Here is a 121,896-nt window from a genome sequence, read left to right on the forward strand (position 1 = left end):
ACCTCAAAACAGTATCTCAAACAACTTTTTTAAAGAATTTTCACACAAAACTATCAAAATAATTTCACAGAAAAGAAATCTAAAAATCAACCTCACACAATAATATATTAATTCTATAAACAACTTAAAACAAGACAACAACAACAAAATTCTAAAAGCAGATAAAGGCAATGCTATAGTTATAATGAACACAAATTAATACATTCAAAAATGAACAACATCTTGTCAGATAAAAACAATTTTAAACTACTAAACTCAAATTCAACAAAAACACGTGAAAACCAGTTAAAGAAAATACTACTGCAAATGAATAAAACCAATACAACCTCAGATAACATTTATTCTTACCTACGAAAGACCGACTCACGCACACCACAACTATACGGCACCCCTAACCTCAAAAAAGTGATTGTCCATTACGACCCATAATGTCAACCTACGAATCATTTAACTACAACCTCGATAAATATGTAGCGTGGGTATTTTCTAAATATGTAACATCAGCCTGCTCCTTTTTCAAAGACTCTTTTACTTTAAATATATTCTTAATCAACTAAATCATAAAGCCTTATGGTCAGTTTTCATGTTATCTCTCTCTTCACAAAAGTCCAAACAACTGAAATCTGCAAGATAGCTTTTGAACTTTATATTCAAGACCACAACCTATTGATACGCATCCCCAGCAACCAATTAGCAACCATTATAGAATTCACTACCACCAAAACTAACTTTATGTTCAATAACCAAAACTACCTACAAATAAATGGCCTAAGTATGGGATATCCCGTGTCACCAGTTCTATTCAACATTTTTATGACAGATTGAATCACAAGTGATCAATTCAGCCTTACATCCACCACTATACTGGTACAAGTATGTTGATGATACAATTGCTGGATTCACATCTACACAACACACACTTAGTTTTTTCAATCACGTTAATTCGATACACCCCAACACTAAGTTCACCTGTGAATGGGAAAAAAACTAACCAAATAGCATTTCTTAACCTCAAAATCACTAGAACTGATATACAATTCGAAACAGAAATTCACAGAAAAAAAGTCATTCATACTGGATTATACACATGAAATAAAACAAAAACTCAACATATTAAGAAACCAATAAACACAACCACAAAACTATGTTAACCTGATAAAATTAACGATGAAATCAACAAAATAAAACAACACTTTATCAACATCAACAAATTTTCTCAAAAAACTGTGAAAAAAGTTATACGCACACACCTAGACCAACAACAAACAAACAACAATAAATCCCAAAATACAACAAACTACAAAACCTTACACTGCTGCATACCAAATGTTCTCGACATCAGTGACAAAATAATCTACATTTAGAAAAAACTTATAACAAAACACAACATTCAAGTAAACACCAAATTTATTCAAAAACTAGGTACAAAACTAAAGTCCATACTATGTAAAAACTACACTGACAAACACAACACCAACATAATTTATAAAATACAATGTAACAACTCTCACGACTTCTACATTGGAGAAACGAGCAGAAAAATGGAAACTAGATTCAAAGAACACAAAAAACACCTTCAGACATTTTTAAACACTGCAAATCAAATAAACACAACATAACCATAAAAAACACCCAGATACTAAGTAGATAAACAAATATAAACAAACGCAAAATCAAAAAAGCCCTACTTATACAGCAACTAAAACCAAAATTAAACCATTATAAAGGAACACCTTGATACCTATACTAATTAATAACCTAACATCCAACTTCAACGCCCCGTACAATGGCGTACCTGTTTATACTCTTGTCCCTAAGACATGTGTCCGGCAACGGTCAGTTGCAAACTCTCTTTGTTAACCTGAATATGACCTAAGAAGTGATCAATAATTAAAGTATTATTTTTAATTCGATAATCCGATATAATGATCACGCAATGGCCCGGATGAGGCTCCTCGGCGGAGCTGTTGGCAACTTCGGCTTTTCAGTCACAAAGGTTTAAGCCGCGGACCACTTAAGCCGCGGTTAAGCAGGTTGACCCCCCAAATACCGCGGCTTAACGGCGCTCCACTGTATTTACACGGTGAAGGAAGTGTCTTACAACTCCTCATTGATATGGTTGATAATAGTTGAGCGATGATTGGCCAAGAAATTTAAGATTATGGTTCTCAAAATTCAACAGAAGTAATGTATTTGAACAAACTTTAAAAACCTCTAAAAGTAATATTGTTATCTGCTTACGGATTCTCTATAAAATGTCTTAATTGCTTCTTACTTAAAATTTAAACCGAGTATTAAAAAAATTCCAAAGTAACTGTTATATCGAACCGTTAAACCACGTATAAAACTTTTGTACTTATGCCTTTATTATAAATATAAAAAGAAAAAAAACTTAAAAAAGATAGATAGTAACATGAATTTACAATTGTATTAAAAATTAATAGGAATTTTGTTTTTACAACTCTAGAAAAAATTGGTAAATAAAAATAAATCACTTTGAAATTTTTCTATAGAATTATTATAGTTAACTTGTAGTCAAAAGGGCAATCTTATAATTTAGTGGTCACAAGACAGTTCGTATGGATCTAACCAAACAGTTAACAATTTTAAGCGCAGATAGCTCTCGTGTAGCTTTGCGCGAAATTTCAAAAACAAAACAAAAATAAACAAACAATTTTAATTAAAATAGTCCTAGCAATTGGCAGTATTTTTAACCTACAATTACGGCAGTGAATTCTATTACAAACTGCCTATGTGATGTACTGTGTTTCTCAGATTGTAAATCCAGTCATTGATATCTAGGTTAGCGCATGAAGGATACAATAATAATATGTTCCTTGAAGTAATTAGAGAAACTCAATATTGTCTGTTCCACAGTAAATGTCAGAAGTTTCTATTTCGTTTTAGTGAGGACGAATGAAAAACAAATATAAACCTGAAGGAAAAAAAACATGTAATAACGGTAGTAAAACAAAAACAACGTAGGATCAAGACAGTTTGGCAAATTCATTTCAAAGAAACCTATTGATATATTAAACTTTAACTAATAATACAGCTTTTATCTTTCATTGTACCAAACACATCGATTTCGTTTTTTTTTTTAGTCTTAATATAGTACACAATGTGCCTGAAAAGGAATTACAAAACGTAATGCAATCCCAGCTTCCTTCCGACAGATGTTCCGGATCTTATCTTCGTCAGGCGTATTGAAAGAAAGGGTAATTTATACATAAATAATTTTACTGTATTATGGTCGTTTATTTGAAAACTACTTATTTCCACATTTTATATCTGTATTTATTTGCAAACCTTCACAAAATAAAGGAACTATAGTAAATTATATCCGTACTTTATTTTAATTAAAGTTTTAATACCCATACCAGCCTTCTTGAGGATACGTAGTAAATTATAGATGTTATAGCAGTTAAAGCGTATTAGTGCCATCTGTTGACCTATATATAAGTAATCCGCAAAATATATAACAAAGTAATATAGCACGTGTTTTTATAACACCAAACAAAGAAAGCGTTAAATAATTGTTTCATTACTGAATAGTGTTGTATTAATTAAATCTTAATAATTTCGAAATATTCGGTAAACAGTTGCTCAATATTATTAATGCGATTCATTAAAATAATATGTTAATTTATATTTAATATGAAGCCACAATACAGAATATTGTTTATATCAGATTACCAAACTCATGCTGTGTTTTCATACACCACTTTAGGGCACATATCATATCGACTATTATTACAGTTTTTATTTTGATCTTTTGCATCAATTTTCGATACATCGTGTTAGATTTGGTGTAAATACCAGAAAAAAAACAAAACATAAAAGCAAAAGCAATCCAGGAGCTTGATATGAAATTATATATAAAACGACAAAAAAATAGCTACATAAACACACAAACACCGTTCATTAAAATATTGAAGCAATAATTTAAACAAATGTTTTGATATGTTCCAAAACATTATGAAACATTCAAATACATACTGAATATTTTCGTAGTTATTGAAAAAAATTAATATTTAAATATATTATTAGATTTTCAAAATTGACAGTTCACGAACAACATTAAAAAACTGCCAGAAAATATAACAGGAACCTTAGAATAACCATAGGTTAAAAATATTTCATAAATTATCGCTTAAGTAATTACTGAAGCATCGCTTTCATTAAAATTGGGCGTTCACCTTTATGGGCATGATGAAGTTGCTAACATACAGTCGAAAGAATAAAGTTGATCAATCTTGAACGAGGAGAGACATGTCAAATTAAAAATAAGATAATGTAGTAAGTCAGAGCTACAGAGATGAAACGGTGCGTTACATAAACAGTCTTTCACAATGCTTAGATTTTAAATCTTTAATGGATATCACAGAAACGTTGGTGAAAACTTCTTAAAAGTAGAGACAGTTTCCTGATTTGCTATCAATTTTCTTTTATTTATTTTTTCATGACGGCATAAGGTTTTTCCGTAATTCTCATGTTTTGTTTTTAGCAAAATATCACTTTTAACCATTTGTATTACCACTGTAATACTGCTGTCATCATTACTGGTATAATTTTGACAGAGATTTGTAGCCTATAGACTATATCATAGGTTAAAATGTTACACGATAAAGTTTTATTTCTTGTTTGACCATTACGTGCTTTCATATCGAAATTCTGTTTTATAAATTTCATTACCGATTTCATGACACAATTTGCATAGAAAACAACAACGTAACATTATAGGAACGTGACTGAATGTTTCACAAAAGCCAAAATGTAATCGCAAAACGCCTGTTTGGAACTGTTAAGTGAATCATAAATTAAACGCAATACGCAAGCGTGACTTGAAATATAAAAATTCGTTATTTAATAAAACATATAATGTTCTATTTCCAAATAATCTGCTGGGCTTCTTCTGTGTCGTTTGGATGATAAGGTAGACATGAGAAAAGTCTATAACAAACAAGATCAAAATACAGAAGTCACAGAATTATGGAAATAATAATAAGGAAACAAAGAAAGTCAGGTTACGTATATCAACCAGTGTTGCAGCCAACTATACAGGTTTCTGTATAACCTTTTAAAGAAGGCTACCTTCCAATAATTTCAAACAAAAACACGTACACGTGTATTAAAATATTAGTACATGTTTACGCCCTTGAGACTTCCGGTCGGCGAGAATATCATAGCGTAAATTCTTTTAAAAAACATTACATAAATATACCTGACTAAAGACAAATTTTATAAGTTATTGAGGGGTGGAGCTCGCAACTGTGTCAATCATTATAACAGTGACACAATGTTAAAGATTCTACAAGGTATTACAGTTATGTCTGGCATGTGTTAACAGCTATATTTGTCAATGTAATTATTTTAACAAAATACTTATAGAACCTTGGTTACTACTGCTTTCTTAGCAGAAAACTACACAATGGGCTACTTGCACAGTGTTTATCGCGGGAACTCGAACCGCGGATTTTAGCGTTATAATTCCAAAAATTTAACGCTAATTCACTGGGTGGGCCAGCTCGTTAATTGCTGCTTTAAAGGTTGCGACTTACGTAACAAGATCGCAAAGCCATGATGATTTCTTATTGATATTGACTATTTAAGTCCGTCTTAAATTATTATTATATCAACCAATTTCAGTCTTTCATTTATAAAAATATTTAAAAGGTCAACAAGGTTATAGAATCCACTGATTTTGTTCTGTTGAATTAGTAGATGTTGTTGTTGTTTTTTTCTTTTAACTGGTAGCTAATAAAACGGTTGAGACTTAGATATCTGAATGAATATTTTGAGCAACTACGAGGCCCGGCATGGCCAGGTGGATTAAGGGGTTCGAGCCGTCATCTGAGAGTCGCGGGTTCGAATCCCAGTCGTACCAAACATGCTCGCCTTTTCAGGACGTGGGAGCGTTATAATGTAAAGGTCAATCCCACTATTCGTTGGTAAAAGAGTAACCTAAGAGTTGGCGGTGGGTAGTGATGACTAGCTGCCTTTCCTCTAGTCTTACACTGCTAAATTAGGGACGGCTAGTGCAGATAGCCCTCGAGTAGCTTTGCGCGGAATTCAAAAACAAAACTTGAGCAACTATGCAAATTAAGACATGAACAAAACAAATTTAACTCCACCATGTTAGGCTTTAAGATCTATGAAAATGAGATAATTGCAAAGAAAATATCAATTTTTATGCATCTTAATTTCACCTTTGCATTAAGTATTTTCATTACAATATTTTAATTTGCTTAATGTAAGTCTACCCTCTTTTAATAATCAGTTTAAAAATTATATAAATTCGAAAGGGTAGGATAAGATTCTATAAACTTAACAAAAGCTTTATTTGATTATTTCGTACCCCTGCAAACATTACATTCTTTCATAAAAACAGGAGCAGATTATGAAAACTTTAGAGTTCCTCATGGAGCGTTTGTTTGCTTGTTTTTTAATTTGTTTTTGAAAAATAGGTGCCAGTGCCTAGTGGCACCTCTATTTCTTACTTATACTTCGTTGATCGCAAAAGTGTGATATCATTACAGCTCATTCACTTGCTTTACAGACACGACTTTGCTTAACAAGGACAATTAACACACTTTACTATTTTTTACTAAAGTGTCAGTGCAATTGCCAATCATTGCGCCATAGGCTCCATGTTTGGTAAATGTGTATTTGGTTTATGTTCGGGATGAACTTATTACAACAATCCACTGCTGGGATAACGGAAAGTATTTGGATTTACAACACTAAAATCAGAGGATTCGGTTCCCCTCGGTGGACACAGCAGATAGTTGGATGTGGCTTTGCTGTAAGAAAAACACGCTTGTCACAACCTTTTCCGAATAGGTATCTGTGTAGCGAAATAAAGAAGTGAGGAATTACTAGCACTTTAACAGGAGAACATCTGTAACAGTAATTATCATCAAAAAATGAATATTACTAATATAAACATTGTTATGATATGGTTCCTTCTTTGTGTGTTATTTCAAATTGACAATAGAAAGTAATTCATTGTCCAGTCCATTTAAATAAAAAAAAATCCTCTTTTAACATTATTACAAGCTCAAACGCTGATGTAATTCATAGGCCAGTTTTCAACGACACTAGCTGGTCTGAACAACGTAAAATTTAACTTAATTGTAAAAAGTCGCGCGACAGCTAACACAAGTTCACTCTTTAAAATCACTTTAAAAATAATTCACTTTCTATCTAACTTTAATTTAGTTTTATGTAACACTTCAGAAAACATTGTTATCTAATCTGCTATGAAATACGCTAGAACTTTGTGTCGCATCCTTACAACATCCCAAATGTTGTAAAATAAGGGATATTAGGCCAAGCAAACTAGTTTAAGCGAAGTGTAACAATATCAACTCAGATTGAATTTGTTCGTCGTGGACCTAGATCGTCGATAAAATATTTAATTGTAAACCAGACACAAGACTTGTGTAGTTTGAAATTTGTAAAACCATTGTATATAAACCAATATTTGTAATAACCGTTATTATAAATTGTATTGTTGTTTGCATATTAAAATATATTTGTGTAAAAAAGAAAACTGTGTGTATGTTACTCTTGTTGGCAAATATCATAAATTTGATACATACTGACATTCAAATAACCTCTAAATTAAAAGTTCCGGCTATTTGAAATCGTAATACGTATTGTACGTAACATAATAAATCGGAGACTCGTCTGAGATAAATTATAATATGTAATATAATAAATAGGAGGCCACTCCGGGATCGAAATCAGATACAAAATTCCTTTTAAATTAAAATTTTAATTAAATTTATAGTTACTTGTGCCAACAAGATTTGTTCATGTCTGATTATCAAGGTTTCCTTGCATCACCATCCCTCGATCGACTAGAAAAATATAACAAAAGTGAATTACTCGAAATTGTCAACATTGTAAATTAGAAGTTAAGAAATCCATGAAAAATATGAACTAAAAAAGCATATTCTTGAAATACTAGTCGATGATGATTTATTGTTTAAGGAAGCATTAGGGGAATACTCGAGTGTGTCAACTAGTCAATCAAAATTAAGCGATGAAAAAAATTAAAATCCAGTTAGAACTCAAACAAATCGAGCGTGAGCAAGCCCGCACCGAAGGTGAGAAAAAGCACGTCCGAACCGAAGCGGAAAGAGAAAGTAAAGAAGCCAAACAAGCCCGTGTGAAAGCAGAGAAAGAAATGGAAATTAGACTTAACTCCAATTAACCATGGCAAAATGACAGTTTTAAATCTATCGATATATTAAAGTACCACCGTTTAACAACAATAAAGTTAATAAATACTTTCAACACTTTGAAAAGGTTGACCAAACCATGACATAGCCCAAAGAAAACAGTCACTATTAACACAGTGTGTTTTAACTGGTAAAGCACAAGAAGCTTATTTTGACCTCACTCTAGAAGACCAAACGGATTATAACAATGTTAAAGCAGCTCTTCTCAAAGCATACGAGTTAGCACGTGAGGCTTATCACCAAAAGTTTCAAGATTATCGCATGGAAGATTTCCAAACTTAATACAATTCACCTACTAAAAAGTAGTTTACTTTGATCGATGGTATAATTCTATGTATATTGACAACAGTTCCGACAAACTAAGACAATTATATCTAATTGATGAATTTAAACATTGTGTAAGTGACGAACTCAAAACTTACTTGGATGGAAAGGAAGTTGAAATCTACAGGAAGCAGCTGCTCTTTCGATGATTATGCTTCAACACATAAAACCACTTTTCATAAAAAGAAGTTCCTGTCATCTCATCAAAAACCAATATCTGCTCAATCCAATAAAGTTCAGGATTCTGTTTTTAAAAAATTCAACATATCTAGTTCGTAATCTTATTACAGACAGGATAAAACTTCATCAAAACCATCAAGGTATGCCTGCTCTTTTGTAAAAAAAAACCTTGTTATGTCCGATTGTTGGTGTTTGAAAAAGAAAAGGATATAACAGCCAATGCGTTTGTGTTCACATATGGACGTAGTTTAACCAGATCACCCGATGTTTTTGATTTGGCCACTGACAAAAAGACTGATTGAGTTAGGGAGGAAGTTAGACCTTTTATGTCTGTTGGTTCTATGTCTTTGACAAATGATATTGCTAAACCCGTACCCATACGTATTGTATGTAACATTAGGGCGACTCGGTCATTGTTGTCGAATGATATACTGCCTTTAGATTCGAGTTCTGCTATTGGTTAGCCTGTTATTGCTCAGGGTATTGAGGGTGTATTTGTTAATGTTTCTCTTCATGACATTTATTTAACATCAGACATAGTTTCGGAACTAGTTGTGGTTGGGGTAAGATCTACTCTACCAATTAAGGGCTTATCATTATTTTTGGGAGACGATTTGGCTGAAAAAATTGTTTTTGCCGATCTTAAGATGGTCAGTGAGCAGATCACTGTTTAATCTAAGAATTATGATGTAGTTCGGGAGAATCCAGAAATGTTTCCGTCGTGTGTTGTAACTCAAGTTCAGGCTAAGAAATTACGTCCAAACGAAATGACACGTGTTCAGAGGACGATATTATAGATTTGCCTCAGACAGTTTTGAGTCGGATAGGAATAATTGATCTACTGACAATTCTTTAGTGAGTGACAATGACAGATGTGAAGAATCTGGTATCAACTGATGAAGTTCCGTTTGCGAGAAATAAACTGATCGCTAAACAAGAAATAAATCCACAGATGACGTCACTATTTAGATATGCGATACCAATGAACGAACTGAAGAAAGTTCCAGATGGTTACTTTTTCAGAAACGATGTGCTCATGAGGAAATAGAAACCACCGAATGCACCAGCTTCAGAGAGCTGTGTTGTAGTTTAACAATTCGTTGTTCCAAAGATTTGTCATTCTAATCTATTGAAAGTGGCTCACGAACTCTCTATGGAAGGTAAGTTATGGGTCAAATAAACATGTGACAAAGTTATGAGACATTTCTTTTGGTCAAACATTTGGCAAGATGTTTCTCGGTTTTGTAAAACTTGTCATACATATCAAGTGATTAGAAAACTTAATCAGAAAATTTATGTTATGCCTTTAAAACTTATCTCAACTTTTGAAAAGCCCTTCAGTCTTATGGTTTTTCATTGTGTTAAGCCAAAACGATAACATTTGTGTTTAAGCTCTTTTATGTGCAATGTAATTTTATTATCATATTGATTGTGTTGTTGAAGTTGTATAATTCTTTGAGAAAGTATTATATTAAATGTTTGTTTAGAATTAAGCACAAAGCTACAGAATGGGCTGTCTCTACTCTGTCCGCTACAAATATCGAAACCCAGTTTCCAGACATACTGCTGTGTCACTGGAGGGCTATATTTAATGTATTTTTCGCAATTTATGCGTATATACAATTCTTTTACTTTCTAGAATTCATTAATCAAATACGTTTGTTAGTTGTTGTTTTCATTTTTAGTACAATCGCAACTCTAAGTTATGAGTGATAAAATTTTAATGGAAAATTTACTTCCCTTTAAGAAGACACAAATTAAATATGTATTATTTTTATCTTTGTTCTTTTTTCTAGAATTCATTATAAGCAAATTTGTTAGCTCTTATTTTCTTTTTAGTACCAGTGTATCTCTAAGTTATAAGTGATAAAGATTTAATGGGAAATTTTATCAGTTTTAAGAATATTATTTATTGTTATCTTGGTTGTTTAATGTTTACATTTTAACAAAACGTATTTGGGTAAATCATCATTTTCATTAAAGATCTTACGTGAATGATAGTTACTTCTGTCGCCATCTTTCGAGAGGTACTGTAGCTAACAGTTCGCTGCATCTTGAATTTTATTTATTCTGTCAATTTATTTGAGGGCCCGGCACGGGCAGGTGTGTTAAGGCGTTCGACTCGTAATCTGTTTTTGAATTTCGCACAAAACTACACGAGGGTTATCTGCGCTAGCCGTCCCTAATTTAACAGTGTAAGACTAGAGAGAAGGTAGGTAGTCATCACAATCCACCGTCAACTCTTGGGCTACTATTTTACGAACGAATAGTGGAATTGGTTGGAACATTATAACGTTCCACACTGTTGAAAGAGCGAGTATATTTGGTGTGAGTAGGATTCGAACCCGCGCCCCTCAGATTAGGAGTCGAGTGCCTGAACCACCTGGTTCTAGTTCTGTAATACTGAATTTTCTGTTGTAACTAATATCTACATTCGTACAGAGCTTTGTCCGCTATTAACTTTATTAGCAGAAATATGTACAACATTTTCAACTCCATAGAAATATCTTTAAACTTAATATTTTGAAATATACATAGTGTTGGTCTAGAGCGATAATCTTTTCAAATCAATAATTCTTTTTTTTTCTTTTTTTACTGAAATATTTTGTAACAATATTGTAGAATAACCTGTATAATATCACAACAATTACTCTTGGGCTACTATCGTTAAACAGAATAGTGGGATTTGATCATCACTCTTATGTCACACTCACATCTCTGTTAATGTGGGGCAAAACTTTTTCGGAGTCTCAACTCCATAGATAGGAAATTTTAACCACTGAGTGATGCTCAGACATTTAAAATGTAGAAGAACTTCAATGTTACATATTTTAGTTATGGCTTTTTAAAATAAATTGATACAAAACTTTTCATATGCATTATAATTTCAGTATTTTGTATTTACTGCTAATACGTATTTTTATTCCTTGAGCATTGCCCCTGATGGTAGTTGAAATCGCATAATAGTTTAATTTTCTACCATTTCTAGTTTAGGTATTATTAATCGTGATACGTCGTTAATAGCAAATAAAACGTACAAGATCACGTGAGGTTTTCTCTTCATATAACAATACTGTCATTATTTCTTTCAAACTACTCATTTGTACGTCACTGGGCCTGACATGGCCAGGTGGGATCGACTCGTCATCTGAGGGTCGCGGGTTCGAATCCCCGTCGTACCAAACATGCTCGCCCCTTCAGTCGCGAGGGCGTTATAATTTGACGATCAATCCCACTATTCGTTGGTAAAAGAGTAGCCCAAAAGTTGGCGGTGGGTGGTGATGACTAGCTGCCTTCTCTCTAGTCTTACACTGCTAAATTAGGGACGGGTAGTGCAGATAACCCACAAGTAGCTTTGCGTGAAATTAAAAAAAAAAAAACAATTTACGTCACTGTTTTAAAAGTAGTTTACGTCATTTTTACCATATCATATTTTATCTCTAACTATTTTTCAAAGAACAAAAACCTTCAAACTGATCATATGGTATATAACATACTTTGAAAAAACTTTTTTGCATTATCATTTTTTCTTTTTCTAGAAAATCTATATCACTCTGTCGAATTTCTTATTCTAGAAATTTCAGCTGACTGTTTTCAGATATAAGCTTTATCTCTGAAATTTATTGTTTTCAGGCACTGACGTGAATCGGACATGTGATCAACATGTGATTGTAATGTTATTCCAGCTTCAATTAATTAGTTCAAGAGTCCGTTAAGGTAGCCTTGAATAGAGGGCGTACCAGTAGATCGGGTTTGAAAACTGTGGAATATACAGGCTGGTACGACGTGAAGTGAATAAAAACAATTTTGGTGAGTGATATTGGTAAATGCGGAAAGTCAATAAATTAAGATGTTTTGAATGCCTTTTAACTATAATTTATATTATATCAACTCCTATAACAAGGGAAATGCAGTGTTCCAAAAGTGCTCCAGAATTGATAGTTTGTTTTTATAAAAGAAGCAAGAAATTAATATGGCAGATAGGAAGAGAATGATATGTTAAGTACAAGTTATTGACAACAGCTGATAGGCTGTTTGTAAAGCTGGTACCAACACAGCTATCATTTAAAAGCTGTGTGTGGGGGGGGGGTAAGGTAGGTAAGACGATTACTATAGGACCAAGCCACCACAAAATGTGTAAATCGTCAGCGTGTTTGATATACTGGTTGGGATGGCTATAGGCCCCCTTTAACGCGCTTCTGGTTGTTTTTATTTCGGTTTATAATTTCATATTATTTATAAAAGTACAGGGGGAAGACACTGAAATGACTAGCACTTAAACAAACAAGTTCCGTGCGTTTTAGCAATAAATTAAAACTTTATTATTTACAGTTGTTATATATTTTGGACCTTAAGATTTCACATTTTTGGGATAGATTTAAAGTCTTGTACTTTTATTGGTAGATGAAATATTTCCTGCCTGAATCCCAAAAACATTTAATGCCAGTTATTGATATAATTGAAGGGCGAGTGTGTTAGTACCAAACTTCCTTTACCTATGAATTTTAAGAAAGCGTTCGTCCTATTTTATCAACATAGCAGTTATTTTAATTTGTAAATAATAACCACACTTATAATCTGGTACACAAAGTATGTCTATTCCCTGTTTATTTGTTGTTGTTTTCATTACTGTTACTATTATAATTCGAGCAAATTAGAGGTCAGGTAATACCCAATAGGAAGAGCAGGTTCAGCGACGGAGATTCGAATTTGCGGCTTTCAGAAAACGGGTAGTTCAACTAATCGTGCTAAGACTATCGGTTTTCAGTATCAGTTTTTAAAAATATGTGTACTGGAGTACACCAACTGAAATTTAATCTAACAAATATTTTTAACAGACGTGGTAGGTTTATATTTCAAATTCCACAATTCTCACGTTAAAGTTTATAACTAGCTTTGCTATTACTTCTCTCTTTATAGATATACATCAAAATGGTATCATTGATATTTTCATATCTGAACCTTACACATAATATTCTACTATAGTATAGGTAATAAGTTAACGTTAGAACATAGGCTGTGATACCAATTAGTAATTCATGTTTTCAGAAGTTATATATAGTAAGATCCTAAAAAAAGATAAAGGCAGGTCAGCATTAGAAATTATATTCACTACATGTGGATACGATTTTATAATAACAATACTACAATATATATTCCGAGCATTATTCTATTCACCAACAATTTAGTGTTAAATTTTAAACAAAAACAAGCACCGTTTTAATGACCATTGCAAGAACTATTGCGTTCTGAACTTTATTACGATATATTAAAATTCTGAGCTCGGACCTACTGAAAGATAATATAGAAACTGAGATGTACGATATCAGCAAAACTTTGTAATTCATTATCGAAAACGTAAAGCCTTATTTTCCAAAACCTCGAGTTTCTTGTTAGCGATTTACATTAGTTTTACTGGTTTTGTTAGTTCCATGAAAGCGGTGACATATTTCAGCAACGTGGCTCTGTTCGACGTGGCAAATGGCGTGACGAGTTCTACATATACCTTCATAACTTCTAGTTAAAACTACACAACTATCTTTTAAAAGAAATTTTAATGAAATATGCACCAAATTTAACGTTAAGTTACTTTTAGACTTTTTGTCAAATTTCATTTCTTTTCAAAGGTTGAATTATATGCAATATTTTAAATTACTTGTGCGTTTTGCCAGTACAATGACTTTTGCTTACCTTAAAGCAATGATTTGAGAATGATGTAACGTGTTCCTCTCGAACGAGAACATAAAACACAAAAGCAAAAATAAACCTGATAATGATAGTGCAATATACATTAAAATCGTTAAAAAAAAACATGCCCGTAAAGTTATGGTTCATTAAATCAGGTTAAGCTTGTAAAATTTAGAGTGAAAATGGTGCATATTATAAAACTGTGTTGCGATACCTGGTACAGTTTCTTGTAGCCTAACTTGTGAAAAGTATTTATTCATACACACAATAATAAAATCGTATTTTTCTTTATATTCAGGTTTCATTTCAAACTAAGTAACTTTAAACCCCCCTACATTGCAATATAAAAAATTACTGTCATTGCTAATTTTACATTTTAACAAACTAAAGCAAGACTTATAAACGTGTATTATATATATAGTTTTTGTAAGTGCTTTTTCTAATTAGATGTTTTCAGTAACATTTGAAGGTGGGACGTTCCTTAACAGGGAAATGTTTGACTAGATTGTGGAAGTCGTTTCTTCTACACCAGTGATTCCAGGGGGTGCGAGATAACATTTGTTTCGGCCACCTTCACCTTTATTCTTAAATAAATAATTACTGTGAGGGTTGCGAGAACATATTAAATTTTTTTAGTGGTGCAGGGCATAAAAAACGTTGGGAACCACTGTTCTACACCTAGATTTTTAAACAAAATGGATGCTCATCATATGTACTGATGTTTTTATATTTGTGTATATATATGTAAAAATGTAGTATCCACCTGATATACTTGAAACTGTTTCTTTTGTTAATTCACAGAACAAGTTTACACTATTATAAAAATTTGTAAACATTTTTTATTGCACAACTGCAATATCATGCATCCAAAACCCAAAACATTTTTCTTACATAAAATTTGTCATATATCAGTTTATAAAAAATTGGGGGATTAATTTCATAACTTTTAAACTGTTTAAAATATATAAAATTTTGATCTTACACTCATATTTCATTTAAACTCCAGAAAGAAGAAAGCATTTAACAACTGTATGTTGTATACAGTTACTAAAATAATACATCTTGACACTTTTGAACTGCTTTTTAAGAAAAAGACAATTATAATTTAAATATATGAAAATATATATATATATTATGTTTAGATGTATACTTTACATTTCAACAAGGTATGGATGTAATAGATTAAACAATAAATGTATTTAGATATATAGTTTACATTCAACAAGGCATGTATGTAAATAACAGGTTAAACACTTAATAAACTTTGGTACATGGAATGATAGTCAAAAACACCTGCAAGGCATCATTATGTGGTACACCGAGCTAACTTTAACAGTTTTAACAATCAAATACTGCAATACACACATCTGCACAAGCACAATTAACTAACCAATATGAAGTCCAAAGGTTAAGTTACAAATTTGTGCTTTCCTGGAGGAAACAGATGTTTTGGAAGTTCTGTTGGAATGTCATGACCTTCAAGTTTGATATTAATTAAGTGCATGGCTAGTGCAAATTCATCTGAATCCAACATTCCATCCTTGTCTATATCGGAAAGCTTCCAGATCTTCCCCAGCACAGAATTGGGAAGCTTAGATTTTACCATCTCTGCTTTAGCACTTGCTCCAGATATCTTTCCATCTATTGGGTTCAAATTATCAAAAACTTCATCATACTTAAATCTTTCTCTTGAAACAATCCAGTCTTGTTGCAGAGAGCCAGCATCGGCTCCCTCTCCACGGCCGTACCCAAATGGGCTCTGCTCAGCAACTCCTTCAAATGCACCCCCAACAACATCATAATTTTTGGAGCTTTCAGTCTGTTCATGTGGAATCATGCCCATTAGCTGAGAGATATCTTCAGCTAGCATTTTGTCAACCATTTCAAAAAGTTTAGGCTTAACGTGGTGAAATTTAGTAAAATCTTGATCAATTAATTTCTCCTGCATGAATTTTAGGTCTGGAAAATCACCCGGAGGAATCTGTTGCTCTCGTTGGATTTCTGTGTACACGTTGCCCAGGTTCTTGATGAGCTCTTTCTTCTTGCTATCTTTCCCAAAGACGGATGGCATGTCTCTGCGAAGGATACTGATGATATAAGCATGCACCTGTACAAGGAGAGAAATTGTTAAATCTTTTTAGCAAAAACAACAAGCAGAAGAAATAAAAAACAGTGTAAAAAAATAATCAATTATACTATTCCCTTAGAGATATAATGTTATAGTGTATCCCACTGATTTCCAAACTGTGTTACTAGGGGTGTTACATGAGTTTCACCAAACAAAGAATAATTAAGAACTTAAAAAAATACAAAAAATTGCAAGTTAAGCAGGTTAGAGTTTCATCATTTAAAAAAAGTTTAGAAACTACTGGTGCATCCGAACAGAGACCATACTATCTTCTGACACAGTGGCATATTAACAAGACTCAGGACAGCAACAGAATCAAAGATAATGCAACATGAACAGTACCCAAATTCACTGTTGGCCACTGATACAGTAATAATAGACACAGAATCCTATATTATAAAATATTGGTATTCTTTCTGATAGTTGATACATGGATAAAACTAATATCAGTGTGATACAGGGCTAGACCCAACATCTGCAATACCTTATGAGATATGGCAGGACCCAATACCAAAATTACTTTATGATATAATGATACATAGCCAAGACCCTTTGCAGGCAATTAATTTGATACATTGACTAGTGTCTCATAAAATAATTGACAAGTTAAAATTTTCGATTATCCCAACTATCCAAGTTATTCAAATAATACCATTAAGGTTTCTCATTTTTATTTTATTTCAAGGTTATTCAGCTCTATCAATTAGTGTCACAATTCACAGAAATAATTAATTAGAATTAGGGCTTTTGGCTGTTAGCACTATTGATTATTCCAACTATTCAAGTAACTGCATATGAAGGGGTGCATGTATTCCATTTGTACACAACTCATATATGTGAAGATGTGATACAGTGACTACTGGTTAGATGACTGTTATTCTTGTTTTTTTGCATAATTTCCTCCAAACAACAGCATAGCTTTAACTTACAAGTGACAAACAATCAGTTTTTTTAAGGTTAAGTTGCTTTAACAGAAAATTACAGAAAGTTAATATTCATCAAAAATATGTTGACTACTGAATAACTCGTACATTTAACTGTGTTTGTCGGTAACAGTATGTAATATTATTAGGCTGTTAACCTATTTATATAAACGGGATTCCTGTTTAATTATGACTAGCTTTGCTGGATAGGAAGCACTGAAAAGGGATAAAAAAAGCTGGCTACCATTACGTGCTACATAAACAATGCCTAAAAGAATGAGCTTTATTTTGTTTGTATGCTTGACTTCTTGGAAAGCATGTATGCTTCTACAGTTTTATTTAACCTGTACTGTAATATGTAAACATGTTAGTCATTTTAATATATTCTTTCTAAAATGTTTGTTTTATGCATACAAGATTTTGATTAAAATTTTTTTCACTCATATAAAGTTAACTATTTGTTAAATTTTGATAATGGTAATGCAGTTAGGAAAAATGCCAAAATATTTGGGGTTAAAAAAGATTTTTCACATTACTATGAATCTGATGCATCTTATAATACCTCAGTTCCACCTTATAAATTATTTTACTCTGCAAAGAGGTCATATAGTATGTTGTACTGTGTTTGTTTTTCTAATACTGACAAAAATTTGTTTCCACTGAATTATATACACGTTATGCATCAGGTTAATCAGTTTAGCTTTAAGTGTGTAGCATGTGCTAACAATATTAGTCTCTAAATACACTCTTGTAAAGCATAAACAAAATCAACAGCCATCTTCATAAACATCTCGCATATCTATCACTAGCATCTGCTGTATAGAGAAGGCCCTTACAAGTTTTTCAATGAGTAACCACATATTAAAACATTAATTAGTTTTATTTAGATAGTTCCAAGAAGAACTGACAGTAATTAGTTTAAGTATATAACAATTTTTGATCTGATCAAAGTTTAAGAGCATTTTGCTCAGCAACAGAGATGAACTTGCAAATCAAACCTCAACATTTTCAACAATGTTTCTTACCTGATAAACAGCATATATTCTGTTTGTTGTGTCCTACTTATAAAATTTTTAGTAATATCAAAAATAGCCTAACAATAAATCTCTTTAACATAGAAGAATTCTGTGTCTATCTTAAGACAATTGGTAATGATTTTAAAACATCCGTACCTGAGATGAAAGTAAAACTCTATCTTAGAGAAATCGACACACGAGCACATTTTATTTTGCACATTCTGTGCTTCTCCCTTTTCTGTTTTTAAATTTTATTTTTACCCTGTTTCCCATGAGTGTAATCATGGATATCTTTTGGTCTTGGTTATATGTGATAACTTATCTGCTTATATGCTATTTAATTGAAGAAACAGCCACATACAATACACACTCTTCATTGAAATAAGTTACAATGTACCATATATCCTTTCTTGGTTAATCTCTTTCTGGAACACCTGTAGAAACAGGTGTGTATATTTTAAAACAAATAAAACAGACTGGTGGTGGTTTTTGCAAGTTACCAGTCTTAGTTCAATTGGTATGTAAAGGAACCACACAAAAGATATATTGCATTTTGTCTTTAAAACTTTGATTCAAGAATTTCCATTTTTATAAATAAGGTTTTTAAAGTTCTCTTCATTGATTTCATAGAAAATGTCATTTTTTATTGTACTAGCTGAATTCATGAATATAAAACTGTACATGTCAGTTTAATTTAGTAGGATGAAACATGGTACATTATATATATAAACATGTACACAATATAGGCTTGAGAACAAACAATGACAAATTATGCACACAAAAATCTCATACTTTATCAGTTTATTTTCATAAATCCTTATTTCCTACTGAATGATCACAGTAAATATTAAATGATGTTTTTGAAGGAAGACTTGCTATATGTATTAAAAGTTGTGTTTTTCTTTGACAACAGAAAATACTTAAATCCTCAATAAAACTACTACATATGTTGAAGTATACACAATTTAGCTAGTTATGAGTGAAAGTTAACTTATGAAATAAACGAAGTCATATGCAAGTAAATTACTGTGTTTTGGTATATCTAGATATAATTTACATGAAACATCTATTCATATTGAAAGACTTAAAGATTACTACAGTATAGTGGTAGGACAAGAGAATATTTTGTCTTATTTTCCATTTTATGGAGCTAATTCTCCCATGTCATTACAGAATGTAAATTTCAACACTGGTAATGTTTTGTTAATCACTGTTGACAATTAAATGAGCCAAGGTGAGAATTCTTACCATTCTTTAGAATTTCAATATACTTGTACCAAGGGCATATTATAATAGTTCTACTTGAATAAACATACTTATCAAATTTAGGGTCTGAAGTAACTGTCATGGTGCCCCACACAATGTCTTAACAACATGGAAAGAAGCTAGCATATGGTATCTGTATATACTATGAAAAATTAATTTAATAGCACTCCATAAATAAACCTTGATAAAAACAATGTTTAACATTATATATTAGGTTTTGTTGTCATGCCATGGCCTAAAAAAACTAGAGAATTGTCAAATGAGCAGAGTTTGCATAAAGCTTTATGTGGTGCTGGTTGGACTCTATGAGAAACTGCTGCACTTGAAATGCTCCACAAAAACTGTTAAGTACTCCCTGCATCATGAGACCAAGGCAGTTAAATTTGAAAATAGGAAAAGAAGAGACAGATGGTAGGTATCTTCATTTATGCAGCCTTCAGGACAGAAGGAAGACTGCCATTGATCTCAAATATGAAATAAACCACCATGTGCCAAATGACAAAAAAGCATCCAGATCTATACCATCAAGAAAAACTCAATGAGAATGGAGTATTTGATTGTGTAGCAGTTAATTAACTTTGACATCCAAATACTGACAAGAGACTAATATTTGCTAAAATGTACAAAAAATAGACTGTTGTGGATTTAAAAAGGTCGTTGTAAACAAATGAATCCCAGTTTGAAATATTTGGTTTTCAGCACAGGTTGTTCTGGCAGAAAAAAGGTTAAAGATATCTCAAGGCATAGCACCTATCATGAAGTATGGGGGAGGCAGTGTGATGATTTGGGGGTGTTTTTCTGCTGAGGTAACAGGAGATGTTTGTAAAATAGGTGAAATAATATACCAGCACAAGTACCATCAGATACCATATACTACTAATTTGTCATGAAGTATCAACTGGTTTGCATATTATTGGTAAAGGATTCTACTACCAAGAAGATAATAACCATAAACACTCATCCAACCTATGCAGATACTACTGAGCTTTAAAAAAACAAAATTATCCCAATTGAACAAACCTGGAAAGTGTAGATCAAAAATTTAACAAATCAAAGGTTGCTTCCAAAGAAACTTTATATAGACATGCACACACATATAATGGATATAGTTGTACATTCAATGCCCAAATAAAGTTGTTCTGTCCTGTTTACATCTAAGACAAGAGTACTTTATACATTCATTGGCTGGTACATGTCACTTTGTTGTATCCTTTATGCGACACCTTTGAAGGTAAATCTTGATCATTTTTAAAGAAATTGATCAACTTGGAGAAAAGCTAATATCTTTAGTTTTTTATTCATGTTTGTCTCCCTCAACTAAATACCAGTTGATAACCAAAATATTTCAAAATGGAAATATTCCCTTTTTTAGGTAAATGAAGTTTCATACCAAAGTCCACAAAATTTGAAGATAATTAACACTTTATCTACAGGTTAATCTAAAAATGATATTGAAATCATGTTTCAAGATTTAAAATCTATTTAGGTTTAAAGACCTATTACCTACTCCTATACATACCAGGATCATGCATAAGTACATGGTGTTTGCAAAACCACATGTCAATTACACTTGCAAACCTGTGAACACATGGAAGTATCAAGCAGAACTGGTGAAAAAAATTATCAAACCTCCACAATTTGTAATTCATACACAAAGTGAAAACAATAACCACTATATCTTGATTAAAAATAAGTTATCTCATCTAGATTACCCCATATTGAACTTTAAGTTAAGTTTATCTATTATAAATGAACACCCAACCTTAAATAATAACAGTTTCACTATGATTAAGTCTGCTTTGAATAATTTGTATAATCGTGTTGTTTGTTTTTTTCAATTGACTTTATTGACTCTGTAATTTAGTTCTTCTTTACAAAATGTTAGAAATTTGGAAACATTTTATACATATTTTACCTTCTTTAACATAGCTTCCTAAAGATGAAATATGTCCATTCCAAAATGTTCAAAAAATTAAACATTTGTTAGTCACACACACATACACACATTGAATTACTTCAGATAAAAACACTTATGGTAGATGACCATCTGAAACATCTGTTGTTCAGTAATCATATAAAGTGTTATCATCTATATATTATCTTAGTATGATGATTAGAAGTATGTTTACAAAATGTCATCCTCTCTGCTGTGGTTATTTTATGATAAGTATTTACACATGACATGTTGATGTTATCTACACATAAATGTTTGATATAGATTTTTCATCAGTATTATTGAATAGTCCTTACTTGTGTGTGTATTACTTCAGAGACAAAAGGTTCTAATCTTTAGATGACATGTGTTGGAGTTAAAGTTTATTGTTCACATTCCTTGATAAGCTAATGGTAAGTAAAGTTTAGTACAAAGTAATGGGTAGCGTAATGAGGTAACAGAGCCATTCTTGTGTTCAGTGTTAACTGTGAAATATCTATTTAGGCATATAAGAGATCCTTTGATTTTGTGATACTGCTCATATGATCACTTCAGATACAGATACGAACGTATACTTAAAAGTGTGTAATTATATGTGTATTCTTAATGTTCATGTATGTTGACTTTGAAAACTTTTATGTCTATGGTAACTGGAATAAAGTTTCAAATTATATAAAATAAGGTTTAGACTATAAGAAAAAAATAATAGTCTGGACTTGCATTTGTTAGTTAATAAACAATTATTATGGGAAACTAACTTAAAGAATTTGTTATTTAGTTAGTAGTGCTTATATTTTAAAGTTCAGGGGGAAGACACACATGAGATAAGGAAAAATTTGACTAAAATAGCAATTAAGTTTACCAAACCATAACATGAATATACATCTTTAGTTGGATATGTTCAGGTAACTTATTCAACATTTTTGTGCAAATTTTCTACGTTTGGTATAACGCCCTTGTTAACCAAAATCATAAAGTTGTACTGCTCTTTTTACTCCTGTAGACAGTTATATGCCAACAGCTAAAATTTTGTACCACTCTGAATCTGTTTTTTACCTCCCAGAGAAGAGAGAGAAAAAAAAGACATCTCAAGGGGTAGCTCTCAACTTGTACAAATTAGTATCAGGGTTTTTTTTTTCACCTATAAATGTTATTTGGAATAGTCATTGACATATGCAGTGTTTAATCCTGCTATACTGCACTTTATCTAAATTTGAGTGACAAATCAGAACACTTATTCTCCTTGTCCTTTGTCAATGTTGTAAAAAAAAAAAAAAATTTCTCAACTATAGCAGCTAGTTAATGTCACAATACAAAAGCATGAAAATAGCCAACCTGGTAAACAGACATAATACAGAATAATTGTGAATAAATATTTTGCTTTATTTCTTCACATGTACTTTTATTTCCTTTGCTGTCCAAGTTTGAGTTATCCCTTGCATATAATGTCCAGAACTTGCATTTTGCAGGTACTTTTAAACTTATCAGCTGGATATCAGTAAACCTAAATATCTCATCTTAAAACCACCACCATAATAAACAATCTTTTACTTTCATTAATCTGTTTAAAAAATGAACAAATTCAAAATAACAGTCCATGTCATTCCATCTGCCTCAGCCTCAGTTACTTCTAACAAATACACTTATAGTTTCTACTTAAAATATGTTACCTCTAAATAATTTTATGATCCAAAATACACAGGTTCAAATCTCTCATTATAATCCAAACTCTTTGATGAAACTAGCCTATCTATGCATCCTTTCTAGATGGTTACTATTACTTCTACAACATGGATGACCAAAAGAGAACATGATGCTTGAAAAAAAGATTTAACTGGAGGAGACAATAACTTTCTTGCTTTTAAATTATAAATTTATAAATGTATGTCTTAAGTTTTTTTTGTTTTTTTTTAAATTTAGTAATAGTTGAGTGATAACAGCAATTAAAATAAAGAGGCCTTGTTTTTACTTTGTTGTGTTTAGCACACTACATCCTAGAAATACAAGAAAATGAAAGATGAAATTTCTATAGTGATAATTTCTGTGTTGGTTTGATAAAATAACTTAAAGTATTCAGTAAACTACAATGAAAATGAGTTGGAAACAACTTGTAATGTATGACTACATAAAGTAAATATCAGTAATATATCTATTGATTGAGAAAATAAATTGCTTGTAAGAAACTGTACTTCCATATGAATGATTAGAATCAGGTTACTTGTTCACATTGTAGTTGATAATTGCTAGTATATAGGTATTGTACACTTTTTCTGATTATATATGTACTTTATCGGGAAGTATATTTCTCTCATTTGAAAACCTATTAGTTTGACAAAATCAGAGAACTATTTATAAACATTGCATAAGTAATAGTATATGTCTGTTAACTGTAGATATTTGATTAAAAAAAAAACCATGGATATCTAGCTGATAGTAACTTCCCATGGTTGGATCATGTCTACAGATCTGAAAGGTCTCCACAAACTTCTTGAGGGCCTCCACAATAATTAACAATAGTGGTTAAGGACCTTCATGTTATTTTACTCCACTAGCCTCAAGAGGTCTAGTTGTGAAACTGCTAGTAGTACTACCCAGGGTCAGATCAAGTTCATGATGCTCCAACAATTTCTCTGAGGAGCTCCATATTAGTTAACAGTGTAATTTTGCTCCATAGGTTCCATGAAATATAGTTGTAACACTTTTAGTTAGTATTAACTATAACTAGATCAGGTCCACAGATTCCTAAGGTCCCCACCAACTTCTTAAGGACACCTACAGTAATTAACAATGGAGATTAAGATCCCACATGTAATTCTGATTCATGAAGTCTACTAAGCACTGGTATATAAATAGTAAAATACGAACAGTATCATAACCTGCAGTCACTGGCACTGCTTCTTAACTGTTAAGTTTCTCTAAGTTACTGATACTTATAACTGTAGTAAATAATCAGTGCATTGGTGAACAGGAACAAAGAAACCTGCTAATGTTTACTAGACCAGGCTTACTGCAGAAACCTTGAATTCTAGTTTCTTCCACAGATTACTATATATATCATAAATGTTTGTTCTAGGTTTTTCACACTGGAAGTTATGGAGGATGGGGAAAAGTATATGTACAATAATTAAATTGGTTTCAATTGACTTTACAATATTTTCTTGAGCATCTATATAATTCCAACTATACAAAATGTACCATAACTTTATCTCCACTTTTAACCCATGAAAATAAAGTGAGATAAATTGCTCAAACAAGAAAAATAGGTGATTTTAGAGCTGTTATAACTGTAACCTACATGAATCAATTTTTCTTGAAAGGGAAGATATTTCATGAAAAATAATTAAAACACACAAAAACAAATTTTTATTTTTGACACATTAAAAAGACTAGTCTAAAATAATGTTTTAACAACACTCACACAGAGAGTAGTTATATATAACTTGGAAGTTTCTTGTTACATTAAGATTAGATTCTAGAAAATATTTAGACCACCCACTATGGTGATGAATATCACCTACCAATAGCTTATGCTGGAAGAACTGTTTGAACCACATTATTATAACAATAAATATTAAACAAAATTATATCAACTTGAATTTATAAGCCACCACAATGATCCTATTACATGTACTTTAACTTTTACTAATAATTTTAATGTTATTAAATATTTTGGCAAAACTAACAAACATTTATTGAATTTTGTATACATTTAAACATTTATAATAATATAATATTTATATAAACAAATGATTGAAACCTACCTTGGCAAGTCTTGCTCGTTTAATTAAGTCATTTAACTTTCTAAGGGCAGCATTTCTTGGTAAACCTTGGATGTCTTGAAAAAGATCTTGTTCTTCTAGTTCAAACAATTTTCTGTTGAGCTCGAATTTTAAAGGTTTGTCCCAGAAAGATCCAATGTAAACTCTTGCGACTTCGGGAGTCTGAAGAACTTTTCCCAAAGACCACATCAGAGCACCATAAACTCGCATGAGCTGTTGATGATCTACCATATCAGCTTTGTTCAATACAATTCTGATCTTATCTTCATGGCCCCTTAAAGCCTCAATGCTCCGTCTAAATTCATCTGAAATGTCTAATTTGTGAGCATCAAAAAGTAAAATAATTCTGTCAACTCTTTCTGCAAACCATTCTAAAACGCCAGTAAAGTCATAGCCTCTATCAACACGATGTTTTTCTCCGGATAAAATGCCAGGACTGTCAATAATTGCAATATTTTTTAAAACTTCTGACTGTACAAAAGAACATTGAAATCGGTTCAGAAAAGCATTTCCAAATTTTGAAAGTTGTCTAAACTGCTTCTTTGGATCTACCACCAATGCGTTTCCAGGAATAATACCTTCCTGTTCCCCGTACATAACTGTAATAAACCGATCAGTTGTCGGTTCTGGTCCAATACGGATTCCTGGAAAGTCTTTTTCTAACAAATATCTAATAAATGTAGTTTTTCCAGTTGAATATTGGCCAACAAGTAAAATCATCGGCTTAGCATCAAAATCGGGTTCATCAAGAGGTGGTGAATGAAAATCATGAAAAAGGTAGGCCTCTTCTAGTGGATAGACTTTTTCTTTGTATATTCTCTTTAATCCCTCAACCACATTTTCGAATATATCCGGTTGTTTACGACGATCATCGTTTTTACTTATCCAAGAAAACATTATCAAATAGTATGCCAAGCTTAGCACAACACAATTTAACAGTTTTAAAATTAAACTTGTATATTTCTTAAGAACTTTGACAAACTATGAAGCGTTCGCAAGTGTTTAATCATTACACGTCGTACAACAGTCCAATACTAAAGCTACTGAAAAGTTGCTTTTACTTCGCCTCTCCCTTACACCTTGGCAACTGGTTTCATGATAACTAGCGTCCTCTGTAGAGTGAATATCAAATATAAATTCCAATTGTTTTCTCTAATTTTGGCCTGGCATGGCCTAGCGCGTTAAGGCGTGCGCTTCGTAATTTGAGGGTCTCGGGTTCGCGCCAAACATACTCGCCCTCCCAGCCGTGGGGGCGTTATAATGTGACGGTCAATCCCACTTTTCGTTGGTAAAAGAGTAGCCCAAGAGTTGGCGGTGGGTGGTGATGACTAGCTGCCTTCCCTCTAGTCTTACACTGCTAAATTAGGGACGGCTAACACAGATAGCCCTCGAGTAGCTTTGTGCGAAATTCCCAAACAAACAAACAAATTCTCTAATTTTCTTAAAGTTGTTAAATTAGATAATCAACATTGAATATACGGGTGCGTTTTAAAATATAATCAAATAGTCATGTTTGCTACGATTTAACTTATTAAATGCTTGTTAACAAATAATTTGTTATACTTAAAACTAATAAATTCACCTTACGTCTTAGGATTATAATTATAGTTCATCTGTTTGAAATCTTTGATATTCCAATTTTTTAAAACATCATTCAAAACAAAGTTTTACTTTGTGTGATACACTACTCAAAATTAATCAACCAGTTGATTTGTTCTTCAAAAGCCCTGATATTACAGCAATAACGTTTATTTGCAGAAGCTCCAACAGTGCGCTTAGTTTTCAGATGAAACTTATATGGCAATAAGCACATTATATTGATTTCAGATAGTGTGTAATTAACAACGACTTCAAACATTTTGTTGCTATACTCAAATATATTTTGTAAAACCAGTCAGTGAGTGTCGTTTTCAGTTACTCATGCACAAAAAATGGACGAAGTTAAGGCTGGTCGTTACTGTTGTGTGAGGTATATTTTTATAGTTGTTATTCAAATATTTGCTAGAGAAAGCGACATGTCTTATTGGCGACATTAAGATTAAAAGAATAATAATAGATGCTTGTAACACTTAGAAAACCTTAAAGATCTGGCGTAAAATGTTCTAGCACATTTGAAGCTAGAAATACAATATATTTGTGTTTCTTTGCCTGTATGTAAGCACAAAGATGCGTAATGGCTTAGCTGTGCTCTGTCCAATACGGGTATCCGGTATCGAAACCCGGTTTCTAGCATTGTAAATAATTGTGAATTGTGCAGAGTGATTTTAAGATAGCAAATAAACAAGTCAGGGCATTAGTTATCGTGGTTACTTTGTTAAGTAAATTGCTTTATTTTACATTAACTAAAATAAATTTGTTGGCCAGCAAGTTACTAACTTATATAAATTGTTGAAGCGTTTTAGGAAGGTGGAATGAACATTGAATTATTTTTTACAATGTAATTTAAACGAACCCAACTGCGAGAGAACTAGTTACTACTTTTATGTCAGAAATGGGATTTTTTTGGTAAAAATTAAATAGGACTTTGAATGTACTTGAAATAGAATTTCAACTGTTGAAGATGCCGACCATGAGGTCAATTACTGGGATTCAAGTGCTACTTGAGATGATGAAGTTATTAAGATTAGGAGAAATTAGACAGAAATTTTTAAAAGATCATGAATAAAGTGATAGAAGAATAAATAAGATCAGAAACAGAATGAAAATCAGAAGGAGAGAAAGAAAAAGTGACTAACAATTAGGAAATAAAGATGGAAAAATAAGATCAAAAATAAATTTACAGAAAATTAAAAGAAGGCCAATATGAGAGAAACTAAAAATAAAAAGCAAGAAAGATACAGTAAATTAAAAGAACAAAAAGTGAGAAAATAAAATTAGAAGAACATTACAGTAATTTAAGAGAAAACTTGAAAGAAAGAGAATTACTAATTTAATATAACTAAAATAAAAAATACATCTGATTGAAAACAAGATCAATGTAACTTTATAGGTGTACAGAGATTATAATAGCAAGTTTAATGAAATGCAGAAGGCCATCAAAGAAGTACAGAAAGGTTTGATGATAAAATTGGAGATGCGCAAAAAGACATCAGTGAATGGAAAAGCATTTATTAAGGTAGAAAAGAAAGCCAGTGATACGAGAATAAAATGTTTGGAAAATGAATTATTAAGTTTGGATATTAAATCAGCCACATCTCTTTCTGCACCAGCTTAAGAGTTCCAGTATGAAATACTATTTGCTATTAAATTGGGAATAATAAAGCTTATTTGGTCTACACCTATTACCACTACTTCTATGACACTTGTTACCGAAAGTTTTTCCTGGACTATTCCAGCCATAACGTAAGCAAAATCAGTTCCAGATTTTAGATGTGCAGCTCAAAATTGGCCAAACAAAAACACATACACACAAAAACAACAGACTATGACACAACAGTTTCAGTGGAATCACACTAGGCTCAGCTTAAAATAACTTCTAGAGTGAATGGGTGGAACAATGAACAACAAACTATCCAACTTTCTGTACACGTAAAAATATTGGCTTTAACAACATTAAGCAAATTTTAAACTGAAAATCATAACGACTACCAAGCTTTAGTGGCCACCTTATCTATCAGATTTGAAGCATCACACCAGAAAAAAGTATCCTGGACAAAATTCCATAATAGAATGACAAATGAAAGATGTCATAGGTGAAAGTGTGGAAAACTTGTATAAGGGAGTCAGGTTATCTTATTTGTGAAACAATGGATCCATCGGCACATGGCCAATTTATAGACACTACAATGGGCGAGGTATAAATATCAAATAAGATGCACATCTTTAAATTAAGTTCTACAGTTTGTGCTGGAACTAAAATCCATTACAATCGCAAATGAACTAATAGTATCTCCATCTACATGTTACGGGATAACATATCTTTCAATATTGAACATCAGTTCCTAGTAACAGTAATATAGGAAAACTGAAATAATTAATAAGATACCTAATTAAAGAGAACACAGGAAATACATCAAAAGATAATAGATATTTCAAGCGTAACTTAATATGGCATATTGCCAGGAACTGCAGGAAAAGGTCTGATAGACCTCTCAAAGGATACCAAAAACAAGTAACTGTTACAATTATAGGAAGCACGGTCATTACAGTCGAGACTGTAAGGAATAAATGGTTGTTATGAAGTCAAGGAGGCAAAAACCAATCAGATTCAAAGGAACAACATAAAGCTAATGATATATTAATAAAATAAAATGTAGTTGAATTTATAAGGCGAAGTTAAGCTGGGAATACTCTATGTACTATGAATAAAAAAAGTCTATGGGTTTATTGAGGGACACCTTGCTATATGCTGATTGGCACTAGTTTCACAGCTACAACTGCTCATTTCAACTTGCTAACGAAAAAGTAGCATGAAGGGACATTGATGTGTATGTCAGGATGACATAAAAATTTAGCAAAAAGTTACCTTTACTATATGAAACTTCTCTGTGTCTCATCATGTGTGAGTAATTAACATAGAGGAAGAGTGCATTTTGAGAACTGATTTTATGGATTGACATGGAAATAAAATCAGGTTAGCTTTAGATAGCTTTATATTCTGGGGTCAAGAGATAACTTTGCACTACATGGTAATTATTACACCAGAAGTTGATTATCCACTAATAACAGGGACTATATTCATATCAGGGATTAATAGCAACAATATGTTTTAGCTAGACACTGGAGTATAGCTAAACCAATTACACTAGAATGTCATGAGGGATTTGTAATTGGAAGATATCTCTTGACTGTGAAACGTAAAGATGTCATATATGAGTTCACCTAGAAAACACATAAGGTGACTTTTGATATGAAGAAATTTGATTGCACTGAGAGTGCTGATAAAACTGGATTTGACCAATGTGACATGGTATGGCTGAACTGCTCTTGTCATGAGAGGGTACGATTTCCAAAGTTAAGTAGGTATTCAGAGGTGAAACAGTCTAAACCAAAGGTCATCAACCCTGATCACCTTTTACAGTACTTTAGTGAGAAAATTGCCAACTGCGCACTTTCACAGAAGAGCTTGTCAGCAAAGCCACAACCTTTGAGAAACCTGGTTTCTAAAGACGTTACTTCCAAAGGATCATCAAAGATGGGGCCACCACTAGGTTCGCCTGACCATCTATCCAGGAAATAAACTATCCCACCAGAAATCATACGTCTCAAAATAACACCAAAAAAGACTTGGCAAATGGATAATTTAGTGTTGTTTTATTATTTTTTGCATTAGAAGGGACTTCAAAATCCAGGAATGGAGCAGTGTTATAAGCTATATCTTTAATATTTTAAATATAAATCTTAGCTAGAAGGAATTGCGAGTCTTAATGATGACAATAAGATCAAAAGGATTATAAGGTAGGCCTATGTAATCTAGAAAAGGATGTGACATAAAGTGTTCTAATACATTTAAATCCAAATTATAAGTACAAAATAGATTTGAAGCAAAAAGTGATTTAAAAACAGATAGTGAACTAGTTAGCTGTTTGTTTTCACAATTACTTTATGCATGTTACTTAACATCTTTTGTAATGTAGGCCTACAACCGTTTATAGAAGTGTACAAATATTCAAGTTTTGAAAATGAAGCATTTGCGGCATTTTGTAAATTTTACCGTAATTCAAATGCTTCAAGTGTTGAAAAAATATGCCTATTAGGAAAAGCTACATGTGTGCTACATTATATCTTAGTCTCAGAGTCACTTCTTTATTCTAACCGTAAATTTCCTATAATTAGTGACTTGTATGCTCCATTCGCAATTACACATCTCAATAAATATAAATTTGGTGTGACTGGCGGTAAAGTCTTTGCTCCAATTACTAGTCCACACGGAACGCCTGTTGCAGAAACATTAAAGGAAGAAATAAAGTAATTTATTGTCATTATATGGATTGCTCATTTAATTAATAATGTAATTTAAAAGAATTTACCAGTAGGAAAAACATGCTACTATTATACATTTGTTGAATAGGTTAAATTGAAGTAAAAAGTATGGTTTGTTTATTATGGTCGTTGATTGAAGACTGGATGGTGACTTTGATAAACTGATAAACCTTTTTTCGTTGTTTTTTGTTTATCTTGTTCTTGTATTGGTAGATTCTGTAGGAGTTCAATATATCTTATTAATATTATAAATTATAATATTAGGTTGAGGAATAATTCGTGAGCGTTTTTAAATAATTTCATTCAAGCATTACATGCAAGACTATACAATACTTCAATGCATGAACACATTACACCCAAAACATTTATTATGATACTTTATTTCATGTGATACTAGGTATATAGTATGCATTGTTTTAAACGAAATTGCAAGAAATTAAATGCGAAAAGCAGATGGTGTCGAAAATGCTCGATTTTGTCCACTTGACATTCCATTTAATGAGCTGAAAATGAAAGCAAGAATTAAAGACATAGAAAATCAAATACACCATCTACTAGAGCAAAAAATTATCTACCAAATGACATGAAATAAGTTGCGAAAGCGTTTCATTTATGAATATATTTTTTAGCTTGAAAAAACGCTCACGAATTATTCCTCAACCCAATATTATTATATAGATATAAATTATAATTATATTTAGTGTATGGATCTTAGTAGAACAAACACTCGAGCATGTTCTGATGGATTAATGTTTAGATAAACTTTCGTTGATTTGAGGAATAAAAAACTATCACAGCAAACCATAAAATTCTAGTCAAGTCTGGATAAAACTGTGAAAGATGTTGAACTGCACAGGTAGAGCATAAGCAAGATGTATGTAGTATGACGTCAAATGGACACCTTACCACCTCACTTAAAAGAACTGTATGACCAGAGCTGTAGAGGTCTTACAGGTGATCAATACCATAGATTACATGTCTTCCTTTCAAAATACCAATATATCCTCTTTAACCGGTCTCGTGACTTAGACTGAACATATAACTACATTATATGTTTAATACTGCAGATACAACCCCAATATTTCAGTTGACTGATTAGTCGTATTTGCAAAACAGACTGGGAAAAACAAGGAAGAAACAAGAAGCAATATAACTGAATACTAGTGCTTGTGCATTATTTATTGTACTTGTGAAGAGGAATGACGAACCCACAAGGTTCCGTATGCACAACCAGAAGGTGAAGGGAGTCAGAAAAAATGATGCCTACCCACAGCAGAGGATGAACTTTAATGTGAGAGCTTTATTTAGATTAAAATGGGTTTAAATACTCGATCTTAAAAACAGGTATTGGCAAGTGCAAATCTACAAAGCGAATAGAAAAAAACACCCTTTACTGCAGGAACTCGATTGTGGCAATTTGTTTTGTAATCCTATGAATTATGTACTGTACCTGCGACCTTTCAGTAACTGAAAAAGTGTGCTCTTTCTCGAAACTACCCTGGAACATTGTTTACGACATAATCTTACGTGGGAATACTCTTATAATCTTTATGATGAGATGTTAAAATAGAACATTAATATGTGAATTGTTTGGTTAACGATAAGATTTCTAGAACATATAGTTAGCATAGAAAGAGTGACTACAAACCCATTGAATCTTTCCAGGATTCACCAAAAAACTTATGCAAGGTAAAAGGATTATTGGGAACATATGTTAACTTTTGTTATTTTCTAAAACTATTCAGAGACATAGCTTGTCCTCTGTACACGTTCACTGAAAAAATCACGTCTTGTTGTACTGTTCACTGTAAACAAACGTTCAAGAAACTGACAAAAGAATTAATCACTACTTTGACACCTATATACCAAATTATTGAAGATCCATTCATTCTAAATCTAGATGCTATGTTGGTTGACTATAGCAAGGCTATGAATGTTGCAGAATGATGTTTTACTTGATAATTCGACATAAAAATATAATCTGTAGATCTACAAGTGCAACTGATAAGCAAGACTTTATTATAGCCTTTTATAGTGAATTTTGTAATTTAGTAAAATTATATTCCGAATAAATACAACTTGCAACTGATGTTTTCTGTCATTAAAATTCCTTATCTATTAAAAGATATACTGGTCAAATTGTACAAATGTATTATCAAGTAAAAAATATATGGCCAATATGGAAACAATACTAATTTTTGCTAGCGATATCGTCCAAAAACTTTCATGTTTACTGACACTAAGCAATAATTCAATTATTAAATGGCCTCGAGATTGTTGGTGAAAAGACATATTTTAAGTTTTTCAGTGGGAAACTAGTGTAAATATTGCTAAAATCAAATGTTTTGAGTGTTGTAGCTACAAAGTCTTTCATTCTCTCTTTACCTTCAATCAAATTACCATGATAATGAACTCGATTAATTCCAGTTCTCTCTTTGATAATATTAATGCGTTTTGTTTAAATGATATTTAATGTACTTCATACTAGTTGCTATCAGAATTGGTAAATTCTTAGTCATAACCTTCTTGACCCTGGCAATAAACATGCATTTCTATGTTGTTTTACAAAATTTGGAAATTGGTTTGTTTTCAATTTCGCCCAAAGCTACACGAGGGCTATCTGTCCCTAATTTTGCAGTGTAAGAATAGAGGGAAGGCAGCTAGTCATCATCACCCACCATCAACTCGTAGGCTATGCTTTTACCAACGAATAGTGGGATTGACTGCCATGTTATGACGCCCCAAGGCTGAAAGGGCGAGCGTGTTTGCTGTGACAGGGATTCGAACCTGCGAACATTTGGGAATCCAAAACAACTTATATAAGACATTGCTTAATTGATTGTACACCAAACTCTGATAAAACTGTAATTCTTTCTAGTTATCTCTTTTGATATATTCGAATTATCTCTCTTTACATAATGTTATAATATAAAACTGTTTGCAAATGAAAACTCTATGGAATAATGACATACCTACTATATAAATTCTCAATAACTTTATACCCATGACATGTTCATAATTATTTTAATAAATTTCTTTAAGAATGTATTTATCACGTCTTTATCTTTATTTACTAAATTTTCTAAGTAGGATTACTTTTACGTTATCTTCGTCATTGCAATTATGTAAAACTATTGATTGATGTACCAATTATTTAGTTGATGTGTTTCTACTTAAGATTTGGGTATATCCAGAATTGAAAACCTTTGCTCATTAGTAATCAAATCTTCACTAATTATGATAACAAGGCCACTATTTCACACATGATCAGTGCGAAAATAAATGTAAGTGGATAAATTATATTGCATTCCCCCATAGGTCAGCACTAAGATTAGAGATTAGCAATGTTAAAATCTGGGTTTTAGTTATCTGCCAGGATCAATCCATGTTTCTTCACACTGTTAATGTATCTTCTCCATGTGTCTGGCTTAGAGATTGGTAAGACACAAACCTTTAGTAAACTCCCACCTAATCTCACAAGATTTCTTTTGAATTGCGCTACAACATAATGATGTCTTGATGCAGCAGACCTCCATCAATAGGAGGGTAACACAACTCCACTTTATGCATTTGCACGTGTGAATATATATTTTTTATCGGCACTGAACATATTAAACATGTTTTTTTCTTGATTCTTTCAGTTTAACAAGATTGACATCGTCTGAAGAATATAATTTCATTTACTTTCTATACTGCGAACTCGCATGCTAATATGACATCTTTTATTACTCATGTGAATGAAAATTTTCCTTACACACGTTATATGTAAACTGTGTTTTTGAGGCACACTGGCATGATAGCCATTATATATCAGATAGCAAGTTTCCTTATGTAACCAGGACATGCAACTCCAACTCTTCCTTTAGGTATTTCTTCCCCTTATTTTGAGATGGATGATGAGGATAACAAATTTGATTGGTTGTTTCCTTCTTCTGGTTTGCTTTGGAAAATTTTCTTCCTGTTAAGGAGACACATCAATTTTCCAAGCATTATCTGTACTATATATTACACGTGTAAAACATTCTATTTCCCTATATAATGCAACTGTTCTTCTTCCCTCATTCATACGCAGATAGCCCTCGTGTAGCTTTGCGCGAAATTTAAAAACAAACAAACCTTTCTTCGTAACCCTAATGATGTTTTAGTTCTCCTTTTTTTCCTAAAATTGGCATTAATTCTGATTATTTATTTATAATAACAATATTCCCAGAACTTCATGTCTTACCCTCTTTCTCTATCCAATCCTCATATCCTGGCTGCCAGTCGTTCTGAATTCCTCTTTTTTTCAATTCTGAAAACCTGGAATCCCTTGAATGTTTGAGGTTTCACTCTCGAGTGCCCAATACTATGGTCATCACTCCATCCTTCTTACGCTACGTCATTATCTCTCCTCTCTACGGACCTTATGGCAGATCACGAAATGATCTTTTCACCCTCAGATTTTCTGTTGGGTGTGCTTTCTATTGGGGACTCCATTCAACAATGCCTTTGCCACCCATCTCAATTTCAAACTTCCTCTCTTCTAGTTTCCTGTTTCCCATCCTTTGGCCCTAGCTGTTAATGCTTTCAGTCAGAACTGGTTTCATCTTTTCCTTTACGTATATCTACCTCTGTCTTTCACCTTGGGCTCTAGCTTTAATTCCCGAGACTCCTTATGATGTCCTTTTTGTGGCACCTCGACTTTGGTTTCTTCTTCTATGCTTTCTTACCCCTCTTCATCTGCCTCTGATACTCTCTTTCTAACTTCAACCTCATATAGAACCATTCCATCAAAGAATCTTCACGTTTAAGATTTGTTTGGTCCAACACCCTTAGAATCAGACTCTCATGTAGCTATTTTATTTTTTCATTTCTGTCACCCTTCTATTTTAAGAATCTACCAGTCCAAGTGACATGTAGTTCATTTGGTGTCACATTCCTCTTGATCACTTTACTCTCTACTTTTCTTGCGTAGCTATTCGACCATAAAGTGCTGTTTCCACCTCTACCAGTTACTGAGCAACTTTGACCACAGCATTTTGACTTTTTCAATACTGCTGGGTGTTTTCATTCACAGATCTCTCCACCTTGTTTTATTCTTTCTTCTCCATATACCTCCTCGCCTACTCCAATGTCCAAGTGGGACCTCAGTGTCGTTCTTTTCGCTTTTACCCGCGAATCTTTCAAACCATTGCCAATTCGAACTTTATATCACCTTTCTCTCAATATCTATTTCCTCTTTCTTCTCGCCTGTGGTCGCTATTGCTAGGATATTTAAGCTATCATTTCTTCTTGTGGTCTTTTCCCTGACTCTTATATTCTTTTTTATCCTGACTGATCCTTTTCCCTTAAGACTAGTCACTCAGGAAGGAGACTGCTCTTTCTCTCCTATCTTCTTTCCCTCTTTTTCTCAATGACCAATTGGAACTGTGCCGTGTCTGTACCATTTGTTGCTACTTACAAATTACCATTTTTTCATTCCTCTTTCTCCAGAGAAATCTCTCCTTCTATTCTTACAGGTTCAAATTAATCAATTTCTACATTCGTTTACTTCTTTTTGTAGGTTGGTGCTCATAGACTGGTCCATATTTCATCCCATTAAATTTGTCATTTCACATTCACTCACCGCTCGATAGAGACTGGACAATATCCTTCAGGTGGGCATACACTTTTCTCACCCACTATAATCATCTGTTGGCCCTCCCATATCCTGAAGCTTACTACCTGCCTCTGTTTGCCTTTCTGCAGTCTACCCACTATTTCAAGTCAGGCGAATACACTTCACCCTTTTCTTTTTTACAGCCTCTATATATAGGATCCTGCATCAAGCTACAGTAATACAGCCTATGCATACCATCTTCCCTGGCTCCATACATACATACTGTGAGATGGGGTGTTCTGAAAGATCACTTGAAGTATCCTGGTGGTATATTCTTATATCTTACTTTTGTCCAATTCAGATCATATGCATTTCATTGACTATCAAGGACAAACTAGGACCAGGTGGTATTCTGCCTGGTTTTATAAGCAGTTTTTTTTAAATATACTTCTTTAGTCACCCACTACAATGTCTTTAATAAAATATCTTTATGGACTGAAAAACCAACTAGGTTCCAATCATTTTTCTGTCTCTCCACCAGAAATTTCTCCTATTTATCATTATGCGTTGCACGGGAGGCTCTTACCACTTACTAACTACTATAATGGTGTATTATACAGAACCCTCACTTACTGGACTAATACAGTGGGGTGATATACAATTGAGTTCCAATAATGTGGAATATTCAGTAGTGATGACGCTGACAGAATAGTCCAGGTCACCACTAATATAGCTATAACTTATGGGTAATGGAATTTAAGTTAGCACACTCGATATATACATGCGCTTTTACTGCATACATCACTTGTTTAATTGATTGAAACATGCATGTGCTAACAAACCATGCCATCCTACAGTAAATCAGTTGAGTTGAGGAGTGTATACCTCATACCACTCTTTGTAGTATAACTACTTTGTTCCTCTCCCTCAGCTAACGCCAGTCCAATAAAGTGTGATGGTATAGTTGAGGCAAGTACACAAAATAGGATGTGAATGTTCCCCAACCACCCTACATGTATTAGCTCTCCACCCTCTTGTATGCAAGTACACAGACAGCTATGTTTTTACTTCATCCATCCCTACAACACATAGGGCTTGTTTGCCTTTCACTTCGTTTCTTCTCAGCAAAAAATATCCCGAAAAAGAATAAATCCAGTCTTCCGTGTTTGTTTCTCTGTGAAGTCCCTGCCAATTATTGTCATAATCCTTAGACTTCCTTTTGACTTTTTCTGAAGGGACTTGTCTAGGTAAATCTTGCATTGACCCTTCCACCTCCACCACTTGAATGTGGGATTGTAGCTTAACTATGTGAAGAGATACATCATCTTGGAAATCAAGGTTTCCTTAAATTAAAATGTATTTCTAATACATATTCTCACCCATCCTTCCCACTTCCAGTGCACATTTTCTTATTTGACTCAAAGAAAGATTCTTAAATGTCAATGCATGGAAATGTGTCGCCATCCTATTGATAGAGGTCTTTTGATGCATAATGACATCATTATTCCTGTAGCGCAATACAAAAAAATCTCTTGAGATTAAGTAGGAAGTTACTAAAGGTAAGTAGCATACAAATATCTTGGGCAAACACATTGGGAAGGTAGTTTAACTGTTTAAATGTATCTGTCAAAAGTACATTTTCAAGTAAGTAAAATCCTAATCTTTTGTTAAATAGTTGTTGCTTTAGATTTAAAGGACGACAAATTGCAAATTATAGCTAATATTGCACATCAAACTTATGACGCATGTATTTATACCCTTTGAACAAAGGTAAGTTCATTAACAATAACCCTCATAAGGTAACACAGAACCCCCTGAGGACTTTTGTTTGATAAACGTCTTGGAGGATACGTAATAAACCATGCTGTTTTACCTTCTTCCTTCTTTTTGTATTTGGAACAATGGTTCTGAGGCCGGTACGTAAACAATAGGGGAAAATATGGATTTTTAAAAAATGGTAGCCTTGAGGAATATTACCATAATTTTTAACTCGGTCGCCAAAGCTATGGGGCAAATTGTAACTAACGATTTCACTGAATAGTCTTGTTCCATTAATTAAGTTAACACTTAAACCATTTAAATTTTTATACTGTATGAATTTGACAAACCGTTTGCAAAAATTTTCTAAATAATACGTGACTCTCAAAATATTGCAAAATTTCACCTAAATATTGCACCTAACTAAATATACATGTTCAATCCAGCAGTGTAAATTCTAAAGATTTATTAATAACTGTAAGTACTTTGTTTGTAAAGAGGCTAGTGAATGTATTGTTATGTACTATATGATCACAGGTGAAGCAGTTTCTCTGAACTAAATCATACTTAAAAATGGTTATTAGAATGAAGGCCACATCAAAACCAGTAACGTTTCTACTGCGAGATTTTGGGTTACCATCAACAATTTTATTATCGAAACTTACTTTTCACAGCCATAACACTACCAAAATGGATTTCTTTGGCCTAGTTTAAGACAACTGTAAGAAAAATCACTGAATAAATACTACATAGTAACCTATGTACTTATAGCGAATCGAAATCAGCCTGGCAATCACTTGTAAAGAATATAATATATTGTTTGATCAGTTAAGTATTCTTGTTACTAACGATATTTTTGGCCATAATCCCAATATCTACATTTTCGTTGGAATTATCGAGACTGGAAAATACTGTGTATACTTAAGTATTTAAAATTATATATATATAGGGTTAAAATTTGATAAGCACTCTCATAGTCTCTTCAAAGAAGCGGTATGATTTGACTTTTTTTGTGTACAAGTTAAAATGTGGAATAAATGTAGGGATGGCTAATATCAATCCTTCGAAAACGACACAGAAAAGATAGTAAGGATGATATTTGTGTCATCCCTGGATAACAGGGATAGGAAAACAGTGTAGTGGAATGTTGAAAAACAAGAAGTGGATAAATTAAAAACTCAATCGTAATGGAATAGTTTGTATATTCACTGTCATTCTTGGAAAAAATTTTTTTACTTGTTTGATTTTTGTTCTTTTTTTAAAGCAGTGTTTCAATAGATATAGGAAAGTTGTATTTATAACCATGTTCTAAATACAATGAGGTACCAACTGTAATATTTATTATTTATCTATTATTGGCTGGCAATTCCCGTTTTATCCTGCGCTCGAGCTATTTAGAAGAACGCCATATTCTTGTAAGAAAGCTAAATACAAAGGTAACATCGTTTACACCAGAAATGGAGAGCAGGTAGTGATAAGAATATTTTAAACATTATAGAAATAAATTTGAAAAAAGTGCAAAATTTATTTAAAATATATGTACATTTGTTGTAAAGTACAGGTATACAGGAAACTTAACTCGCATCATAATATCTAATAAAGTTATTTACACATTTCATCCCAACTTCTCTTATAACGGAATATCCAAAATTAAATTTAATGTCAATGAAACATTCATTTTAATTTTAGAAAGAAACAAAAACTGTAAATGCTGACACGTATTCATACACCGAAGTGTTGTTGATAAAGCTATATTTCAGTGTAAAATACCTGTTATCATAAAAATGTTATTATATCTCGAAAGGCCTCATATTTTTAAGCAATAATAAAAAAACGAAGGTGGCAGAACTATTTCAGGTGGCATTACGAGAACAGCCTCTGGACAAGTACTTGTAAAATATCAATGTTATAATTTTTAACGTTTTGTAGTAAATTAATTAAATAACAAAATAAATGACTCGCTATTCATTGTTAGTACAGTATTAACTAATTAGTTAAAATATTTTCCACGTCTCAAGTATATATATATATATTTCAATATTTGCACATTTACAATGAAAAAGTAATGTTTTGATTTCAGTTTTCATTGAAGGCAAACAAGTACCAGCCAAGTACTAACTTTACTATTAGAATTAATATATTAAGAAGTAAATATCAATGAATATCTAAAAAAAATATTTATGAAACGTTAAATCTCCACCCTCAATTCTGGTTTGGTAGACTGACTATCTTTAAAACGTAATTAAACGTTTTTTTACATTAGATTATGAGATTTTTTATCTTGTTTTGTTATTGAAAGTTATCTTTGAAGTACCTTAAGTTAAACACCTTCTTTAACATGCATTAAAATAAGCATTTTCTACAACTTGTTTTAATAAACATAAGATAAAAACTTCCATTAAAAGACGTAGTGTGTTGTAAAATAAGTAAGTTCTGTGTAGGCTGAACCCTTGCTGTAAGTTTTATGTAACCTGTATATAAAGTTTTTATAAAGAATTTTCTGAAGAAAAACACGAAATATTACGATTTGTTTTATTGAAAAGAGCTAGAACTTTCACACTTCCATTTTACAGTGACTGCTCATCTTCAAATCAAGTGAGCAGCTATGGAATCATATGAGTGCCATAGGAATATACTGCTGACTGATGAAAACCCTGATGAAGCCTGATATAAGAAGATTAAATACAATTAATTTATAGACCCATTTCTTTTTTCTTTTTATAACACATGAGATTTGGCACTTTCACTGTTATTTCTTTACTACAATTGTAATAAGCACATACATTTTTGTACAGTATTACAAATGCATATTAAAATATAAAGAAAGTACTGATCTTTACATTTACAATTAATTTTCATTCTGAAATTTACTGACAATATGCTTCACCCACCCTTTTACTGGAAGTGATTGTGTATCAAAAGGCTCTACAGAGTTGAATGAGGAAGTTACCTCCTCGATAACTGATTCTGTATGTAAACAAGGATTTGAAAGCTCCAACCTGGATTCATCCTCCTTAATGTATTGGTTGGATTTCTGAGTACACCAACTTTGTTGGATGCTCTTCAAACCATATACCAATGAATGACTACATTCTTTTTGAATAACAGTATTTTTCCTGTCATTTTGCTGATTAGTCACTGATCTCTCTACTAATAATAGACTAGGTTCTTTTTCATTTTTTAGATTTTCCTGCTGTTTCTGTCCAACAGTCTTCAAACTTTCCATTAGTGATGAATCAAAATCCTTCTGGGTTTTAAAGACTGGTATGAATGTTTTCTGAATGCTCTCATTTTCCTTGTTTTTTTTCTCAATACTTATGTCATCTACTGATGATAGTGTAAGTTCATTTTGAAATGTATTATTCTCTCTCATGTTTTTATTTTTAAACTTTTGTATTATTGCAACACTAACAGGGCGAGTACTTAAGACTTCTATGGGTCGAGGCACAATATTATTTACTTTTTCTAGTGTTAACTCTGAAACTTTTGAGTATTTTTTTATTTTTACATCCTTAATGTTTTTTACCATTTGCTCAGGATGATAAACATTTGTTTTACTATTTATTTTTTCACAATTCTGAATATTATCACAGGTCAGTTTATCTAAACAATGTAAATCCTCATTGCTGCTTATTTTCTTGTTATCTTCCATATGGTTTTTGGTTTTGTAATTTTTTTTCAGTTCACATGGTACCAAAAAATCTTCTTGTTTTGTTATTGATGAAAACTCCTCAGTACTGAGATCAGCATTATCAGGATCACTGTAAATAGCAGAGTCCCGGAAAAGGTCTTCTGACACAGCATCTTCAATGGCCTCAAAAGACCTCTCATAAAAGCTGTCTTCAGAATCTTCACTGTTGTCTGATAAAGTTTTTCTGGCATTTACACCTTTGCATGTAATATTTCCTGATAATGGTTCCCAAGGTTCAAGAGCAGAATGAAAGTCACTTCCACCACAGAATTTATCTCCATCACTAGATAAGGTGATATTTGAAGAATTGGACAGCAAACTATCTGGACGTACTTCTACCTCTTTATTTGACCTCAGCTTATGGCACACAAAAAGAGAACTAGGTATGCAGTATTCTGCTTCATGTAAGCCAGCTATGCGAGCACCAATGACTGAACTCCCTGGTTTATGGATAACAACAGAATTTTTCTTTGTTGTAAAGTTATTTAGAATGGATTTAGTTTCTCTAGTCTCTTCAACTTTCCCAAGGTGTTGCTTATTTGTGGTAGAACTAACTCTCACAAAAGAATTGCCCAAGTGAGTTTTAGACATCTTATGGTCAACTTCTTGATCTGATCTGGTACTTGAATGATATTCAAGTTGTACTGACTTTGGAGAATCACCGATATGTGACATCATAGATTCATTATCTGATTGATCAGTCACAGAATAACCAAGATTAACTTTTAGAAAAGATATCTTGGAGCTAATACTAGATATCACAGCTTTAAGAGTAGCATATCTAGAGCTTACCTGTCGATATACTCTGTGCTCAGGATGAAAAGACATATTCTCTATACTAGATGGAGGAGTTGCAGCACAGGTTGCCAGCAAATCTCTAGAGTTAAGAGAAAGCCTAAAATGCTGCTGTTTTGGGTGGGAGGCTGAGGCAATGTAGCGATCCAAGTCATCTGTAAAATCTTCAGGAAAGGATCTTTTTGGTGTACTTAAGAATGTTGAATGAACACCATACAGATTACGATTTGTTTTGACTCTCATTTTACCTTTTGCAATATCGTGGTAGTCAAATGCCTTGCATGGCTCCGATTCGACATTATGATTCCAGCTACAGTGAGAACTTTGAGGTAATAATCCACAGTTACTTGACAGATAGTTACTTAGTTGTCTTAAATGCATAGCTTCAGCAGTCTCTCTCAAATCTGAGGCAGGAGCATGAGGAACAGAGAATAAAGTAAGATCTTCATAATCTTTACTGTGAGTTTGAGCTTGAAGCATTGTTTTGGGTTTATGAGGTAAGTTAGGACTATTTGTAGATCGTTGTTGAAATGAATGGGAATGATGAAGACTTCCAGAGGGAACTTTGAATTTGTTTATTGAAGTGTAAGAGTGAACTCTCTGAATAACAGTATTTTGTTTCCATAATGATGCTTCTGAAGTGCTACAAATTTCTCCACTATTTGTTGTTTGTACTGGAGTTGTTTCTAAGTTATACCAGAGATTATTTAGATTATCATAGTCTCCATCTTTGTTAGTACAGAAATTAAAAGAACCTTCCTTTTTAATATTTCCAAGAGATGATAATGCTGATTTGCTAACAGGTTTTATTCTATATTCATTTGAAGTTCCCAACTGATTTAACTGAGTAACAGTTGAACTTCTATAACTTGGATGCATTGAAAATTGTGAACTCCTCACTTCATTTGATTTTGACAGATCCTGACAAGCATATTGGTGAGCAAAGACAAAAGTAACATACTCACCAGCAAGGTCTTCCAACACCTCTTTCTCTGTTCTCACCGCTCTTAGAGGTGGACAGTGTTGAAAGACATGATTAATGCAAGTCTTGTCATAATTGTCTTCTATCTCAGTATCTGTAGTTTTGTCTGGTACACTGTTACCAGCAAACCAGTGAGATTTCTCATTCTTATTATTTTCTGAGGTCTTAGGAATATCTGACAGAAAGCTTTCATCATCCATATCAATAGCAGTGCTTTCATTCTGAGTGGAGATGGGAGATGGCAGTAAACACTTTGACTTGTTATTTGTAGTTACCTGTAATATACATATAAAAGTAATTTCTGCTTATTACATGTTGAAAGACGATGTTAATAAATATTGGACAGTATAATTTTTCAAACATAATAAAAAAAGGTAATAAACCCTTTCAAGGTATCACTGAAAAGTACAGTTAATATTTCAAAAAGTCAAATACCACTCAAAAACAAGTTTGCCTTTATAATATTATTTTTGGATTGGAATGTAAAACTTCATAATATAATCTTACTTCACTTCAGGAGGATTAAGTTATGTTGGTTTCCCAAAGCAGTTTTTAAAATGTTTTTGTGGGGTTATTTTTTTACTAATAAAAAGTAAAACATCTGATTTACATATATTTTTTTTCCCTAAAAGTGGGTTTTCTCGACATCACTGAAAACATCTGATTTAATGTTTACTTTAAATTTACAAAATGAATAAATAGAGCCATATAATTTTTTTGGTTGAAATATTTATCAATGTATGCAGAACTAATAATATAAAAACCAAAACTGCACATAAAAAAAAAGCAACAAGAGCTTGTCCAAATAACTTAAATTTTATATTGGAATACAGAATCTGTACCAAATAGCCTCATAGTATATTGACTTCTTTGAGCCTGTCATACATTTCTAAAGGTATTCTATGTCTTCCCATGGATGATAATGCTACAAAATTGTTTTAGACTTTGACCTAAAGTTTTAGATATATTATTAATATGAAGATAAGTATATAGAAAATGTTTCTTTATTTTTCATTATGAGAATGACCAGATGGCAGCACATACTTGGATTTTTTTTAATAGAATAAACAACAAGATGGACAGGGTTGATTTTCCCAGTACATCTTCAAATAATTAAATTTGAATTAAAATGGAAAGTCTCTAGGTTTTTGTCAAATGTCTGGTTGTGGGAAGAATACTAAGTACAAAAATTACAGATTGTGCTTTTAAAGTCTGGAGGAACCTACACATCAAATTATGTGAGATAAGACATTCTACTTACAAACATATCTGTTGAAGTTTATTTATCTTAATTACGACTGTAAGACAGAAAATGTGTTATTTGAGAGAATGAAATGCAACAAGAATGTATTAAATTAATACACTTAAAATAAGTTGCACCTTTAATTCTATGACAAACTTCACAAAAACTAGTGCAGTTACTCACAGTGAATGTATTAGCATTTTTAAAACAAGACATTGTTCTTTGGCTTGAACTAAAAGCAGAGTCAAAACTAGCTCGACGTTCTTCACGGTGTGAAGGAATAGAAAGAAATGCTGTGGCATCATGGCTGGCGCTTCGAAATTTCCTTCCTCTAGGTTTCTCAGCTGGAGACTACAAAATAAAGTTCAACAGATTTTTCTACAAGTAAAGAAATGTGTTCAGATTTTTATAATTTTTTTGCTTCAGAATATTTTACAATAAAAATGGACAGTTAATGTTTAAAATAAACTATGGTTAAATTTTATATACAACAGAGCTGTACCTCATTTACAATAGTTTGCTTATAAAAATATTCTGCAAAAAACCAAAACAGCAAAAAGAAATGACTTTATATATTTTTAACTTCAGTTACTAAAAAGTGCTTTATCAGAAATATATAACAGGTTAACCCTTTAGTTCAGTTGATATAACACTCATTTTGGCTTTCAGAGGTTGTGTATCCAATTACAAACTAAGTAAATAGGAAAAACAAAACAACAAAAGAATTAATAAGAAAAAATTAAAATAGCTACCCCCACAACCCTGAGGCAAGACCCATTAATGAGCCATGTTTCTAAGTGGGAAGTAATGTGTAACAGTTGTTATAATGTGCTTTACTAATAACAGTTCATTTAATATGTCTCTCACTTGCATGCAAGACGTCCTCAAGGGAAGAATACACACAAAAACAAAAGTAGCATTAACATAAGAGCAATTAAAATGAAAAGTTTCTTTAAATTGGAACTTCATTTTCATAAAAAATAATAGTTATGTCATCGTAGCTGATGTTTATTAAACATTCAGAAAGTTTAACATATAAAGTTGTTAACTAAATAAAAAGATTTTAATTGGACTTTCTCTGACATCTTTAAGTTACACATAAACACCAAAGTAATACAGCAGTTTAGCTTGCTTTACTTTGATAATGTCATTACAAAAACGACTTTGTTTTAATTTTGTGGAAAGTTTCATGAATTACGGATTATACAAACACACACACATGAAATAAAATAAAAACTGCAAAATTCTACACATTAACTTGAAACTGTAATGAAATGAGTGTTTTACCATTATTAATATTCGTTTTAATTACATAATAAAATGTAAGACTGAACTTACTCCTTTAGGACCAAGCATAATATCATTCTGTAAAGCAAAATGGAAGAATAAGTAATTATGATAATGAACTATCTCATGTATTCAGTCTTTCACAAATTAAACCTTTAAACTCCAATTCCTATATTCAGTTATATTTCTATTTCATGAATTAATAACATAAGCCAAACCAAAAAGGATCAGTTCACAGACAAAAGCTACTTAACTCCTAGAAAAAAAATAGTGTGATTAAAAAATCTACTTAATATTTTGTTTTTTTTTCATAATATCTTTTGCATTTAATAATTTTAGCACAAAGAAATAAAAACAAAGCCATGACTATATATTTACCAATTGCTTTATACTTTCAAAAGGTTTGAAACTGTTATCTGAGGTTTTACGTTACAGCTATGATATTTATTTTAATACTGATCAAGTGCTATACATAGAGTCGACCGGATACAGTCACCCAAGACGAGGATAAAGTTTCTTATCTAGAATATTTTTAACATGCACATCATTACAAAACTACCTGTGTAACCTGTGATGATATGCATCCATCCTATCTCAGTTCAAAGGTAGCAAATATGAAAAATAAAATGTACTTCTAAATTGAATATATTGTGCATAAAGAAAAAAGATTTGTGTTAAAAGACTCTTCATTGTTACATAACCTTGAACTATTTATTATAAAATTAAAATACAAAACATTCCTTAATACATACAGACCTGTAAGCAGAAAGGGGCTCTAATATGCAAGGTCACAATCAGCATGCAAAACGTCCTAGTGATAGAAGGTTGTGGGGACATGTACCCCCAAGAAAATTTGTAAGAAATAGGTGCTACAAGAGTAAATCTAGAATCAGTTTTGGGTGAAATATAGCTTAAACTATTGCATAGCTGTTCACATGAAATCCACAAACATCTAGTGAAAAATCAGATCATCATTATGTTGTAATGTTGCATGGGGAGCTAGATTTAGATTAACATAAATGTATATGGTTTATTACAAAAGATACTGCACTATCTACATGCAGAGTAACTATTAACTATTAAATTATATTATTAATGTAAACAAATCTGTACAGCAATAGTATATTAGCTATTTCAGTCATTGCTGTCATGTACGCATTACTGAAATAACATGTTAACATGTTCCATTTTTCTAGGTTTCTTCTCCATAAATAACTTACATACGGTTTCAATGTTGATAGTAATGTCATAATGGTTATGTATTAAAGCTAGAGTACTCAGTCTTTCTTCAATTTGTGTAAATTTCAGTTAATTATACAACCAGCAGATAGCAGATACTAAGTGTTGAAACAAATTTAGTGACAGTATTTTTTTCATCAGGAAAAGAGGGGGTTTGGCCAAATACCCTTTGCATATGTGTGTGATATATATATGCCACAAACATAATACATCTGCTTTAACATTTAACTCTTAAATAATGATTAGCTTCATAGTCAAACTTAGTAGATTTTAAAGTATCATACCTCATCTTGATTTAAGCTAAATTTTGGACTTTGATACTTCATCATTAAATATTTTCAGTGTATATGCATATATACACACAGTTTAAGAAGTCTATATAATTTGCCAGATTCACCGCTGGTGGAAGAAAATTATTGCATGCCAAAGTCTTACCTTCTTGTTTCCTGAAAAAGAAAACAAATAATTATTAGTAATTCTCTAACACCTAAATAACAGAATCAAATAGATACACTTGAATGACAAACTGGCATCTTCTACTAATGCACTGTAATATTTTGCATTTTAATGCTTTTATTTAAAATTGTAATGAAAAAGAAATAGAATATTTTTTAATTGTCCAAACACAAGTTGAGGTGTAAATATCCTATCAAATAAAAGTTCTGTTACAATTTTACAAGTTCTGTTTTAGCTAAAAATAGTAAGAACTTTTTAGAACTCCACTTAATACTAAGAGTTTTATAATGTATGGAATAAATAACTGTATCAAAAATGTCTTGGTCTCTGGAAATCAAATACATAGACATTTTATTTTACAACAAACAGAGGAAAAACTAAACAAAGATTTTCTTTGACATCCCATACAATTTATTGAACAGCTGGGTGTTAATTACACTAATGAATAACAAAATCTGATTAAGCTTTTCAATCATTTATAGGTATTATGTAGCTGATATTATAAAGATATTAACTTTTTTCAACAACCAGGTGTGCCAGGAAATAAGCAATGAAGACTGTAAAATAAAGGTTAAAAAAGTCATTCTGTTTTTTCAGTGCTAATGTTTACCATTGTTACCAGTGCTAATATAAATTGTACCATGAATACTAGCAAATGTACAAGAAAGCTTTATTTTATACAATAACTAAGCTTCCCAACAATATTACTTCTCTTGATGTATGAGTTTGCCAATGACAGATTAAAATTTGAATGAATAAAACTGGATATTTATTGTTCAACAAAGATATATCCAACAGGTAAAAATATTTACCAATACTAATATTACCAACCCATAACTAACATTACCTAACTTCATATATAAATAATTAATTCAGTAATTGCTAAAAGTTGCTTAAACATACTAAGGTATTCATATAAAACATATGTTTAACAAATAATTACCTTTCTTTAACTTGAAAGTTTTATTCAAGCTGATCTCGGATTTTCTTCTCTCCTGTTTTCGTTTTTCTAAGTACTCAGGTGCTGAGAGGTGACGCTTGGAATTGCTTTTGTCAGATGATCCATATCCTAGATTTTCAACAATCAGAATTTTTATACTTAGAATTTTCTTAACTTCTGAAACCTTTCATATCAAACTTGTGATATAATATGTATAAAAGATATATGATTAGACAAAAGGCAAATGAACACTTGTTATTTTAAGGCATAGCAAGAGACATCCCTAAAAATATTTCTTTAAGTTTCATGCATCCTTCTAGGACCATTAATTGTTAAATAGATAAGTACCAAGTGCTGGAGGATCAAAAGCAATGGAAAGGTCCATAAATTGTTTCATTTAACTCATTAAGATTGCGATCAAAAGCATGTTCTATGCCAAAACAAATCTATTTCATTTTTAAAATTTACTATAACCATGAAGCAGCCAATACTGAAAAATTTTTATTCACTAAGGAAACAATTATGGTAATTCTTAATGTCTTATAAAATGTAATCTCAAGTAAGTTGCATATCACACTTTAAGAAAAGATGTCACTTGTCTGTCTAAAATATATATTTCTTTAGGTACTAGTAGATAGATACAGATAAAGAGATAACAAAAATCTTGTGCTATGTATCATAAAACAATGTAAAATCTAAAAAACACACAAGTTAATCATTGTGCTCATCAAACATTCATTAACAAGTCCTATATGCTTAAATCTTTTCTTTATTGTACTAATGAATAAAAGTTTTTTTTCAGATAACTATGAAACATTTTCATCATACGTCAATATACAATTATCAGCTCAACAGTAAACAGTGTTGTTTTGCCAAAAGGAAAAGTTTTTTCCTTTATATATATATATATATATAAAACACGTTTTATTATACATCAACTGTTGAAATTTTTATTCCATATTTTCCAACTCTACCTGTACAACAAAAATATAACTTCAAATGAATATTATCTTATAGTGTTTACTCACTGATTGCTATAGCTATTGCTTAAAAATGTCATTTTCACCTAGCCTTATTTAATCAAAATAAATTATGGTTTATTACTTCAAGAGATGATGATAGGATTAAAGAGTAACATACAAAATTACAAACTGATATTAATTAGTAAATTGAGAATATATTAGCAACTAATCCATGAGTCAGTAATTATAATGGATATTTATTATTAAACCATGAAGTTACGTGTAACATTTCAACAGTAAACAATATCAACTTTTTATTTATGTCTTTAAAGAAATATTATGGAAAATTAGTCTGAGATTGGTTAATTCTAATCCTTATAAAAGCAAAGGTAAGCTACAACAGATGTATATATTAATCTGTACTGGTTCATGTACATTGAATTGCACCCTTCAAGCATGTGTTCATTTTCATAGAAACTCTGAAACATACACAAAAACATTTTCTACGTCTTACCATACGTCACTCGCTGAATAAAGAGTAAAAGACCTTTCTCTTCTTACAAAAACCTAGTTTTAAAAATGTAACAAAGTAATGTGTGTTTCTTTATTTCAAATGTATCACCTGCTTCTTTATTCTGACCAAGCTCCATAACAAGCTGCCGAGCCTTAGATGGAATCACAGCATTATAGTTTTCCAGTATTACTCGTTTGAGCTCTAGACACCACTCTCGTTTCTGCTTCAAGTTATGTGCCTGTAATGAAGATTATGAACACCAACACTTTAAAACTAAAACTTTTATTGTATGTGAAGATACTGAATAAACAGCCTAATGATTCCTGGCATAAACTGTAAAGCCTCATTGGTACTGGACGTGGTTGAAATATTATAACATGTTCGTCTTTCATTCACTCCTATGTTCTGTTAAGTACTAATGTAGTTTTCTACCATTGATGCTAATGTTGAATGATCAATTCCAAGAACAGGAACACTAACTTGCTGATCCTTCTCAATGATAGTAAAGTTATTCCAAGTAAAAATACATCATTGGTGATAAGTATAAAATAAACAATATTGGGTTATTAATCCTTACCCTAAAGATTCAAATTAGTAAGTTACCTAAATAACTGGATAATAATTACAGTTAAATTACTTAATCTAGTTCACACCACAACAGTTTTTAATATTGAAAACTGAGAATATAAACAATATTGGGTTATTAATCCTTACCCTAAAGATTCTAATTAGTAAGTTACCTAAATAACTAGATAATAATTACAGTTAAATTACTTAATCTAGTTCACACCACAACAGTTTTTAATATTGAAAACTGAGAATATAAACAATATTGGGTTATGAATCCTTACCTAAAGATTCTAATTAGTAAGTTACCTAAATAACTGGATAATAATTACAGTTAAATTACTTAATCTAGTTCACACCACAACAGTTTTAATATTGAAAACTGAGAATATAAACAATATTGGGTTATGAATCCTTACCCTAAAGATTCTAATTAGTAAGTTACCTAAATAACTGGATAATAATTACAGTTAAATTACTTAATCTAGTTCACACCACAACAGTTTTTAATATTGAAAACTGAGAATATAAACAATATTGGGTTATTAATCCTTACCCTAAAGATTCTAATTAGTAAGTTACCTAAATAACTGGATAATAATTACAGTTAAATTACTTAATCTAGTTCACACCACAACAGTTTTTAATATTGAAAACTGAGAATATAAACAATATTGGGTTATGAATCCTTACCCTAAAGATTCTAATTAGTAAGTTACCTAAATAACTGGATAATAATTACAGTTAAATTACTTAATCTAGTTCACACCACAACAGTTTTTAATATTGAAAACTGAGAATATAAACAATATTGGGTTATGAATCCTTACCCTAAAGATTCTAATTAGTAAGTTACCTAAATAACTGGATAATAATTACAGTTAAATTACTTAATCTAGTTCACACCACAACAGTTTTTAATATTGAAAACTGAGAATATAAACAATATTGGGTTATGAATCCTTACCCTAAAGATTCTAATTAGTAAGTTACCTAAATAACTGGATAATAATTACAGTTAAATTACTTAATCTAGTTCACACCACAACAGTTTTTAATATTGAAAACTGAGAATATAAACAATATTGGGTTATGAATCCTTACCCTAAAGATTCTAATTAGTAAGTTACCTAAATAACTGGATAATAATTACAGTTAAATTACTTAATCTAGTTCACACCACAACAGTTTTTAATATTGAAAACTGAGAATATAAACAATATTGGGTTATGAATCCTTACCCTAAAGATTCTAATTAGTAAGTTACCTAAATAACTGGATAATAATTACAGTTAAATTACTTAATCTAGTTCGCACCACAACAGTTTTTAATATTGAAAACTGAGAATATAAACAAGTACCTCGACCACTACTACATCCATCACATCCAAGTAAGCTTGACAAGTTTTGTTATTAGACCAAAAGTCTCATCAGTCCTAAATATAATATATTCTTCATTACTTTCACTCATGTGTAGCCCCCACACACACACACAAAAGAGGAAGAGAGGGCAAACACTAAACATTCTGCATGTAAACTATTAAAAAAGACATTCACACACACAAAAGAGAGAGAGAGAGAAGGCTAGTAAGACTTAGTTATGCACCAAGAAATGCACATTTGTTAAAAACTGTTTAATTTCATCAACACATAATAAAATTAAATTCACATAGAAATGTCAGATTGGTGTATTTTTATATTGTAACTAAAACACCTAAGTTTAACTGTGTAGCACAAAGACAGACAGAGAAGAATTTAAATTAAAACACTACTGATTAGTAATATACAATTTTTATCACTTTAATTTTAAATAAACTGACTTGAAACAACAAACCACTCTACTGGATATTTAAACATTTTTAACATGTTTTACCTGGAATGTGTATTGAAGTCGAGGATTATTAAATGGAATAACATGGAAACAAAGTGGTTCTCCTTGGATGCTTTCTATAAGCATCAGGTTTGAGCACTGCAAGATTTTAAATAAAACACAATATAAAATTTTGTAACATTACTTTGCTTCTAGTATAATACTTATAGCTTTACAATATAAATATGTGTAATGAGTAATACAAGATTTCTAGGACGATAATTTAATGTTAATGAAAAAAGCAAAAAAGTATTTGTTTCCTTATTATCAGAAGTTGAAAATACAATGAAATTTTATATCAATTTACAAAATACGTACAGTTATGTGTCCTTTGTAGCTTAGTTTTCCTTCTTCCTTCTTTTTTACAATCAACAGCATTTTATCAAAAAGAAACAAATGGCGTGATGCCTTGGCCCCTAACATACGAAACATTCCTTCTGCTACCAACTCTCCATATGTAGTCAGATCTTGGCCCTAAACACACAGAAAATGTTTAATTTTAAGTACAAGGTTTCATATATTATAATGGTAAAAATATATATTCTTTTTAACTCATACTCTCTAGACAAAAGAAATATTTCACATATGTTAGATATACACAACCATTTTCCTATTTAAATGTAGTACAAGTCTTAAATTTAGTTAATTTTAGAAATGATGGTTTATTGCACTTTTTGCTTACATGACCAGTTTCAGATCATATGATGTGTAGTTCAACTGCTGCAAATTGGTGATTATTGTATTATGGCATAATGTTACCAAAACCTTCAAAGTTTTTCTCATTCTTTCAATTGAGTGTTGTTGCATTATAATATATAATAGCATTTAGAAAGTTCTAGGCCTAAGTAAGGCTATAAATATGCATCCAAAACATAATTCAATATAAATAACTAGCAAGATATAGATTGCATGATTGTGAGTTTAGCCATAAAGAGGATAAAGCCATCAAGATGATTTCTAAAGTGAAATTATCACTGGTTGTATCATAACAGCACGGGCAGATAAGAATAAGGCATCTTTTCAATTGTGTTCTAAAGTAATTGAATTAGCCTTTGTAGAGTTTAACAAAGGGAGACAATTATTTAATGCTCATGATAGAACTGTGATGAGCATTTATATATATATAAATGTGTGTGTGTGTGTGTGAGAGAGACAGAAACTTGTTTTAATATATTATTTTAAAACAAGTGGATTGTTTGTTTAATGTTGAAATTTATCAGACATCTGATATACAGAATATGACCCACATAAAAAATTTACAACATAAAGTTTCTGCTACCCTAGGTTAACAGGCAGCACTATAGTTTAATAGTTGATTTAAATAGAAATGCAAAACAAATCTGTTGCTTGCAATGAATGTCAATATTTGTCTGAAAATTAACCTGCTGTATAAATTTGAATACTGCTTCTATTGAATCCACTATCCAAGTTCATAGTTGATTGATCAAGCAACTTATATTTTCCTAAAATGTTATATTGCAAGTCTTATTTTGAAAACTTCTGATAATCTTATGTTACAACTCTGAATATGACAATAAATATAACTCAAATTTATTTCAGCATAGTTAAGCAAACTTTTGTAACAACATGTATACTATTATATTATTACAAGTTACAGCTTTAACAAAGATTATTTTTCAGAAAGGTATGATGGTTCAATCACAAATGCAATCATTCTCAAACATACAAGTTTTAACGGGGGAAAGAAGACTTAGTGTATGTTGTGTATATAAATCTATATGCATTCAACATAAACATCTATGTTAGCCTAACAACTATATAAGGAGGTGATAGCTTTGTTACTGAGCAATGACATATTGTTCAGCATTGTATTTGTGTGTTTGTATTACATAGTAAAACTAGTAAATACATTTAATTATTTCAAACTAACTACCATTAATTGGCTAGATAGTATTAAAAAGCATGTAGTAAACTAACTTTTTATTGCCAAAGAATATTTTAGGAACTTTACTAGTTTTAAGTATGTAATCTTAAAACATGAAACACTTCACAGTACAGTAGATTGTTATCCATATACTATTGAGATGTGAAAAATGAATTCCAAACCTAATTTTTGAACAAACTGTTGATTTGATAGTGCTTATTCTTAAAGAAACAAAAGTCTCTCAACATTCTAGTCTTTCAATCATCTCTCAGTGCTGCATCAGTTATGCACAAGTACTTTTTATTCAACACCTGCAGAATGCTCTTAAACAATTAACCACTTATAATTTTCACTATTTTATATAGAAGAGTGTATGACTGTACAGCATTCACATTTTTTTTCCCACAATCCTTTTCATGCTATATAAATTCAGTCATCTTACTTTGTCCCAGGACTCATAAATTGATCATTTAATTTTAATAAATTCAGTATTAAGTAAACTGTTATCTAATGTACCTCTTTCAAGAAGTCTTTAATATCAAATCAACTATATATCAAACATATAAAGTCAACTAAATCAGATTCTGAAATTTGCATTTTCGTATTTTCCATAAATTGCAAAACCTTCATTTATCTTATCGTGCATATTTCTGACTGAACATATTTTTACATTTTGTAGCTCCCACAAATTCATACAAAAACCTCACTCCTACCTCACATCAGATATTATTCTTTGTACACTTTCATCAGAAAAAAGAAAAAAAAATCAACTTCTCCAAATTCTATTTCAGTTTAACAACAATTTACTTCTATAAACAAACTGTTATACAGCTTAAATATTTCTTAAAGCCAAATGTGTTTCAATACATTAATTTTAAACTAGTCTTATAAATATAATCTTTCATGGACAATTGTTTAATACTGCAACAAACAAAAATCAAAAACAGTTTGATTGAGCAAAATCACATAATCCACAGATTTAGGCTTACCTGCCATTCATACAAAAGTGACTGAATCTCTTGAACTCTGATAGCATCTTCATGCTTTCTTTTCATGTCATTAATGTGATATACAAGACCGGTCATCACCGAAATTGCATTTTTAATGACTGGGTAGCCATTACCATCTTTATCCATATGTTTCACTAAGTTCTATCAGATAAAATAACACTACGTTAAGTTTCAGATAAAATTACTTTTAATCTAGAGAATATGGTTTTTTGGTTTGTTTTTTTGTAATCTGTTACACTGTATACAATAAAGGCACAATGTTTTATTACTTCTTCAAACTTGCTTTCACCACTAAATGGTAATTACACAGATGTAATAATAAGCTTTTTATTTTTCACTGAGCCAAAGATATACAAATACACTTACAAACTTAATTCAACTGTACATGATACACTTAGGCCAAAGTTTTACATTAGTGTTCTACTGTGGTACGAATCTATTATTAATAATCTTGTGGATACTCACAACTTACTAATGTCATCACACTTCACAATCTGGGTATACATAGGAAACAACTAATGAGTAAATACTTTGACCATATCTTCAGGGTACCAGTAAGGATTTATTTAAATGGTTTTAAAGCAAAAAAAAACATAAAAGTATTCAAAAACAACTAAAGTGTGAAAAAATACCTGAACTTCAACTTCTTCTGAGATGACATTTTGCAAGTTTCACATAATAACACATTAACAATACTCATAAATTCAACCAGTTAAAAAACATTATACTCTTCATCACTAAGTAAAAAACAGCATTGGAATTATGATATTTAATCATAATCAATTTAATAAATTTCATGACAAGTAATAAGGAAAACCAAAGCATGATTATTACTGCACCAAGTAAATATAGACAATTCAATAAAAACAGTTATGAAACAATCATCCTTACATTTAATAGAAGTTGATATTTTGTTATTCTTTGAACAGGCTTCAATAAGTATGAGCCTAGGGGTAACTGATGATGTAGAGAAAGTTGTCTTTCCTATAAAATTATCAAGAAGATTAAAAGAAATTATACCAGTAATTGTAATATTTTATGATTTACCTTATTAAACATGTGCAAAACAAAAATGTACCATTTTAAAAGTGAAAGCTTTTGCAGTGTAAATTTGCCATTTTAATCCAGATCAATTTTTGAAGATTAAAAAATACTTATCTTTCAGTTAAAAGGAATTAACACTTAAATGAACACAACTTTCTATGACAGTAGGTAAAATATACATTTTTATATTCTGAATATTTATGCATTTAAATTAACTAGTTTAAAACTACAAGCTTAAATACATTAGTTTAGTTTAAACTAAAACTATTAAAAATTGTGCAATTTCATATATGATTTAATTTAATAATTACATTAATACTTCATGTTTCAAGACTCTCTAGAATAAAACATTATATTAAATGTAGATTATATCAATACACAATTTTTTGTTTCATACTTACACGAAAAATATCTGCTGTTTCCAAGTTTTGCATCAGCTTTGTTAACACTTCTATTGATCTAAAAAAAGAATATTCTAATATAAACAGGTATATTTTGGTCACCCATTGCTGTAAAATAATATAACTTTTGAAATGGCAGTGATTTCTGAGAATATGTCATATAATTATGTTTATTTTTATGTAGAGTTCTGGTCACTTCTTCTCAGCCTTTATTTTTATTCTAGCAAACCTTTTAATATGAAATTGCAGCTCCTAGCATTTTAATAATGTAGCATAAACAAAATACACTAAATGTTTGTAAAATATAATTTGTATTTTTATTTAAATTATTAAAGTACAGAGACTAGAACTACAATGTTAAATACTATTTTATTCTTAGGGCTTTAATTACTCCAAAGGTAACAACAGTTTGAAACACAAGTTAGGAAATAGAGTGCAAAGGCTGCAAAAATTTATTAAATTACTCAGCACACTCAAAACATATCACTCTGTGTTAAAACCTAACTTAAATGTTAACATCACCAAGTTGCTTGTAGAAAAAAGACAAATATTAAAAATATATTTATAGCAATAAATATTTTTATAATTCACATTGTAAAATATGATACAGTTTTTGATAAATTAATCTCAAAATATATTTGGATATTTTTCTACATTTTTATTCTTCTGTGATAATAATCATAAAGTTATATTTTCCCCTACTTGTTGTTGGTAATTCATACTACAGCTTTTTCTGGCACAACTATGTGTGATGATATAAGCATTTTATTAAGAGAAATATATAAAAAATATTTTTGTGTGGATATTTTATGTAGTTACCTTGGATAGTTTGTGCAATATTGTGCATATATTGCAAAACCTGTACTGTTTCTAACAAAACATCTGGCAATTTCTACTGGTCTTAATCCACAGTCCTCTAGTTCTTTCAGAAAATTTCTAAGTTAAAAAAACAAAACAAAAAGTTATGTTTTTTCATAATTTTAGTGTTTAATACACAAACCATGAAAATACAAAATTTCCTCCTTAAATAAACTGACTATACTATACACTGTATTATATATAGTAATTCTGCCATTACAGAGATCAGACACGAAGTAGTTAAGAATTTAGAGAACAATATACGAAATAAGTTTGTTAAAACTGGTTTAATTTTTTTCTCTCTCTTTTGCAGCTTTTTCTTCGGTTCATCTTTTGGATCAGGGAGGGTCAGCTTCAGCGTTCACCTTTTCCTCCCCTCTTAAGAATTGGTGTTATTTTGTTCACACTGTTACTGTATCCTGGGTAATAACACCCGTTACATTATTGCAGTACTCACAACATCAAACATAAATTTTGTCCATTGTCTTCAGTTTTTAATTGATATGCCCTTTTCATGTAATGTCCAGTTCATGGTGTAATATCAACTGCTTTGTTTCACTAACTTCATTTATGCATGATCGCACTAATAGCATGCTTTCATAATACATTCCGCTTTGCAGTCATATACACGAACAAAGTAGTAAAATTAAGGAAGTGGTACTTGACCCCTTCCCTGATCTGACAGGGGTCTGGCAATCCCTTTCTAAAGATGATGCACTCACCCCTTTTCAAGGGTGAAAACACTGTTTATCAAACTGCAGCATACAGACATCAATAGCTTGAGTTGTGTTTACACTAGACTTTAACGACAAAACATCGAATATCTAGACAATCTAACAATCCGATCCAAAATGATTTACACAAACGTTATTACATTATAAAGCCTGTGAAAGAAAGTACTCGTGTCTTCATGTTTCTCGGGCGCCCTCTATGTGCAACTGTTGGGAGGTTTTGAACCGTGACCTCAGTATGTTGTTGAATGGCACCACCCATGGGCAGATTTAATAGTCAACTAAAGCTAACCGGCCCCTATTTGCTTTCGCTTCATGTATAATATTGGTATGAAGAGAAGCCGTCAGACCCACTTTTGTTTTTAGCTGTTTGTTGGTTTTTGAATTACGCCCAAAGATGCTCCAGGGCTATCTGCGCTAGCCGTCCCTAATTTAGCAGTGTAAGACTAGAGGGAAGGCAGCTAGTTATCACCAACCACCACCAACTCTTGGGCTACTCTTTTACCAACGAATAGGGGGATTGACCGTCACATTATAACGCTCCCACGGCTGAGAGAGAGAGCATATTTGGTGTGACGGGGATTCAAACCCGCGACTCTCGGATTACGAGTCGAGTGCCTTAACCACCTGTCCATGTTGGGCCCAGACTGTATATGATCAGTTTTTTTTATTTTAGTTGACTGGGAATTTAGACTGAAATCCTCCCCTGGTACCAAACGGCAGAATGGTCATTACGAAATAGGAGTATTACGAACCACAAAATTATCTTGTGGTCAAAATGAGTAAAAAAGTTTGCAGATAAACCTTTCATATAAATTACTAAGTTCAAGCATGGAATAATCCGATTAAACCGCTCTACTGCAGAACAAGTACTATGATAGATCAAGTTTGAGCTCCCGCAATAAGGCTAGATCATTAAATCCTGTGGGCCTAGACCACCTCTAGGCCATAGCCGCCATATTTTTAAATGAAATTATTATCCATAACCTATATACGAGTTTAGTGAGACAAGGGACCAAATACTAGAAGATCATTTGTAGAAGACATCAAATAACTCAACACACAGGTCCAAGACAACGCAGAAAGAAATATTATTTCCGTCAACTGATCTCAAAGAGGAAAATAGTTTATATGGCAAAACAAGCACCTTTCTTTGCAATAATAGCTTATGAAACAACTGACTGAACAAAAAGAAAACCGACAACAGTTGTTCTATGATTTGCACATAAGGATGGTTTCCAACTTCAGATTCACAAGACACCATTTGTTATTTTGAGTTTGAGAAAATAAAAAGGCGTAAGAAATGAAGAAAGTGGGGGGGGAGTAGCCAAGGAAGGACATTTAATATGGAAAATACTGATGAAATGAAATAGATTAAAATGTTCAGTGAAAGTATTGGAAAAGTTATACTGAGGAAGATGAACAAAATAGACTTAAATATCAACTACCGTGATGGGCAACGGTTTGATGGTGCTTCAACACTTTCAAGTGAGAGAACTGGAAACACAGCTTATATTAACGATGTGGAACCTCTTGTGGACCACTTCCACTGTGCCAGTTATTGCCCAAATTTGTTTGCATGCTTCTCAGATGCTGAAAGCTCTTGTCTTGTCTTGTTGCCTCAGTTAGATTTTTTCGTACTAATGCAAAAGGAAACCAAGTTTTAATAAAGTTACCAGATTAATAAAGAATGGCCAAAACAAACATAAAGTTACTAAGCTATAATTATTTTAAGTGGCTTGATTGGGTAACGAAAAAGCTTTATTAATAACGTATACAATTTTGACAAGATTTGGTCATCCTCAGATACAAGTAGTTTACAGAGATACACGAGTATATATACAATACAGAAAAAAAGAGGCCATATCACCAGATATTGTTTCACTCTTTAATATAAATATCTTAGTACCCTGGGGTGTTAATTTAAAGTGGGATTGTCTTCTTCAATTAAGACAGCTTCATTTATATTTATTGATGTTAGGTTCTTTGTTTAGAATTTCTGTTTTACTTACATAAACTGTGGAATCGAACCCCTGATTTTAGCATTGTAAATCCGTAGACTTAACACTGTCTCAGCGAGTGACAAAGTATTTTATATATAGTTTCATTTTATAAATATTAAATTCCTATATTTAAAACAGTGTGTTTTATGCAAATATATTTATGCTGAGTAGGAATGACCAAATGCTCAAATAACATAACATCATTTATTAGCATATATCTTAATTCAAATGAGTACTTATTACTTGAAGTTTCATAACAATTTTTGATAGCTTCTTTTATCACAATGGTTTGAATTCCACAATATATGGGTTCAGTAACAGAAATCTTTTACAAATAGAAATATATACAGACACACCATTTTCATAATAACAATGTTACAAACTCTTCCTTGTATAACTAATGTATGGCCACTTATCAATAAAACATAAATATTAATTCTCTACATACGAATTTATAAAATATTAAATTTTTAACAGCTCACAAAAAAATTGGCACATTGTTACTGCTATCCCTGGTGTTCCAGAAATCCAGTAAATCGCCTTGAGGTATATCAGAAAGTTTCCAGCACTTTCTGTGCTACTTAACCTGTTTGAAATTCTTCTCATAAAACCATTTAAACACATTATGAAAACAAATTTTGTCAGCGCACCTCTCAGATGTCACTGCCCTAAGATAAGCAATAATGAAACTACAATTTTAATTTAAGACTTTAATTACACCTTTATTTCAGGTTATTTGTGTTAGGAGAAATTTATATTCACGGAAGTATTTTTATGTTATTTTATTTTAATTTAATACCTACGTTTGTTTCCCCTTGATGCATGTGACGTATATTGTTGGATGTGTATTCAAAGATACGTCGATGCTTTCGTTAATCGTAAAATATACATTGTTGTCAAGTGAATACGAGTATAAAAACAACAATCGCAACGCGATGAGAGAGAAAATATTTTGGTCGCTACAGTCATTGTACTATAACTGTAGTAAACACTTATTAATCGGAAAAGTACATACATTTGACCAGGAATGTTTATAGGTTATGAACGTTACGAACCATTCAACTTGAAGAAAATTGAACTTGAAACGTTAGTATTTCTACGAAAAGTAAGCTTGTAAACCACGTTAGGCCAAACAATAATAGAGCTAGCTAGCACTTCCGTCAACTGAAGTTTTTCTGTGTATCAACATAAAATTAATTAGCTCGTCGTAGTTCTGGATTATCGATAAAATATTCAGTTACAAACCAGATAGAAGATTTAATATAATTTATAAAATCTGTGTATATAAATAACTATTTGTAATAACTGGTATTATAAATTTATTGTTGTTTGTATATTAAAATATATTTGTGTTAAGAAAGAAAATTTTGTGTATCAATCTTATTGAAAAACACTATAAATTTATTACATATTGATATTTAATTAACTTCTAAATTAAAATTAAAATTTCCGGCTCGTTGAAGTCTTAGTGCGTTGTGTTGTCTGGGATAAATTACAATGGTGAAAAGTAGCAGAATGTGTTTATGGAATATAAATAATCTCATTTTGCTTAGCTAAAAATATAATTTATATCAGAACAGTCTTCACATTTTTTCATACTTTAACATTTTTAATAAGATCAAATGGTGTTGTGTCAATCTTTATATGACTAAGGCTCATAATCCCTCTGTGGAGCGTTATACTTAAATCAGTTACCTCACAACGTTTTCTTGGATTATGCACTACTTTTGTTTATCAATTAACAATTCTCTTAGTTTTCACCTTTTTCATTATAATTGACCATTTTATGCAAAAGTTATTAAATGTTAGGATATTTATAATTTTATGTCAATATTTTACAAACTATAATAGTTAACTACTTTAATTAAAAACCTATATTTAAGAGTGATCATATATTCTATATTTCACCCTCTTATCAAATATCTTTAAAGTCTACCAATATTATTTTCATTAAATTTTGTATGTATTAAAAATAACATTACATCTTTCCACAAATTTTCAAGACTAATATTAACACTTGGTTTTTCTTATCAACAAATTAAGTAAAACAATACATGAAATGCACTTGTCTCTCAGTATATTTCAATAAAAACATTGGGCCATTAGGTGAGTATTTGTAAGTTTTCCTTACAGTGAAATAAAATCTTACAAGCCATTTCCATCCTATATAACACTTTATATATTATATATCTATTAGACACAAACATACATTTAAAGGTAAGTCAGTACCATAGTGTAAGATTCTTCAAAAATACATGAAAACAAAACAGCGTCAGTAACATAACCTCACTATCCTCCTTCTTCCAGTCATAAAAGGATTAAGAATCGTTTTTGTAATCATTCTACGACGTTTGTACATGATTCAACATGAATAAAACGAACTCAACATGTAGGGGTAGAAAGATTAATAGAGGGTGCCCCAGAAAGAATATACCAAAAAATAACTTGAATAACCTCTATTATTTGAGAAGACAAAATTTAAAACCAATATCTTTTGAAGGCTTGCAAGTTTTATTTAAGTTAATTATAGTTAACAAATATTTTATCTCAGAACTGACCCTGTAGTAAAGGGTGGCCCGAAGTCCCTACCCATCCATATGTTATAATAAACAAAGTTATAATACCAATGATGAGTTGAAGGCAGCTGTTACCGCAGCAATTGGAAGGATACCCCCTGCTGTGTTGAGGAAAATGTCTCACAGAACATGGCGTCGCATAATATTATGCAGCGAGAATGAGGGGCAGTAAACAGATACACTGGATACACAAGATATATGGATGGGTAGGGACTTACGGGCCACCCTGTAGAATGACAATTTCTGACGAGTTATTCTGATTTTACTTTTTTTTTTGGCCCCCCGCTAGTACAGCGGTATGTCTCCGGATTTACAACGCTAAAATCAGGGGTTCGAATCCCCTCGGTGGGCTGAGCAGATACCCCTTTGTGGCTTTGCTATAAGAAAAACACACACACAAACACTTTTTTTTTTTACTTCTATCTTTGTTTGGGGTTTCGAGAACAAAAGGTGTACCATTAGAAACGAAGGGATCTGGAGGAACCAAAACTTTGTATCGGTGACGATGTCTCACCCACTTCTACAGCTGTGATGGAAAATTTTTTCTTAGAACTTGAAGGCAGAATTACACTAATTATAATTAGTGATGAAAGACACAGAGAAGTTTATTGATAAAGTAAAATAAAACCTACAAGCCTTTAGAAGACATTTTGAATTGTTTGTTGTTTTTGAAATTCGCCCAAACTTACACGAGGACTATCTGCGATAGCAGTCCCTAATCTAGCAGTGTAAGACTAGAGGGAAAGCAGCTAGTCATCACCACCCACGCCAACTCTTGCGCTACTCTTTTACCAACGAATAGTGGGATTGATCGTTACATTATAATGCCCCAACGGCTGAAAGGGCGAGCATGTTTGGTGCGACGGGGATTAAAACCCGCGACTCTCGGATTACGAGTCGAGTGCCTTAATCACCGGGGCCCTTTCGAATTGTTACGTTATCTCAAATAGTACAAATGTTATGCAACTTTTTTGGTATATGCATTTTGGAAAACCCTGCATTTTGAGAAAAAAAAATGAATTACCAAACGATTCTTGTTTTTCTAACAGCCCCTATCTATTTTTCTATAACTTGAAATGTAACACTGAAAATATGTACATAAAGTAGTTAAACAAACAAAAAATACTCACTTATTAAATTCATATATGTCTTCTATGTTTCCAGAAAGATCTTCTAAAGTTTTATCGCCTATGTTCCGGGTTTTTAAGGATAACATGTATTGAAAATATCCCTGTAAAGAAACACTTCCGTTTAAAATGGCATATAAACATTTATTTATCCACTTGCTTATCTATCTACCTATATATCCACAAGGATAAGGTTATTAATATCTACAAACTTACATCTAAGATATGAAGACAACAATTATTATGTTTACTTGTGTTCACCAGGATATTAAGAAATTTCCTGCTGCGAAATAGTTTGTTAATTGTAACACTCCACGTAAAAGTGTTATAATATAGGTTATTTTCCAATCCAAAAAATTAATTTTATGTTCCTTTATCTGATGAGCTAGAGCACCGAGTTTGTGGTAAACTAACTAATACATAGAAAGAAATGCAAAAGTGATAACGAAGTGGCAAAGATGTTCAAAGTACAGATAAAACATATGGCTCTGGGGAGTGCAATAGGAAGACAGATAAAAACTGAGACAACCCCCTTTGTTATTTGGTGGGGTGCCCAAAGAATGTAGGTCAAGTTTAGTTGAGATACGTCAAAAGGTAGACACACAAGATACCCAAAGAGTGAAACTGGTGAGAGGGTGTTGATCCGAACAGCAACCCCACTTTCAAAGTTTGATATAGATCAATAGAATATCAAAGCAAAGATACATGAGGGCTATCTGCGCTAGCCGTTCCTAACTTAGTAGTGAAAGATCAGAGGGTTTGTTTGTTTGTTTTTTTTAATTTCGCACAAAGCTACTCGAGGGCTATCTATGCTAGCCGTCCCTAATTTATCAGTGTAAGACTAGAGGGAAGGCAGCTAATCACCACCCACCGCCAACTCTTGGGCTACTCTTTCACCAACGAATAGTGGGATTGACCGTCACATTATAACGCCCCCACGGCTGAAAGGGCGAGCATGTTTGGCGCGACGGGGATGCGAACCCGCGACCCTCAGATTACAAGTCGCACGCCTTAACACGCTTGGCCATGCCGGGCCCAGATCAGAGGGAAGGCAGCAGCTAGTTATCGCTAACCCTTGGGCTACTATTTTTACTCACGAATAGCGGGATTGACCTTCACTTTATAATGCCCCCACGGCTGAAAGGAAGAGCATGTTAGTGTGCCGGGGATTCGAACTGGCGACCCTTAGACTACGAGTCGAGTGCCTTAACCACCTGGCCATGTCGGGCCATAGACTTAAAGGAATTAGATCCACAAAATGATCCAATCCAAGTGTTATAAAAGAAAAAACAGTAAAACTGCACTTTTTAATATCTTTTTCAATATTCCGATTTTTCTTTAAATAAACTAACAATGATTATACATATACTTCTGGAACGAAACGTATCTCGCGTATCCTAAAAGAACGTCCCGTTACATTTGAAATACATGGAGTTGCTCGTTGTTATAAATACCGTTAAGTTCCTCAATGTACTTTCGTTCTTCTGCAACTAAGTATTTATGAAAACTGAGCACAAAAGTTAAAATGACGAGACACGTTTAATTCTAACATTCAACACAAGCACACAAATCTGAATCTGACGTGAATCAAAATATTTTGGGTTTGATATTTTTGTGAAAGCTTACAAGAGGTAAATCTGCAAAGTATATCTTGTTTGTTCAACAACAACATAAATAGGTCACGAAAATAAAAGTACTTATTTTTCAACTGAGATAAGGTCCATATTACATGTACGTTTAATAAACAAACTAAACATTATGTTTAGAACGTGATAGACCCCAGACGACTAAAGTTGAAGCTCTGTTAATAGATGGCTGAATTAAAAATAGCACGATGGACACCACCTACTGGAGGCAATGTAAAGTAAGCGCCACGTAGTTTGATGAGACGCCAAAAAAATGTGTTCAGTTTTTTTTATTTCAAAACCATAATTTTCACGGGAAACATTCTCGCTAATTTTTACCTACAGAAACCGCATCTTCCCCTATTTAACGATACCAAAGGTATGCTACTGCATGACGATAGACAAGCCGTACGTAAAATGTGAAAACACATGTGGAAGGAAAGACGAAAACCACACACATATGCAAAACTGTACACAAATAATCTGTCAAACTAAAAACTGAAAGTTTTATGAAATTATGCATCAGATATACGAGAATGTAAATACAAAAATTTATTTACACATGTGCATAGAACGATATATATCAAAAGAAATAATATATTAAATCATACATATAATAATATATTTAACTATGCAGAGGTTTATGTAGCAGAATCCATACAAAGAAATGTATGCAAAACCACGATTAGAGATATATGTTTGTTTGTGTTTGAATTTCGCGCATAGCCACACGAGGGTTATCTGCGCTAGCCGTCCCTAATTGAACAAGGTAAGACTAGAGGGAGAGCAGCTAGTCATCACAACCCACCGCCAACTTTTGGGCTACTCTTTTACCAACGAATATTGGGATTGACCGTTACATTGTAACGTCCCCACGAGCATGTTTGGTGTGACGGGAATTACGAGTCGAGCTCCTTAACCACCTAGCCATGCCGGGCCTAGAGATATATGAAGAAATTTTAAAAGGATATATGAAAATGAGACCGTATGTATTTTGTTGACATTTGATAGAGCTCTTGTGGGCCTTCCAAAGTTCAAGTAGATAAGCAAGCGGACGAAAGATTCGAATTTGTCAAACATGTCAATTTTTACGATAAGAAGCAGGCGCCAAACGAAACTGTTTAGCGCCTCGTGTATCACGTGCTCTTCAGATAGATGGTTCGTGTGCTACAGCCAGTTCAGTTTTATGCTACACTATACTGGTTTATTACGTACTCCAAATGTTCGATTGTTCGTATAAAGTACATCTGAAGGCGAATGAGGCGGACGCACGAGGTGCCATCATAGTGAAGTCATTGAAATATAGGTCGCGTTCTACGCGGTACTTTTATAGTCATATATCGCACTATGCCGTGTACGTGTGTGTAATGTACATATTACAGGTTTTATAATTAAATTGGTTAATAGTTTACACAAACGTATGTTACAGTAATTGTAGAATATGATTTTTTTATGCGGTACAGCTAATGACAAAAATGAAAAAAAAATCATCAAATGCCTGAAGTCATTAAGTAGGATACGTGTGGTTTTTGGATTATTACTTTTGCGCTATTTATTTACTTCATTAAACGAAATATATTTTTCAACTAAATTTTACGATCCTCAATTACATAATGTTTTCTATAAATGGACGGGTTCATCTGGATTACTTGGTTTAAAGAGCATCAAATCCGGTCCATGAACAATAGCGAATTACATGTAGTTTATTTCTTTAACGTTTATTACAGGCTGCAAAAACTCTTACACGTAACTCACGAATAAAATATCATTCGATACAAAAACTGAACAACTCAATAATTTAATGCATATACATTGAAATAGACTTAGCTCATTGTATGATTCACTGAACTGATAGACTCATTCACTGATAAATAACTAGTGATTCTGGTACTTACATGGCACCTTATTTATACATTGAACAGGAAATAGATTCTACAGTTCTTAATTTTTACAAAATTTCTAGATACATTGCATCATCACCACGTATTTACACGCTCGTTCTAGCAAACAAACATCTAAATCAAAATATCAAAAATACAACCATCAACAGTAATAGTCTATGCTTTCACTTCAAATACTTGTTTCATATGTGCTTTAAACAAATGAAACACAAAGTATATAATATGTAATAAGCACTTTTCACTAAGGCAAAATGGATTTCTTTCATCTTTGTAGCTACGTTTCCCTGAATCACTCATTCCTTGTCATTCAAAAGATACAATTAATTACATCTTAAAATAAAAAATAATTTTCTTAAACCGTTAGCGAATTACACCAATTACGGATAAAATCCGTATTACTGTTGTAAAAACAATGTGATAATCTGATTATGTTTTAATCCATAGCCTAGTTTGTTTAGTCACAAGTTTCATACCGGAAAAGAACGTAAATTATTTTGCATAAATGGCATTATTTGTTGAGTTTCACAAAGTTACCGCCAAGCGGAGACGTCGACAAAAACCGGCGTATTTAGCTAGCCACAGCAGTAATGATCCACAAGGATTTTCAAGAATATTAGCTTTAAAACAAAGTAAAGTGTTTCCTATTTTACCTTGAAAACACAAACGTTACCTACATATATCTTTTTATTGATGGTTATTTTATTCATCTGAAAAAGCTGCTAAAAGGTAAAATGAGGTTTAGACATTAAAGTAATATACCTGAAAGCATCATACCTATTAAGTTCTTTTGTGTTAAAGGATTATATTAATATTTCTATGCGTTTACGGACTTGACAGACGACTTTTTTTTTTTTTAAAAAAAAAAAGAGACATTAACAGAAGGATGTTAACATGTTTGTGTACCTTTCGGCAAATAACAAGTGTAGGCTTACCAGACTTCTGCCAGTCTTCATCTTTACATTAATGGGTTTACCGTTATACATTTAATACTTACGTGCATTTCAGTTTGATGAATGGGACGTATATTGTTGGATGTGTATTACGCAAGTTCCGCGTGCTCTTTAAATCTGTAGAAGATTGTTGAGAATAAGAATCAACAACATTTGTTTTACGAACGCGTTTTCGAACATTGTTGAAAGTTCAAGAATCTCTTGTGATTGGTATATAAAGTCGACGCGACAAGAGACAAATATATACTATGTAGTACAATTTTTATTTTTTCTTGTTCCTGGGCAGAGAGTGTTATTTCCCAATTGCTTATGCCTAAAGTAAATGGAAAAGGCCTATTTTTCTCTTCAAACTTCGCTTTTGTGACCTGGGAGCGTATAACGAAAACATGATGGGAGACGATATTTGGGAGCTGATACATTACAGTCGCAAATCTCGAAAAACTACTTACTTATACAGATTTTTGTATAAATTCAGTATAAATATATGTAAATTTTGATTCACATGTTGTTTTATTCAGACCGTATGTAAATGAAAATGTGCAAATTTGCCCGTTTTTACATAGAAAATAGATTAATTTCTAAATTTCATTATCCATGCCACAAAAGCAAACTTTGAAAAGATTAATGGCCATTTTCTGTGCATTTATAACATAAGCAATTGAGAAATAACACATACTATCCAGGAACAAAGTTTGTGTTACATAGTGTTGTTATTGATCAGCTACAGTTAATGTACTATAGGAACAAAGTTTGTGTTACATAGTGTTGTTATTGTTATTGATCAGCTGCAGTTAATGTACTATAGGAACAAAGTTTGTGTTACATAATGTTGTTATTGTTATTGATCAGCTACAGCTAATGTACTATAGCCTCGGAAACTATAATTGTGTTTAGCGATTATTAATCTTAAAAGTACCGAATTCGATCAGAAACGATTATAGATTTCGAACATTACAACCGTTTAACTTAAGTGAATTAAATTCGGACGTTAGTAATTCTACAAGAATAATGGCCAAGCGCGTAAGGCGTGCGACTCGTAATCCGAGGGTCGCGGGTTCGCGCCCGCGTCGCGCTAAATATGCTCGCCCTCTCAGCCGTGGGGGTGTATACTGTGACGGTCAATCCCACTACTCGTTGGTAAAAGAGTAGCCCAAGAGTTGGCGGTGGGTGGTGATGACTAGCTGCCTTCCCTCTAGTCTTACACTGCTAAATTAGGGACGGCTAGCACAGATAGCCCTCGAGTAGCTTTGTGCGAAATTCCAAAACAAACAAACAAATCTACAAGAATATTAAATACCTTCGTCTGCAAAAGTCAGCTTATAAGCGGCGTTAGACCAACTGAACTACCTATCTTAAACGAGGTGTGAAAATATCAAATGTGCCCTTCACGGACCTGGATCGCGGATAAAATATTCAGTTCTAGACCGGATTGTCTGTAATTTTGAAAAACTGCTGTATATAAATAATTATTTGTAATAACCGTTATTATAAATTGTATTATTGTATATTAAAATATATTTGTGTTAAGAAAGAAAATTGTGTGCATACATCTTGTTGGCAAATATCATGAATTTGATACATATTAACGCTTAATTAACTTTAAATTGAAATTTCCAGCTATTTGAAATAGTAGGACGTAACGTAACATAAATCAGACACGTCCGAAATAAATTATAATACGGAACAACACTAAGGTTGGTTTGCAGTTGAAACTTTCCACCCAGCATTAGCCACCTACAACAAACAGAACAGTTTTACATCTCCCAGTCAAAAACAAAGTGCACACATCATAAATACATATATGTGTGGTGGTAAATACGGTGAAAATACCTCTGTACAGCATACTAACAATTTAAATTAAAACCACATTTTTCTTAATATTGCTTTCTTATTTCTCTCTTATCTGCTTGTAAAATAACTCCCAAGAATTTATAGCGTTAAAATTCGAGGTTCAATACCCATGTGGGCAGAGTTTGAATAGCCTATTGAGGAGCTTTGGGCTTGACAAACAAACATGATTAATAAACGTTTGATTATGATATTTATCGTCACTTACGTAGGTTAATGCAACATACTAAATAATAATTATTGATAAAGTTAAGATACAACATCGAATCGGATCACATGATTAACTCATTGTACTTCATACAGCTGAGTTACATTCACTTCTTAAAGGTTTTCGTTAGCGGTATCAGATACACCATTAATATTGACCAAAATGTTAAACATATATTACTATTAACCAATTACACTTAAAAAAACGAACACAACATAGCTGTAATGCAAGGCCTATCCAACGTTGGTGCAAAAGGGTATGTTCAGTTTCTATGCAGATGTGGTAAAAATGCAGTCGTAATAAACAGATGTTGGAACACCTTAGTATAATCTGGCAAGTAGCACTGAACCGATTTAAAGAAATATTTTTGACCGGTTATCGAGATTATTTCAATACGAGTATGGCAAACGGAGTACCTCTTTGACTAATATCTTTGTATCGAAGTGTGATTAATGCTATAACAATGTATTACGTAAACATTCCATACAATACAAAGCGTGAAAAAGGTCTTGCAAATAACAGACCTTTCATATTTCTAAAGTATTATTTTTAACCTTACTCTATTTTTCAAATATTGTCTATTAATTTGCCCGGAAGGGGGCCGAAAGCCACATGAAGCATGTCATCTATTTTAACAGTTGGCACCACAGTTATGTGTTTTCTGTCAATCACACATTGGACACTAAAATGACGTATCATAAAGGACGCCTAACGCTGCAATTTGTACTACCGTAGCGTCAGTAAAACGTGCACATGCAATTAAGCACGAGAATTACGCACTCTGTTGGTTAGAACACAACAAGATATATGAACTTCAAAAGCAAGAAATGAAAGTATTTGTTACTCCTAATTTAAGTTTTATTTAGTCTTGAAACAGAACACTTTCCGGTGCATTGCCCTAATACATCTAATATATATATATATACGACCGGGAGTGTGGAATTTGTATCGCCCGACGCCCGAAGCAACTACGTTTTTTACGAACGACAAGTTATACTGTTACACTTTGCCCGTTGAACAAGCAATTTATTTTTAATTATTATTGTTGTTCCTTAAACGTTTGTTTGTTTGTTTTGGAATTTCGCACAAAGCTACTCGAGGGCTATCTGTGCTAGCCGTCCCTAATTTAGCAGTGTAAGACTAGAGGGAAGGCAGCTAGTCATCACCACCCACCGCCAACTCTTGGGCTACTCTTTTACCAACGAATAGTGGGATTGACCGTAACATTATACGCCCCCACGGCTGGGAGGGCGAGCATGTTTAGCGCGACGCGGGCGCGAACGTTCCTTAAACATCGTTCATTATTTTACTACAAAGATACCTCGTGTCGATTTCCAGGTGGCCACGTGAATTCCTGACAAGTCTAAACTGCAAAAGTCTAGCATATACAAAGGAATTTAGAAATATATATTTCCAAAATTCAAACCGAAACTACGTACGTACCTAACTATACATATTCGTTAGTTCACGAAAACAGACAAAAACAAACATACTAAATCAACACGACGATATTCCGTTTGTTTACACAACACACACATAGTAACACACACATTGATATAATTCTATTTGTTTACATTACATGACACATACATACGGTAACAGACGCATTGATATCATTCCGTTTGTTTACAAGACGAGCCCGAGGAAGTCTCACTGGCAACACTATAACCACTCAGATACCATTTCGGTTTACATTAATGTCGTCACGAATTGTGAATTCTTTATCAGTTCTTGCATGTAGGATTCTAAGTACTGTGCTATAAAATGAATATAAATAAAGATTTTACAAAGGTAAAATGCGAAATACGCCATTTTCGAATAAAACCCAACGAAAACCGACAAGGTTTTGATTGTGTTCAATGTCAAATAACAAAAGCAAAATTTGAAAAGTTACATTTATTTGTGTGTTTTGTGAAACGGAGAGGAAAGTGGGAGGACATCTATCATTTTGACAAATCCTTGGACAGGAAGTTTATTTTTTATTCAAATACTTCACACCTCAGTATTACTTGACTGAACTTTGTGTACACAAATCGATATATAACCAAACGTTCGTTAAACCAGGAAACTTATATTCCACTAACCAAACTCAGAGAATCACATACGTTTTCCTTAACATTTTAGTATTTTCGAAATTCAATACTACCTTGTGTTTTTACTTAACGGCTCTAATGCATGTGCGTGTGCGTTCTCACAGCAAAGCCACATCGGGCTATCTGCTGAGTCCACCGAGGTGGAGGCACTAATGCAAGCAATGTAGCTTACAAATGACTTAACTGTTTGACATATACCTAAATATTTAAAAACTGACACCGAGACCTCATGACCAACATTGTGTTTCAGTATCAACACCAAACGTTTTAAACTTTTTTTAATATATATAAAATAAAATATCCACCGTATTTAGAAACAACCAATAGTGTTGACGTAAGTTATGCTCTGGCACACAGTCTCAAACATTGCTTAAAAATACGCTATACTCAAAAGAACTTCGATCAGTTTATTTACTTGGCCATATTTCAATACTAATTTCAAAACAGCAGTACTAGTCCATTTTTGTAATAATAAAAGAATCAGTCCATAAAACAACACTTGCAATTAACTATTAACATAAAGTTGAAGCAATTATAATTTTCTTATAAACAAAAAATTAGAAATTAGGTATTCGATATTTTCAACCTGACCGATACTTCATGCAATACACGGACTAAACGATTTAGTTTGGTTTAGAATATCGCACAAAGCTACAAGAAAGTTAACTACGCTAGCCGTCCCTAATTTAGGGATGAAAGACTAGAGGGAAAACAGCTAGTCATCATCACCCACCGCCAATTCCGGGGCTACTCTTTTACCAACGAATAATGGGGTTGCCCATGAAATTATAACGCCCGCACAGCTGAAAGGACGAGCATGTTCAATGTGATGGGGATTCGAACCCGCGACCCTCAGATTACGAGTCGAGCGCTCAAATAACACCAAAAGCAAGGGTTTTGCTGATCACTTATTGGAGAGCTAGTAAATGAAAACCACAAGTTTCTCAAACGTCAAAAACCACAAGTCAAGCGCCCTAACCACTTAATCAGACTACACGGTCAGGTCAGAAAACACAAATGTCAGGCACAGCGATCCCTAACTTAGAACTGCTGATCAGAATGATAACACGTCAAAAGCAGCCATCGCCTAGAAAGCTAATATTAACCGAATAGCGGGATTGGCTGTCAGTGTTACAAATATCCACAGTTGGAAATATGGAGTGTGTTTTGTGACATACCACTGCTCTAACCGCACTTCCTTATCCGTCCTTATTCGTTGTGTTTTTCAAGACAAGCTACCTACATAGACCGGAATTATAAATTAACTCAGTAAACAACGTGCATAATATAATGGTCTGACTAGAAATATACAATGTTATAAAATAAAAACTTCAGATTAAAATCTATTACTTAACCAGTTGGCTACCCAGTAATATATGGACAGGTTCGACAAGTTTAGTAGATGTAATTTATTCTGAACCCATAATTCCATACACTAAGCTAAGAAATAAAAATAACTGTAAGAAATAAAAAAGAGGAAAATATCTATTAAACATTTTACAAAAGTATTAATGAAACTATAATATTAAAGAAAGAATAGAATATTAATTAATTAATGTACATACAAAAGCCAGATGTCATCAGGTAACGCTCCATTCTTGAGTCACTTAGCAGCAAAACTGTACATACTTGGAAAGTTCATAAGGGCTGTCTTGAATTAGACTTTTTTAAGATCGTTTTAAACTTTAGTTTATGCATACACTTAACTTGACGTAGACATTTCGAAGTTCTTGACGACTTTTAAAAATATTTAAAGTAGACGTTATTGAGATAATTTGCATGTATTTATTACGTTTTCGTGAAGTTCTTCAATGTTATTATTACCATTTCAGATACAATTTGTATTTATTTCTTCCAAACTTATTGCCTTTAGTCTTAACTAATGAAGAGTACTTGACATTAATCTTTAGGCCTAACGGTTTTAGGCGTTATCTTCTGGGATTTGGAATGTAATATTATTTATATAACGTAATTAGAAAAATAAAATGTTTGTTTTTCTTTGTTTTGTTTTTTCTTTTAAGACAAAACTCCAACTCTTTATATTTTGGCGTACTGTCATGGCTGGTAACACATAACTAGTTGTTTGCATCATGCGTGGAAAGGTACTTATGCGTAAATAAACATGCAAGGGAAGTGATTTTATTTTCGTAAGACTAAGACTCCCTTCCAACAAAATAAAGTAATAGGAAAGATAAACACATATGAACATAGGCAACTTTATATTGGAATCTGATGGGAGCATAATAAAGGTACGTCACTGTTTACAGGCATGGTGTAACAAATATCAATCTCTTCTTGGAGAAATGTTACAAACTTTATTTAAGCATACGATACACGTTGTAATGCAGCTTAAGGCTGAAGATCAACCAATGATGGATTAAAAAAAAACATTGCGTTTGTTTTCGAAAATATCTAAAAAAATCAACGTGTTCAAATTTCACTCATAGCTACTTCACTACACAAACAAACTTATAACCTGTGTTCTATTTCGTAATATCGGACGAATAAAAAAATAAAGCACATTGTGAAACTGGACTCAGGGAACGTTCCCAGCTGTGTCTCGCAACCTATTTCCATTCTTAGCCTTAACACTTAATATAAATAAAAACAACCCATCGGGTCACCTTCAGTTCCAGAGATACAACAAAGAGTAGAAACTATGTCAAACACAAAACATTAAAAAGACGAAACACATATGTCGCCAGCATATTGTCTCACTTTTCCCGTGAACATACCTTTAACAAAACATGACTATGCCACGAAGAATAATCTGACTGGTATGTTCAGCAGAAGTTTCATTTTCTGTTAGAGATATTCTGTTCACATAAGCATGACTGTATCACTGCTGATGGTTAAAACGATTAAATAGTAAAGTAAACCTAAAGAAACGTTTTACAGTTATCTCGGCACACGTTTGAAAAGCCGTTGTTGGTGGAACAACCTTGAGAACGATCCTCTAGTGAGTAATCAAAACTACCAGAACTGTTTCCTCATCTCCTCCATCTAATGTAGCTTGATGTCATTATGTAAGTTTCAGTAACATGAATGTTGACAATAGCAATAAAACGACGGTTCACTTTAACTCAAGAAAACTTCCGAAAGAGCGTCGTGAAGTTAAAAAGTTGGATTGTTGCGATTAGATACGCTACTTTTAATACGTAAAATTAATGCTTTTAAGAATAACGATAGTACCTGTACATCATCAGATATCTAAACTGAAAGTTGCGACGTGTTATCACAAAGCACATATTTGTACACCTTCAAATCTTCGCGGCTAATTTGAAGCATCAGTCAGATTTACTAAAACATTCAGTTTCTTACTGATATCAGAGTTTGTCGGATTTTTTTTTTTTTTTTTTCAGTAAAAGTGTCTTTACTGAGTCGTGGCCAAGCAAAAATAATTCAAGTTACACTTACAGCGCGCCTACGGAATCAACAGTGAATATGATAAATCGCATTTGAAAATTTAGGGTTAAGCCTATCCGAGTTTTTCATCTTCAAGTCTGATGTGGTTCAAGAAAAATAATAAAACATTTATGGGCAATGCCGTAACTACGTTCAGACGAATGACGAAAATACGTCACTAATAATTTTCTTTTTTTCTTTCTATTTTTCTACGGTGATCAATAATACCAAACTTTTTAAAAAGAAAAAATAATCCAAGGCTGATTTTATTAAAAATGAATAACTTTTAGTGTTGTAGTTTATATTATTAAATTATTATCTTCTTCACAACAAAAACAAATTTAAAATGATTGGGTCGACTGGGCGAAGAAAATAAGTTTTGGTACACCCCATGTTGATTTCACAGCCCCAAATTCTTTGAGGCTTAAAATATATTAAACTTAAATTCCTGCCGTGAATTTTTATTTGACTGATTTGCAATGACAGCAATATACTATTGTACAAACGGCACAATTTTTTAAAGGAAATCAAACTTTCAAAACTAGGTTTTGAAATATGAGATAATGGATATGGCTCCGATAAATCCTGATAACTTCGAGGCTGAGCATAGAGAAATCCCTTTAGATCAAACTACATTAAAAAAAAAAGAATCCGGTCCGCTGGGTATTACAGCCCGCACCTTCTTACAAATCCGCCGTCCGTGTGTCAAAGTAGCTTTCTGAACTCACAACGCCAGAGTCTGAGATTTCATTGTGTCGCTTTGCGCTAAATGAACAATAATATTGCACAAATTAAAAGTTCAACCTCTAACCTTTTTATAATAACAGTCTTTTTATTTTTAAATTGATACACAGATATTGTGTATAAGGACATTTTGAATTGTATATAATTTATATAGAAAAATATATGATAACATACCTAATTATGATGACGGTAGCGAGTAAGCTTTTGTCAAGCACGCAGTGATGTTCCTAGGATATTTTTTTTAGTTTTAGGGGGCAGAAACGGCAGGTTTTTCTCCCCCTTTACGAAGTGTATATATTGTCTATAATTTTCAAAAAGTAAAAATTACCTAGGGCTGTCCTTGCACAGTATGATACTGTCTCAAACTATCATTAAATTCATCCATGGGTTCCACCTGGTTAGAGATACCTTTGTCGGTTTAAAATACATACTACGAATACCCCACCCGTCCAAATAAAGATTAATACGTTCATGTCAGTAGAAGTCATAATGTAGGAAAAATTTTAAAACCTTAAGAGTAAATTCTGATATTTCACATGGGGTGGTTGCCACCCAAGTGGACACGTACTTGCTTACACGTGTAACAATTTTTTTTTTTAATAGGGTGCGTTAAACATTTTTATCTCCTGAGATTATGACGCTAAAAATCGGGTTTAGATACCCGTGGTGGGTAGAACACAACTAGCTCATTGTATAGCTTTATACTTATCAACCAAGTCATAAAATTAAATATTAGTTTTAGTATCGCATAAAAATGTTGGTTTGGGAGAGATTAATGAATATCATACTCGTATGTAGTGCAGAACAATTATACTGGTATAGCATGTTATGGTTGCGTAGATTTAATGGTAAAACTGATTTATTACACAGTGAATACAAACATCGATGGGACAGTGTTTTGTTAACTTAAACTTTTAGACAAGTAATTCGTAGTGTCGGAGTAGAAAACACTACTGCAGTTATTTTAGCAAACATTATATCCAAAGTTATCGTAAGGTGCTATCTTCGATAGATTAGAATATCATCAGGAACAGCGGTAAAAACTGAAAAAAAAAAAGAGAAAAAACAGAAAATTTTCTAAGTTAATTTCATACAAGTTACCGTGAATTAAAAAAAAAAGTCACTTACGTTAATTATTTCTTGTAAATCGTTGACATAAGTCCTCTCAGTGTCCACTATCTCCATGATGACCGGTCTGTTGGACAAAGACTGGGATCATAGGTCACCTGACGACAAAGAGCCACGCCTTTCTGATTGATTCTATTACCAAAGTCTGCTGTCCCATGTTTACTACCTCTCAGACCAAGTGTTTTCTGTTCACTAATTCGGGTGTGATGAGAGAGGCGGTCACGGGAGAGAACGTTGTCTTCATCAGGACCGTTATCTGCTAAACTTTCATTACTTGCCATGTAAAACCTCTTAACATCCATTCCATTTCGAAGAAACGAAGATGATGATGAAGATGAAGAAGAAGACACTGAGCTCGTGCTAACAGGACGCTTTGTACAAGTGTCATTCACTGACAAGTTATTCGGAAAACGTGGCTGGCTTCTGGTTCTACTACCTGCCAAACTGTTTGGATTATGAACACCAGAACAAAGTGGCTGGCAAACATCTGTACTGATGACTTCACTGGAAATATTTTCTTCATTTTTATCCTCTACGTTTTCATCTTCGCTCTTCCTCACTAGGCAATCGTACACGTTTAGTAAGGAGGAACTTATATCCACCGCCGAACCTACAGGACGAACAGAAAACCTAAATAACTTATCTCTTAAGGTATTATTTATATGCGTTATAATTTCACGAACACATTTGCAGTTGTAGTGGAAACTCTATTCTTATTGGATCTTAATGTGCATGTCGTGAAATCAAATGTTTAATAAAAATGCGCATATTCTAATTTTACGAAAAAGTAACTATTTTGCAAAGCCATAATAAAGTGTTATACACAAAGATTGTTTTCATAACTAGTTTTACACAATGGTTGTCGAGTTTGAGATCGCGACCGCAAATACATACATTATTTACATACGCAAGTGTTTTATGTAGATCTTTTATCAAAGGCACAATGGTTAAAACATTCTTTCAGTAGTATACCAACAGGAAAAAAGTTGAAAAAAACCACTGCAGTGAACCCGCACTACAAAGAAATATTAAAAGATTCTGCAAAAGGAGACCTTTCAACCTAATGCGTATAAATTGTGAACACGAATCCATTCAAATACGGTGCACTAATGTTATTTGGTTAAGAGTCTTCAAATATTAAAAGTATAGCACACAACAGTTTTGTTACAAGGAAACTTAATGGCACAACGTCAGCGAAAGTATACATCTCCCCGGCAAGTTTAAGGGCTTATATATTAATATACATTACCAACATTTATAACGGAAACAGAAAGTGGTTAGTTATAAAATTAAACTTAAAATGAGGTGCACATATTTAGAATTTGTAATGAAGCTGCTTGTAATTCATCAGGTAAAACTTCTGGCAAGGTCTATTTATATTCACATCAATTACAAATTCAGTTACCTATTTTTGTTTGTTGTTAAATTACACATTCTACAAGTCATTTGTGCTATCTGTTAAATAGTATTTATTTATAAACAATCCATGTAAAAGTTCTGCTGCGAAACCACAAGGGATTTCTTTATTATACTATCTATGTCATCGTCATTCATGGCTAGCAATACCTCGTAATTGTATTATTTTTGGAGATAATGTGATCACACACTCGGGTACAAACAAGGACGAATACAGTAGCTCTTTGACCTCGTTAAATCGAATGTAATAATAAACCTACTAACACCTATTTTCACCAACATAACTTTCTTTTGGCTCACGTTAACTTCAGCATGCGAATGGATTACCTAAATTTGTAAACGCGTCGATGGGTCATTACTTTGTCTCGTTAATTTTAACTTACATTGTTAAACAATTAAATTTCAGTATTCACTTACCTGCTATTGTTAAAGACACAACAGCAAGTCCAAACAAATAAATGGGGGTTTGATATTTGCATATCTAACAAAATAAAACTATTTTCACTTACCTTCACGGTATTTTTAAACAATCAACTGTAGTTTCAAAAGACTTACTTCTGTTTAAGGCAAGTGCACAGTCTAGTCACTACGATCTGCATAGACTGATTAATGTAAAGACAGGTAGACACAGTTTAATCACTATAATCTGAGCATGCAGGTCGGTGAAACTTACCAAGGCTTGAATGAAGATTGATACTAAAAACATTGGCTGAACTGACCAAATTAAGCACTACGAGTCCTCTTTATACAACATTATAAATTTTGCGAGTAGCGAGTGTCGTCCAAAAAGGGCTGTTATTTAATCAACAGAGGTTAAAACCCAATATGATTGTCACTTTCTCAAACACCCCTCCCTCTAGATATTCTATTCACATTCTTAGTATTTCCGTTCGCACCACCTGAAAAAAAATATATGCACGAGCAAGATAAACCGGCTCCAGCTTATCTAAAGCATGACACGTTTTTGTTTTTAATCTTTGTTAGTCACGTGATCTATATAATATATAGTTTATTTGATCATTTAAGCTAACCTACAGCTTAGTTTCTTATACACACATATTTTAATAAATTCAGTAATTGCTTAACAGAGAAATATGTTTACTGAGACCTGGCAAATTTCACAGTTAAAATTAATATTACCACCAACTACGCCCATGTTTTGTGAGAATAAGACCGAGTCGGAGAGTATATTTGGTTGACACGACTTTTTGTACCTGAACACAACCGCCATTAACAGACGTTTCTGTTATTTTATGCAGCAGATTATGCACAATAACTACCTACTTCGTATATTATTGAACGCTGGTAAGCATACTACGAAAGTATTAAATGTACTTATTTTAAATATAGCATAAAAACTATCATTATATTATTATTCATCATAATCTTACACAAAGTCCTCTGTATAGCCGTCGTTCCTATACTTTTAAAATAATATGCTGTAAAGAAGGCAACTAGAATTAGTTAATATCACCCTGATCAAACAGTGGTAATTAAACGTCAGTTTTACACGCACGCAAAGCCCCAAATTGCGAAGACCTTTTTTGCGACAACAGTCCGGGAACGTTAACCCCCAGGCCACTCACCTCCTCGTTTAAAATAGATTTTCTGAACAATTTACCTTTCTTGTTTCATTTAGTTTTACACCTTGGACACCATTTATTGTTCAAAAGATATAATCTTCCTGGCAGTTTTTTTCTGAATAAGGATGTAAAAATTTTTAATGCATGGACCCAACTAATGGCATATTGTAGCTCTGTACAATTTAATCTGTTTTGCCAACATGAAGTGCCACCTAGTCAAACATATTTACCATGCATTATTCCCATATTTTGAATTGCATGTGCATGTCCAATTTATTGCTAGATAATATAAAACCATAAGCGCAAATAAATTGATAATTACTGAAAGAAAAGTATAAAGAACTTCCCACATAAGTTAGGTTTAAGAAGCGAGTTCTTATCTATAGCATAGGCCTAACCGAATTTTGAATACAACTTTAAAGTGAACGATAACAATGACTTAACGAAGTAACTTATTCAGTTATGTAACACGTCAGTTTATATAGATTAGGCTTGATAACATGTGATGAAACCACTTGGACATCGTGTTTTAAAAAAGCAATATATTTTGTATTCGCATCATGAATTTAACGCTTCTAATGCTAACCACATTTAGTTATAAAATTTTACATCATCATTAATATCTATCACAACTGTCAGTTTTTTAATCTAAAATAATTGCGAACGTGTTCAATTTAGCTCTTTTATAAAGACAAGAGTTTTAAGGGCCTTGACTTGTATTTAGACAAAGGTTTTCAACATATATTAGTGACAAAATATTGTAGTTGAACATGAACAAATATGTGCGAATTCTGAAAATATGGTACAAAAAATAATCGGAATATCTGTTTTAGAGTTCTAACGTTAATACCAAAGACGGACAATTTCTACTATAGGAAAATAGTACGTTGTAGGAAATAAGAAATGTAAAAGTACATTAATCTTTTAAATAGACACAAAATAATTAATCATTAAGTAGAAAAGTGAAACACTGAAATTATAAAACTTGTTTAAAAATAAAATTTCAGGAAGGTTAATTATTTCACGGTATGTAGCTTAGCTGCTAATAGAAATGTGTATTGCTTACAAAATTGCGAGGCTAAGGCATATCAAGCACTGCATGGCCAGATGGATTAAGGCACTCGACTTGTAATCTGAGGGTCACGGGTTCGAATCCCCGTCATACCAAACGTGCTTGCCCTTTCAGCCATGGGGGCGATAGAATGTTACCGTCAATCCCACTATTCGTTGGTAAAAAGAGTAGCTCAAGGGTAGGTGATGACGACTAGGTACCTTCCCTCCAGTCTTACACTGCTCAATTAGGAATGGCTAGCGCAGATAGCCCTCGTGAGGTTTTGCACAAAATTCAAAAGCGAAACAAACTAAGGCATGTTGAGTATGATGATGGTATTATTAAGGTAAGCTGAAATAACACGGGAAATTATCATGGAATAAATAAAATAAACAAGGAAAGGGGACAAAATCTGGGTGAGACTAGGCTTGGTGATGAGTGCTTTATTTAGGTTTGTTAGCATGGTAACTCTGTTACGAAAAGCGTGCGACATAAGTGATGACTGCTACAGAGGAACACTTGGTACAGGTATTTACAAGTGATGTATCCTAAACAGGAATACGTCGTACATTATATGATATTAAAATTTCGAAATAATTTACAAAAATCAGTTTGAGAACGTTTAGTGACACATATATTTAATTTGTACTTTGAGTAACTATAAGCTGAGCGTCAGACCGGATAGTTACCAACATTAAATCGGCAATCAAATCAAACGACTAATTTACGTGTCAGGTACCAACCATATTTTTGCTAAAAGCATTTGTACATGAGATAATCAACAGAAACCATCTAAAAACTATCAATAAAATCGATTCGTTTAGGCACGCTTAGAAACTAAATGAACACAGTTTTTTATGCTATTGTTTTTAGCTAGAATACAGTTTAGGGTGGTATGTAGCCTCTAGATGGTTCATTGTTGTTTTGAATTAAGCACAAAGCTACACAATGGGCTATCTGTGCTCTGACCACCACGGGTATCGAAACCCGGATTTTATCGTTGTTAGTCCGCAGACATACAGCTGAGCCACTGGGGGGCCAGATGGTTGATAGTAAATCAAATTAATATGATGTGAATGGATTTTTAAACCACAACGTAACGGCTAAGCAACCAACTCAAGATCGTCTATAATTCAGGTGTAGTTTTCATTTATTTTAAACTACTGATCAGAGAAAGCGGTAAGAAGGTTCTTTAAACCGAGTAATGGGATTGACTGTCGCTGCCCACACACCTCCACTAGTGTAATCGGAGCACGTGCATCATATTTCTTCCCACTAGCTTACGAGTCGGGTATGAATACAGTTTCAAGCACGACACACACACACCTGAACTTCGAAGGGGCTAGAAAGAATAAAATTTGAGTTTAACGACCATGAAAACTTATTCCTAAATCCACATCACGCCAGACTATTTTTTCGGACGCATTTAGCCCATCCTCTTGGTAAGAGGTTAGTTGTTTGTTTAGCGTTTATTGGCGCAAATAAACTGGATTATCTGCGCCAAAATATGTAAAAAGGAATCATGCTAAGACAAAACATAGTCCAGTTTTTAAAGGCTAAAACAGAGTTAAAAAGACCAATGACCCTTTAGAATTTTAAAAACACAACTGAGGTGGACAGTGTCACCATCGTCAGTGACAATGTCCAACGTCAAAGGTAAACCCATTGTAAAAATGTTTAAAATGGTGCCATCACTCTCTATAACGACGGCATGACAGTGAAATGTGGCCTATTATGACCTGATGTCACCCAGACCACACATTGGTACATCAGTACCAAATAAAAGAAAGCGATTGGTTAAAAAATTATAACCAATGCGTAGCCAAGTCAGAACAACTTCCTCCTTCCGTTCCTTACGGAAGTAAGACAGCCAAAGAACGATAGAAGGTTTGATTTGGAAAAGTTTTCTATCATGTTGCACACTCCAAGTCGATTTCAAACTAGTGCGGAGCTGAATCTTGAATACACGACCATAGTCCTTGTATGGAACATCACGGCGGTAATAGTACCAGAGCAGACGGACTTTGCTCCGATGTCAGCAAGCTCGTTCCCGCGAATACCGACGTGACCTGGTATCTAGAAAAACTGCATAGAAGTAGATGATAGAGAGAAATGGGCCAGTCGGTTCTGAATATCGACAAGAACAGGATGAGAAATAACGTGAAGTGATCCCAGGACCAATAGAGAACTAAATGAATCAATATAAATAGTACAGTTTGTGTACTGTATAGCTTCTATGTGATCTAGGGGAAGAGAAATGGCGTACAATTCGACAGTGAACACAGAAAATGTAGAGGATTTTCTGTGCAAGAACCGAATCACAATAAACCATGGCAGAACCCAGACAGTTTGAAAGGCGTTCGGCAACTAGAAGACAGTACTTTCAAATGGGAATATCCGCCTTCTTCAGATAGCTCGAAGAAAGGTCACGTTTGGGAATGGTTATTAGCCATGGTGGGATAGGCTGATCAGTGGATACAGCTATGTTATCCAAGGACACGCCCAATTCATGCAACTGCACCTGGATACGAAGGCCAAAAGAAGCAATGGCAAACCATCTATTCTAAAAAAAGCATGGTCCACTGAGGAAGGAAAACACAGCTCTTGGTGGGATGCTGTGCAAGGATTGAAGTTTTGAAGCATACAGTAAAAACAGTTTTAAACGGCAAAGATATAGAGGAGGTTCATAAGAGTCAGTGTACAAACTCTGGACTAGAGAAGTGCAAAAGGCTCCTGAACAGAGACCCATAGTTCAATTGTAATCGAATAAGGACACGATAAAGCTATAGCACAAAACATCGATCCACTCCCCAAGAGGTGAAAGAGAGGACACATCGACGTTCAGTGCCCTCGTACACTTGACATACAGCTGCTTGATGTGTGGGATAAAGGTCAGCTTATGGTCAAAGATAAGCTCCAAGAATTTTGCCTCAGGAAGCACAACTTCTCCAAGACGGAGCTTGAGATCTAGATGAATACCCCGTTGCACACGGTTTTAGAGCGAGAAAAGGTAAAACAATTTGCTGTGGTCCACTTCAGTAAACGATTGAGGGCAGTCTGTAGCTGCTGTTCAATAAACCTCATGCTCGACGACTGACACGAAATGTGTAAGTTGTTGACACAAAGACCATTTGCAACTGTAGGGGAGAGTTGTCCACTGATAGCACTAATATTTATAATGTAAAGTGTAACACTCATGATACAGATAGCCCTGAGGGACACCAAGTTCGTGTAGGAAAAAACAAGAAAGTGTCAAACCCACGTAGACGTGGAATGTCTATTTCATTAAAAACTGTTTCATAAAAATAGATAAATTAACACGCACCCTGTACGAGTAGAGATCTTTCAAAATGCCACATCTCCATATTGTATCAGAAGATTTCTCAAGGTAAAAAATACAGAAACTAGATGTAATCGCGTGAGATGTTGTTGCCCGATTGACGTTTCAAGTAAAATACGGTGGTCCATGATGGAGTGCTGTCGTTGGAACCCACACTGAGTGGGTAAGAGGAGGTTGTTTGGTCGGTTGGTTAATTTTTTTCTTATGGCACAAAGCAGCTAGGCTATTTGCGCCAAACATCCGGTAAAAAGTTAAAATTAAATTTAGTAAAATTTATGAAAGGAAATTAAGGTAAAATAGAACAAAGTTTAAAAAACAAAAATAACAAACAGCATAAAATCAATGTTTACATTTAGTTTTCGGCATTAAGATAAAACCACAGTAATACAAGTTGCAGGTGACTTTCTGTAGCATAACTAATTATCATAACTCGCCAGAAAGACTAACAGGTAAGTTAAAAAACCACCGTTAGTCACCTGAAGTTTGCTTTTCCAGTCCTGGTTCCGAGTTATTTGACGTTACGACCATTTTCTAATTTCAGATCTAATTAAATGTACTGTGATACTTAAAAGGAAATCTCATTAAAAAGGTCTAATGTATAAATAAAACAATTTAAATGACATTAAAAAGATTGTTGGCCTTTAAAAAACTAAAATCAATTTCAAGGAGGACAGTGTCACCATCACCAATAACACTAACGTTATGGACAAACCTTGAGACAGAACATGTTTAAAATGGTGCCGTCGTTGAGAGTCATAATGACGACAAGAAAGTAAAATGTGGTTTATTGTGACCTGAATGTTACACAGACTACACACTGGTGCATCAGTTCCAGATAAAAGAAAACGATGAGTTATAAAACTGTGACCAATGTGTAATCCAGTTAAAATAACTTCCTCTTTCCAATCCTTACAAAAGCTTTGTTTGTTTGTTTGTTTGTTTTCGAATTTCGCACAAAGCTACTCGAGGGCTATCTGTGCTAGCGGTCCCTAATTTAGCAGTGTAAGATTAGAGGGAAGGCTGGTCATCACCACCCACCGCCAACTCTTGGGCTACTCTTTTACCAACGAAAAGTGGGATTGACCGTCACATTATAACGCCCCCACGGCTGGGAGGGCGAGCACGTTTGGCGCGACGCGGATGCGAACCCGCGATCCTCAGATTACGAGTCGCACGCCTTAACGCGCTTGGCCATGCCAGGCCCCTTACAAAAGCAAGATGGCCAAAGTCCAATATAGGGTATTGTTTGGAAAAGCTCATTTTCACGTTGCTCAATCCAAGTCGACTGCCAACTGGCACGGAGCGAAGCCTTGAATACAGGAACATAATCTGTGTATGGAACAGGCACAGCAGTGATAGTGCCAGAGCAGATAGATTTAGCTGCAGGGTCAGCGAGCTCGTTCCCGTGAATACCAACGTGGCCCGGTATCCAGAAAAACTGGATAGAAGTAGATATTAAAGAGAGTGTGAACTAACGTGAAGGCGATTCCAGGGCCAGTACAGAACTAAGCAAGTCATTGTAAATAATGCAGTTAGAGTACTGCTTATATTCTATGTGATCCAGGGCAAAAGAAATGGCTTCTAGTTTGGCAGTGAACACAGAAGCTGCAGAAGGGATTCTGCACACAATCACCAAATCACAACAAACCAAATCAGTCACCTGATTTCGAACCATCTGTATAAATGGAAATGGAAGGATGGTTCGAAAGAGGTTCAGCAAATAACAGACAGTATTTCCAATCAAGAGTGTCTGCTTTTCTGAGACGACTTAAAGATAGGTCAGATTTGGGGACTGTAAAAAGATGATGGGATGGGCTGGACAGTAGATTCAGCAATGTTATCCAATGATATACCCGATTCATCCAATTGCATCTGCATATGAAGGCCAAAAGGAGCAATGACAGATCGTCTGTTCTGAAAACGTATGGCCCACCAAGAAAGAAAAATACAACCTTAGGTGGGATGCTTTGGTAAAGAACGAAGTTTCGAAGCATACAGTAGACAGTTATAAATGGCATAGGTGCAAAGAAGGTTCATGAGACTCCATATATAAGCTATGAACTGGGGAAGTGCAGAAAGCCCCAGTGCAGAGCCAAAGTCCATGATGATGAATGGGGTCCAGCATCTTTAAGGTCGAGGTCCTGCCAGAGCCATAGACCAATGATCAATAGTCGAGTTTCAATCGAATAAGAGCACGATATATCTTTAGCATCGATCCACTCCCCAAGTGGTGGAAGTGAGGACACGGAGGATGTTCAGTGCTCTTGCACATTTGACCTGCAGTTGCTTGATGTGTGGTATAAAGATCATCTTACGGTCAAAGATAAGCTCAAAGAACTTTGTCTCAGGGACCACAGGCAGTAGAACTTCGCTGATACAGAGTTCAGGATCAGGGTGAATACCCTGTTGGCGGCAAAAGTACATGCAAACGGTTTTAGAGATAGAGTAGTTAAAGCCGTTTGCCTTGGTCCACTTCAATAAATGATTGAGAGCAGTCTGTAGCTGCTGCTCAATATACCTCATGTTCAACGACTGACATGAAATGTGAAAGTCGTCAACATAGAGCCCGTTTGCAACAGAAAAAGGGAGTTTTTCAGTGATAGCACAAATCTTTATAGTGAAAAGTGTCACACTCGAAACACAGCCCTGAGAGACTCCAAGTTCCTGCAGAAAAAGGGAAAGTGTCGAACCCACACGACATGGAACTGCCTGTCCATTAAAATATTTTAATAAAAATGGGCAAACGGCCACGTAACCCATATAAATAGAGGTCTCACAAAACGCAATACCTCCATGTTGTATCATAAGCCTTCTCAATATCAAAGAATATTGATATAAGATTTTGTCATTTCAGAAAGGCTTCTCCAATTGAAAGTCGAATCAGGTGGTCCACAATGGAGTGTTATCGTCGGAACCCACACAGGGTGGGCCAGAGTAGATTGTTTGATTCGAGGAAACAAACGAGACAAGCATTAACCATCCTCTCTAAAGTCTTACACAGACAGCTTGTCAAAGCAATTGGACGGTAGTTTGAAGGAATATTGGGATCCTTCCCAGGCTTAGAGAAAGTTAGGACAATAGCCTGGCACCACATATCAGGAAAAATATTAACCTGCCAGATTGTGTTAAATCAATCAGAAGAATAACAAGAGAAACAGGAGATAGATGGTGCAGCATTTCAAAGTGTACACCATCAGGTACAACCGGTGTACTGCCAGACAGATGAAGGGCCAGTTTGAGTTCCACCAGTGTAAAAGGATGATTACAGTCATAGAGACAATCAACTCGAAAGGAAAGAGATGATCGTTCTGCCTGATTCTTAATGGCTGAGAAGGTGGAGGAAAAGCAGAAGTACTAAATAGCTGTCAAAAGCTTTCATCTAAAGTATCGGCGATGCTCCAGGTATCAGCTACTTCCTGGCCATCAGAGAGCAAGATCGAGAGGGGGACAGAATTATATTGCCCACTGACCTTTCAAATCTTGTCCCATATGACATTCGAACTGGTGGTAGAGATGTGCTTGTTGTGAACTTAATCCAAGATTAATTCTGGTTTTCACGTCTTCCCCACCGAGAATGTGCACAAGCCTGCTGGAAAGTGATGCAGTGCAAGTGTGTGAAATACCTACGAAAAGTATCCCAGGCCCGTTTTTGAGCCTTCCATGCCACGTGACAGACAGGATTCCACCACGGACGAGGATATAGTGGAAAATGTTTCGAGGTCTTAGAAATGCATTGAGCAACTACTTGTATAATACAGTCAGTTACTGCTAACACAGTCGTCTATTGATGGCTTGCAGAACTGGATCCTGCCATCGTCTGTAAGTCAGTGAAAAAGGGTCGGTTGGCTTGATCTAGCTTCCACCTGGTCAGATTGGTGGGGTGCCATCGACCACAGCCAGTCTCTCTCAAAATTATGGGAGAATGATCACTGTCTCGTGGATTATTGTCAACCCTCCAAGTAAAATAGGAGAATGGTAAAGAGGAGGAAATTGAGAGATCAATAGCAGTAAAGAACTGACTAGGTGCATGAAAATAAGTAGAAGAACCAGTATTGAAAAAGAGAAAGGTTGTAATCAAAGAGCATATGCTCTATGGAGCGACCCCTCCTATCAATATCAGTATTTTCCCAGAGGGAATGATGTCCATTAAAGTCTTCCAGGATTAAAAAGGGAGACGGCAACTGTTCAATGAGACCATCAAGGTCTGATTGACCATACGTCTCTCCAGGCGACAGGTAGAGAGAACAAACAGTGATGGTATGACTCATGGAAACACAGATAACACAGCCGCCAAGAGTGTGTCGAGTGGCAAAGACAGGGTGGGAACATGCTGATCAACCAACAGTGCCATCCCTCCATCACACAGCCTGTCATTTCTGTACAAAGAAAACAGCTGAAAGGTGACTGTATCGGCAGGTTTCAGAAATGTTTCCTGTAAGGAAAGACATACAAGATGGTAGGAAGCAATCAGTATTTTGGTGTCATCCAGATTAGAACGTAAACCTCTACAGTTCCATTGTATCAAGGTGGCCATTTTTATTTATTTGAAGGCGAATTGGGTGGAGAACCCTTCTGTTTACGACTACGTCTTTTCTCATTACTGTCTTTATTTGAGGGAGAACTATCAATCTCCACAGATCCAGCCCTGGGTCGATTAGACAGGTCTTTGCTGTTGGAAGAGGACTCCAGCGACCGAGAACGTGAACGAATGATTTGTTTGCATCTTGGAGTGGGAGAGAAAGGTGTATCCGAGGAAATGCCTGTACCTGGAACCAAAGGAAATGAATCTTGTGATCTGTTGAAACGTATGTAAGGGACATAGATGGGTGTTGAAGATGATTCATCTACTTTTTTTAACCATGAAGGTCAAGAGACTTTTAATTTGTTTTGAGAACGATTCTTTTGGAGGCACTCCCACTGTAGTAGTGGAATGAGGTGCAGCAGCATACGTCCAAGATGAAGTGATGGACTGCAACTTTCAAGCCTCAGGATAAGTAATGTTATGAATCGTTTTCAAATGCTGCACCTCTTTTTCTTCCAACCATTTAGGTCAAGAACGAAAGTAGGATGGGTGAGAGCCATTGCAGTTGACGCCATGAGGGTCCGTTTTACACTCATAGGCATCATGGTCGACATGACGTTTTCAAATGACCGAACTGCTCAGACTGAAAACATCCGAGAGGATTTGGAATGTATGGCTGTACTTTGCAATTAAGATAACCTGCCTTGATGGTGGCAGGTGGATGCGTGATGTAAATGTTAGGATGAGGACATTCATTGGCATCATAATTCCATCTTCGCGAGTGGATATATGCCTCCCTGCAGAAACTCCTTGGGTGGAAAAACCAATGAGAATCTGACTTGCAGATGTTTTTCAAATCCCTCTCAACAATAGCTCCTCATGTTAAATTCAAAGTAGCATGAGGCATAACCTTTGAATGCAACAGGAGTTCACTGTGTTGGGGTGTAAATGTTTCCACCAATGTCACCAAATCGAAGCTTCTTTACTGACTTTGGATAGCCAGCAAGTCCCTTTAGTTCCTCTGAATGTACTAAAGTTTTGTCTGAAAGAGAATGTATTAATTGAGATACAACAGATGTTACAGGTGTTGAAGGTTGCTTCAGAATCTTCAAAACGTGGTCGTTTACCTATGAACTGTTTTTCCTTATTTTATTTAAGTTTTTATTTGGAGGATTCATAATAAACAAGACAAATATTTCGGTGCCCACTGACCCCACCCACTTACGAGGAAACGCACTACAATGTCAAACAAGGACACAGCAGCAACACCAGGATTTCGTGAGCACTATACCCAAACATCAGCATCAGATACAATGTCCACAATACCTTTTGAGAACATCCAACACTGGTACTTGGTTGACCCTAGCCCAAGTGGACCAGCCAGTTGACCGTGGGAGGCCACCCCAATGCTACCTGTCTACAGGAATTCAAGCCAAAGTGGTGTTTTATGGTTGGACCCCTTAACCACCAGGATTCTCTCCTCATCTTTACGGGTCGCCACGCAAAACAAACACGTGGGTGGATGTTTAGATCCCAGAGATGATAAACTGAAAGAACAGAACCTTCCCTGGGAGGTCCCCTCACCCTATACACGAATCCATACCGAGGAGGGAGGTTGTTTGTTTCGAGGAGCCAAACAAAACAAGCATTAACCATCTTCTCCAAGATCTTAGAGAAACAGCTCATCAAAGCAATTAGACGGTAGTTCAAAAGAAATCTTTGGATCCTTCCCAGGCTTAGGAAAAGGGAGTACAATAGCATGGTGTCAAGCATCAGGAAAAACATTCTTCTGCCAGATCCTGTTAAAACATCCAGAAGAATAACAAGAGAGGCAGAAGAGATGTAGGCATCATCTTATAATGAATATAATTGGGTCTGACTGACGTACTGTCAGATCAATGAAGAACAAGTTTGAGTTACACCTGCATAAATTGGCAATTATAGTTATAGAGACGATAAGCCAAAAAGGAAAGACGTGATCGCTCTGCTCGTGTCTTGATGGCTAAGAAGGTAGTGGATGAAGCAGAAGTTCTAGATGCATGAGAAAAGCTTTTACCGACAGTACTGACGATGCTCTGTGCATCAGCAACTTCCTGGCCATCAGAGAAGAAGAATAAAAATGGGGCAGAAGTATGTTGTTCACTAACTTTTCGAATCTTGTCCCTCATAACTTTAGAACTGGTGGTAGAAGAGATGCTAGAGGTGTATTTAATCCAAGATTCCTTCTGGTTTTGACGTCTGACTTGCCGAGTATGCGTGTGGGCTCGATGAAATGCAATGCAGTTTAAAAGTGTGAGATGCCTACAAAAGGTACTCCTAGCCCGTTTTTCACCTTTCCTTGCCAATTGACAGGCAGGATTCCACCACGGACGAGGACACTGTGGGAAAAATGTCGAGGTTTTAGGAATACACTGAGTGGCTGCCTGGACAATACAGTCAGTCACTGCTGCTACACAGTCATCTATTCATGGCTTGCAGATGATGACTGGATCAAGTTCTGAGAGAACAGTGAAAGAGGGTCAGTAGGCTTGATTCAAATTCCATCGAGGCACGTGGGTCGGGTGGCATCGACCAGGGCCAGTCTCTCTTGAAATGACAGAAAAATTATTGCTGGCCCGTGAATTACAATGAACCTTCGAAAATACATAAAAGAAAAATGAAGAGGAGCAGATAAAAGACTCAACAGGTGCATGAAAATAAGTATAAGAACCAGTATTGAAGAGAGACAGATTGTGATCCACGAGCGTATGCTCTATGGAATGACTCTTACCAATCTCAGTACCACTCTAGAGGGGATAATGTCCATTAAAATCCCGCAAGATTAAAAAGGGAGACAGTGATTTCTCAATGAGAGTATCAAAGTCTGACTGATCATAGGTCATAGTACGACTCAAGGAAGCACATATGGCTAAAGCCTTCAAAAAGTGTATCAAGTGACAAAGATAATGTGGGCACATTTTGATCAACCAGCAGTACCACCCCACCATGCATTCGTCCATCACACAACCTATTATTTCTGTACAAAGAAAACTGCCAAAAGGTGATTGTATTGACAGATTTCAGAAATATGCACTATAAGGGGACACACGGGATGTTAGGAAGCAATAAAATCCTTAATGTCATCTTTATTTGAACGAAATCCCGACAGTTCAACTGGATCAGAGCGGCCATTTTTATTTTCGTGGAGGAGAACGTGTCGGGTAACCCTTTTGTTTTCGACAATGTTTTTCTTTCTTCATTGAACGAAGGTCTGTCGACCTCCATGGATCCTGCTCTATGTCGAGTAGGCAAGTCTTTACCTGTGGACAAAGATTCCAGCCACCGAGAGCATGAACGAATGATCGTTTTACCTCTCAGGGCTGCAGAAGAGGATGGGCTCAAGGAAACACCCAAACCCGAAGCCAAAGGAAATGGAACCGGGCAGTCACTGGAAGGAGTGACAGGGAGAGAAATGGAAGTACATGTAGATTTGTCAACTCTTTTAATCATGGATGGAAAAAGAGTCTTCAGATATTTTACTAACAACTTTGCTGGAGGCACGGAAAGATCTGTCTTGCACTCCCACTTTGGCAGTGGAATGGAGTGCAGCAGTATATGTCCAAAATTGAATTTCGGACAATAATTTCCGAGCCTTTGGGTACGAGATATTATTTATTGCCTTCAAGCATTGCAACTCTTTCTTCTCACCCATTTAAGGCAAGAAATAAAGTAAAAGGGGTGAATTACTATAGTTAACACAGCGTGGTTCTAATTTACAATCGTAAGCGTTGCGGTCTTTGCCACTACAACGAGCAGATGTTAAAGAACCACAATATGACGTTTTCGAGTAACTAAACCATTAATATTGGAAACATCTGAAAGGGTTGGGAACAAACAAAAAATTAATTATTGAAACACATTTTTCCTGTAAAACACGAATAATAGAGAAACAAACTTAAAACAACGTAACTGTTAACCAGTTTTTAAACTTTAGAAGAGAGCAATACGTTATATCTACTATAACTGTTAGTTAACAATTAGTTTCACTACTTACAGTTCGAATAACCGGCTTTGACTGTGGCAGAAAGAAATGGTGATGTAAACGTTAATATCAGAACATTAATAGGTTCCATAATTCTGTCTTTGCGAGTGGATATTCAGCACACCACAGAAACGCTTTGGCTTGAGAAACCAGCGAGAATCTCCGACTCAAAAATATTCTTTAAGTCCCTCTGAACTATAACTTCTCTAGAAGAATTCAAAGTTGCATGGGGAGCAACGTCAAAGATACCCAATGTCTTTCGATTTTAAGAGGAGTTTGGTATGTTGTGGTGAAAATGTTTCTACCAAAATGTCTCCAGAGTAAACTTTTTTACTGATATCTGCCATAATTATCCATTCCTTATGCGAGAAATCCTTAACTAGAAATCAAAGTATTGAAGCTGAATGTGATGTTAGCTGTACAACAGAGTCGTCCAAGTGTGGTCGTTTTCCGATTATCTCTTTTTTCAGTGTTTTTCATTTTATTTATTTATTTATTTATTGGGGTATCCGTTATAAGACGCTACTTTCAGTGCCCACTGACCCTACTCACCACGGAATCCTACGAGAGGACGCACTACAATGCCAAACAAAGACACTACAGCAATGCCAGGTTTTTGTGAGCACTATACCCGAAGACCAATATTAGATGCAGTGTCCACAAAAGCCGTTGAGAACATCCAACACCGATACTTGGTTGATCGTAGCCAAGTGGACCAGCCAATTGACCCTGAGAGGCCACCCCAAGGCTGCTCGTCTACAGGACTATAAGGCCAAAGTGGTGTGTTGGAGTTGAACCCCTAAACCATCAGAATCCTCGTCTCCCTTTAACGAGTCGCCATGCAGGGAAAATACGCGGGTAGATGTTTAGATCGCAGAGAAAGTAAACTGAAAGAAAATAACCTTCTCTGAAAGGTCCCCTCATCATCTACAGGAATCCACCTCGAGAGGCTAGGTAAAAAAACTAAATCGTACAAACAAGAACGACCAACGAAATTCTCCAAGTCCTCCCTTTGGTAAGATAACCAAATCGTACCAACAAGGACATCCAACAGCTTACTCCAAGAGAGTCTGCCAAGTTCTTTTCTTCTAGCTCCAAATTTAGAGAGAATATTCAATGACAAAGTCACAAACACAATGTAAAGTATAACACTAACAGTGCATAATGGGAGACTTACTGAACTCTGGTCAACACTGTAAAATTGCAATTTCCAACAGGTCAATTAAGTTGAGTGTATGGGCAGGCAGAAATACATAAATAGAAGGTGCTACGAAAATGGCGCATCTTGATGGTATGTTTATATTTAAATAGTTGCAATTCGAGGAGTGTGACCGCAACTTCTTCACATACAACCCTGCCTATGCGCATGTTCAGTGTTAAAATATAATACAAGACATCTTTAAATACATCTAGTTGTACATACATGAAGGTGTGTACAGAATAATCTTATATCCCCAATACTTTATCTAAACAGTTTCGAATGCTTAGTAAACATTCATTCTAAATCACTGTGACACTTGTAGATATATACAGTTCGTACAGAACAGTACTTAAACTTATCCTTAAGAACTTAAACCATTTTTTCACACCTAAACCTACGTTCATTCTGTGTGGAAGTTAAAATACTTCCCATAAAATAAATTCAAACCGAGCACATAGAGAAAGGGGCGTTTGAATAATATACGTGCATATGGAGTTCGGATTACGTTTCGAATCACTATAATTATACAATAATTTCTTTAACCTAAGAAATGAATTTCATAACGTTTCTTCTTGTCTGCTGAGACAAGTCATGCTTCTATAAATAATACAAAACAACTAGTGGTGTTTGATATGTGAATGGAAAAACTTAAACAGATAATTGTCATTAGATGATTTTAATACTCATTTTCAGCAGACTCTATTTAAAAAAATTTTCAGAGCTGCACAAACCACAAATTAAAATGTGTACTACAGTGGATAGTCATCCAGTCTGGTGGCATTATTTTACTTGTTTATCTTTGTTCATTTGATTTCTCTGATGCAAAAGTCGATTTTTGCGCATAGTGAAAATTTTGTTAGATCATACATACTTTTATATTAGTTGATCATGAAAATATTAAAAGCTTTTATCTACTGTTGCTCAAATCTCCATTATATTGTAATATCCATTATTACACGTAAAATAAGCATGACAAACCTTTAAGAGAAAACTTTGTAGTTCTAGATCTATTCGTCTGGCACGGCCAGGTGGTTAAGGCACTCGACTCGTAATCTCAAGGTCCCGGGTTCGAATCCCCCGTAACACCAAACATGCTCCCCCTATCAGCCATGGAGGCGTTATAATGTGATCGTCAATTCCATTATTCGTTGGTAAAAGAGTAGCTCAAGTGTGGGCGGTGGGTTGTTGGTATCTTACACAGCTAAATTATGGACGACAAGCGTAGATAGCCCTCGTGTGTAGCTTTGCGCGAAATTCAAACAAACAAACCCTCTTCGGTATTTTCACGTAAAAATGCAACTGTAAAGAATTCAATTTTCAATTACTCAATGAACGTTTAGAACTACACAACATTATTCAAGATAAACATTAAAATAGCTGCTTGATTTGTTGCAGTTATTCAAGTTTGTGATATTGGAACTGATGTCCAAATTTAACTGCGTCACAATAATATGCGACAACACTGGTGCGGTAATCTGGCTTGTGTGATACTTTCTGTCCTCAATTTAAGAATCGTAATTTCCAAACGATCAGTGTAATTCGCTAAATATTAGTATTTATTATCAGAACCAAACCATTTCCTTAATCCTAAAATATTTACTTTAACTGGTGTTGTTGTTGTAAAATTATGACTACACACTAGCTGAGTTTACAGCACCAATAAAAGTAAATTTCTCCTTCCTTCTGTTTATGGAGTCCTATTCAAAGCATATTTATATGTGTGCAGACCAGGTAGCTTAGCATCGTTCATAATATCGAATCATCGACCACAGGGTAGCAGCCGATCGGCATCATCTTACCACTAGTTTTTGATATATTATTTAGTTACTAATTAATTTATTTTGCGTTATTTAACTATTATTATTATTGCGGATTAGTTTGCGCACCAAAGTCCCGAGGTAACTAAAATGATTACGCTTTTAATACAAATGGAAGAAGTTGACACCATGATTGATAGCCGTTGCTCTATACTACGACATTACAAAAAAAACGTAACATCAGTCTAGTATGAATAACTGGGAATATAATTTCACAAACTAATCAAGTTAATCCAATGTAACTACTATTCTGATATCAAAATAGTTTCATTATTTTAAAAATGTACTTCTCTCTTATTTACTTTGGAAATTTGGTGCAAAAATGTGACACATAATAAACTTAATACCGCTTAATATTTCACGTCACAGATTCGTTTGTTTGTTTGTTTTAAATTTCGCGCAAAACTACACGAGGAATATCTGCGATAGCCGTCCCTGATTTAGTGGATAGAAGGTAGGTAGTTATCACCACCCACCGCCAACTCTAGGGTTTTTCTTTTACCAAGAAAAGGAGAAGCACAGATGGTTTTTGAAAGGGATTCGAACCACAACCCTCACACTGCGAATCGAGCGCCTTAACCATCTGGCCATGCCGGACCAACACAGAAGTTGCTTGAATGTTGATATTTATCAAATTTATATTTGCCAACAGGATTGATATACACTTAACAAAAGTGTTTTAACACACAAACAACAATACAAATTTATAATAACGGTTATTACAAACAATGACTTATTTACAAAAGTTTTAAAAACAGTATTAAGTCTTCTAACTGGTCTGGACGAGCGAATTCATTCCGAGTTGATAAACTAACTAGTTCTCTTGATGACAAGAAACCCACTTGAAGTAAAAATGTATATCAAAACGGTTGATATGGGTATTAAAGCTTTTACTAACAAAGCAGAGAACAACGTTTCGACCTTCGTTAACCTGAAGATGACCTAGGAATGTTGAAATGTTGTTCTCCGTTTTATTAGTAAAAGTTTTAATCCTCACATCAGCCATCTTGAGATAACTAGTTCTTTATTCTTGGCTGGCCTCTCACCATTTACAAGCTGACTTTTATTCGACGAATTTATTTAATGTCTCCGTAGAAATATTAAAGGTCATAACCTTGTCTTACTTAAGTATTTCATACTTTAGCGTTTTTTGTTGTTTTTTTAATTTTCTGGTTTGATCAAATAAATAGCAGCTGACAAGAGAAGTAAAATAATAAAAACAAAATTAATATTATCTATTTTGTTATTTTTAATTTATGTTACTTTGCATGTAATGTTTTTGATAAAAGAAATTAAAACAAATAGGTGGTACTCAACACTCACTTTCCTTTATGAAATCATCCATTTTAGTAAATTACTTTATTAGAAATAATGATTTGTTTTATGTACAAGAGACTTACGGCGTTTACTGAAAGCTTGAAAATTTTCGTAAGGTACATAAATTTTATCGCACGATGTATCGATACAATTGTGTAACGGCTTCGCGAACACGATAGTCGTGTCGCTGTATCACCACACCTTTAATATTAAGTCATTCAGTTTAGTTCAATTAATGCTGGTGTTTATGTATATTTAGTTAGTTTGATAGAATAACTGTGAAACTATACAAGTAAATTTATTTTTACGCAAGTTCTAACGAGGTATATTCGTTTGAACGTTATTTGTAAACTAAGACCTACAAGTAAAAAGCGCACAGACTTATAGAAAGGTTAAAGACAAACGAATTTGTTGTCGTTACATGCATTGACTGGGCTTGGCTTTAATGTTACTTACTAATTTAAAAGAATCTACTCAAGAAGAAACAACGTTGCTGTACCATGTGAAGATAAAGGGTACTTATACATGATAAAGTTCTTCTAGAGTAGTGTATAGGTTCTCGTATTGTATAAGAATCTCGACTGATAAATCCAACATGTGCATAACAACCAATTTCAACTTGCTCTTTTTATACTTAAGTAAGTAACGGCATGGATCAAACGTTATCAATCGAATAACATTTCAACACTGACAACTCTATCAAAAAAAAAAAAAAAACAGGCAGAAAACAAACTCGAAAATGAAACATAAGCTCACAAACAACTTTAATTGTTCAGAAACGTTCGAGTTCACTAAATACATCACAGACTTAATAAATAAAGTATTCTCACTGTCTCTCCAGCCTTCCCATGATTGTGTAGTGTTCATGTAAAGTAATACAATCGGAACAAAGAACCGTTTGAGAATTTTCAAATAAACATACGAACTATGTTAAGCTGCGTAGAAAACCTATATTTTAATAATTGTGCTTGTTTTCACTATGATTTCATTACCTTTACGCTAGCATCGAAGCCTGTTATGCTCTAGCAGTTAATGGTATCAAAGTACATTCCAAAACGTATCACCTGTCCATGATTCTGCCAAAATTCATGTTCTTTTCACAGCATGGATGAAGCGAAGTCCTAATATTTTGGAGGTGGTAGGTCTGAACTCTGTCAACAAAATAATGCGCTGTTCATTTAAAAAAAAAAAAAAAGGATAGACAGAGAGATTCGCTACTTCCGAGTACTATTAAACAAAACACATGTCGATGAAGATAGTAAGAATGTCAGATCCGTCAGCAGATCAGTGTGCATCATAGTAGTAAAAGCTTTAATTGGAGCATATTTGATACACATTTATCGAATTTCTCTCAGCATTTTGTTTGTTCGTCACCACAAGAGATTTATTTATTTTTCTGAAATTACCCAAAAAAGACGGATAAAAATTTTGTCGACAGAAAAGTATATTTGTACTGACCAATAGAATAGTGGAAGGATTAACAAGACGTCTCTTTCTCTACGCTCCTCTTTATCATTATAAATGTTTCATTACCCAAAACATTTAATACTTACTTCCTACACTGTAAATATTTTTTTTTTTTACGTTAAAGAAAAAAAAATCGTATTCTTGATTTTCTGGCACGCTAGCTGTAATATTTTATGATATTTCTTATGTTAAATACCCCTCCCCCCCAGTGGCACAGCAGCATGTTTGCTAGGCTGTAGCATTTTATGATATTTCTTATATTAAATACCCCTCCCCCCAGTGGCACAGCAGCATGTTTGCTAGCTGTAGTATTTTATGATATTTCTTATGTTAAATACCCTTCCCCCCAGTGGCACAGCAGCATGTTTGCTAGCTGTAGTATTTTATGATATTTCTTATGTTAAATACCCTTCCCCCCAGTGGCACAGCAGCATGTTTGCTAGCTGTAGTATTTTATGATATTTCTTATATTAAATACCCTCCCCAGTGGCACAGCAGCATGTTTGCTAGCTGTAGTATTTTATGATATTTCTTATATTAAATACCCCTACCCCCAGTGGCACAGCAGCATGTTTGCTAGCTGTAGTATTTTATGATATTTCTTATGTTAAATACCCCTACCCCCAGTGGCACAGCAGCATGTTTGCTTGTTGTATTATGTTATTTAACATATTTTTTATGTTACATACCCTTCCCCCCAGTGGAACAGCAGCATGTTTGAAGACTTAAAACGGTAGAAACATGGTTTCGATACCCTTGGTGGAGAAAGCGCAGATAGCCCATTGTTGAAGCATTGTGCGAAACTTCAAATAATCAAACACATGGTGTAAAATGTGCAATAAGAAAATTTTGGCGACTCTACGAGGCGAGAAATCAACGAATGAGAAAGTATTCTCTTATCGCGGCTGTTGTAAAATAATGAAAGAAATACTTTAAGAAAAGGTAGCTGTTGTTTAGTTGCAGAAATCAGGGCTGGTTACCTACAGTAAAGACCCTTTCCAATTCTGTGACAACTCCTTCCACACACGTCTTAGAACAGTTTATGATACCACAAAAATTAGTCGTCCTAATACAAGCACAAGTTATCAAAGTAATTTCTTTCGTATTTTATTACACTGAACTGCTTTAAATATACAAATTACATTTCCACACATTTAGCAGAGATATCTCTTTCTGTTTAACATATATTCTAAGAGGGTGAAGGAAAATGTGGAAGGAAAATTGATTATTTTACCACAGCGTGCTCTGCCAAAAGCAATACTGACTATCCGCTTTATATCGTGAATGAAGACTGATCCATTCAACTGTTTTGTTGACATGTTAAAACTGGAATCATAAAAAAGAAGTTGAAGTGACCGTCTCTGGAACCTGATTTAGTCTTGAGTTGGCTTCTTTAAATCCTATAATATATATCTATCAATCCCAAGTTAAGGTCACTTTTGAAGTAGACGAAAACGGAACATTTCATTTTCTGCATGTTAACTCGAAGAACTTAGTAATATATTTACTACTGTATATCGTACTTGAGTAAAGAAGCACATTTTGTTAATATAATAGTGGGCAGTTAAACAATTTATAATCAAAACGAAAGTTTTATTAGTGGTAGAATGTACTACGCTTCGACACAATATGTTCCATCATTTATAAAGCTTTACTTATGCTTATAAATCATTGATTGCCGCCTATCTCTTGTTGTCGTAAATTGTAAAAATACCTCCAACGGGCCTATACGAGGGCTGTTCAAAAAATACGCGGACTGTTTGAATTGCGCGACTCCAGTTGGTTCCAGGGGAATCCGCTTGGTGTCGCTAGGTTCGCACAGATCAGCTGATTACGACGCCATTTCCCGATTGCAGATATCTTCATTTGTGTATGAGCTACGCGGTTTTAAGTGAAGTGCGATTTTTTCGTTTGGCGGATTTCAGAATGAATGACCTGAAGGAGCAACGACTTGCTGTGAAATTTTGTGTTAAACTTGGAAAATCTGCGACTGAAACTTTTGCTATGCTTAACACGGCTTACGGTGATGTTGCTATGAGGCGTACGGCATGCTTCAAGTGGCATGAACGTTTTAAGGATGGTCGACAGTCCATTGAAGATGATGAGCGTCCTGGACGTCCTTCCACGTCAACTGACGACCCACACGTCGACAAAATCAACACCCTGGTGCGGGCAAATCGACGTCTGACTGTCAGGGAGCTTGCTGAAGAGTGTGGGATATCAGTTGGATCTTGTTACGAGATTTTAACCGAAAAATTGAAGATGCACCGCGTTGTTGCGAAATTCAGCCCTCAGAACTCGTGAGTTTTTGGCCAAACACTCGAGTACTGTTCTTCCCCACCCCCCTACTCACCTGACCTTGCGATTTTTTCTTGTTCCCCAAACTCAAAAGACCCTTAAAAGGAAGAAGATTTGAGACGATTCCCGAGATTAAGGCAAATGCAACGAAGGAGCTGGAGGACATTACAAAAGAAGCGTACCAGGACTGTTTCAACAAGTGGAAACACTGTTGGGATAAGTGTGTGCGTTGGGGAGGAGAGTACTTTGAAGGGGTCCCAGACCTGTAACTTCTAAATAAAGTACATTTTGTTTTATGACGTCAGTCCGCGTATTTTTTTTAACAGACCTCGTATACTAACTGTAATGTCTTATTTCGGTTATTTTCAAATTTAATCTGGTCATGTTCATTTAAACATAGTACAATCAGTTGTACTATTTTCACTAGAGCACATTCTTTTCCGACACAAACGTTTTAAAACAATATGGCTACCAAACAAACTTTCCTTACTAACCTTTACAACAAATTATAACCTCGTAACAAACAAATTATATGCGTTTATCCTTTACAGGATATCAAAGATTACAGAATAAATAATCTAGTTTGATAGAGAGTACTCTCAAATTCAACTCGGACCGACTTCTAGAGAATTAATCTCCGAATTAAAAACATTTTCAGTATAAGAACCAACTACCGCTACTACACTTGTGGTTCACTTATACAAATAAACGAGTAATGATTAAGATCACGCACATTGGCAAAAAAAACTGTAAACAACACTTACAAAGTAGACTCTACGAACACTTAGGGGTATAAACTGGTCTTTATCCAGTACTATCCTGTCACTCAGCTGTTCACTCACATGACCCCACAAGTCACAACATATCAATTAAAAATTTTAGTATCAACAGCAAACTTTCCACATCTAATCGCAAAATACAATCTTGGTTTAAATAAACCACAGACAGAAGTTCTTTTAACACAACTACTATTATGACAAACAACCAATTAATCATTTTTCACGTATCCCAAACTCTAATATATCGCATTTCATTTCCAGATTCTGTACAAACATAGTAACCCTCATCAGCTGTTCATTTCGCAATAAAATTCATGTTTTGATCGTATACTCAAATGTGTTTAATGATTTATGCATATTTTTATTATAGTACTTATTTCTACTCTATGTTTTTTAATATCAATTCAATTTTACTTCACTTACACTCGCACATCGTGATACACCATGTTTCCCTTGTTAGTGGCGTAGTAAGTGTATTCCTAAACGTTGACCTCATGTGCATGAGATGTTTTGCTTCAAAACCAACGTATTTGTCTCTAATAGTAAACACAACTTATTCTGAATATCAAAGTCATCAAAAACTTTGTGCACAATGCATAGAATAGCTCTATACAAAATTACTAATGAATTTTTCTTTTATTATTTTATTCGTGCCAGGTATTTAGTTTTACAAGGAAAGAAGCTTTCCTTAACTAAGGTGTGCAGCGTTATTAATGTCTCCCCTTTATCTCACTCGTGAAATATTTTTATGAAACCAGCTTTAAAAACAAATATATGTACACATACATACACACACATACATTTGTTTTGGTTTATACGCTTAACGAAATGACACTGCAAGACCATTTATATGATTTTAAAGGTTGTGACGTCAAGGCAAAAAACGCAAAGCAAAGACCGCCCTTATTAAAAATATCGAGTATCAAACATCCATCGAGGCTTCGCCATTAAACGTGAAACAGAAGCAAACGGCCCTTTATCAAGATGGCGGGGATATACATTTCTTTTCAATAATTCATGAAGTTATTGTCATAATGCATAAGTAACTACAAAAAAGATAAATAAAATACAAAAACAACTGTACACAACAATTATACGTATGTTAAACCAAACATAGAGTAACTAGAGTATACATAATTGGACATTTATTATAAATAGCTTAGTACTGGGAATTAGTCGAATAATAAAAGTACTTGGAGCACAAAGTGGAATTACCTGATGAACATAAGATGTTTCTATTTTGTTTTTTTTTTTGCCAAAAGGAATATAAACTTCCTCTGGAAAGGGTTAAGCTCATATCAAGATTAAATATTGTAATATATTTTGCAATACAAATGAATCGCTAAACACAAACTTGATAAATTGTTAAAAAACTCTTTACATTTGCTAGTCGCATATGTTCTATATAAGAGACCACTCATTAGTCTTAGGGCTATCTTTTGAAATAATCAGATTGGTCTTAATGCATAAAAATTTGTACTCCATAAACTTATTATACAAGTCATTTGACTATAAAAGATGGCGTAACAAATTTTACAAAGTGCTTGAAGTGGAAACACATTCTTACACCATGTCATAATACATTCTATTTTAGCAATTTTTGGGCGAGTTATTTCTACTTATGATTCCATTTAAGGCTGTCCTAAATAACAACTCCGAGAATCCTAATTGAATCAACCCTGAATAATGCATTTACGTTCATATTGTAATCGGCATTAACCTATTCCTTTAAAATAACCATATATACATATATTACAAATAGTTATACCTAGGCAGTGTTCAGTAAGGCAAGAAGCGATAGAAAGTAACTGATCATTCACTGTTTTGTAACACTTAACAAGAGAACCTGCTTCTGTAACAAGTCATATCCTCGACATTGAGACAATATACAGATATTAAACTGTTAACACGAATAATAAATAAGGGGACCAATGACCGAGCTTTGAGGAACTCTACAATGAATATTATGGAAATTAAACTTTATACCATTAATTGAAGTAAAACACTGCCTGTTATCTAAATAAAATTTCAAGATGTCATATGAGGTAATACGTATACCACAACGATTAATTTGAAAAGTAAAAACTGTATGATTAACGCTATCATAGTACATATCTATGGCACAAAATAAGACATATTTATTGGCTCCATGTGCCTTGATAAACTTTGTTGTAATTGCCAACAGACACTTTTCAGTTGAGGTACTTAATAAAACTACATTGTGAATTACTTAAAACATTATTATTTTGCAAAAAAAAACAACACATTAATAACTGTCAAGTATTCGTTAAACACCTGCAAATACAGATAAAACACATATCGGTCATAAGTTCCCACATTATCTGGATCAGCAACAGTGTATCCTATGCCGAGAATTTCTTGTGGGGATATGTTCCAAACAAATGGCTTTTGTTTTATTTAACACGTTGATTTCACCAAAGCCTATCAGACTGTATTTACGAAGACAGTGGATACAAAATAAAATGTTTTAGAAACGATTGATTACGTAAACACGGCCCGGCTGGGCCAAGTGTGTTAAGGCGTTCGACTCGTAATCCGAGGGTCGCGGGTTCGAATCCCGGTCGCACCAAACATGCTCGCCCTTCAGCCGTAGGGGTGTTATGATGTGACGTTCAATCCAACTATTCGTTGGTAAAAAGTAGCCCAAGAGTTGGCGGCGGGTGGTGATGACTAGCTGCCTTCTCTCTAGTCTTACACTGCTAAATTAAGGACGGCGAGCGAAAATAGCCCTCGAGTAGCTTTGCGCGAAATTCAGAAACAAACATTACGTAAACACGTTTTTCTAAAGTTTAACATTGTACTTAAATTCAAACTGAAAGTAATTTCAGCACAAGTCTGGTTTGTCTATTTTACAAATAAACAGAATTTTATTCCACGACTTAACAAGTACTGGACACTACGAGTTATTTCATACCTCAGAAAAATGTCTTTTGTGAATCTTCGTAAATTTGGGGGAACTTCTAACCTGCCGTAATAATCACTTTCTTCCTTCAAAAAAAATAAAAATATAAAAAAAACCGTCCCATAAACTTATCACAGTTAGCACGACCTTCTCAACGATTCCATGACCAAGTAACAAAGGTACGATTTGTCTCTGCCACGACTTGACCATTGACAAATATCCTCTCTCACAACCCCACCTCATTTTCACAAAATCCTTTCGTACTTCGATGGTACTTGTCAAGTTACCACATCATTCATAAAAAAAAATCCTAACAAACCGTCTAGGTGGCTGTTCCACCCCTCAACCAAGCTTGTCAGGGTTATACCTATACTTGTTTCGTCTGTTGTGGATGGATCCTTGTCTTGAGCACTGTGGCTTGCATATCAGCATGCGTAGCAACTACTTGTTTGGATACACAACAGTAAATCGGTACCAGTATAAATAGTTCAAGATTTCCTAAAACGTGCACAAACTCTGTTTACTAGAAGCAGGGAATTGTTTGACGTAGTTTAGTTTGAATTTCGCGCAAAGCTACACGTGGACTATCTGCGCTAATCGTTCCTAATTTAACAGCGAATGATTAGAAGAAAGGCAGTTTAGTCGTCACCACACTCCGCTAACTTTTGAGGTACTCTTATACCAAAGAATAATGGGATTAGCCGACACATTATAACGCTCTCATGACTGTAAGAGCGAGTATGTTTGGAAGGACGGGGATTCGAACCCTCAGATTACGAGTCGAGGGCCCAAATAACCTGGCCATGTTAAGCCAAAAGCAAGGAATTCGGCGTTGCCCTTCTGGAGAGAGAAGTGCTGAATACAACAATTTATTTACTAACAACAACCTCTTGGTATCTAACTTAGGCTCTTCGGCGATAGTAGATATTTCTTTCGAATACAATTAGAGAGTACAAACTGCGTTTGTTGTTTTATAGGAAATTGAATTGTTAAGAAATACACCCAAATGACGTCAGATCTTCTAGACGCAAATGTTAAAGTTACACGATAAAAACTGATCTACGTTACCACGATATGAAATTATTTAAATACTGTATGAGCCATCCTAATCGGGCTACATTACCGTCTTTACACGTTTCATTTATTAATTAGATAAATATAGTTGCTAGTATTTATTTTAACCAAGTAAAGCCGGTAAAGAAGAACACATAATCACAACTTATTATTGTTTTTGGTGATGTTAGTTATTTTTCAAGCGTTTATAAACAGTCAGCTAGAGGTAACTTTAAAGACGATTGTGCCTTTGGCTTGTAAGGATTATTTTTCTGTATGTTTAAGAATTTCACACAAATCTACACAAAGGCTATGCATACAGCTCCGTCTAATTTCGAAATCACAGGCTAAAGAGACAGCACCTAGTAAACAGAGCCATCGCAAAATCTTCGGTTACGACTGTCCGGTCGAATTGATGTGCTCTCGGTTCCAAAATGCAGAGCACATCTCTGCGGAAACAGGACTCGAACCATGAACTCTGATATTCATATTTTGGACACAAAATACTAGACTACATACATTGTTATCTTTCTTTGTAATGATGCTTGCCTAATAACTAGCCAACGTAATTGTTATCTGGATTAATATTATATCAATATAATAGCGTAACGTCTGTTATAATGCCAACTTTAATGTACTATAGTTTCGAAGTGATTGAACAGTCAAATCGAATAATCCTACAGTTTTATCTGATAATACTACATTGCTCATACACGTACATATATGAAAATAATGTTTATTTGCTATAATATTTTCTAGCATTTAAAGCAATGTGCTAGTGTGCACTTTTTTTTCGAGGGGGCGTGTCATGTTGGTTGCCGATGCTAAATGTGTTTCCTTTGAATTTTACTTTTCCGTGGTATAGGCTATATTTATTGTAATTATAAGATATGTCAATATGCTGAGTTACATCAGTATAACATAATTATTTTATTACTAGCAGAGACCCACAAAATACTTGCAATTAAATAAGTATTTTTGTTGCAATAGTAATTCTTTAAATACAGGATATCTAGCATAATCACACACCAAAATCTAAGTCCACTTGTCTTAAGCCTAACATTAGTTAAGCCTTTATTAAGTAGGCTAATATTCGATATATTAGCACTACCTTGTTTACCTTTCCAGCTTTAGTTTAGTTAGGGCTAAACTTCACCGTACTTATTACTATCAGTAAATAACGATGTTATTCTACGACCTTTTCGAAAGCTTAATATATTCATGTACAAAGTGCTATTAAAGTATATTTACATATGCTTTTTATTTACATCTGTTGAAAAGTCCGCGCGCATTTTCAAGACAAACACCGAGTACTATTATACCATACTACTTCCGCTGGGTCCCCGAAAGTGTTCTGTTTCAAGAATTAATAAAACCAAGATCATATTATAATTTTGTCCTGCTTTTGAAGTTCATATGTCATGCTGTATCGTAGCTTACACAATGTATAATTCTTCTCGTGATTCATGGTGTATGCAAGTTTTACTGACGTCCCAACACTACAACTTACAGCGTTAGGCGCCCCTTTTACAATGTCACTTTAGTATCTACTGACCGACAGACAACTCACTACTCTGCGAGCAGGTAACCCATCCAAATAGCTTTCGGCAAAAAAGGGAATTATTATAGCTTTTTTTTCCTTCTTTTTCGTGTGTGTATGTTTTTCTTATAGCAAAGCCACATCGGGCTATCTGCTGATCCCACCGAGGGGAATCGAACCCCCAGTTTAGCATTATAAATCCGTAGACGTACCGCTGTACTAGCGGGGGACGTGTCTTTTTTTGTTGTTGTTGTTGTTTTTCCTGTATTGCATTCCATGAATTTATTTTTACCGGTTTACATATCGGCGCATACTGTCACACTAATTACAGCGGTTTTCTAGTTAACGTAAAAAGAACCTTATAAGCGAAATCACACGTTAATATTTTATTAACCCACACACTTTCCAGCTTTTCGTCAGTGGAATTACAACACTAGAAGAAACTAAATTCAGGTTGTTATTGTAACTATTGTTGTTGTTATCATCATAAAAGTACACCAACCACGTTTTGTATCTGCCAGTATTTCTATCACGTAAGCATTACACTGTAAAAAAAAAAAAAAACAAGTTGAAGTAATTCATGTTGGAAGAAAAACGTAAAACGTTATATCTTCTTCTTGCTAAAATATAAAAAAATTGTCTTCTACTGTTGCATTTCGTCTACTTAAAACAGTGACAGCCAAAGTTTAACACATTACGTTTATTTTATTCACTATTTGCCAGAACAAAGACTGGCTTACCGCCAGTTCTAGACACGCCATACTGTACTTTCTTCTCTCCTTCCCATTGTTTTATAATAATAGCCTCTCCTACTCCTACAAAACTAGTGTTTATCTTCCTCATGTTGAGGTACAATTCCTACATTTTATAATCTGCAGAACCTGTGACCTTTTATTGTTGTTGAATAGGTACTCAGTGTTAGGTTTCTCTAATCTGGCAATGGCATGCGAGAACACTTAAAAACATGGTTTCCACAAAGTATGTTTGATACTTTTTAATTTCGTCAGAGAGTACTGTTTCACGAAAATCACAAATCCAAAAAAACAATATGTACTGGTGAATACGTCTGATCAGAATATGTTAATTTTTTGTAGTATTCAAAGTTGCAAAATAACTAATGAAGAAATGTTCACAATCCATAACTTTTTTCCGCAACATAAACATTCCAAAGATATGGACTGTGAGATCCTTGTTTACGAGCTTTTTAAACAAAATCACACAGACACTTTCTAACACTGGCATACACGAAATGCGTTTTCTTTAGAGTAAAAGTCACTTGTGTAATTTTGGTTTGTACCTTTACAGTCAAATGATAAACTTAAAGTGTCTTATCAATTAATTCTGTATATTCTAGATTTTTATTCCGTACAAGTAATGCACATAGAGTTACCTGCGTGACTTTCTCCTCATCTAATCATTGGTCTTTTATTAAAAACAAGAATGCTGAATGTGCCACTGTACAGCTAATTCAAAATAATAATAGCATTCGAAGAATATTTCGATAAATATTGATAAAGAAGCAATAGGTCTTACTGTATTTTTGAAACATGAAAGTGTAGCTCACGACTCGCGATCAGAATACAAAAAGTATTCTCTCGAGCTTACAATTCATCCATCTGAAACCTCTAGTGAAGGTTCTCAACCGCTGGTTTTTGAAGGTGAGAACCACATTAGAATCAGTTTCCTTGAATGTGTACACTTAAGAACTGGGGTTTAATAGAAACGAAGAATATAAAGCAATTAAAAAAGCATAAACATTTCAGATTTGGCGGGAAGCAAATCCTTACTGGGATTTAGAGTATACAATAATATATGTAGCCCGACACTGGGTTATAGAGTAGCTTTACAACTCACAAAGCAAAACTGTTACGTCATCACAAGGCTACTCTTTATTGTTTTTATAAGGTAGGGGAATAACCCTTCTTCTCAACCTAACCACGACTGGTATCGTCGAATCATCTCATCGGAAAACCAAATTTCAAAGGAACGTAGTAATCAGAACGCAGTTGTCCGAGATTTGTTACGTTTATTATAGGCGAGAAACGAATACGAAGATCCTCATTAACGTCACTTGTTGTTTTAAAACTGTTATAAACAAATCTCATCTGGACGTATTCACAGATATGACGTCATAACAGTTACGATAAAGGTTTTACCGGCACCTTCATCGCGCCTCGACTAAAATGGATGCTCTGAATGTTTGTTTCGTCGTTAAGCGCAAAGCTACACAATAAGCTATCCGTGCTCTGCCCGAGTATCGAAACCCGGTTTCTCGCGTGTCACTCCGCACATATCGCTGTGTCACTGAGGGAGAAAGGCTACTCGAATGAAAATTACCTACTGTTACTTTTATTTAAACAAGTAATGTCATACTGCGACAATTATAAGTGGGAAGGTTTAAAATATTTTGCATTTCTGACTGTGAAACATTGCTATATGGAATGCTTTTATTACAGGGCACATTTGATTTATATATTATTCAAATATCCCGAAACGTCATCATAACAAAACAATCAAAGCAACATGTCCATTGGTAGCTTTCTCGAGATACGCTCTTTTGCCGAATCTCTCTCAAAAAAGAACTAGCGAAATGTTTATTGACCGTGCTTGTGTTATTCTTTGTAGTTCTGCGAAACTAGCTTTCACAAATCAGTTCATTCCGAATCAATAACATCCAAAATGCCATTAACTCTCGGGTTTGTAAAAGAACTATTTCAAACCCCCATTTTTTAACTCACATACTTTATTATAAACACTTTTTTAACCCTACTAAGTGAAATAACTTGAATAAATTACCCAATATGACTGTCTGCAATGTTATCCTGCAATGAGCGAGTAGAATGAAACGATTCAATGTGTGATGAACTGGAATTAGGTAATCCATTTTCAATGTGATTTTCAATTAAGTGTTTGTCATGAATGTGTGTGAATGAACAATGAAAATCAAAGACGTAGTAGGTCTTTAAACTGGATTACAGCCGTATAAAAATGCATTTTTACATTCGTTTAATTAACATGAATAATGTCAAGGAATACTTACGGACAACTCTAGCAGAAGTGACAATATTATCGGAATAGAAGAATTATATCAAGTGTGATATACAAAAAACTCTATACAGTAACACAATAAGTACGAGTTGCTATGAATAAAGTTTGGTGTCGTAATAAAGAAATCTTTCATGTGACTCAAGTGTTTCAAAAAAATCAGACATCTCTTAGTCAACTAATTACATGTTGAAATAAAAGTATGCTATACTAGTTCAAGCATGATAATCAGGTCACTTGCAACCTATTTGCATGACCAAAATTAGTATGAAATCTCTGATCCAAGATATTAATTAAGAGTCTGTTGTCTTCTAAGGACACCATCTACCATAAAAGGACTAAACTAACTGGTATCCATTAAGAAAATACGACCCAAAACACGCCTTTCATCCACCGTGACTCTAAAAAGGTGCATGTTTTGAGGGAAAAAAAATGCTGGTGTTTAGAACAATCGTTTGATTTGGTTTGTTTTGAATTTCGCGCAAAGCTACACGAGGGCTATTTGCGCTAATTTAGCAGTACAAGACTAGAGGAAAATCAGCTAGTCATCACCACCCACCGCCAACTCTTGGGCTAGCTACTCTTTTACCAACGAATAGTGGATATGACGCTACATTATAACACCCCCACGGCTGAAAGAGTGAGCATGTTTGGTGTGACGGGGATTCGAACCCGCGACCTTCAGATTACGAGTCGAGTGCCTTAACCACCTAGCCATACCAGGCCTAGAACAATCGTAACTTTTAAAATTAGGCACAGATCAGCTACATTTATTTACCAATAACATATTTTCCTTATTTTTTATTTATTTATTGTTCATCTTTTTATCTTATTCTTTTTCTTATTTTAACTTGGGAGAGCAGTCACCTTCCCACAACTGTCTGCAGGCAGTATAAGGTGATATAGATGTGGGACGTTGTGGGCTTCAGCACCCACATCTCGCTCTCCTAATTTCTAACATTTTTATGTGAGACTAGCGAATTGGAGGTTAAGACTGATAAACGGTGTATCTCCATCACAATGTGGGTCCTACTTCCATAGTCACCTCCAAAGCCTAGAATACATTTTATAATCCCACGTTGTAGCTTGTACCCTAGGATGTTTTTAAAAATACGGAGCGTGTTTTTGATTATTTTTAATATGTTTTGTTTATGGCTTAAAAATTTATATATAATTTATATAATATATATATTTTAGTCATAGACGACTGCAGTTGAGTTCATATGATGCAAACATTTTAAGTCCTTAGTATATATATATATATATATATACACACACACACACACACACATATATATATATATATATATATATATACAAACACACATTCTGTTCGTCGTAACCTGTCCTATGACTTCACAAATATTCGTTAAACTTGATGAGGTATTAGTCACCAGTTTTGTCTAAGTAGTGAATTGGGTTCATGAAACAGAATAAAAGCCTCACACAGATCTGTAGTAATTTCGCAAAAAAAACCCTGCCACAGTTTCTACCTAGTAGATACTCCATTAACTGTTTCGTCGTGTTTCTGTGAAATTACGCTAACTAGTTGTTTTCGGTTTGCTTCTTAATCCTTCAACTGCGGTTGACATCTTATGACGTTAGCATAAGCGACTGCAGTTGAGTTCATATGATGCAAACATTTTAGGGGCAACATTTTGAATGGCCCAACGCAAAAATTCGCGAGTTTTGCCCACGGAATGGTAGACAAGTTTACACAAGCCGCAAAGGAAGGGTTGATCCAAAATAAGAAGTCATTTCTTATTTCTTTAAAAAAATCGAGTAAAAACTCTGAAGCAAAACGTAAATTTAAGTTGAAGATGCAAAGACAAAAATGATATGGCTGTCTAACCCATGTAAACAACAACTGCTCACGAACGGCTAGGGGTTCTACGTTTTTTCTTCAATCATATCAATAATTGTTAAAAATCGGGTTGAATGTCTTAAATCAATGAATAAATGTTACCAAAATTGGGTGAACATTTTTTAATCAACGGATAAAGGTTAACAAAGTCGGGTGAAATTGCTAGATTGACTAACAAAGCAAAATTATTGGTTTGGGTTGTGAGAGCCGAAGTTACAGCACATTGTGTAAACATCGGTATGGCAATAATTTGAGTTAAAAATCGGGTTTCTTTCAGGGAAAAAAAAAATCAAAAGTGCTTAAAAACAAATAAAGTTCTATTTTTCTAGTGTAATAAAAACTTTCGTAGTGAACATAAACTGTATGCACGCCTATTTCGCCGCAACTTTAAATTAAACATGATCAATCTTAAATAAAAATTAAGTATTTCCAGATGGTAAATCTCTCAGTGTAAAAAAAATACAGCTAATTACAAAACCTTCCAAAACAAGACCCCAATGGCTAAGCGGTAAGTATGAAGGCTTGTAACGCTAAAATTCAGACTTAGATACCCGTAGTGGACACAGAAAAGATAGCCCATTGAATTGCTGTTTGCTCAACAACGAACGTTACAGAAAAAAATTGTTTTTCCCCACCAGTTTGTGTTGTCTTTTAGTTTGTTAACAATATAAAAAGTATAAAAAGGTTTACTACACTAATGTGGATATATATATATATATGTTAACATGTGTTGTTCAATTGTATTTACGGACAATCCACTTCGGTTTGGTCTTCAAAAAATAGCGTAATGTACTAAAGAAACGCTTTACTGTTACACTTCCAGTTAGATTTCAGAGCATAATTAATGCTGTCGCTAACAGATCTGGATATCTAGCTGCAGTATTCTTCCAGAGTTCTGGGTTGTCTGAAGAGGGTTCTACTGTGTTTTGATTGAATTCTTACTGCACAGCTTCAGTTGTCATATCTTCCACAAACATTTCTTTCAGTTGTTCACTAAGGGATACACAGAATTCGTTAATTAATGAATAACCTCACATAACCACATCTTTACGTTACAGTATTCTTATAATTACACTGTTGGTAAAACCTCTGTGTTCTGTCCCAAGTAAATCAAAAGCGTGACTTCCATAACGTGCTAATTTATGCGTAGTGTAGCACAATCTCTCTTCAGCTCTTTCTTCACAGTATAGACAGATTCAAGACTTTTTCTTGCTGGGAATAATTTATTTAATGTCCTCCATCAGGCTAGCTTACATGGATATAACAAAACGCAGTTTCTTAAATTAAACGAAAGCTGAATCACCTAGAGGAAACAACATCGGGGGTTTCATCACAAATTTAACCCATTTTTCCTTGCGCTGTTGTTCTAATCTTCAGGCATATCTAAACAAGGCAAAAAAAATCTGGTAACCATTTTTATAGCATTACAGCAACTAAAGGTAGTATCAATTGAAAACACGAATTAAATGTGTCGTATCTTTCACATGTAAGCGTTAGCCAACACCTTTACCAACACCTATGTCATTCACCATCTTCTGCTTTTTCTGTGCAAAATCAGAAACAATGGCATGACCATCAAACCATTTCTCATATTGTCGTAATGATTTTACAAGTACCAAAAGCAATACTGACACCGAGGCAGCAACATTTGAAACATCTACTGATACCATTCCATGATCCCCTTTCACAGTGTTGTAACATAATATCAGTGTATTTCAGAATGAGTTTTCTTAGCACGCATGAGGAGTCAATAATCAAACACATTATACTTTAATCTCTAATTACTGCCTCAAGTTTCCCAAAGACTTCAGACAAGTAATTTCGTACAACGTAAAATAGCCTAGCATTATTTTAGTCGTTAGATAACATTTCTTCACAAACTCCTAAAGGTCCATCGCCACAGTAAACTCAAGCCAGTTTTGGAAGGTACTTCAAGTTCAACACATAAGTTAACTGTACTTTACCTGTTTATCCCTCTGGCTGACCTACATTTCCATTAAAGTTGCACTACTGTATAACTTATTTTTCAGCCTCTTAAGGAGATGTGACACTCGCAACAGGGTTGTTCATTTATCCTGTCATATGATTTGTCTTGTCTATCGACATATACAACAGCTAAACCAACACTTGACATCAGAATATTATTCGACCCAACCAACAAGAACTTTGCATTTTCTGTCAACTATTCAAGTATACTTGTCACTTAGGAAATAATAACCAGAAATAAAACATACTTTGGTAATGTCAACTAACCCTATACCTACTGCACGACTCCACTAGAACAATGTCTTCCCCCCCCCTTTGCTCCAAGATTCTCCAAAGTCCTTGTGCTTTTCTTTATCTCCTGCTGTTTTTCCTTCCTCTAATTTGTATGTTAGGTTTAATTCTGACCATTTGGTAGCGGAGTTGCTGCTGTTAACTGTACACAGAACATACGGTAAATCGAAACTCCACTCTTTCATTCCTCGCCGTTTTGACCGTAATCTACACTAAGAACCCGTAATTTAGAAGTAAAACGAAAGATGTGACGTTAAATTGCTCTAATGGTTATAAAATCTGAATAAGAAGTAAGATTTTTGGAACAGAAAAGTAAATATACTTTTTTTGGCTCCAGTTCTTATGCCTCTGAGTTAGAGACGTGTGCATGTGTTAATTTATAGATACGTTTCTAACGATACGGAGTTTTGAGGTTTAACAAAAATGAATCACATGTTACTACGGACTCTAACCAATTGTTATGGAGAAACAAGTATTGGGCTATGCAGATAAGGTATATGCACTTTTCTTGCAAGGTAAAATACCCTGGCATTAGTTTAGTTACTTTGTGGCAACTAAAGCCGATAAGGAAAACTATTCTATCGCTAATCCTGGTGTAAAAGCTATCATTCATACAATTCTAATCCACAGAAAGCAAATGTATCCACAACAATTATTATAGGTTTTTGAGAATTGATGGAAGACAGTTTTCTGCAGTCGAAATCGACTAGTCTGTTCGCTATCAAATATCTCTCCGCCCACAAACAATACCGTGAGGCCCTTTGAGGGTGGAAGTCAGTGGATGGTAATCACAGTTAAAACACGTTATGGTGTGTCTAGTAGTGGTACAAAGTTCCTTCTCAAGTTTAACGCAGTTCCGTAGATGTCGAAAAGGCATTACCAAAACATTTTTTACGCGCTGTAACACCACTCCTTAATTAAATCAAAAACTACCACCGATTAATACATTGATAAAGAACACAAAAAAAGGCATTACTAGTTGTTAAAAGTGAGTCACGTTATGGATACCCGAAAAAAAAAAAAAAAAAACTTACGAATGTTTCTGTTGCAAGAAAAAAATTACAAAATTTTGTCACAGCAAACTTACATAACTGACAAAAATAAACTGATTGTACAATTTTCTTCCCATGTGAAACATTGCTAGTTAATTCATTTTTCAAGTGTTATAGAGCCTAACTATCTGCGACAGCCCAACATGCTAGTTTGGTTTTGAATTTCGCGCAAAGCTACACAAGGACTATTTGCGCTAGCCGTCCCTGATTTAGCAGTGTAAGACTAGAGGGAAGACAGCTAGTCATCACCACCCACCGCCAACTCTTGGGCTACTCTTTTACTAATGAATAGTGGGATTGACTATCACATTATTACACCCTGACGGCTGAAAGGGCGAGCATGTTTGGTATGACAGGGATTCTAACCCGCGATCCTCAGATTACGAGTCGAGCGCACACACACACACACACGAGTGATCCCTTGTTCTAGTCCTATCAACCTAGCACATAAGTTGGTACAACTTGAATATCCTTGCGTATTAAAATAGTTTGTTAAATCATGCGTACGATAACCATAACAAAATAGATCCACCGAGATTAATTACCATCGAAACTCAGGGTATAAATCAATTAATGATTAATAATAATATCAGCAACTAGTAAAGAATTAGAGTTAATTAGATGAATGCACCATAACCATGACAAACCTCTCTTCACGTCCTAATTGTAAGTACATAAACAAGAGGAAATCCTCAATAGCCAACACACCAGAAATTTAGGCAGGATTTTAAACTAAATTTCTAAGTGTCTACAATACCAAACGTGGACGCACGTATACCCAATTTGATTTGCTTTCTCATCAGATCTCTACGAACTTACCCACAAATTCAAATTTTTTAAAGTAGGATTAAAGTACTTTATAGGACCTTGAGCGTAGTTAAATACACCAATAGAAAGGGTTTCACCTCACGAGTCCAAAACAGTAATTACACCACAAATAGGTCAAGAGATGAAGAGAGTTAAGAGCTCAAAGTTTGTACTTGAAAAAACAACAACAAAAAAAGTCAGAGCCATTATGTCGCGGCTAAAAATAAGGTCGGTTCTTTTTACAAACAAAAGTAAAACTATAAAAGTAACAAGGTATTAAAAACTTACGATGTGTATATAAAAGTAAAATGTAGATGGTTCGTACACAGAAATTAGCAACAAAAATATGGTACTTCAATGACTTCATTCTGACAAACATAGAATTAAATAATAGGGTATTAGAAGTATATGTACAGAAAAGCAAAAATGTGGAAGGTCCATACACAGAAATCAGCAACACATACGTGATATGTTAACGATTTTTGTTGTTTTTTTTCGATAGGAAGAAATATCAGAAGACGACGTTTGGCCACATGATGTTATTCATGTCATCATGTTAACAACGAAATTTGATTAGTTATGACAAGCACGATTTTTTAAACTAGCATAAAACAAGATCACCGTGGCATATTCTATGATTTTAAAACAAATGGCCTCATATTCTGTTACAGAAGTGTCTCGGTTTACCAACCTATACACTTCGGACGAGTGTTTAACCTCCACGACAAGTTAGCGAAAGATTAATCATGTTAAACAACACCATGTCTTGAGGGTTTGATTTATTAGTTATAACATATCCTCGACAAAGATCTTTTTTTAATGTTTAAAGAATCGGAAACGAGCTTTAAAACAGTTATGAGAAACACCTGTTGGAGTTAACTGACCTCAACACATTCGAGTAAGAGTTAATTCAACGGGTCTAAAGACAAAAACCCGTTCTCTTGTCTCTAACTTCAAGGACTCACGACATCTTAACACGGCCCGGCATGGCCAGGTGTGTTAAGGCACTCGACTCGTAATCTGACGGTCGCGGATTCGAATCCCCGCCACACCAAACATGCTCGCCCTCTCAGACGTGGGGGCGTTAAAATGTGACGGTCAATCCCACCATTCGTTGGTAAAAGAGTAACCCAAGAGTTGGTGGCGGCTGGTGCCTTTCCTCTAGTCTTACACTTAAAAAGTATGTGCAGCTAGCGTGGATAGTTCTCGTGTAGCTTTTGCGCGAAATTCAAAACAAACCAAACGTCTTAACGTTCGACCACCCACAAAGACAATTTGGCTACATGAATTAAATAACAGGAAGAAACAACTAGTTCAAACAGCAGTATACTGACAAACAGAAAAAGCTTGGAACAGTCCAAAATTCGGCCTCATCACGCATAAATTATTATGCTTTTCATAGTATGTTAGAAAACAATAACACAGATTAAATACATATCCAAAAACTGCTAACATTGTATTTACTTTTAGTGGTTATGTCAGTAACTTTGTCATTATCCACAACATTCGTTTAATATTTTAAATGGAATGTAATTTGGATTTACTGTAATACTCGTACGGTATTACCGAGAGTCGAAAACATAAGCAGTCTATTTACCAAACACTAAAACTACATAATGCCTAATACTTTTCTAACTATTAGATACAAATTATGAACAAATCTAAACACATTCCCTGAATTAGAAAACAATAACAAAGCTATTATAACTGATACCATTATAATCAAAATAATAATATTTTAATAACTTACCAAAAAAGTCTTCCCAGTTAAGTGAATCATCAGAACTAGAGCCTTGACTTTCTCGGTTTTGTGGACTTAAAGCATTTTCGTTTACATTACGTGCTCGTCTGTTGTGAGCGGAAAGAGTCCGCAAGTGGCCCCCACAAACCCGTTGGCGCACGGGATGACAGGTCCGATTCCCAAGGCCGGCTTGCATCGCCATCCATGCATATCGAAATGTGCGTGTCCGTTTTTTCGTGTATGTAGGGAAAATCTGAAAATATAAATTGTCTTGAAATATAGGATAACATTCATATGAGAAAATGATGGTTATTCTACCAGTCACGTGATTACCGTAGACTTTTTTCCAAACATTGTTCTGTAGAACGATACCTTCCAGATGACGAGTTTATTATCAAAAAATCATTAACAGCAAACAATCTTTCCATAATTAAATCCAGTTTACTAAAAGCACATCATGTTCAATGTGATCTGGATGGTAAGTAATAATTCCAACTACTTAACGAAAACAGGAGATGAAAGAAGCAACAGAATCACTTGACACTTACTAGCAACTCTCTGACAACGACCTTTACATAGTTTTGCAGACGCTTACCGAACAGCTAGGTAACGGGCGAGTCTATATTCGCACGTAAGGGAGAGAAAGAGATCTTAATGTCTTTAGGGTATAAAAGCAGAGAATATAAGCATAGTCCCCGTATTGCATCCATGTTGTTTTTGTTTCATTATGCGTGTAACTTTGTTTTTTCAAGATTTTAAAATTTAAGGACTGTATTTTAGCAGTAGGATTCTGTTGTATAAAATCGAAATTGTAGCAGGAAGCGTCCATATGACTTTCGCTAAAAAAAAATTATAAAGTCTTTACTACGACCAGTTTATATTATTTCACAACTTAGAACTTACTATCAGTTTGTTTCATTTTGTTACTAAATACGCAGACAGGAATTGACACAACATTTTAATTATCTACAATTTTAAAACATGTCACAGAAATAAGTTGTCTCCATCTGGGGAAAAAATAACTATTTTGAAGTAATGTTTATATTGTTGTGACATGTTGTACATTTGGGCGGGTTCTTTTATATTATTATATAAAAGTAACACATATCCTGCCACGTAACAATAACAAATTAGTTTATTTAGTGCACGCTACAGGCCATGTTAACTTTGATGCAAACTGTAGGCCTAGGCTCAAAACCAAAATTTTCGAAATAAATTCCGAAACTGTTGTCAATCAAATGCATAAATAACGTTTAATAAAGATTTTTTTTCGATCAGTAACGAAGTCGGTTAGCTGTTTAGGTAAACAGTTAATAGGTGGTTTTAAACTTAAAATAAGAAAAATACATTTTATAACAGAGTTTAAACAGTAAATATCTGTAGCTTTTAAGAATTACTTGAATCTTTGCACACGTGATTAGTAATTTAAAATAGCTTTTTGACCGGTATCGTTACGTATTATAATTTATCTTGAATCTCCGATTTATTATTATTTATTTTCAAATAGCTGGAAAATTTCACTTTAATTTATAAGTTAATTGCATGTTGATATGTATTAAATTTATTATATTTGCCAACAAGCTTAATAAACACAATTTTCTTCCTTAACACAAATATATTTCAATATACAGACAACAATACTTTTGTAATTACATATTTATTACAAATATTCGTTTATATCCAAGAATTTTATAAGCTATACGGAGTCTTCTGTCTCGTCTAGAACTAAATATTTTATCCACGATCCAAGTCCACAAAGGCAAATTAATTATGAGTTGACATTGTTTACACCTCGATTAAGCTAGCTAGCTTGGCTGGCCTCACGCCGCTTATAAGCTGACTTTTTCACCTATGGAGAAATTTAATATCCATGTAGAAATACTAACGTCCAAGGTTATTCACTGAAATTGAACGGTTTGTAATGTTCGAAATCTATAAACGTTTCTGGCCAAGTT

At 33.9% G+C, this 121,896-nt stretch overlaps 1 protein-coding gene and 1 pseudogene across 2 annotated transcripts; both read right to left on the reverse strand.

Moving 5' to 3' along the window:
* Window positions 1-15,260: 15,260 nt before the first annotated feature.
* Window positions 15,261-26,578, reverse strand: LOC143229796 (EH domain-containing protein 3-like). The gene is made up of 2 exons (XM_076462588.1): window positions 25,469-26,578; window positions 15,261-16,548 (listed from the first exon to the last, which is right to left on the reverse strand). The coding sequence occupies exons 1-2, from the start codon at window positions 26,381-26,383 to the stop codon at window positions 15,850-15,852; spliced, it is 1,614 nt and encodes a 537-aa protein (XP_076318703.1). The 5' UTR covers window positions 26,384-26,578; the 3' UTR covers window positions 15,261-15,849.
* Window positions 26,579-41,314: 14,736 nt separating this feature from the next.
* On the reverse strand, window positions 41,315-120,522 carry LOC143228391 (uncharacterized; annotated as a pseudogene). The gene is made up of 16 exons (XR_013015325.1): window positions 120,275-120,522; window positions 119,951-120,194; window positions 78,828-79,437; window positions 64,929-65,029; window positions 58,450-58,566; window positions 57,631-57,688; window positions 57,077-57,169; window positions 56,165-56,326; window positions 53,609-53,764; window positions 53,294-53,389; window positions 50,962-51,091; window positions 49,381-49,506; window positions 48,417-48,427; window positions 46,794-46,820; window positions 45,639-45,806; window positions 41,315-44,487 (listed from the first exon to the last, which is right to left on the reverse strand). The product of XR_013015325.1 is annotated as an uncharacterized LOC143228391 (transcript).
* Between the last annotated feature and the right edge of the window lie 1,374 nt (window positions 120,523-121,896).

This window comes from Tachypleus tridentatus, chromosome 10, assembly GCF_004210375.1.
Source record: "Tachypleus tridentatus isolate NWPU-2018 chromosome 10, ASM421037v1, whole genome shotgun sequence".
NCBI lineage: Eukaryota > Metazoa > Arthropoda > Merostomata > Xiphosura > Limulidae > Tachypleus > Tachypleus tridentatus.

Coding starts and splice junctions, on each gene's coding strand:
- LOC143229796 (XM_076462588.1), bottom strand. CDS start 26,383: ATGTTTTCTTGGATAAGTAAAAACGATGATCGTCGTAAACAACCGGAT. Junction 16,549..25,468: donor AACGAGCAAGACTTGCCAAG/GTAGGTTTCAAT, acceptor CTCCTTGTACAG/GTGCATGCTTATATCATCAG.